The sequence below is a fragment of the Peromyscus leucopus genome, chromosome 14 (assembly GCF_004664715.2).
Source record: "Peromyscus leucopus breed LL Stock chromosome 14, UCI_PerLeu_2.1, whole genome shotgun sequence".
NCBI classification, from domain to species: Eukaryota; Metazoa; Chordata; class Mammalia; order Rodentia; family Cricetidae; genus Peromyscus; species Peromyscus leucopus.
In genome coordinates, this window is record NC_051075.1 from 65,049,068 (window position 1) to 65,193,246 (window position 144,179).

Genomic DNA, 144,179 nt, shown 5'->3' on the forward strand with positions numbered 1-144,179 from the left:
TAGACTTTCAGTTCCCTGAATGAAAATGCTGCTGAAGAGTGCTGCCTTCCCAGCCACTACAGAAGTCGTACCCTCACCTCTAATATTCTATCCCCTAAAATGAGACCCGAATGTCACTGATGAAGGGGTGATAAAAACGTCATCATATGATGACCACCACACAGGAAATCCAAGGTAAAGGAGCAGTCTGGATTATTTGCTCAGCTGAGAGGGGAGGGTAGTCGTGTTTGCGTGTTAAAGTCTTTAGCCTTCGATGTCTGTGTTTTGCCAGAAATTTATGGAGCTCAAAGAAGGGTCCCTGGCTTTTCCCAAACTCCCCACAACCTAGATAAGACTGGCTTCGACTCTCATTCTCTTTTATTCATTCATACACTGTCTGTGTCCACACCCTTCTACCACTGTGGATTTAGAACCCCGCTCCTGCTGAACTTGCTCTTTCTAGGTGACCCCAACACCCACTCTGTGTGCAATGCCACCGTCCCCCTAAGGAAGAACTTGGATTCTTCCTTCTACACAAGCTGTTCTGTCTGCTTTGGTCTTTGCCTCTCACTCTTTCTCTGTGTCTCTCTCTCTCTCACACACATACACAGATGCATACATAGTCACCATATAGGCATATCCTTATAATTATTCATATGGACAAACCCATGCATACACAGACCTTATAAATTGCTTTAAATATATATCTTGGGGGCTACAATAAATCTAGCCGAAGACTGGAACACTAAGAGAGTAACATCACTGAAGTACAGCCCCTTTATAAAGCAGTAGCTACCTTCTCTAAGCCCACCACTCCTTGGGCTTCCTTACCTCCAGCAGGGCACTTCAGTGGCCTCGGAATTTCATCCCAGCTTGTGTCTCTTTTTCTTATTCTCTAATATCAAGATCTCCTGCATACAGATTTCTAAATCCTTTCAGTTACCTAGACTCTTGCAAGCCCTCCACGTTCCCTGCTCCATCCACAAATGACTTGACAAGATACTTTCCTAAAATAGCTCCCTTCCCAGGAATAACTCTAGTAGCAGATCTAAAAAGAAATTAATCTACCATCCATACTTCTTTCTTTCCAATTGATTTTCCTATGACTTGATACCTGGTAGTCAGGACAATAAAGAAATGCTGTGCTCTAGATTTGGTAAATCCTGGCAACAAAAACCATCATTATAGCAATTTTAAGGCTATTTCATTTTTATGAGCATTTCACTACTATAAAGCACTCTGCTGGCTAGAATTGTGTTAACACATAGGGGTCCTGTATATTCCTTGGTCTAGAACTGAAACTACCAAGAGGCCCAGCTCCTTTCAAGGATAGCTGGACACCTACCAACAACAAAATGTGAAGCCTTGAAGACAGATGTTCAATAACAAAAGAGCACTGTTGGCGGGAGGCTCCAAGTATGATTCCATGTCAAAACAGAGGGCTGCTGAAGACTATATAGCAGTAACTAAAGAAAGTCTTGCCAAGCAGAAGGGATTTCAAAAATAATCAGTAGGAGTGGGCATAGAGGGGACCAGATGGGGTGTCACTTTCAAACCTCAGTTGAGCGTGCCAAAAACTGAAGCTGAACAGAGTAGGAAAAAAAATAGTACCAAGTTGTCGGCAGATGCAAGCTCAGAGCACCAGGTGTCATCTTCACATGGCCAAATGAGGGGAAAGAAAGAGAGGACCAGTGTCCTGAACCCAGGACCTGACACACTGGGCAGGTTCTGGGTCAATACACTGAAGATGATATACAGATAGCCTGCCTCCTCTGATGCCTGTTTGCCTGGGTCATCCTGTCTCTCCTCTGTCCACCTTCTGTTCACTCCACAATTGCTGTCAACACACCTACTCACTCGCTCACTCATTAACAAAAGACCAACCCTGCTCTTTCTGTGTTCACGAGAAAGCCAGCAAGCTTCTACACTGCTCAGGACAGCTGCCGAGCCGCTTCTACCCAGACAAGAAAACATACTGCTGCCTTACTGAGGGGATTTCAAGATTTCACTCATCTTGCCCCAGGGAACGAGACAAAAGGGTGGAGAACCGATGCGCAGGTGTATGGCGTGCTTTAGTTTGGTCAGACTTTCAAAATGATTCTAGAAATCATTCTCTTGCTCTGCTTTTTTTCCCCCTTCGACTACAAAGAGAACAGCTTAGCCAAGGGTTGTGAGCAATTTGGAAAGCACACGTTCTCTGTGACATTGCAAAGTCATGAAGGAAATACAGCTTGGCAAGTGAGAGAAGGATCTGGAAAGAATGATGGTGTAGGAGGATATATATCCAAATGAAGCAATAGCAGGCTGGAAATAAAGTCTCCTTCCTGAACGGAGGGCTAAGGGCTCTCCTGCAGAGCAGGACTCCCAGGGGTGCTGTGTGGGATGGAGATGCTCTCATCTCTCTTGCTGGTCACCCCACGGGCAGCACTGAGCAACCCATTCTCACCTTGCATGTTACACGCATTCTCTTTTGTTTGTTCTCCACCACCCTGGCTACCTCTCTGCTTCTTTGGCTAGTGCCTCCTCTCCCTCCTCTCCAAACTGGGGAGCACCCGGAGATCTCAGTCCTTTCAGCTTTCATCCTTTTATTTCCTAATCTCTACCTGATGTCACCCAGGGCTAAAGAATTATACATGCATCAGTTCTCAAGCTGTCTCTGGCAGGTAAATGCAGCTATCACCCCTCATCAAAGGAGCTTCCTTCACAGCCAGTGAAGATCACTACAGAAAACCACAACTGGACATAAGACAGAAATCAACAGATTGTGGGGAGGCTTGTTGGATACATCTGCAACATAATTCCTGTATCTAAGGCTCAGGGAACATCTTGGAATATTGTAAAAGCCAGAGGACTAGCAAGTCTGCTGTGTGGTCCTGTCTCCTAGAAATGACAGGGAAGCTATACCCATGATACCTCAACAATATGGCTACCTAATGAAGACCCAAACAAAGACAACACCAATAGACATGCTAACGTGGAGGACATCTCAAGAGGCCCCACCCCTGGACAAAGAACTACAGATAATGAATGACTGATGAGGAAGGGAGAGCTTGTCTTCCCTAGAGATGAGCCCCCTGACTAATTATACAATACCAAGTGATCATCCCTGACATCATGTACATACAAGCAGCATTAGACAAGCTCAGTGGGTTGTATCTATGTAGTTATTCACAAATATACATAATAATCATAGAAAAGGAGGCTATGGGCATGAGAAGAATTTGGGGGAGACATGGGTTAACTGGACAGGGAGGACATGGGATGGATTGGATAAAAGAAAAGGAAGGGAGAAATTGATGTATATTGTATTTTAACTATTTATTTAAAAGAAGAAAATAAGGAAATAAGAATTATGTACATGTCAATGACACTCAGACTTATAGCACCAGATTCCTCAATCACAGATCAGTTCACCCAATGGCCATTCATTATCTTTACTGGGTATCTGGTCTACAGCCTAATAAGTCACAAATATAAGCCTTGGTCTTCTACCCCCAACTCTGCTTTCCTCACCCTTGGTCATCTCAGGAGAAGAAAAAGCCATTCTTCCAGAGGTAGTGTCAACTCTTAAGGCCATCCTTGGACTTTGCTCTTTCTGATACACCTTAAATCTAGACCATCAGCAAAACTTATTTCATCTACCTTGTAGTTATATCAGAATCCAACTGCTTCTTACCAAAATAGTTGCTACTACCATGATGCTGGCCACCATTCACTGGTATCTGGGCCATTGAAGTAACTTCCTAACTAGTCTCCAAGTTTCCATGTCTCTGCAGCATGCTACTCCAGAAAGACACATCCCTTCCAGGCATCCAATCAGATCACTTCCCTGTTCAGAACTTCTGAAGATTTCCATCTTGCCCAGCATACATTCCTCCACTATCTGCCTCTTGATACTTGTTATTCCCTTTTAAATTCCAAGTGTTTAGACACATCTTCCATATGCCTTATGCCCATAGACCTGTAAACATATCTCAAGGTGCACTGTAGCTGCGTACCATCCTGGAGACCAGCCGCATGCTTCTTATGGAGTCCTATTGTAATACAGGCATAAACAAAGGTTCTTGGACTAAACTTCGGTCAGTACACTCAACTGTACCACCATCAATCTGCCACCAAGACTACTAAGCTCAAATGTGGCAAGACCTCCACCAAGTCAATTTAATAAGACTCCCCTCACCTTTGATGTCATTCAAATCTTCACCTAAATCTTTGGCATGATTTTCAAAATAACTCTATTGGTTGGTCTAATGAGAATCTCCTATCCTTGATATTCAGTTGCATTCCTCTTAGGAGTTTTCCATCCTCAAGATCTTGTTCTGCTGTGTTCCGGTCTAAGTAGTTCCATAGCAAAGTCTTTCCCCCTTCCTACAGTGACTTGAATAAATGCTTTGTGTCATTTTTAGCAAGTATCCAGTGCAGATTTTTTTCCTTACACCATTCATCTACAGATTGTCCATGGTGACTTATGACATGCTACAAGGCCAGAGTTGAGCAGTTAAAAGTGAATGCATAGTCTTCGAAACTTAAAATATTTACTCTCTAGCCACTTAAGCTTGCTGATCTTTGCTATTGATTGTGAACTCCACAAAAACAGAAAGTTTGTAGATGCTTGGTAAATATTGATTTAAAAAATTAAAAATTTAAAAAATTAAATTAAAAAAAATTTAAAAAATTAAAAAATTACAAAGTAGTAGCTGGGTTTCTAGCAAAGGGAACAGGTTGGGATAGCCAAGCAAATATGCCCTTACTGCCATGATTATAATAATAAAGTAGTAGGATACTTCTCTCCAAGTGTGAATTTAAAATCTTTGATGCTACAAATAGTATCTGCTTCTGAAGGAAGGAGATGTGAACTTATTTTCAAGATCATACTTTAATTTAGGAAAACTATCCCACTCATATATAAATAGTTTCCCATCTGGTATCATCAGGAACCATGACAGTGGAGCAAGCAAGTGCTTATGCCCTGGTGCTATTTCACTTAATATGGTGAAAAATAGGGGTGTGTTTCTGTAAAGTTACAGACCTTCATATTAAGGTGAAGCAAAACTCTCTCTCTCTCTCTCTCTCTCTCTCTCTCTCTCTCTCTCTCTCTCTCCCCTCTCTCTCCCTCTCTCTCTCTCTCTCTCTCTCCTCTTGATACTGAGGAAAGCTGAGGGAAGTATCATGGGCTCTGAGTAAGGGAGGACCCTGGGTTATCCCAGTGTTGGATAAGGAACTGCTTCTTGCTTCTGATGGCTGGCCAGGAGGCAGGGAGGAAAGCGGCCTTGTGGAGGCCAATATGGGAAAAGCCTAGGCATATAGTGACTAGTAGAAAATTTAAGCTATTCTCTGTGGTTTTCACATCCCTGAAATGCTTCTGGGAGCTACATGAAAAACATGGCCCAGGTGAGAGATGGAATGGCAAGAGTAGAGAGAAGCCCATCCTCCCCTGAAGTGTGGTTATTAGACAAGACCAACAAAATGATCATGATCCCAGAGGGACTGAGGGTGGCAAGGTCTGGATAGCATCAATATAGGCACATCATGTAGAGGCTGGAGAATGACAGAGAGAATTGGTCCCAAGTATAGTTGAGAGATAGTCCTTATAGAGCACCCAGAATTGTATTGGGGACAGGATTTCAGTGGGTAAAATGTTATAATGTGGATGCCTCAAAGAGAAATGTGATCTCACTTTAGACCATAACCCGCTGTCTTTTTCTTGCTTTCTAAGTTCATTAGGAAGAGGTTTCTGGGGGGGCTTCTCTCAGTAGGTAATTCTGTTCTAAGAAGACCTAAAAAACTGAATGCCACCCCTTCCTAAGCATCCACCAGAAGCACAGGAACTCAGATGTCCCTGCCACACTCATAATAAGAAAGCAGCCTCGCGGGGGGGCGCAGCCTATCAGCACCGGGGCAGAGCGGCGGATCTGTGAGTCGAGGCCTGACTACCAAGTGAGCAAAAACGCAAACACACAAAAACTGTCAAAAAAAAAAAAAAAAAAAAAAAAAAAAAAAAGAAAGCAGCCTCACAGGGCTTCCCTGAGCCTCCTACCTCTCCTCAGGACCTTGCCCCACACTTCAGCAGGGTCAGAGCATGGGTAGAGGAGATAACAGAGGACCACCAGTTTGTTCTCATGATAATGGAGATGAAAGTGGTTCGCGCATCTCTTATGGATCTTGGAGCAGTCCCTTCTGAGGGATGCTTCTCTCTGTCATTGAATATCAACCTCTTAAATCCATAGGAGAAATGATTCAACAGGGATGAGTCCAGCTTTAATTGGTGTCTCCTAAACATGGGAAGGTGGACAGACTGCAAATGTTACAAAAGAGTATTCACTACTTTGAGGTCTCAGTTGTGGGGCTTTACTGGGAATTCTAGAGCAGGTGACTCCACTCCCTACTTGTCTATCGGCCACACCTTTTCTTATTTTTTAATAGCTTAAGACCCAAAAGTTTGCATTTTCTGGCAAGATCCCAGAGAAAAAAAAAGATCAGTCTTTATCCTTGGCTAGAGTTCTAAAAGGTCTGTGACGTCACATTTGGTAAAAGACGACAACTTGGGTCTGTCATCCATCAGACCACACACTCACTGGTATGAACTAAATGCCCTTCATATTTCAATGTTGGGACACCCACAAATGTGATGGAATTCTGAGGTGCAGCCTTTGGGGGACAATGAGGGATAGATGAGGTCATGGATATGGGTGGTATTAGAGCTGTATAAGGAAAGACACTGGAGAGCTGGCTGTCCCTCCACCTTGTATGGGCACAGTAAAAAAGTGGCAGTGTACAAAAAAAGGAAGAGAACCCTCTGCACATACAGGAGCTGACAGAATCTTGGCCTTGGACTTCCAGTCTCCAGACCTATGAGTAATAAATGTTTAGTGCCCCATCTGTGGCAGTCTGTTACAGCAGCTCAATATAAGATACCAACAACTGACAGATTAAGAAAATTAAGGCATCTTAGTACACAAGGCTCTGGCCCCTCTGTTTCCTGGCCCAGCCACAGAATTATTCAACATTTTTTTCAAGTCCCAGTATATGACAGGCACTTAGGAATCCAGGATGCATGCAATCCCACCTCCCCCTGCCCAAGAGTGACCAATAGTTAAAGGAAGGAAACGGATCTGAAAATCAACCCTCGTACCATAAGGCCAAGAGCTGCAAAGGAACAACAATTCTTTGAGAGAATTGGGACATTCAGGTGGAAAACACGTGTCCTCAGTTGTGATGGACAGACTACATCAACAGGACACCATCAGGTCCAAGGAGACAGTTCAGTTGGTCTGTCCCCGTGTCAGAAGAAAAAGCCTGGTGTAGTAGCAGGTTTATAAAGCCAGCTCTGAGAAGGTAGAGCCAAGTGGATCCCTGGAGAACACAGGTAGCCAGTCTAGCCTATGTGGTGAGTCCCAGGCCAGTGAGAGACCCTGTCTCAATAAATCAGCAGGCAGACAGTGTCTGAGGACTTACATGAAGTTGTCTTCTGGGGCTTTCAAGCACACACACACACCATCCTATCTCCCCACACACACATGCACATCTACACACATGTAGCCACATACATGTTCACACACATTTTTGCATAAAAATAAATAAATCAAATCACAATACCAGGGGTTGACAAAGAGAGCCTACATTGGTCTTTCAAATAGCACTCAAAAAGCATGACAGGTATGATTTGTTCTCATGCCCCAAGTATCTCAGAATCCCCAAAATATCCATCAGAGGCAATAAATACCACTTCCAAAATCATCCAATGACAAGCTTCTAAACTATTGTAAAGCTTAGACGTAGAAAAGAAATCAGGCTTTCTTTGAGTTGATTCTGACCTAGAATTAGAATCAGTTGGTGGAAGTTCTACAAAGGCAGATCTGTGAGTTCAAAATAAATCATTTCTGATGACTATAACTCCTACAATGAAGACATCTCTATGGAGGAACAGAGGCACCTGCCACTGAAGAGGCAAGATAGGAATCATACCATCATAGCAAGAGCCACAGAAGTAGGAGTTCATCTAAGGTCCAATATGACCTCCAAATAACTCAAAAATTTATGAATTCTATTGTGAAGAGGAAGCCGCTCATCTGGACACCATGTTCTTATCATGCTTATTAAACCATGTCCAAGGGTTCACATCATTACAAAGGTAAACTTTGCCAACGAGGACCATTTAGGAAAACAGCCTTTGTGCCAAACCATCCATTTGCTGTTTGGTTCTATGGTCAAAGCTTGGGATTCTTGCTGTGGCATCCATGGAGGAAAGAGGATTGCTGTAAAAAAAAAAATATTTGGGGAGGGCAGTCTGAATGATAAAAAAAAAAAAAAAAACCTTCCTTCCTTCCAAATTCCATGGTTGACACTGGATTATGGTTGTCATGGTGACTGGAGCTGGTGCCTGCCTCCTGCTAGGACACCTCCCTACTCCCTGATGAGATACAGTGACTTTCCAAGCTTGGTAGATATGCAGCTTCCCTTCAGGGACCTCAGAGTCCTTCTGTCAGTAGTGAGTCACATTTTGCTTTAGTCAAAATGAATTTCAAAAAGGAGGGACTTCAAATCCTGGTCTTTTGTTCTTTAAATAAATTTTAATAACTTTATAAAATACTACACACACATTGTAAATAAACACATTTCTATGTACACAAACACTGCATAATACAAAGTAAATGCACCTGAAATTCTATTTGAGGCTCTCTGTATGTACCAAATGCTGGAAAATGTTATTTCCTTCATTCAAGTATACAGGAACTAAAAGGGACACATTGTGCTAAATTCCTCTAACTCTCATAAACTCCAACAAGTAAAGTGCCTGTTACTGTGACTATTTTACTGTTATCTTATTTCACAAACAGCAAAGGGATGGACTGAGTTCCAAGACCACAGAGCTAGGAAGTGGTCAGAATGAGATTCAGTTCTCCATTTCTGACCTGAAACCTGGTACACTTAATTGCCACATGTTGTTTTTGAGAAATGGTAATTTTTCAAAGGTAGTTTAGTACTGTGTGGCATAAATGTACCACTGTCTATCCTTCTGCCCCTCTGGATGGGCAGTTAGATGGTTTGCACCAATTCTTGGCAATGATGAGCAACACTAACAGACTTGCTTAGCTATAGCCCTTATAGCTCTTATGAGGTCATCTCCTTCTTCTGTAGACACTCCTGGCTGTAGGGTGGCAAGCAGGGGCCTCCCTCTGCCCTGACTTAAGAAAGCAAGGTGAATGGTGCCTAAGGTATGACCATCATGGTTGACTTCTGGTGCCCACATGTATGTATACCCATGCTATATACACACATGAACTGAATATACACATATGCACAAAGAAAGAAAACACACAAACTTAGAAGAAATGTATTCTTTACAAAGTTGTCTTCTAGTCTCTCTTCATTCAAGTCTCCTAGTATCATTAATTCTCTTTTCTAGGGTAGTCTACACAAAGACTTGCTTCTCAGTGTTGTCTCCTATGGGCAGTGAGACTCTAGGATTCTATCTTTCCTTGTTTGTATTGTCTTATTGGTAAAATGGGAACAATAGCATCTGTCTTGTATTAGATTATTTGCTTGGCACACAGAAAATACTGTTTTCCCAGTTCTCTCTACTCCTTGCTGTCTGGTAAGAAATGCCACATCCTTGGTCCTTGTGCTGGAACAGCATACTAAAAGCCTGACATGTTGTCAGCAGAACCTGTGCTGGAGGTACCCGAGAATGAGGACATCAATCCCTCCCGGCCTGCCCCCACCCCACCCCCGCTGGATAGTCTATTAAGTCTGCCTTCTGTGGACCAGGGAGAAAACAGTCCTGAGGGCAGACTTCATGGTGTATGCATGTCATGTTCTCACCCATCCAACTCTTACTTGTTCTTGTAATCCTCCCACTCTATTTGCTTTTTATGGTATTCTCTTTCTTCTCTCTCTCTCTCTCCACCCCCCCCCCCCCGTGGTGATTTCCATGAAATTAGAAATATATTGAGATTGTACAATCAGAAGTTAAAGCTGTTATGCAGGTCATAGGAAAAACCCAGAAGGCTGGTAGCAGAAAACTGTAGATGGATTGATACATAGATAGGATAAAAGACAAGAGTTGTCCAGAACTAGTTAGAAAACAACCTGACAAATTACAGAGAGATGAAGAAGGATTTAAGCTGAGAGGGAGCTTGCAGTCTGGTACCTTAAACCATTGCTTGTATTTCTGTGCTTTCTGAAAAATCGCAAATAGATGGCCTCTGGATTGATAACCTCAGATGTTCTGATAATTATTAACCTGTGAAAGAATAAGCTGGCATGCTTTGGCTTTCTTCTTGGGAACTTCTATGTGCAATCAAGGGGCATGGGGTACACTTTGCTGATTTCCAAAAAGAACTTTTTAAACTATTGTAAAAAAAACCCAATCACCTGTTGAATTTTCTCATCCCCTATTTCCTTATATTATTACAATAAAAGACTGGGGTTGAGTCAGATCAGGAGAAGGCAGAAAAGACGCACATCTCCAGATCTGACAAAACTTATCAGGTTGCACCAACTTGTGTGTCCGAGTCTTTTCTTGTGCCTGCCAGACATCCTTGCCCTTCAGGACCCTCGAAACTGCTGAGGCTGGTCCCTGGCATCCTTGCCTATTTCTAACTTCAAGAATGGTTCTCTCTTCTGCCTCTAGCCTTCCTTATGCTCTCTCTTCTATAACGCTGTCTAAGCCTTGGACAGGATGTATATGTCCTATCTGAGGTTCAGCTGTCATTTATACTCAGTCCTCTGAACAGCCATAAATCTCTGCATTCACCACTGTTCACTGTAAAGATCAGCATCTCTCCATAAGGATGAAGAGTAGCATCTATCTGCAGGTACAACCATAAACGTGGAGAAGACGGCATGGCACCAACAGAATGTCACAAAGCCAAACAAAAGGCATGTGTGGGACAGGGACCTGTAGAGAGAAGGACAAGGAACAAAGATGGAAGGAGGTAAGAGATGGATGGGGTTGAAAGCAAACAGGAGTACATACATAAAAATGTCAAAGAACAAATTCAGTCAATTAAAAAAAAAGTCATTCTGGGAAAAAAAAATGGTTCTACACTTCTACTACTTAGCATGCTGAAAATAACTTCCCAATATTATTATCTATCACCCTTACTGTTCATTCAGCACATGCATTGACTTTCACCAGCCACCTCTGCCACATCTTTTGAAATCCACACTTTGCCCATTACATTAATACAGAGAAGTACATTAGCAGATTTCCACTATTGATCGACCTTTGATTTGTAACACTGAACTTCACTTGGCCATGGTGCTATCATTTCATTCATTGCTAGATTGTATTCGTCGGCACTTTATTTGCAGTTTTTCATACTGATATTCTTAGCATGACTAACTGAAGCATTGTTCTCCCCCACCATGACCAGGGGCAAGCTTCCAGAGATGGTCATGAGGCGTCCCTTCTCCCTCACTCCATCCAACTGCCCAAGGACTAGCTGCTTCTTAGCAAAACTGTCCAACTGGAAACTATTTCTGCCTGATGTTTTACGGCAAATGACAAATGTTTTATTGTTCCATGATAATTGGTCATTTTCATTTGTTTCAGTTTCTTTTGAGTTAGTTCTAAGATCTTTTCACAGAAAAGTACTAATTAGGGCTCATTTTGCTGCTTGTTGGCAGGTTATCCATATCAGGGAATACCGGTTATAGAAAAATGACCAAACTTTCTAGCTCAGGTTTGTTTAGTATTTCCTTAATTAATTAACTTGTGATTTAAAAGAAAGCTCATTATTGAACATATCACAATCTGTGTTTCATAGCCTGCTTTCTTTATTGATTTTCTAAACTGATTAGGTCCAGTCTTTGAGGGTCATTAGAACACCTTCCAACAGAAGTGAGAGACCACAAAATGGGCTAGGTGAGGAAGGACACCAGAAAGGCAAAGGGCGAGAAATGTCTTCCAGAAGCACCTTCGTCTTCTACAAGAATGGCTCTCAGTCCTGACTGCACATCAGAATTACAGGCAGTGCTCATAAAATAAGAGCCAATTCTCAGATCCCTCCCCTAAACCAACCAACCAGATTCTCTGGGATCAGACCCAGGTATCCGGATTTCAAGTCTCCTCAGATGTGCTTAATGTGCATTACAGTTGATGGTGAGTCTAGAAAAATGGCAAGAGCAGAGACTGGGGTAGGGAGACCACAAAGCTCTTAGGAGAACACAGCACACGACCTCTGTTAGTGAGTCAGATATTAGCAGGATTAGAAGTTTGAGGGTGGACCCTTCCCTAAATTATAAAACTAGGAGCTCAAATTTTGATCACTGATCAAAAGAGTGAGATCTGAGTCATATTTCCAGTCCTGCGTGGAGATAGGAGATCCTCAAAGCTCACAAGATTACTACCAGAGACTCCCTGCTAAGCAACCAAGACATGCTATTTCCCCCTCTCTTAATCTAAACAGACCTATCAATCACCAAGACAGTTAAACACATCTGTTCCTGAGATTTCACAAAGTAGCACAAAATCAGCCTTAACAAGGATGGCCACAATGGCCACCCTCCACTGTCCACTCTCCCCTCTGAGAGTGACTCCTTCTGTTCTGTTAGATACTCTGCTTGTCTTCTGCTCTCTGGATATTGTTTGAATTAATTCAACAGAAATCACAAAGATCGGCATGCTGAGGAGATGCTAGAGCCAGATCCCAGTTACAAATTCCAGCCCACATCCAACATGAAAAGATTTATTTGATCCGTAGGCTGACTTACGGAGTCTACTCCAGACACAGAGTTAAATCAGTCTCAATACTTAACATGGCTTCTAGCATTAAAGGAGCTCAGGAAACAAGCCATGAGCAATCAAGCGCACAGCGGTGCCAAACGTCTCTCTCCTGATGGAGATGGCAAGGTAGTGCCAGGGACACAGAGAGTCAGTTCTGTTCTCCACCCCTGCAAAAACTCATGGGTTCTGTCAGAAACTTTAGAGCCATAGAAATCAATCCAATCCTGAAAGGATCAATGCCTCCTACTCAGGACCTATAATAACATGGTAAGGCAACAGTTTTAAGATGAATGACTGGCTCAGAAGAGCAACATCTGAAAAAAATATAAGATGGAAGCTTTTTTGATTAACTGTTGATCATTCAGAATCACCCCTCATTCAACCCCCAAATACCGCCCCCAAGTATCTCTAGCTAAATTAACATGTCAGCCTTTTGATTTTTGCTCTCATTGTTTATAAGATTAATTAATTTTTGTGCTTAATAACATGCTGACTAGTCAGACATACTTTCAAAACCACCTCTATTGGGGCTAGAGAATTCACTATCAGTAAAGTACTTGCCTGAATTTAGATTCCCAGTAGCAGGTAAAAATCCACATGCCGCAGTACATACCTGTAAACCCAGCACTGGGGTGGCCAAGACATGAAGATGATCCCTAGGGCTGCTGACAAGACAGCCCAGACAAATCAATGAGCTTCAGGTTCAGAGAGACCCTGTCTCTCAAAATAAGGTGAGGAGTGATGAAGACACCTGATACTGACTTGACTTCCATATGCACGTGTAAACACATACACATCACACACACACACACACACACACACACACACACACACACACACACACACACACATAAATTCTTCCTACTTAGAGGTTGTTTTATACATTTCATATGGTAATAAATGGCAATTCCCAGTTTCTCTGCAATCTAGGAAGGAGTCAGGCTGACTAATCCAGGTGTCAGTATTCTCTGACATGCTCTGAGTTTTAGTTGCAAACATTGCAAGTCTAAAATGATGTAACTCATGAGAGTCACTTAACACAAGATATCTGCTACCTCACAAATAACCTACTGTAGTGGTCTGAGAAAGGCCTCTAAAGGCTTATGTATTTGGATGCTTTATATATTTGAATGCTTGATCCCTTGGTCCCTAAATGGTGGCTTTGGGGGGGGGGTGGCCTTGTAGAAGAAAATTTGACTTTGTTGGACAAGGTGTCATTGGAGGTGGGCTTTGAGGTTTCAAAAGCCTACACCAGGCCTAGTCTCTCTCTCTCTCTCTCTCTCTCTCTCTCTCTCTCTCTCTGACTCTTGCCTGTGGATCAGACAGAAGTTCTCAGGTATTGCTCCGGCATCATGCCTGCCTTCCAGCTGTCATGCTGGACTTACCCTCTGAAACTGCTAAGTGAAGCCTCAGTTAAATGCTTTCCTTTATAAGTTGCCTAGTTCACGTTGTCTCTGCACAGCAGTAGAATAGCAGCTAAGATACCGACCAACAGCTACTTCTTTGCCACCTCTGCATTAATTATCAGCGGTTATGCTAGATACTACAGATATGGCTCTGCATGGAATCAAACCTAATCCCTGTTTCCACGGAGCTTACAGGCTAATTCTCAATAAATGCCTTCTGATATCATTCCAAGACACTAATAATGGGAACAATCCATTCACTGCTAAAAAGTAGTGTGAGTGGTACAGCAAGAATTACAATCTTTTACTTGAACATGCTGGTTCCCAAATGGCAGGCATTTGTACAGTTCCATGTAAAGAAATAATGCAGTCCCAAAGGGCTAGCCAACTTTCTGCCATTGATAAAACATGAAGCAATGGACTGTGGTTGAGTAGATACAAACAAAGAGACCATCTTCCCGCCCCAGAGGTCTTCTCAAAGTCCTGAGAGTCACTCACTTCACCTCTTCTGGGTCTGTGTGGGGGTACATGCACAGGAATTCAGGAGCCTGAAGAGGTCAGAGGTCTTGGGTCCCCTGGAACTGGAATTATAGGTGGTTGTAAGCCACCTGATGTGGGTACTGGAACCAGCTCAGGGCATGTGCAAGAGCAGTAAGCATTCTTAACCTCTGAGCCCTCTTTCCAGCTCCTATAATAGATTTTAAATGCTGCCATTTGGAAAGATTAGAGAGGATCTTGGGAAAATGATAGCACACACCCAAGAGTGGGCATGGACTTCCTGAGATTTTCTTGAGAAGTTGTCAGATTATTTATAAGATAGTAGAACTAAAGTTCCCATAATAATAGCATCTCTGTTAAAGATTCTCCAAGGCTGATTGGCTAACTAGAATTTCAGTAACTATGGAGAGCTGTAATGTTCATGTCTGGAACCCAATTATCCTGGGCTATCTTTACCCCTTAATGCCTCTTTTTTATTTTTATTTTTTTTACTTTTGATTCTTTGTGGATTTCACATCATGTATACCAATCCCACATATTTCCCTGTCCCCTCTCATCCACCCTCTGCCCTTGCCAATTCCCCCCTCAAAACAATCAAATTTAAAAGAAAAACTAAAAACAGATAAGAGAGAGAGAGGAGAGAGAGAGAGAGAGAGAGAGAGAGAGAGAGAGAGAGAGAGAGAGAGAAGAATCTTGTCATGAAAGCTCTAGTGTGGCCCGTTGAGTCACACAGTTTACCCTTAGTCCATTCATCTTCACTTGCAAGTGCTCATTGCCACGAGTCATTGGCCTGGCTCAAGGCCTCTGGCTTCTGCTACATCACTGATAATGGGCTCTCACTGGGGCTCCTCTTTGATGTCCTGTTGCTGTCCTAGGTGATGAAGGTCCTGCTGTTTTGGATCTGTAGGTTCACCCCCTTTACCTGTCCCAATAGTTCATAGATGAGGTGGATGTTGGAGTGGGGACCAACTCATAGCCCTGGTTCTGGGCCTGGGTGGTAGCTGGGTTGTTCAGCCTGCCAGTTTTCCCTCATCGTCACTACCTGGGTGAGCTCTCCAGCACTGTTTCCTTGGCTAGCTCACCCAATGCAGCAGGGCTGGTTCTCCTGCTCTCAGGTCCTCAGATCTAGATCACCAACACTCACAACAAAAGGGACAGCTGTCAGGACCGGCCAACCTGTCAAACAGCACCTGAATAGGGGAGTGAAGATTAAGAAAAAACAGAGATGGAAGATTGTAGCTAATGTTTTCCTGTGTCCCGGCCTGCCAGCAGTCAGAACAATTCTCTCCCATTAGCATCCCTCAAGTAAACACACAGAGGCTAATGGCTCAGGCTTCTTGCTAGCTAGATCCTACATCTTAAATTAACCCATTTCTATAAATCTATACCTTGCCACATGGCTCATGGCTTACTGGTATCTTGCATGTTGCTACTCATGGTGGCGGCTGGCAGCATCTCTCTGAGTCAGCCTTCCACTTCCCAGAATTCTCCTCTCTCCTTGTCCCGCCTAAACTTCCTGCCTGGCTACTGGCCAATCAGCACTTTATTTATCAATCAATCATCCACAGCAGAAGATAGAATCGGGAGGGCTCTCAGTGAATACTGCAGCAGCCCCAAATTTATTTCTCAAAGCCTTTTTATACCCCAAGCAAGGGGGCAAAAAGACTTCCTTACCATGGACCAAGGAACAGATAAGTATAAACACCTCCTGTTATTCAGCCTTGAGGAGCAAAGCATCTGGTAACCATGGCCTTTGGCAAAACATCGTGTTATTCAGCCTTGAGGAGCAAAAACAAGCTTGGGCTCTCTGGCCTTAAGACCGAATCAAGCCTCAAGATGGAACCACTGTGGGCCCCTACAGACAGCCCTATTGTTTCACCCAGGAGAGGTACAGGGACCTCTCTCCTGTTTGCTATAGGAACCATACGAAGTGGGAGGAAAGGGTGAGCTCTCCTGCTCTCATACCTCTTAATAGACATTCAATGCCAACTCTGTTTGACCTTAACGTCCTTGTGACCAACAAATTAAACCCTTTTAAGGTTGTACAAACAGACCCTGGATTCCACCAATCCAGACTAAAAATGTCATCAGATAGCATCTGGGGCCCCTATCTGAGAACTTTCCCACTTTGCTGTAATCCATCCACTGATGTTGCCACCAACTTATCTTTAAAAGTGCCTTGATTGATAACTTTCATTGCTCTGTTACTATAAGAAGTTAATGAAAATGCTACCCCACAGGAACATGGGATTTAGGTTAGGAACATGTTCCTGGGCTATAGTTATTCATATTTTGCTCAAAAATAAACTACTACTCCCTTTGAAATGAGCTCTGCACTTATGCATCAACAGCATTACAATGACCTAACACTTTGCAGAGATTTTTAAGTGTTTAGCATTTTGTCATTTTCTTGTGTCTACTCCAGAAAGCAGTTTTCCTACTTGCCAGCTCCAGCATTCATTTCAGTAAACTTCCAGACCTTCAGGGCTACAGTTAAACCATCTTCAGTGTGAGCCAAACATCAGTCTGTGGAAAAGACCTCTACCAAAACTGTTTTCCCTTTGTCCTTGGTAGGCCACTGCATCCAAGGAAGTAGCTGGTCTCTATCGATGCTTTTCTTGCCTTCTTTATTTTTTAACATAAGTGGGTGGAGATGAGGCACTGTTCTACTATACAGCACAGGCTGTCTTTTAAATCAAGCTCCTCCTACCTCAGTGTCCTGGGTTTTGGGATTGTAGGCATGGACTGTCAGGCCTGGCTGATTCTTGAAGTCCATCAGAGTTCTTTTATTTTTAGTAGTTTATTTCACATGGCTAGTTATCATCCTTTGTGTTAAGTGTTTTCTGGTGTGGTTTCTGTCTTCTGTCTTTTGACTGGAGCTTGACTGAGAGAATTTACAAATTCTCCAACTTAAGAATCTCACAAAGTGTTGGAGAAAATCAAGGAAGAGAGCTAATTTTAGAAGGGATCACTCTGGATCCCAAACTGGACAAAGATATAATAATGAAATAAAACTAGAGTAATATTGTACATGGGCATAGATGCAAACAACCTTACTCAATAAAAGAACTTCTGTACAGCAGAGCAATGGTAATAACAACTGCATGGTATTGGCATAAAAACAGACAGGTGGATCAGTGGAACCCAACTGAAGACCAGAACTTAATCCACACACCTATGGACACATGATTGTTGACAAAGAAGCCAAAATTACACAATGGAAAAAAGAAAGCATGTTCAACAAATGGTGCTAGTCTAATTGAATGTAGGCATGTAAAAGAATGCAAACAGATCCATACCTATCACCCTGCACGAAACTCAAGTCCAAGTGGATCAAAGACTTCAACATAAAACCAGATACACTGAACCTGATAGCAGAGAAAGTGGGGAATAGCCTGAAGGCGTTGGCAGAGGAGACAACTTCCTGAGCAGAACAACAATCGCACAGGCACTGAGTTTGACAATTAAACAATGGGACCTCATGAAACTGAGAAGCTTCCGTAAGGCAAAGGACACTGTCAACAGGACCAAACAACAGTCCACAGAATGGGAAAAGGTCTTTACCAACCCCATATCTGACATAGGGCTAATACCCAATATATATAAAGAACTAAAAAAACTAGACATCAACAAACCAAATAATCCAATTAAAAATGGGATACATATCTAAACAGAGAGTTCTCAACAGAGGAATCTCAAGTGGTCGAGAATCGCGTAAAGCAATGTTCAGCATCCTTAGCCATCAGGGAAATGCAAATCAAAACACTGAGATTCCATCTTACACCTGTCAGAATGGCTAACATCAAAAACACTGAAGACAGCTCATGCTGGAGAGACTATGGAGCAAAGGGAACACTCTTTCACAGCTGGTGGGAGTACAAATTTGTACAGCCATTTTGGAAATAAATATGTGGTTTCTCAGAAAAATTAGGAATCAATCTACCTCAAGACCCAGTCATACCACTCCTGGACATATACCCAAAGGATGCTCCACTATATCACATGGACATTTGCTCTGCTATGTTCATAGCAGCTTTATTTGTAATAGCCACAAACTGGGAACAATCTAGATGTTCTTCAACTGAAGAATGGACAAAGAAAATGTGGTTCATTTACACAATGGATTTATCACTCGGCTGTTAAAACAATGACATCAGGAAATTTGCTGGCAAATGGATGGAACTAGAAAAGATCATCCTGAATGAGGTAACTCAGCTCAAGAGGCAAATATGGTATGTGCTCACTCACAATAAGGAGAACCATGGTACAATCCACAGACCCAATGAAGCTAAGTAACAAGGAGGGCTTAAGTAGGGAGGGTGCATGAATCATACTGTGAAGGGAACAGAATGGACCTGGCCAGTAGACAGAGGGAGGAGACTGGTAGGAGGTATGGGGATGGAACAGGAGGGATCAGGCAGGGAGGGGAGGACGGAGGGAGACAGTACAGGGAGAGACAATTGGAATCTGGGGACATCTCTGGGACGAGCCAGAAACCTAGAGCAATGGAAACTCCCAGAATCTGTGAGAGTGAGCTTAGCTAAGACTCTAGCAAAGAGGATACGGAGCCTGAACCAGCCATCTCCTGTAACCAGGCAAGACTTCCAGTGGAGAGACTGGGACACAAACTCTTCAACCCACAATTTGTCCTGCCTACAGGATGTGCTGGGTTTAAAGGTGGTGCAGAAACTGTGGGAGTGACCAACTAATGACTGGCCCGGTTGGAGACCCATACCCACAGAGGGAACTTACCCCTGAGGGCCAGGACCCAGAGGTGGTATACCCCGGAGACCAGGATAGAACCAAACAGGACTTGGGGGGGAGGAGTCAATGGAATGATTCCTAGTGATATTCTGATACACTCATAGATTGGTGCCTAGCTCTACTGTCATCAGAGAAGCTTCACCTAGCAACTGATGGAAACAGAGACAGAGACCCACAGCCAAACATTAAGTGGAGCTTGAGGAATCCTGCAGAAGAGGGAGGAGGAGAATTGTGGGAACCAGAGGGGTCAAGGACACCATAAGAAAACCCACAGAACCAACTAACCTGGGCTCATAGGGACTCACAGAGATCAAAACCACAACCAGGGAGCCTGCATGGGACTGACATTGGCCCTCTGCACTTTGTTACAACTGTGTAACTTGATCTTGTTGTGAGACTCCTAACAGTGAGAGCAAGGGCTGTCTCTGACTGTTGCCTGCTTTGGGGGCCTGTTCCTCCTACCAGATTGCCTCATCCAGACTTAACAGAAGAGGAGGTGCCTCGCCTCACTGCAACTTGATATACCATGGCTGACTGATATTCATGAGGAACTACCCCCCCCACCTGAAGAGAAAAAACAGGGCGGGGGTAGATGTGGGGGAGAGGACATTGTGAGGAAGAAAGGTCAGAAAACAGAAGCAGAGGAAACTTTCCCTAGATAAAGGGATCTAAAAACAAAAGAAAAAAAAAGAAAAAGAAGAAGGGAGGAGGGGGAAAGAAACCACCTGAAATATCATGCTAATGGTGAACGCCATTCTTCCTAAGATTGGGAACAAGGTGAGGATGTTTGATCTTAACACTCCCATTGTTAAACCTGAAAGTCCCAGCCAGCACAAACAAGCATCTTCTGAAATAAAGCAGACCCACTGGGAAAGAAGCGACACCCCCTGCGGCCACAGACGACAGAATTGTACGTGCAGAAACCTTCATGTATCCAGACACAATACACAGCATGGGTATGGATGCTTTCATCGGGACTTTAGCACTGGGGAAGGGGATGTGACATCACAGGATCCTCTGGGGAACAGTTGGGGGTTTGTATAAAGTTAAACATAAGAGCTAGTAATCTTTCTCCCCACTCATCCAGAAGAAATAAATGCACAGTCTCAAAGATTGGTGCGTAAATGCTATCCTGAGTTTTATTTTTAATCTCACTAAAATAGGAGATGGAGAAACGAAACTGTGGTATAGTCGTCCAGTGGAGTTCTCTTGAGAAATACAAAGGAGCGCATCACTTCGGCAAGTGATAACCTGGACAAACCTCACAGCGTTCGGCCGATGGAAAAGCAACCATTCAGAAGAAATGAATAGCACATCATGTCACTTGCACCACGCTTTCAAAACAAATTTTTAGCAACAGAAATATCAATGGTTGCCTGAAACTATTCTCATAGCTAATTGTACAGGTGTAACAGGGAACCCCTGGAGTGATGGAAATAGTCAATAGCTTCATTGGCGTGCTAGTTACAAGGGAATCTTTACATTTATCAAAACACCAAACTACACTCTTAAAATGGGAACATTCTTTTATATATAAATTTCATGTTAGTTTTCAAAAATATTTAAAAATCTATACTATAAATCACTTAGGCTTGGTTTTAATATAATTTTTCTTTAATCTCATTTATACCAGTAATTAGATTCAAGTTTTCAAAAGCAATACAAAATCTCATTGTAGTTCTAACAGTGTTAAACTGCTACAAATTCCCATGTAGTAGAATTAATTCAGTCATTTTTCCTTATAAAGAATTCCAGAATTCACTTTACCCATATGAAAAACTGATTTGTTTCTAAAGAGTTACATTAATGTTTAATGTACTAATTAGAAACATGCTTACTGACATTTAAATATAAACACTGGGAATATAATAAGTGCATCTAGCCATAGAAACATTAGAAGGTGTCCCCTCCTGCCACATATATAGACGTGAAGACATTCATTTTCCAGAGCCAGCTGTGAGGACATACGGCAAAAGCCTAAGAAATGCACAGGAAAGCTGCTCCACCCACCTACAGCATTGGCTTATGTGGAGGAAATGTTCTCAAGATAGTTATAAGGGTGATAAGAGTTAAAAGTCAGAAGTAAGATAATTAAAGAATACAAACAACCCAAGTTAACCTGATTATTTTTAATACTGCAAAATAGCTTTAGAGTTAGTTTATTAATGAGGTATTTTTCAAAGCATCCCACCATCATTTCATATAATTCCAAAAGCATCATTACAGGGGGAGGGAGGCAGAGAGAGAAGGAGGGAGGGAGAGGGAGTGTGTGTGTGTGTGTGTGTGTGTGTGAGAGAGAGAGAGAGAGAGAGAGAGAGAGAGAGAGAGAGAGAGAGAGAGAGGGGAGACAGCCTGTTGGAGTATCTGTTGAAGTGTTCATCCGCTTCCTCTTAAGCATCAGCATCTTCTAAGGAAGCCTCAACTCACTTAGACACACGTCAGTGCTCACAAATGCACCTCTGTGGTTCTCAGGTCCCAGCCATCTGCATGATCATTTACAAACAATATGGAGAGAGCTACCTTGGCATCAGTGCCATGGCTGCAAGGCAGGAACCACCCAAACCACTCCTGAAGGATGGGACTAACAAACGATGGGTCTTAAGGGCTAGCACAGGCAATGCCAAAGACACCTGCATTCCTTCCGGAATTAGTTCTAATTCAATCTTTCACAGGATCTGGCAAAAATGTACTATTTTCCCTATCTACTCTTCATAATTGTTAGCCTCAAAGGCTCATATTATAGGTCCATCAAAACTGGCCCTGAGTCAAAGTCAAAAATAGAAAATCCAAATAGTGTCTTGATGTCCTGTGAGTGCTAGCGAGCCGCTTCCACGTGAAAGTTGTCGAACTGCGCAAACTCGAAGGTGTGCGTTCCTATCGCAGCCCAGCCATTCCTTGAGTATTTCACAGGAACATTTTCCCACAGGAGCTTGCCGTTCAACATGCCAGAGGCGAAATAATCCTGCAGGAGAGAGAAATGTGTCCCTTGAAAATGTGGAAACAATTCTCTGTGGTCTGTTTAAGAATGTAGTCAGCTACTTAACGGAGCACACATCTTTCACCCAAAACCTAGAACTGTAAAATACAGTTTCTCGCGTTTGAGCAAAAGTCTGAAATACATCAAAATTTTTCTGAAAGAATTAAGAAGTACCTGTTTAAACAGTTCCCAATATACGTTAAACCTCAATATTTCCTGATGTTTCACACCAAATCAAAACCAAAAAAATAAGCCCGTAATATTTTATAGCATTATTGTGAAGCTTCAGACAGAAGTCCATTAAACAATACAGTCATTGCACATACCATTCCTTTGGCTAAGTGAGAGATTCCTCCAGAGTCTGCTGGAGCCCAAATGCCTGCTTAAGGTCTCATTACTGTGTGCCCAGCCAGAGGAGGAATTAGCCTCCATCTTACTTTCTGTCCCCAGGTCACTATAAAGCCATATGGAATGACTACTCTTACATCGGAAGAGCAGCAGCCACAGGTTAAACAGAGCTGTGGGGTAAAGTGGAAGGTGGAGGGCGATGGTGCACATAAGGTGTGAGTTACTAGGAATGATGGGAAGAAATCAAGCATGTCTTTCTCGGAGAGTGGCCATTACATTTATTTCCCTTACACACGGTAAATTGTCAGTTTCAACTTTCATTACCACTATTGTAGTACACTATGAACACACACTCAAAAGCACACCAAGTATCAGCCAGCCATGTAAAACAGGCTACTTTCAAAATATAAAGAGTGGAGAGTTGGACCATTAGGCCCAAACCTTTCTGTCTCAAAATCTTTCTGTCTCAAATTATAATGCAATGCTCTTTAATTTTATGGGTGGGAGACACTGAGACTTGGGCTGACTAAAATTCTATGTAGAAGATTTTTCCAGAGGAGCCAGGAATTGAATCCAAGTCACCTAATGCCCAGTGTGATGCCGCATACCTCTGACCACACAACTGCACAATTGTCTTCATCTCCAGAGTACTTTCTGGACATCCCCTGCCACTTCTAGAGAAGTAACCATTAGCACTGTGCCCAGGGACACACATACACAAATCATATTAAACATACAACCTGTCCCAAGGGGCCACAGTGCCTCCTGGCCCCACTCCCCAGGCTCCAATCACCCTGGCTTCCCAGGTGCCTTCTGCACCGCTATGAGGACTACTCAGCTTGCTCTCTGTCTCGTTTACATGTAAACTCAAGCAACACCCACTTGGCACAGTCTTTCCTAATGTCCATGGTTGGGAAGTCAGAGCAAGAGGGTTATTTTATCACATTACCCCAAGTTTCTTCATAACTATGTGTGTGCTCACTTCCAAGTTACTGATTTAGAATGAAGTTCAGCAAACCATGACTGCAGGCCAGCCACCTATCTCCACAGTGAGCTTTCACTGGAATGCAGGCACACTGATCATTTACCTCTTGTCTGTCATGGCTTTCTGGTGACAACAGCCGAGTTAAATAAGTGCAACACAGAGCACATGGACCACATGCCCAACTGTCACCTGTCTGGCTCTTCAAGGAAACTGTTTGCCCAGCCCTGAGTATGAATTCCCTCATATAGCATGACTAGTCTAGAAGGCACCTGATTTCCAAATCAGGGAGTGGCACAAGTTAATTGATTTGCCCAAAGTCTCAAAAACCCTTTGATGGCAGAACTGAACATAGGAATAGACCTTATAGAGTTTCTTCTCTCTTACCTGCCTGACCATTTTCATGACCAAGAAATTTTAGCTAGACAAGTCATAGGATCCAGGAGAGATCCTAACAACTATTACTCTACTTAAGGAGCATAATATTAAGCCAACTCTTAATGACTTAAGCCTATACCTATGGATTAACACATCTTTCAACCCTCATCAGAGAAGCTTCTTTTTGCAGTAGATGGTGGTTAACACCTAGACCCACAACTGGTCTAGGTGCATAGAATGAGAGACTTGTAAATGTTCCACCCCAGATAGGACACCTATATCACACCCCATCCTCCCAAGACTTGGGGACCATGTGGAAGAGGAGGGAGAGGGATTATAAGAGCCAGAGACAATGGGTGACTCTAAGAAAAGCGGTTTTCTGGACACAGCAGGAAAGCTGTATTATGAAGTCACAGCAATTGTAACAGCATGCATGAGACCTGTGCAAGCTCAAGCCAGACAAGATCCCAACATGGAGAGAAGAGGTGGGTATGAATCCCACACCTCGCTGAGCAGCTATTGGCAACTGATAAATACAAAGACAGGAAAGTTAAGTTTGCTTAAAGCATGTGGTCCCTGGTAGATAGAACATGCTCGAATGGATAGTCACATACCCAAGAGGATATGGGCAATATAAATTGAACTTGATAGATTAAAAAAAAAAAAGAGGACACAAAGTTACATGGATAGGGAAGAGGGTAGATCTGGTAGGAGATTGAGGTGATTATATCAAAATACATTATATGAAATTCTCAAAAGATAATTAAGAAGAATTAAATGCAATTGAAAAGAAATAAATGCACTTCTTCTAAATACCCGTCTTTACCAATCATACCACATAAGCATTCAGGAACTATGTTTGGGGTCATTCTATCAAAGGACAGTTAGAACACATTATACCCATTAAGAATAGAATGATCAAATAAACTACACCACACCCCAACCAGATCCTTAACTCTATTAATAAACAGCTTAAAAATCAGAATTCTCATTTTCAGTGGTTGAATGGATACTGAGGGGAAAAAATTAAGTTCTTAGAGTCTCAGTTTTAATTTCTATTTACAACCTAAATACAAGTAGGTAAGAACTACTTGGGAAGCATCACATATTACAAGACACTTTCTCTACACAGCATCTTTTGGGAGCACTGTCAGTTAGTACCTCAGGTCAACCAAGAATGCTGATGATGATTTTTAGATTTCCTTTATCCTATATTCAGTATCATCTTGAATATAAACTACCAGAAATAAGCCTCTGTAACTTTGCATACTCCTGTTACTTCTACTTACACTTTTGCTTCAAAGAACACTGAGAACAGTTCAGTTGTTCACTTAACCAATTACTCCTCAATTTAAAAGACAAAAGCAAAGTTAAAAGAAAATAGTGGGCCGGGCGGTGGTGGCCCATACACTCAGGAGGCAGAGTCAATCGGATCTCTATGAGTTCGAGGCCAGCCTGGTCTATGGAGAGAGATCCAGGACAGGCACCAAAACTAAATAGAGAAACCCTGTCTTTAAAAAAAAAAAAAAGAAAAGAAAAGAAAATAGTGGTCTAAAAAGTCAACACCTGGTTCTCATGAGAGTAACTGACATCATCCTATGGATGGATGTTTTCATGATTCCAGAGCAGACTCCCCTCTTTTCATCATTTATATCCCTCCATTTGTTTTCTAACAGAAAATTCTAGAAAGTTACACAAACATTTTACCTCCATCCTTTCTCATCAGCAATACTCACCTTAATGCTTAAGGTGAGTGTGTACCATTTTTTTGCTGTAATGTCAGCATCTCCTGAAGCATATGTGATCCACCCACCTGTAACACAAAAAAGAATCTCTCAACTGGCCTACTTTTAAAACCTAAATCCCAGGATCATACAACTCAGGGAGGGAGGTTCATGTTCCTACATGCATCTACCTTAAGGAAGCATTGTCCCTTCATTTCCAGATCTGTAATTGATTTCAAAGGGGAATCCTCATTCAGCTGCACACTACACAAGCATGCATGTATTGAATTCTATTCTACAACCACAGAACATAAGTGCTCACACAGCAGAATGAATGAGAGACACTTAAAAACTAGCCATGGCTGATGTGTTAGCATGTAAACCCACGGATACACTTCTATCTGGTTGGAGCAGTCCAAGACTACAAAAGCCCGTCAGCTAGCAGATCTGCTTACATGACAACAGCATCGATTACAATAGCGAGAGATGAGAAAAGGCTACTTTTGCGCTGATGGCATTTGAATGTCGGGAAGAAACCTAGGATTGGACATCAAGTGATTGATGTCCCCACTACAAACTACAGCAGTGGAGACTGAAACGCAGACTGAAATTCCTGGCTCTGGCTCCACCACTAACTAGTTCTGGGGACTTTGGGAAAAGCAACCCATGTCTCTGGCTCTGCTTTGGACCAAAACATCCATGAGGTACCTCCTCACTATGACACTATGACAATATCCTTACCACCTGTTACCTCTCTATTATTTCATTTGCAGAGCTGGGACAAAGAGCAGAAAACTATAAAATTTTTAAAAAGTCACTAATGTGACAAGTCACGAATGTGACAAGTCACTAATGTGACAAGTCACGAATGTGACAAGTCACTAATGACAAGTCACGAATGTGACAAGTCACTAATGTGACAAGTCACGAATGTGACAAGTCACTAATGTGACAAGTCACGAATGTGACAAGTCACTAATGTGAAAAGTCACTAATGTGAAAAGTCACGAATGTGGAAAGTCACGAGACTGAGAATTAAGAAGTTACCCCACCAGCCCCCGCTGTCACCACAGCAGTGTGAGCTAAGTGCAATCCGATGATGTCAGCGTGCATCTAGGCCCCCGTTCTGCAGTAAGAGCTGTTCTGCAGAGGCCGGTGCTGCTGAGACAGAGGCCAGTGAGAAAAGGCAAACTGCTTCCAAGAAGTCCGTGTAGTGGGGACAGGAGTCTCCATTTTAAGAGGCTCAAGCGGTCCCTTGGTTTCTACAAGCACCAATACGGTTAGTCTGTCGAATGTCTCCTCGGTGTGTTCTTCCTCCCATCACTGCTTCACGCGGGGCTTCACAAACCTACCCTCACCCTCACGGCACGGCATTCCCCAAATGTCCTACCAGCCTTTCTGCTGTTACTTTCTCATTCCTGATCTGCCCTCCTCCAGAAAACACTAAACAGCTGTGATTCTGAATCGCGCGCGGTGCTTGCCGACACACATTGAAATTCTTCCCACTAGACACACAGGCTCAGAGGAAGTTCTGGCCCATTAAAACATGTCACTTACCCAGGTCAGCTGTAACTCTGTAAGATCCATTTGCGAAAACCCAGAAGAAAATCCCTGTGGCAGTTCTAATCAGAATGCCACCTTTAGTCACTCTTCCGGCAATGAAGACCCCTCCTCTCTCGGGGGTCTCTATGTAAACATCACACTGCACCGTCATGTTGGACCTGCAGAATCAGAGAGTCCATTACCCTCTTCAGTTACGGTCCTAACCTAGCACTAACACGCCCCTTAGCAAATGCCTCCTAGCTTCAGTTGAGAGAGTGACTGGCAGCTACGTCTGAGCTTGGACCGAGGATGGGCTTCAAGAATCTGATGGCTGTTTCAAGTTTCACATGGTTAAATTCATCAACTCTGTTGATTCTTTTAGCTCGTTAATGGACAGTACTTACTAATTTTAAGTACCATAACAGTATGTTTCTTGTCTTTCTATTCTAAAACAATTTGTCATCGTGTTAGTGTGTTACTAAATGAGACACTTTCACAGTGCATAAAGGCAAAGTTTCTGGTGACTCTAAACAGAAAGGTTTACTTACATTTCTATCACCAGGAACCCAGCACTCACACAGCAGCTCACAACTGTCTGCACCTCCAGTTTCAGGAGAGTGGATGCCTTCTAGACTTTGCCAGCAAAGCATATGTATGGCACACAGACATACATGCAGGCAAAACACCCATATACATAAAAACAAATCTCAAAAAAAATTGAAGATAATAGTGTATGCTGATTCCGCAGCAGGACCTGTGAAATATAACGAGGAACTTGCTAACTCAGCACAATGGTATCATCTCCACAGTGCCTAACTCAGTAAAAGTCTGCGATGGGCCCTTGAATGTCCTTGTCTCAACTTCCTGTGTAACGTGATGGTGTTGGTCCACAAATATCATTGTGAGAAGCATTTTACCCTACCCAGGATGTCTGCCTGACACCTATATGGACGCAGTAAAGCACTGGTTACAGGCTCACTGGTCCATGGGAGTGTATCAAGGGTAGGCAAAGATTCGGCCAATCGGGAACTATCAGAGCTTTTACAATAAGCTCTCCTCTGGGTTGGTTTCCTTTGAAACATGTCACCAGGTACAGCATTTTCCCTCTAAGACAATAGTACCTCTCTAAAACATCCTCCCTGAAAATAACCTCTTCATACTCAACACCTAACAGCAATCAGGAAGAAAAACGTGTGTATTGCCAAGTAATAAGTCATGCAATTTATCCAAGGTAAGCTAAGGATACAAGGATACCGGGACATCTGCTGTGGAAATGAAGTAGGGGGATACTGGATCTAGAACTATGTGTCCTTCACATTTCTCTAAGTTTCTTCTTAAGTGAATTGTGCACAGCTGAACTTTACCTCAAATAAGGGAGGAGGAAGGGGAGAGGAGAAAGGAGAGGAGAGAGAAAGAGACAGACAGACAGAGACAGAGACAGAGAGAGAATTTGTAGGTTTGTATGTCCAAGGTGTTAGCCATGAGAAAAATAGAAAATACTACCTAAAGCGGGCAGAACAGTAAGTCAGCACTCAAATTCCATAACTAAGTTAAAGGTTAAGGTAAAAGTTTTATTTTTCAATTGCATTTTAACTGGACAAAAAATATAACTTGTATGTTTATTATATATCTACAGAAAGGGTTGAATTGCTTAGCCTTAAAAATTAAAGCTGGTTTGCTTTTTAAGTAGCTTCCTACACCTAGCTATGGTGGTGTGATTCTACGTTTGTCCAGCAGGTGGCAACACCAGCTCAACAAATCAAGTCTGGTAAAACAAAGCATTCAAATTAAAAGGTGTGCAAATAAATATTAAACATATATTATATATTATATTATATCATATATCATATCATATTTATTATATTATATTGTAGGGTCCAAGTGTCCTCAACTCTTTCATTCAAGTTAAATTTCTCTCGCTAAAGTTATTATCAAACTGGAATAATCTGAAGGAAGGACATGGGAAAAACTCATTTGCTCATTTGAGTTTGCACAATTATGATCTGCCTATTCGGTTCTTAACACGAGAAGGACTACTGCAACCTCTTCACTCACAAAGTACCCAGATCACAAGGTTAGCCACTGAGGGCCGCTCTCCCACACACCAGTGGTAATCGCCTATAATGCTGATCGTGCTGGAAGCATCTGCAGCCCAGGTAATAGGTCGCTGATTGAGAACTTGGCGCAGTGTGTGGCGATGGGGTCCAGGGTCTTCGAGATTCGTGTAGTACTCAAATACTCCAGTCTGGTCAGCAAAATTTGGAGCTTCACTAAAAAATGGGTAATCTGTTCAGAACACAACAAATCCTCCGCTTAGTATCTCTGAGGCCAAGTGTCAACCCCTTCCCAGTCCTCTCCTTTCTGTATCTGTGATGCATTGGGAAACCTTTGAATAATTTTTAAAACATAAATAACACTTACGCCCAACCAAAGTTTAGATCAAAAGATGTGTGTGTGAGTGTGTGTGTGTGTGTGTGTGTGTGTGTGTGTGTGTGTCTGTGATATATTTGGAGACACAGATCTAAATAGTTGGCCAGATGCCAGTACCAGAACCCTGAGGCCTTTCTCTGTCAAGCACCTGAAAGTTCATGCCCTGCCATGGGAATGTGGGACCAGCAGTGAGTGGCAGAGGCAGGAGTCCCCATGTTGGAACAAGCAGTGCTGCCCCCTGCAGGAGGGTGAGGGTGCATCACTCTGGCGATGTTCATCTTTTCTACAGCTGTCAGTTTGGGAGGCACATTATAGAGCTACTTGACTCATCTTTGAAGCGTGCAGTCCTACCAAACACCTCTGCTTGGTAAGCAAATGTCGCTGCTTGCTGGGTCCTCTAGAGATGCAAGCACAGTGAGCATGCGTCTGTTTTCAAATGGTTTCCCCAACTGTCCATCCTCCAAGGCTTCTCTAATCACATTAGAACAGATCCTCTTGAGGACTGGGGGCTTTATTAAGTTTATTAAGGTACTCAATATTTTGAGGAACACAATACCACCACATTTCCTCTCTTTTTGTCTAAAATTAAAGAAAGCTTATAACTAATACAAGAAAAACTACCCAATAAGTATATATAATATATACAGCCAAAAATTACATTAATGATGTCTAGTCCATTAACATTTGACAGATTCAGATAAAAACTCCATTATATATACTAACTCCAGTGAACAATGAGTTGGCGCCCCTAACAATAGCACGACTGCCCTCGAGCACTCAATTGCCTGGCACCGAGATGGAGACGAAACATGCTTTAGGCAGTACATGAAAGACAAGGCTAGTGATGGCCGAGGAGGCGACACCCAGCTATCACCTTAAGTTCCACCCAAAACAACTTAGAGCGACAACTTTCATTCCCCTGATGACTTCTGCGTTTTGTTTTTTTCTGGAACTTTCAGATACAAATTCACCTCAAAGAACTGGAAACCTTAGCTATCTTTTAAGCAAATAAAACTCTAAGGGCCCAAAGGGCACTTTGGACGTCATGCTATCGTTCACACGGTCTGACAAGCACAAAGTGCTCTACTTCGACGGAAGATGGGTGACAGGTGATGCCTGGTTAGCACCTGCTTACCAACATTGAAATCATCCTTGTAGCTTCTCGGGAAGGGCTGGGACTTGGGAGGAGGAGGGTAGCTGCCTTTGTGACCTGTGGTCAGAGTGGTGAGTGTGATCAGCTCGTTCTCCTGCAGATCCATGGCAAAGCTGCCACTGCTGTCGAGGAGCTGGAAAAGAAGACAGCCACGTTCACGGCCAGATGCCAGGGACCTAATGGGAGGGGCAGCCTAAAAGAAATACGCTTAGACAGTCTCTCCGTTAGGGCTTCTTAAACACGCGGGAAGACACAGCAACACTGAGGCCCTTGACGCTTTGTAAGGGTGTTTTACAAGCGTGTATAAATGATAGTTTACAGAAGGAATTCCACCAAGTGGAGGGCAAAGACCAAAAGGACCAAAGTCTCCGCCAGTCTCCTCTTCCACTACACTCCAAGCTCTTGAAAGCTTGTTCAATTGGTGCAACTCAGAGGCCTGCTGTTTCTTCTAGAGCTTTCCTAATAGAAAAGACTGCACAAAACCTCACAGACAACTCAACTGTTAAGGCATAAGAAACCTTTCACAATTGAGAAATAAAAAATTAAAATCTGCTTACTACATGCTCGGTTTTAATTTCAATTAGTAGGTTAGGTTAATGTCACATTTATGATTCTAGCAACTCTGTCTTTCTAAGTGTTTTGTCTCATCCTCCAGGCTAAGAATACCTATCTCAGAGGGGTGTTGAGAGGATTAGACCAGATGTTTATGAAGGGCTTGCTTGGCTCACCTCAATGTGTGGCCAGGGGGAACACTCTCTAGAGCACAGTTCCTGTGATAAGCATAGCCCTCTGCAGACATTAGAATCCCGCATAACTAATGTGAGCACTGAGCTTGACCCCATCTTTGAAACTTTAATAAGTTTTCTCTACATTGAATTAAAGGGTTTAATATCATATCTTGGCTTCAAGGGTAAAGAGGTGCAGAACCGTGAACATCCAGTGCCATATTCTGGCTCAGGATTAACTCCAGATAATATTCCTATGGGGAAAACAATTTCATTATGCTATTTCCAGCAAATTATTACACAAGCAGAGAGTGTTCTAATGGGTATTTAATCATTGATCTTGCCTAGTTAATTGTCAGAACATTATTATTAATAAATGCAGCAGATTAAGTCAATTAGATGACATAATATGCTTGCTTGGGCCAGTTCTTTCTTTGAAACCTTCCCTGAGGAGTCACCAAGTACCAAGCTCCAAATGCCGCTGGACTAAAAGCAAAACAAGGCAGAGTCCAAGCTCAAGGTAGCCAAGGTGGTGGGGGAGCATTTACTGAGACCCACACATGGTCCTGCACTGAGCCAGGCGAGTCAGGCTTCAAAAAAACCGACATGAGCTGACCTATCTTCGCAGATATGAAGGAAGCCATTCTAGAATTTACTTGGTGAGCAAAGGCCAGCTCCTGAGATCTGTCTCTGGAAAGCTGGCTTCTACCGCCTGAGGACGGGGGTGGGGGGTGGGGGGGTGGTCATGTGATAGGACAGTGATGGTCATGTGGGGAATGTGAACTGATAGGAAACTGATCATACATAACAAACCACTTCAGGCACACCACTCTAGCGCACTGTGATGGCTGGCTGGCCCCAAGACTCAGAATGGAGTCCGTTGAAACCTTAGGCAGTTTCTGAATGATGAGTCACAATGAAGAACAGGAAGAAGCAGCAGGAAGAAGGAACAATAGTGAAGACGAGAAAGACGCCGAGGCCAGAACTGCCTACAGTCAACTGAAGGAGACACAGCCCGGGATGGAGTAGGACAATCTCAAATGGGATGAACATCTCTCCCCTGGGCGGCCAGACAATGGAGGCACATCCACAACACAAACATATGCTTAAGGACAGAACATGGCTAGGGATGCAGAAGCTTGTCACACCTTCATCGGGATTACTACTTAAGAAAAATACAGGGACATTTTTATCTCTACTGTCCTGCAGCCATAAAACCAACTTCATTTTAATTCATTAATCAAATGTGTTCCTTTTTCCTGTCGTGACGCCCCAAACATAGGGATCAATTTTAAGACTACCCATAGAGAATCCAGTTGTTTAAAGTGAATTCTGTCCGATGGTCCTCCAAGCTTGGTGTACCACACCTGGAGCTCTTGTATTTCTCTCTGGGGAGAAAACACAAGAAAGCATGCTTGAGAGAGTCTTCATATCCTGAAATGAATATCTCAAAAAGAGCAATGTTCACTATCTCAAGTTTCTGAAAGAGTCATCTCAATGTTGAAACAGTAACACTTTTGAAAACAGGAAGTCAAGCTCAAGCAAATCTTTCACTTCCTGTGAACACTAGGCACTAAGCAAAGCGGGCACCACCAGCAACTAACGCCAGCATGGAAGTCCCTCCACGTTGTCCTTCTCTGTTTTTGTTTCCATTAAGACACTTCAGAGAAACCTGAAGAAAATCTGCACAGCCCTAGAGACAGTGACTTGCATTGTTAGGGGATCGAATCAGCCAGGACCCTTATAATCCTGAATTGGGCATGCTCGAAGTAGTTCTGTCATCATCTCCTTTTGAATATGTGTTCTATGACCTTACTCAGGTAGGCAAGAATATGACTACTGTGTTTCCTTATTAAACTACTACCTTAAAGTGAGTATGCTTGGAAACATGCCTGTTTTTAATGTGTTTTCCTCTGTGACTATATCCAGGAGAAAACTGCCTGCTTCCTTTACAGGGGAGAACGCTGCAGACAATAAATCTCTCTACTCTTTTAACCCATTGCATTAACACCTGAGGACACTGGCAATGTCAAACACAGATCTTAGTGCTTGTACGAATCCCTGATAAACATTTAATTATTTTAAAATTCTTCACTTATTAGTACAGAATCTTAGCTTGCTTTCTTCTGCCTTCTTGTATGTTACTGTCATCCACACAAAATGAAACTTCTTCAAAGGTAATCATTACATTCTAATCATTTTTTCTTCAAAGAATATATTATGATAAGTGCAAAAATACTAAGTGAATATTGATTTGACATGTGGACAAAAAGTGATGATCCAGTATGGATATTTAATAATGCCCTAAAAATATCTTAAGTTATTTTTCATATTTTAATAATTATTATCATTGTCAATGTGGCACATATTTACTGACTTTAGTGACATTATTGTACTATATAATGATTATAATTATAATAATAATAATTTCACTAAAGTCAGTAAATATGTGCCACATTGACAATGATAATAATTATAGACATATAATTCAAAAGAATATGAAAGAAGATGTATCTCCATCTTCACAGTGAATCACATGAAAAGCAACAGATCCACATGATTTTTAACAACTTGGTTAACAGGTGGTATCTTAGGGCTTCTGAGTAATCATGGCCACAGGTAGTTGGGTGGTCTTAACATCTCAAGTGTCTCTGAATGTCTTTGTCACGTGTTTTAGATAAATGGACGACATGAGCTCGCACTATAAAAGGACATACAGCTTTTGGCTTGATTTCGGAGACAACTGTTCAATAGCAAAAAGCCTATGGCAGCACCTCTTTCTGAAGCCTTCCAGCTTCCTAGAGCCTGGTGTTTAATCAAATACAAATACAGCTATCCCACCCTGTGCTTTGTGAGCAAGCTCCCCTTTACTGGGTGTTACAGAAACTACACTGCTTTCTGATGGCAATTATTAGATGTTTTGTCTCACTCCTTCTTTTATTAATAAATTTTGTTCTCTTAATTTTATGCATGTACATAATGAATTCTTGGTGGTCTCTCCCTGAGCCTCTCTTATCCTTCCTCTTACCCCAGCCCTGCTAGCCACCTAATAATTCCATGAGATATCATAGGTGAGAAAGTACACTGGTTTAAAGAAATTGATGACTTTGGGGTATTTTTGTTTAATTGGGCTTTATTTTGTTTGTTTTTCAGTATAGCATACTCTATCTAAGCTTTAGTGCTTAAAAACCCATCGCCAGGGGGCGGTGGCACAAATCCCAGCACTCAGAAGGGAAAGGTGGGATGCTCAGGAGGTTGTGGTCATCCCCCACTGTGCAGTGAGGCCAGCCTGGACCATGTATTATATAAGACCATGTATTAAAAAAAAAAATGCAGGAGATATAAGGCACCAGGATAGGTTCTATTTATACACAGATTCTTAGTAATTCTATAATACATGATTTCACTTAAGAATCAATGGCCTGTAATAGAACACAAAATGTTCATAAATTTTTAAACATTTGTTTATCTGTTTCTGTATGCTCACATGTGTGACCTTTGGAGGCCAGAAGAGGGTGTCAGATCCTCTGTAGCTATACGTAGTCATGAGCTAATTGACAAGGATGCAGAAAACCCACCCCCAACCTTTAGGAAACGCAACAAGCACTCTCAACCACTGAGCCATCTGGTCAACCCTAACATCAGTTGTGAATCAAAATAAAAGTTAAACATAAGTACTTACCAAAGATCCCTTTAGAGTGAAGGTAGCCACCTGGTGTGAGACATTATAATACGGTAGATATGGCCGTATACACATAGAATGTTTATGACTCTGAGGGAAGAAAGTCATGTAAGTTATCCAAATAACATACAAGCTATTCTGTGGGGGAAACATTATATAATCAATGCCAGAAGAGTAGCAAGAAAAGGCAAACATTTGTAACAATATGAATCCATTTCAAATTATAAAAAATACATTATTAACATAACTTTAATAAGTGTATAGTGTGTGTGCCTGGCCAAAGTGTAGAATAAGGAAATGATCTTAATGGTTACTTAAATACATAGAAACAGGCGGCAAAGCACCACTGTGTTCCAGTGCGGGTTTTCAGCAGGGCCCACATGAGAGGCAATGGCTGCAAGTCCTCTCAAGAACACCAGGAAGTGTGCTCTCCAATCAGAAAGGCATGAAACGAAGCAAAAAACAATGAAAGCTGCAAAATCCACAGAAACACCAATATAAAAATATCTTGGTATGGAGCAATTAAGTCAAGGAAGAAATCACAACGAAATAAAAAAAAATACAGTCTGTGATCGAAAATGTTAAAACAAAACAAAATGGATAAACTAAAGTCCCATATACGAGGAAGTGAAGGCTGTCCACGCCTATATAGTTGTAGGTGTTCCTTCTACTTTAAGAAGCTAAACAGTTTTCAGAAGGGCAAACCAAATCCATAGGACAAAAAATGAAGAAAATAAATACTGTGTAAAATACTGAAATGCAGAAAACGAAGAAAAACAACATTATTCCCTTGGAAAGATAAATAAACCTTCAGAAGACTAATCAAGGAGAAAGAGACATGACTTAGGTAACTAAGGATGGGAATGAAAGCGGACCATTCCTACCAGCTTAGTACGACTGAAAAAGGAATTCAATGAGGGATTCTGTGCTCAACAACACAGATCAGAACGACAAAAATGATAGAAAAATAGAAAATTCCAAAGCTTCTGAAAAAATTATAACATCCAAAGGGACCTACAGTAAGTAAAAAGATCCTTAAACTAAAATTCCCATGAAGGAAAATCCTGGGGGCAAATGACATCATATATGAATTCTGTCAAACATCTGAAGAACACCAGAACTTCAGAAACATTCTCAAATCACTCCATGGGGTTAGTAGCTTCTCTCCTCCCAGAACCAACAGGACATCATGAGGAAAAGAAACTCTAAGGAATCTACCAAATCAAATCCAATATCAAATATGAAAGATCATGCATGGCATCAAAGGATGATTCATCACAGGAATGCATTGGGTGGTCCCACATCCAGAAGTCAGTCAGTATAAAGTAGCAGACTATTAGAGTGAATGATGGGCAAAAGCAGCATGATGGTGCATTCTGTGAAACCCAGAACTCTGGATAAAAGGATTCAGCATGCTCCATACAAAAGGCAAGCTCCTCAACCTGAAGTTGTACACACTGGCAAAACCCCAGCAGCTAACAGCGCACTCTACAGTGGCTTTTCTAGATGGGCAGCAGGACAGGACAGCTAGGCAAACAAAGAACACACAAGGCTTCTAGGCCAATGAAGGGAGGTCTAGAGGGAGGACTGAAAGGATCTTACTTACTCGGTGTGCTCATTTAAACAAAATCCTCCAGTAATCCACAGAAAGAACCGATTGTGAGGACAAGATCAATACATAAAAATCAATTGCATTTCTACACATGAGAAATGAAAATGAAGTTGAGACAAGCCATTTACAGTGGCATCTAAAAGAATAAAATACTCAGCAATATTAATAAATAAGTAAAATCTAATGATAATTTAATGAATAAATTTATTAAATAAGCAAAAGGAAATATGGCTTCCACAACGAAAAAGACAGTGTATCATAGAGAAATTAAGTAAGACATGACACACAGAAAGACAGCCCACATTTGTTGACTCAGGGTAGAATGGCATTGCTTCCCCCCATTCCTATACAGAGTAAAGAAAATATCAAACTTAGGTTGTAAGCTTGAAATAATTAGTTAGCTAGTCCTAAAACTCGTGTTGAAATCCAAAGTACCCGAAATAGCCAATCTTGAAAATGGTCAAGCTAGAAAACTCTCCCACCAAACCCTTACTCAGAAGTACAGTAATTAAGATGCAGTGGTAACTGCTAAGGCACAATCATTACAGATTGCTTTTCAGCATGTATGTGAAGATAATCCAAGTGGAAAAACTGACTTTTCAAGACATGGTGAAAGGCAAGCTAGACGCGCGCGCGCGCGCACACACACACACACACACACACACACACACACACATGAGGAGGAGGCTGAACAAATGCTAAGCATCTCAGAAATAACAGGATCAGAAACCTAAATGTAAGACTTAAAACAATGGCAGTCTTGAAAAAAAAAAATGTAAACTTCAAATCCTCATGACCTTGGCTTAGTCAATCATTTCCTATGTATGATACTATAAATGTACACAAAGCAAAAGGAAAAAAAAACTGAACTTCACACAAATTTGAACTTTTTTACTTCAAAGAATTCCACTAGAAAGAGACAAGTTGGGCATAGTGAATCCAGCATTTGTGATGTTGACACAGCAGGATAATGACTCTGAGATCAGCCTGGCCTACCCTGCATATGCTGTAAGGATGGGAGCAAATACATGAATGTCACATGTGTCTTCTGAGAGGTTTTAGATAGATTATATATGAAGAACTCTTACAATTCAAGAAGAAAAATGAAAATACGCATAACTTAAATGGACAGTGTAGCTCTAAATAGACATTTCTCCAGTAAGAACATACAGATAGCCAAAAGGTATATGAAAATACAGTCAGCATCATTCGTCACTAGGAAAAGGAAAATCAAACTACAATAACACCTCCTCACACCCTTGAGAATGGCTGTAAGCAAAGAGACGGACAATAATTGCTGGAGAGGACATGGTGGTACTGGAAGCCTTATGAACTGCTGGTAGCAAAGAGAAATGGTACAGGGAACTGGCAACTCTTCACCCTGTTAAAGTTACTGTTTAACCTGGCAGCCCGCTCCTAGCCACACACCCAAAGGAACAGACACATTCGTTCCCAGGAAACCCTCCATAGGAGAGTTAACTGCAGCATTCATAAAGAGCCATGATGAGGTTCAAGGCCAGCTATCCCAATAGATCTCTAAGGATAAAGAAGGCTTAGAAACAATGGAATGAACAAGGTCACCATCAGACCCTGTCTCCCACGGTTCTCCCAGGGAGCCAGTCACAAGACTCTTAGAGAAGCACCCTCCTATGCCCAGGAGAACACGATGCCCTTCTTTTCTCTGAACACAAAGTTTCTGGTGAAGTACAAGATGCACACTAGTTTAATATCAACAACAAAAAATTACCATGGTTTCAACGATGATGGTGAGGTTCCCTAAGCCATCAGTCAGAGCTACATAGCTTCCTCCTTTCTCTAGATGGCCAACTGTCTTCAGGTAATACCAACCTGGTTGAGTAAACTGAGTTGTATGAGCTACAGAAAAAGGAGAAGAAAAAGTAAAGGAGACAACTTTACAAGAAAACAGTCTACCGATTTGAATCTGAATAATTCTAAGCAGCTACATTCTATTTTAAGAAAGTATCTCCCAACTTTATGCTTCCACTTTTAAATACTTCAGCTGAAAGGTGTAACAGCAGGAAGGCTTTCTGAACAACCGATAAAATTAAATGACCTGAAAACTCAAGCGTATTGATTGTGCATTCCTTTTACCAATGTGCAAAATGAAGTTACTCTTGCCCAGGCTTGCTCATCACTACTCATCCTATCCTAACAGAACATGGAAGACTTAAAAGATTTAAAGAAAAAAAGGAAAGTTTTAAAAGTTAGCAAATGTGTCTCAGGACCATTTTGTGGTCTCAAACAAATATATATATATATCACCGCCTCTGAATCTGGTCCTGAAAATACATTAGGCAATATTCTGTGTTCTTGACAATTCCCCAAAGTTCACAAAGTAAGTGTAACAATGCCAGCAACTGAGAAGTCATCTAACCAGCACACAGAAGTCTTGCTTAATTTTTCCACCATTTTGAGGAGCTACTTAAGGAACTTAGAATGTCATGATTACAATCTGAGACTAACACAAAAAAGAAAATTATCAAAATACGGGTTTAAAATTAAAGCAAGCTGACTTAGAATTACCTTGCTTTGGAAAAAATTGTTTTTTTTAAAAAAACCTATGGTATAATTCTGAAGCAAAGTAATTATAAATGTTAACTATCTTACTAAAATATTAAAGAAAAATTTTACTATTGTTATTTATTTGAAAGGTTATTAGCTATTAACATGGTTATACTCTTTTGGATGCCATTCATTATCTGCATAATCAACTTCTATTGTGACTGATACTACTGAAAAAGATCTGGGTTTCATTGAAAGTATATGGATTCGACGACCCTGTCTTCAAGCCATGTAAATTATGTCATGTCTAGTGGACATTTTAACTGATTTCCTCCCAGCTGTGAGAAACTCAACTCCATTTATAATTAATCTCAAATTGCTTTTTACTATTTACTTTTACTCTAAGATGGTTCTAGCATCTACCTAGTTTCTTCATTTCATATGAGAAACACAAAATCTTCAGTACATGACCATTTTTTAATCTATATGAGAGTCACAATTTTATCTTTTTCTAAAATTCATATCTTCACTTAGTAGATGCAAGGACCAATATAAAGCCTTCCTATTTCACCTAACATGTATATTTATTTTGATTAATTTAATGATTATAATTTCTATTAGTCATCTAATATTATTCACTTACTTTAGTGCAATCAATGAAGTGAAATTGATATAAAAGAATAATCCCACTGGGTGGTGGTGGTGCACGCATTTAATTCCAGCATTCAGGAGGCAGAGGCAGGCGGATCTCTGTGAGTTCGAGGCCACCCTGGTCTACAAAGCGAGATCCAGGAAAGGCACCAAAACTACACAGAGAAACCCTCTCTTGGGGAGAAAAAAATCCCAAAACTCCTAGACATGCTGAGCTTAGTTGAACATTTCTAAGTATATTCATTCCGTCAGCTATGACCATGATTAGGAATCATATACTTACACAATTACGTCCGTCTCCATCACTGGACATCCCTTTACCCTATGCTGCTCTCTGTTCCCTCTTTCTTCCCACTTTTTAAAGGCCTGGTCTCAAAATATCAAGTATGAAATTCAGAAAGCAGTCAGGTTATCCAAAATAATGTTATAATGGCACATCTCCCTTAACATAGTCACACACTTAAAGCTTTCTGGTTTGTCTCTTTTGGGGAGAAAGAGATAGAATCTAGACATCCATACCTGATATCCAGATAGGAGAGTCTACTACATAATGCCCACTCCATGGCTCCTGGGCTGTCATCAGTCCACTTCGCCCATAAGGCAATTCTTGATAGTAACTAGCCACCAAATTCCAAGCAATTGTGCTAAAACATTAGGGTGAAAAAAAGAAACACCAAAATACTATGTAATAAAAACATAAATATCTAAAAGACTGGAATAAAAACTTCTTTCATAATTATATGTAAATGAACATAAACATATGCTGCCTCAGTTCACTATCATCTTTAAAAATCCAGTTCACTGTTCTTCTAAGCATTTTAGTGGTGAATCAGAGAATTAAAAGTAACACACACATACACATACACAAACACAAACACACACATGCACACACACATATATTCTTGTACAATACACATACATATATATTCTTGTACAATGCACACACACATACACACACGCACACACACACACACACACACACACACACACACACACACACGCGCAAGAATTCTGCTTAACAGTAGTCAAGCCAAAAGATGAATCATGTCATGTCAAAAGATGAATCTTGACATGTTGAAAATTTGAAACAAGTACAAGTAAAAGCTTGTCTATAACTGTTCTCCCATTGACAGCCTTTCAAATACCCCAATTTCACAATATAATTTCCTGGAACTTGACTTGGAACTGCTGCAGTTTTAGAGCAAGAACTCTTAGTCAGATTAGCTGGGTACAGATCAGGACTCCACAACCTAACCTCTGTTGACCCTGTCCTCTCCTGTGAACTGAGGGTGATGATTACACCTGGATCACCAGGGAGCAGGCAGGAATAGCTGTATTGACCAACTCTAGCCTCTATTATTCCTGCTTCCGCTGAAGCACTAACTCAAACAGCTTGCTGGTCTGTTTGCGCTCCTTTCTTTCAGATGACAGACAGTAATAATTTACAGCACATACTGAGCTGCAGCAGCAGAGCTGTGACCCTACAGCTCTCTGAAAATTCAAGCACAAAACCTACGTTTTTATACCTGACTGGGTTCCTTACAGCTGAAAAACAAACACCACCCACCCCAAGGCTTTCATTTCCCTGACCAAGTGTTCTCCCAAGACACAAAGGTACTCTGGCACTCTTAGAAAATCTAAGCCTTCTCATTACCTCAATATAAAGTAAAAATAATAATGCTGATTAAATATACACACACTATCAATGGACATCGTAAGAGTTCCCATGATCTGGGTCACACATGGCTGGCACCCTCTATTTGTACACTAGTGTTTCCCAAACGTGGGCATCATCAGAATTGCCCTGAGTACTGACCAGATATACAAGTTCCAGGATCCTGGAAGTCTGAGCAGCTGTCTAGAAACCAGTTTAACAAGCATTGCAGGATGAGTTAAGACAGAGCATAGGTAGGAAATATTTCTTTATGTAACAGAATATATGGAAGTAATGATAAGTATCTGGATATGGTGATGTATGCCTGTAATGTCAGCACTCAGGAGGTTGAGTGAGAATATAGAGAATTCAAGGCCAGCCTGAGCAACATAGGAAGACTGTGTCTCAAAAACAAAACAAATAAAAAAAACATGGGGAGAAAAGAGATGAAATAAAAATATACTCAACATGCAGAAAAAGTCATAATGCCCTTTTAAGTGAGAAGCAGCTTACTCAACAGACCATATACCAAGGTGTCAATTTATTATTTAAATGTATATAAAAATAGGAGACCATTTTAAGGACCATTGTTTCAAGATGGCAACATTATAGGCAGCCTTTGTCTCACTTGATACTCATCTTCATTTTCTCAATTGTCTGCAATGAATATGCATTATCCTAATACCAAGCAAGCCACCACTAAAGTATGTATATTGGCTGGCTTTTATTAGGCTTCTAATTATTTTATAAGGCTAATTTGTATCTAATTACTCCTAAGCTATCATCAAATCATTTAGGAAGTGTCCCCTTTAAGAATAAAAGGGATTGTGTTGTTCTTTACAAACTTGGTTTTGTGAAGAGTTAGATAAAGTTAAGAGATCCCATAAGGAGTCGGCCACTCAGGGTAGAAGTGAGTACAACTAAAGGCTACTGCCCTGTTTTTTTTTAAAGGTAGATATGAAAAGAAGGTGTGGGGGTGGGTGGGAGGGCTGGTAATAAATCTACATTAAAAGAGACAGGGTCCAAAACTGCTAAATGGAATGCACGGACCTGTGCTCTATCTTTCTTTAAAATAAATAAATAAAAGTTACAAATGATACTTTAAAAATATGAATAAAGACTACAAATTAGAAATATTTTTATATGCTCATAATTATGAAAATGATATAATCATGTGATAAAATATCCTTATGTTTTGGAGATACAGACTGTAATTTAAAATACATGTAAATTATCAAAAATCATCACACTGCCTGAGTAAACTGTTCCCCAAGAAACCCAACTTACTTTATACAGACTCTTCCCAAATATAGAAAAGGAGATATAGATTAGACAAATATTAGGCATATGTAGATTAAGTCAATAAAGTATATGCTTACAACCATTGAATCTAGGATATAAAATTACAGGGGTCCATTATATTTTCCTACTTATTGCATTTTCTAAAATTCATTATTATTATAAATAATAATATAATAAATAATAAAATAATAAAAATAATAAAAGTCCCCCCAGGAGGGGCTTGGACCTGCCTCCACTAAATGTACCAGGCTCTGCTGACTCCCTATGGGAGGCCTTACCTTCCTGTAGGAGGGAACGGGGTGGGGAGGAGGCTGGAGGGACAGGAGGAGGGAAGAGAGGAATCTGTGATTGGTATGTAAAAAGAATAAAGAAATTTTAATAAAATAAAAGCCCCCCCAAAAAAAGATTGTAAGTAACTTACGAGGTCATATTGCCATTGACATAATTCTGATTCAATATGCGGCCCCAGCAGCCTGCACCATCATCATCGTTGACGGTGCTAAAATCTTCAGACGACCAAAGCTTCTTCCCTGTCATCTTTGCATTCCACACTGTATGCGTTCCAGGATAATGTGCTCTAGGAAGAGAAGGGTGCCAGTGAGGAGCAGTCAGAAGGTTCCACTTCTATACATGAGATGAGTGAATTGAAACACAGCTCTTGGCCAAGGTTTGCTATTTTAAAACGGTCAAGCAGTTTCCAGAAGACAGACGAAAGATGGGAAGGAGACATCCGCTTCCCACTCTTCCATTGCAGGCATTCTACAAACGGCAAGTAAACGGAAAGGCAGAAACCTTCATCCACACACAGAATAAAGTGACAATATTCTGGAAACCGTAAGTGGATAGAAGTTGATGAGGCCACTACCTGGCCCACTGCAAGTGGAGAACAAGGTACAGAAAGACTCAGCCTTCCCAGGGCGAGCTGGGGAGCTCTGGACAGGAGGAAAATAGTCAGGAGGAGGCCAAGCAAGGTGAGTCTATTCTGTCTATTAAGAAGCAATAGATTCTCCCTCTCCCTTTGGAGACAAATCTTGACATTTACTCCAAGTCAAAACACTAAAACAAATCCACAAAAGCCCCATGGCTAATAGTGTACCAGTAATTCTTGTGTGAAAAGGATGAAGTACACTGAGAAAATTAAGTTACTGTCTCAGAGCAGAAATTATCCTCAGCCATGGGGATTTTAGCCCTGAAGGGGCTAGACAGCCATATCTGGACACTTTGTCAACTGTCCCTGCTGAAGCAGGAGAGGTTTATCAGCTGAACCTAGTAAGCAGAATCCAAGAATGCTGCTACATGTCCTGCAAGACAGTGGACAGACTCCAATGACAAAGAAATACTAGGAAGGACATCAAAAGTGCAGCAACTGAGCCTCTGTCCCAGTACGCCAAGCCCTTGCATTCCAGCATATGAACAGACTCAATCTGGTAATGTATAAATATATACTGATTGTTGCAAGAATAAAATACTGCTCTAATGACAACTGGAGACACTACTGATGAAATGAATCAACACGACTAAAATATTAAATGTAAATTAAAAACTAGGTAATAATAAGTAATACCATAATAAGAGTACATTCACTAACTTCAAGAATAAGATTATAAACTTTCCAGGTTAATTATTCACACAGTTTTAGCAATACAAGCAGAATAATGAGGTTTATTATATCACAATTCTAATCTTTGTACTTTCTTGGAGTACTATAACACCAAAAGATGACTGTAAAGACCTTTTAATCATTCGAGGCCAGGCCATGGTAGCAGCAAGCCCTGTTTGGGAATTGCTTGTATCAGTAAAGGCGGGTTGAGAAATCACATGAATGCGGGAAGAACTGAATCACGTGTCGCACATAACAGCGCTACAGAATCTCTGTACTGGAGAAAAATGAGGCTCCAGCAGGACCATGTCGAGTGGCTCAACACAGCTGAGCCAGGCTGGAGGCCACATTGCAGGCACCCAGGAGCCTCTCGGCTCCTTCTAGGTCTAAAAACTTCATGTACTTACCTTATTACGCCAAACTTGAAAAACCAAACTGCTGATCTTCAAACTACTGATGACTGCAAGCCTCTAATCCCAACACTCTCACATTTTATCTTTAGACCCTTACCTCTACACTCTGATCATGGTGGCACTTCAGTCAGACACTAATTGTCAAGATATTAAAAGCTGGGGTGCTCCTAGTTGGCATTCAGGAAAATGTATGTCTGATATACCTGTTGTTGTTGTTGTTTTCTGTGACCAGGTCTCATTCTGTTCCCCAAGTTAGCCTAGAACTTACTCTGTAACCCCAGGCTGCCCTCACACTCAGGGACCCTCTCGCCTCCGCCTTAGTATGCTGGCATGAACCACCATACCTGGCTTGTCTGATGTAGCCAGTGAAAATATACTCATATCTATATTTTTAAAGAATGAAAATCCTAAAAAAAAAAATTCTATGCTATCATTGATCTTTAGAAGGTCATAAAAGAAGTAAAATTTAACTCTGTCTTTATAAGGGTCCACATCTTCCAAACTATTTCTACATTTTACAGTTTTATAATCTGAACTATATTTCTCTTATCTTAAATATATCTCATGTATTTCTCTGGGCTTTGTTTATATTTTGGGTTTATTTAATTTAATCTAGCATATCAAATTTTTGAAAATTAAGTTTCAAAACCCAGTCTGTCTCCCACTTCTGACACACCTAAGTTAGACTAGCCACATTTCCAGGGATCCATAGACACGTGACTGAAGGCTACTGTATCAGACAATGCAGACCCGAGGCCTTAACAAGGTCAGCCATAGGCAACAAACAAGCCCTTCAGGAACGGCAGAGGCTCGTTATGAGCTGAGATGCCAGAGCAGAAGCCAACTAAGTCAGGCAATGGTGTTGACCGTGAGGGAAAGTGTACAAGGCATTGGGGAGAGGGGGGCCCAGCAGAAACATCCCAGGAGGCACAGTGACTCCAAAAGTAAAATCTGCTCATACAGCACAAGTCACATGCAACATGAACGGTGCCAGGAGGAGCCAAGGAACAAACATCTCATAAGACCGAAACCCAGAAACAATACAAATAACCACTGAGGAAGGATTTCAAAGGTCACACATACAAAACTGAAACAGTCACAAAATTGCTCAGCCGGGTAAGCATTCTAGGTCATTCTGACCGAGGGAGGGCTTTCTGTAGTAGAGATTGCCATCATGAAGATGATAAGCAGGTAGGTGTAGTGACTCAAACCTGCAATCACATCTCCTAGGCAGAAGTCATTAAGGACTGTTTGAGATCAGCCTGGGCCAGAGAAAACAACCAAAAAGAAAACCCCCACTAAAGGTCTTTCCTACTTCTCTGGAATTTGTAAGGAACAACCAATGAGCGTCCTACATGGTCAACAAGGCAGTTATCCAAGTAGCTTGTTGAAATCTTGAGGTCCCCCTGCTTCTGTCCTCTGAACAATGGGATTAAAGATATGCATCATTTCATAAGTTATAACAAATAAAAGTATAGAAGTGATCCAAAATGTTAGCAGTTCAAAGTTCATACAAAGTTCTGAGAAGACATTCAAGAGAAATGTTTCCTTTGTTTACTGATGGCATGCATGTCTGACTGACTTGCAAACATTAAAGACAGAACATCCTTTCCCATAATTTTTTGTTGTTGTTGTTGGTAAAGTTTCTATGTTAAAAAGATGAGAACTGCTGTATTGATTTCCCTTCTTCATAAATTTCTAATTCAGTACAGGGGAATGCTACTCTCTTCTATGAAATGCCATCTTAATGAAACTTTAAACAGGCAAAATTATTCCTTGGTATTAAAGGTCAGGTTAGTAGCTACAATTTGAGGTAAATACATAGAAAGGTTTCCAACCGGTCTGGGTACTTTACAATTTTCTAGGTGATAGGTCCATATGTATGTTTATTCTGTGGTAATTTGTTAGCTCACCTGGCATGACAAATACCAATCATAGATGTAGTTAGATCCTCATCACCACTGTTTAAAACAAACAACAACAACAAAACCAAGAAAAAAAAATAGGGCACAGCATAGGAGCATAGAGCAGTTCTCAATTTCAGCACAACCAAAATTGTTGGCTGGTTAATTTTAGACGTGGGAGAGGTGATCTGGGTACCAGGAATTGCAAACACTTCTGGCATCCACCCACAAGATGCTAACGACAGGCCTTTATCTAACTAAGATAGTTACAAATAGTCCCAGAAATTGCCCAATGTTTCCTATGAGACAAAATTGTCCCCAGCTGGAACAAGTGATGTCTAGCTCTGAATCAGAATGACCGTGACCTGCAGACACAGACACAAGTCTGCCAAGTAAGAAGATACCTCCTTCATCAAGAACCAAGAGGCTGAACCCACAGCAGCAGATTCTGCATTACCAGAATCATGGTATAGATCATTTAATAACAGAAAACATATATAACAAGGAAAACCCAAATATCAGTTACATCAAAAATTATAAATGTGGGCTGGAGAGATGGTTGAGTGGTTAATAAAGCTTGCTGTTCTCTTCAGGAAGCTGCAAATTCAGTTCCCAAACACCCATGTCAGACAACTCAAAAAACTCATTATCTCTGCTCCAGAGCATTCGAGACCTTCTTCTGGCCTCCAAGAGCACCTGCTTACGTGTGGCCTATAAATGCACGCGCACGCGTGTGCACACACACACACATTTAAAAAGAAAAGAAATATGATTTTTTCAGAGCAGTATTAGAAAGCAAAATTTAATTAAATGCAAGAGATGTATCTAAAATAAAATGACCTTGAAAGTAAAAAAATTAAAGGTAATGAAAACTGAAATCAGGGTTCCTCTTAATTTCAAACAAGGAAGAATTCAGTTCAAGAAATACTGAATGAGTCACAGAATGACATTTCTTTTGATAACAGTTATAAAGTACAAAGATAAAACATTAATTATCTGTATGCCAAGGAACACGGCACCAACTCTCCTGCAAACAAAACTGTAAGACTGAAAGAGTCAGTACTGTACCATAAGAGGAATGTGCAAGGCAGCTCCACACAGACCATGTGGACAGTGTAATTAGTATACAGAGCATTTGAACTATGTCAGTGAATTTATATACTGAACCCAATCTGTATCCTATTAGAAAAATATCCTAAGTCAGAAAGTAATTCTTGAGAAAAAGAATTTTAAATAACACATTTACCATTATATGACCACAATCAAAAAAACATTGATTAATGAGAACAAAAGAAATAAAGCTATGGCTCAGAAGAAAAGTGATTTCACTAAAATACCCATATGAGTAATGAGTAACGAAACACCAGACTTCTTCATGAAGTACAATAGAAACTACCCTTCCATTCTAACAGCCTTCCTAGCCAAACACATTCAAGAAGAACACAGTCTTGCTTCCCTCAGATCTGAGCTTTTCATGTAAGTTCTAATGCAAAATCTGCCATTGTTACTGTGTAAAATGTTTAAATATAAATGTACACTCTCTTGGGGAAAAAAAAAGCCCAAATGTAATTTACCCTCATCAATTTCCCAGAACAGGCTAGACGTGTGCTAAAGCACAAGGTTGAGCTGCTGAGATCTAGACGAAGAGAACTTCACAGAACAAGCTACCCAGTCACTTCCATGAGTTACAAGGAGAAAACAGGCAAGGAGTTAGAGGGGCTGAGTTACAAATCAATCGGAAGAGACGTCATTACCAACCAAAAGATGACTCAAATGGATCCAGAGCCAATCAACTACAACTAGAAAATCAGAGTAATATATAGTTGATAATATCAAGAAACAATTACCTGCTTAGGTATAATAACGGTATTATTTATGGCAAAGGGGAAAGAATCTGCCACTTTATATAGACATGATGAAATCTGTAGGGAAGAAATGCAACACAATGTCTGAAGTTATTTTTTCCCAAACACGGAGAAGATGGGAAAAGAAATGGATAGACGCAGGAATGACAAATGGCCATGGGTTCTTACTTTCTGAGGCTGAGTGATCAGAACATACATTTTTATATTTCTGCTTACTTTGGTTAACATTGAAAACTCTTTCATGGGGGCATAGCTCAATGGTAGAGCACTTGCCTTAACATGCATGAGGCCCTGGGTTTGGTCCCCAGCACTGAAGATGAAAAATAAAAATAAAACACTAAGGGCTGGAGAGATGGCTCAGCCGTTAAAGGCTAGGCTCACAACCAAAAATATAAGAGTTCGGTTCCCAGCACCCACGGCTGTCTCTCCAGCCACCTAAAAAATAAAAATAAAAAAATAAAAAAAAAAAACACTAAGAAACAATAAAATCCAAAAATTTTCCCTTAGAAACAAAGTATATGCAGAGATTAAGCTATGTCAAAACAGATGAAAAGTAAAGTTTCACACATATGCAGATTCTATTTTTAAATGCTTATACCATCATGACACATGGAACATACGTTTACTTTTAAAAATCAAACTGCTGAGCCCAATTCAGTTAGGCTCCAGAGAGCTGTAAGGCAGAAATGGACTAATAAATAGAGTCAAATGTCTAAGAGTCAAAATACTAAGGATACAAGAACAAAGATAGTCAGTGTGCATATCAAACCACTTACAAAACTGTTCATGCATGAACACTGAGTCCCAGGAAACCCAAGCTAGAAATGAAGTTCACAACATCACCTTGGTAACTTCTAAATACCTGCTGCCTCTTACCCAAATAAAGCCCCGTTTTATTAATCTAAACATTAACTCATTTATTTACAAAGTCACCAGTACATTTAATTGTCATAGAAGGAACCCCAAATAAACATCTCAAAGAGAAAGGAATGAACTGTGAGTGAGCAACATCGTAGTGAGTAAATACTACTATAAAATGTAATCACAGGAGCAGAGAAGGTGAGAAGAAAGGCAGAGTCAACACCCAATAAAGAAACAACACACTGCTGGTTTTCGAGGTAAACTGCACCTTACCCTATGACATCAACCGCCTTCCAGAGGTCATGGTCCAGCAGCATGGAAGAAGAAATCGGCTCCCAGAGATTATCACTTGCTATGATTTTCACTTGCTGGAGACCTTGATAATCCAGCATTTTTCTTAATTCCTTTGGATACATAAACAGAACACAGCTTTTAGTTGCTGGAATGTGACCAAAATAGCCAGAGTATCTTTCAAAAATCCTGCCTTCTGATGACAGTTTCAGTACTGCTTCTCAACAGGAGTGAGTTTCTGTGATAATACTGTGGAGGCATTTGCCTCCTGAGTTTAAAATCCAGTTAGACAATGGGAATTAGGAAGACGGAGGAGACAGGTGTCCATAAAACTCATTAAACAGTATTACACAGAAATAATGCTATTCTTTTCCTTTTTATATGTGTTCTTTCTCAAATTTTCTATGTAGACACAATGAAAAAATTGAGATATTATCTGTACTACATGGTAAAAAACACCAACATCTTATTTTAAGTATTCCTCATTATCTTTAAAATTCTATAACTATTGAAAAGTATCACAGTTCTAAATTTTTATATACCATATTTACTATAAATAGAACTGTCCCATTTTGCTTTCCTGTCTCTCATGCTTATAAACAGGGTAGGAAATAAGATCTGCTTGCAGGACCATTTGCCTACAAACTCCTAAGGAAGTCACAACACTCTATCAGGAAAACCAACACTCGGAACACCAAAATTAATAGATTGTCTATGTGGAAAACATGGGCAGAGAAAAGGACACCAATTTATCCAGGATTGGAAGGAACCAATTCTATACCAAAGGACTTTCTTGGTTAACTGATACAATCAGCCCAGCTGTAAATCCTCCCAATCCTGGATAGTCTCTGACATAAGCAGCAGGTATTCAATGACAGCTACCAATTAACATAAGGAAAAATGAAGGTTTTCCACCAGCTCTGATTTTTGATGTTACGATGCTGTGGATATAGCTCTGTATAAATAAAATGCTGATTGGCCAGTAGCCAGGCAGGAAGTATAGGTGGGACAAGCAGAGAAGAGAGTTCTGGGAACAGGAAGATTGAGTCAGGAGACACTGCCAGCTGCCGCCATGAGTACCAACATGTAAGATACTGGTAAGCCATGAGCCATGTGGCAAGGTATAGATTTATAGAAATGGGTTAGTTTAAGATAGAAGAACTAGATAACAACAAGCCTGCCACAGCCATACAGTTTGTAAACAATATAAGTCTCTGTGTGTTTACTCGGTTGGGTCTGAGCTACTACGGGACTGGTGGGTGAGAGAGATTTGTCCTGACCATGGGCCAGGCAGGACTGGAGAAAACTCCAGCTACATTACAATTTATGAAATTTCCAATGAATGTACTCTTTTAAAGAAGCAAATAATAAATTTTCTAATTAAATCCATGCTGCACTTTACAACAGTTGGTGTTTTAAAATTTATGTTCTTATATATTTATTGTCCTAGGTGCTGCAAGTGACAGGAATATGTAATATGAATTCAGCTGAATATGATAAAGCTATACCTGGAAAAACAAGGCATTCTTCCAGAGGAACCCAAATCTCAAGGTGTGTTATTTGGCTTTAATACATCAACTGTTTCCTGCTATGAATTTCTTGTGTGCTCTCATACCTTCCCCAAGAACTTCTAATAGTGCATTTTATCTGATATACTTCTCTAGCATTCAAAGCCTAAAGGCAGACAGGACAAAGCATTTCAGACCAACCACTGAGTCTCCTGAATACAGGTAAACACCCTCATGGAGACACAGCCTGTCTCCTAAGCGTAGGAGACAGGTGAACTTAGGTGCATAGCTTTGTTTCTTGTGCAGATGAAATTCAGATACTCCTTTCTCTTACAGCCCAAGTGGCATTCCAGAGCAACTGACTCAGAACAAAAGGGCTTTTTTTGGATATCTGGTGCAGTGAAGCCATGTTTCATAGCTCCAAGCAGAGTTACCCTGCCCTGACAGTATACAGTGACATAGAAATAGAGAGGCAGTTACATTTTAGTGAGTTATAGACTCTCTAACCTAACCACCTGTAAGAGTGTAGTTGGAGCACATTTATGATAAACTCGTAACATTTCACCTAACAACTTATAAGAATATATTTTAGCACATAAATTCCCTTTCTTACTTATTCCAGGCCTTATTTTGACCCCACCTCCTTTATTCACCCCTTTTGAGTTGCAAATGAAGCTGACTCACTGCTTTTGTGGGGACCTTGGGAGCCTTGCATTGTATTGTGAGAGTTACTGCTTGCAAGGTGGTAGACCCGTTCCAGGAGAGGAAGGGGAAGGAACCAAGATGGAGAGAATGAAGATGAAGATGAGGATGAGGCAAAAAGAGCTTAGTTAGAACTAGGATAGGACAAGAGGAAAAGGGACAGAGAGGAGCTAAGTATGAGTACAGAACTGAAGCTGTGTAGAGAGAATTTAATCTCAGAGGAATGAAGTGGATGGATGAATAGAATTTAATCTCAGAGGAATAAAGTGGATGGATGAAAGAGCTCAGTGTACTTAGATTCATTCTCTCAGATTACACCTGCCTTAGCATCTTCCCCAGGACTCTGGGAGAAATTTCCTCGGGGATGGCCCCTGAGGAAATGTCAATACCTAGGTTAGAAAATGTAATGGAAGTTAGAGTGGCAAGTTGAATCCATCTTTCAAGGACTCTCACTTAAGCCCAAAAGGTCAGTAGGATGGAGAATCCCTTAACTTACTTTAGGAAATCAATTTTGTGTTTCATTACTCAAGTTTTTTTCTTATTCTTACAGAAAGGAAAAAAAAAAACACAAGTCAATTATGCATTTATTTATCACTGTCAAAACCTAGTCTAGTCTTTATGGACTTACTCCTAAACAATCATCAGGAATTTTGTGTATTTTTTATATGCAATATAATTGAAAACATTGTTAAATGCACATAATCTGTAAGCTGTGACTTATAAATCAGTTTCTGTCTTATAATCAGTATGATTACAGCACTCTGGAGTTTTATCATATTTCAAGTGTTGTCTTTATTGGGCAGTCCTTCCCTTCCAAAAACTACAACTATTTATCTATTTACAAGTAAAGAAGGAAAGATGGTCTGGAAGGCCCAGAGACTTCACATCCACATCTCTCTAGCACTCTCAGAAACTAGAGAGTTCATATCCACATCTGTCTAGCACTCAGATACTAGAGACTTCACATCCACATCTGTCTAGCACTCTCAGATACTAGAAGGTGCTTTTCAGACATCATGATCCCAAACTAGCCAAAGTCAATCATAAATATAACTGCACAGCAAAAATAATCTTAAAATAAAGTGATACACTTTGCAGAGTACATAAATAACTATATATATATATTTTACTCTTAAAATCAAATCCCCCTTCTCTCCAAAAGCCATCTCACCACACAATAAGGACCGTGTATTCCTTAAGGTCATATAAACTAAGCACCTCCCTATATTCATTTGTCATGATTTAACTCTACAACAGGAATTTCAACAGATCAAAGAATCTAATAAATCCTCCTGCTATAAAAATAGAACGTATAAATTAAATGTGTCTACATCCCAAGACATTTAGTGTAGGAAAACCTAAGGTCAGAAGAAAAATAAAGTCTGACTTCAAAACACTAATAGTGAATCTAGGTGCAATAATTAAATTACTAACTTAAAAGGAAGTGGAAACCAAATGTTAATAACTATAATGTTCCTAAAAATGAAATAAACACTGCCATTGCTATGCTAGGCACTCACTAACTTCAGCATCCATTCTTGCCTCTTTCTGACTCATAAAGCTCATGACCTTCCACTAACAATCATATACTCCAGTTTTCTAATAAACTCACTGTGCTGACTTCCATACACAACCCACTCCAGCATCCCTATGAACAAGATCTCCTAGAAAGAGCAATAGATTGACCAGAACCTCAGTAATGGGGAGGGCTTGAAATATGCCAGGTCCAGAGCCTAGTTATAAATTCATGGGTTGTCTTTAGCCCCCTAAATCACTATTCCTTGTCAACCTCTGTGTTGGACCTAACATCCCATGACATAGAGCATTTGGGGGTGTATTACTTAACAGAACCCTAGTTTCTACCAGCCAAGGGGCCTAAGTATCATCAGACCACATCTGAGGCCTACAACTGATCATTCTGCTTTTCAGTAATGACCTATTTAATGTGTCCACCAATGCATATGACAAGTGTCTTGTTTGTGATTTTCTTTGTTCTGTTACTATAAGATTTCATAAAATTGCTTCCACATTGGAACATAAAATTGGGAGTAACCTAAATCCTAGACCATGGTCACTTGTATTTGTCTCCAGAATAAATGACCTCTTAGCCTTGGTGGCTGCATTGACACCACCTTTTACCACCCTACTTCATTCAGGCTTGCAGCCTGGCACTGACAGTCACCTCACTGGGGTGGCAATGGATCGTCTCCAAACAATACCCTACCTCCTTGCTAACTACAAATCTGTGAAGATGTGCCATCCCCCCAGTGACCACAGGAGCCTGCGGTCTGGGCTCAGTGCCACTCTTGCTCCTCTCTTGCCTGACCCATCTTTTTACGCCTTTCACCTCTGCCTTCATAACCGGGGAGTGCCTGCCCACATACTCTCGAGTTCCTGCCACAATTATACAGAATCTCTTTCACCAGACTTCCCCAACCAAGCTAGGGAGAAGGTTCATGTCTTCTAAGTTTTTTCTGAAAAGCCAGTATTTTCATCATTCTTTTAGAAAAAGTCTGACTAATATTTTCTATCTATCCCATTGCCAAAACTTCTTTTGAGCATGAACAGTATTCCACATCATTGCATTCCAAACATAACAACAATGACTGACATAGAATTATTGAACAAATATCACTGATTTGTTGACTAAACAAGCAAAAGCAATGCATTAGAAAGTATCTGCTTAGAAGCATATACACTTGATTTAAAGAAAAGCAGAAAAAATTTAAATGAAATGTAGTTACAAAATATGTCTTGGAGAAAAGTGACATAAGACGAGACAAACTGAGATGAAAAGGAAATAGTGAACAGCTAAATCTGAGAAGGGAAACTGCTGGGTTTTCCCAATGACAGGAATCACTACTTTCAGTTTTCTGCTTCCTGAAAAGTGCGATAATAACTACCTCACGGGAGAGACTTGAAGGTATTAAAGTGATCCAAGAAAAGTGGTGAAGGAAAGTTTAGAAATACTGAGTACTACCTCTCCAATGCTGGCAAACAGAACTGTGTTATATAACGTTCTCTGTCCTAGTTAGCTTAACTGTCTACTTGAAGAGTCTCATTTGAGGGACTGCCCAGATCAGATTGGCCTATGGTCATGTCCATGGGGGTTGCCTTGACTGTTAACTAATATGGGAAGGTCTGATCCACAAAGGGCAGCACAATCCCTAGACAGGTGGCCTGGGCTAGCTAAGCATGAACCTGAGAGTGGGCCAGCAACAGTATTCCTCCATGGTTTCTGCTCCAAGCTCCTTAAGCTTATGCCCTGATTTGGCTCAGTAATGGACTGACTTGGAAATGTAAGCTAAGTAAGTCCTTTCCTCCCCAAAGCTGCCTTTGGTCAGAGGATCTTATCACAGCCAGAACTGTAACTAGAGCACACAAGAACAATACCATGGGTATTTCAAAGAAATTCAAAAATATGATAAAGAAAAGTGCTAAATTTATTGTGTCTTTAAAATCTAAAATAATAATAATTGTTTTTATAACATTTATCAGAATTCAGAATTCTAAACCTAATATATATATACACATACATATATATAATGTATATATTATATATGCACACATATTTATATATGTACATATTTTCCTTGTTTGTTGAGATATATAATCCTGACTGTCCTGAAACTCACTATTTAGACCAGAGTGGCCTCAAAACCACAGACCTGTCTTTGCCTCCCAAGTACTAGGATTAAAGGTGTGCACCACTACACCTAGCTAACGTTTTGTTTCATTTTTATCTAGTTTTTTTTCGGTGCTAAAGGGCTTCAAATAAGCATGAAGTCCACTGTAAGCCACAACCCTACCCCATAAAAGAACATTCAACATAACTCTTCAGACGGAAGTCATTCAGGGCCTATGGAGATCTGCATACATATTCTTCAGTATCAGGAGTACAGACATTAAGAATTTCATTTTATGTACATCTAGCAAATTAATTATGCTGTCAAAAAATAATGTTTGCAATCCAACTGTCCTCTAATTTTCTGCATATAAAAGATAAGAAGAGATTAAAGTTTTACAGACCTTTATATAGCTGGCATCAAATGGTCTTTCATTCCAAATCTGCAAGGCAAAAATCCAAAATATCTGAGCTGAAAGTTTTTAAATGTCCAAAAATGAACATTACCATTAAAGCGCCACTTCTCATATCATCTTTCATTCTGATAAGCTATTTTCCTAGCTTCTGAAAATGGCTGTCACAGAATTTGTAAATAAGTTTATAAAGCAACATACCTTTTAAAAAATAAAAGTTTTTTTTAAAAAAAACATTTTTTAAAAAAATACTTAGAGAATATTTTCAAAGTAATTTATGGGGCTGGAGGGGTAGTGCAATGTTAAAGAGCATTTGGTACTCTCTCAGAGGACCAGAGTCATTTCCAGCCCCTGTGGTGGCTCAAAACAGTTTCTAATCACAGTTCCTGGAGGTCCAGTACCCTCTTCTGGCTTACATGGACAGCAGGCATACATGGGGTGCACATACACACATACAGGTAAACACTCATATACATAAAATCATTTTTTCAAAGTAAGTAATTTATTCTAGAAATTCCAACAACAGAATATGCATTCATGCAAAAAAATATTATAACTGTAATGTGTACAAAGACTACATTGGGCATTGGAGAACTAACAGGCATGAGAATCACTGAAATAATTCTGTTATATAAACATAGTAAAAAAGTAAATTATTCACCAGGGCACTGTATAGAAGGAATTTGTTTACACAGAGAAATGTAATGATCATTAAGAACACAGAGCAGGCTCTTAATCAGGAAGGGGAAAGGAAACACACTCCACTCTCAAGTTCAGCATCATGAGGGTGCAGTTTCAGTATCGAGAGGGAACAGTTTCAGTATTGAGAGGGAACTTCTGAGACTTTAGTCTTGTAGTCAAGAAAACCCTTATAGAGGTGAGCCTAGAGTCTAGGTGTGACAGAGAACTTATTAAAGAAGTGCCTCACACGAGAAAGAGGAGGGTTTATATGAGCAAGAATTGTTGAGACCAAAGTTGGATAAAGCACAGGGACAAATAGCCAAACGAATGGAGACACATGAACTATGAACCAGTGGCTGAGGAGCCCCCAACTGGATCAGGCCCTCTGAATAGGTGAGACAGTTGATTGGCTTGATCTGTTTGGGAGGCATCCAGGCAGTGGGACAGGTCCTGTGCTCATTGCATGAGTTAGCTGTTTGATACCTGGGGCTTATGCAGGGACGCTTGGCTCAGCCTGGGAGGAGGGGACAGGACCTGCCTGGACTGAGTCTACCAGGTTGATCTCAATCCTCGGGGGAGTCTTTGCCCTGGAGGAGATGGGAACGGGAGGGGGGGGAGTGGGTGACAGGGGAGGGGGCAGAAGGGGGGAAGAACAAGGGAATCCATGGCTGATGTGCAGAATTAAATTATATTGTAAAATTAAATTAAATTAAATTAAAAAAAAAAAAAAAACAAGTGCCTCACAGCATGTGATTATTAGAGGCTAAAAGAGATCCGTCTGTATCTGATCACACTAATGGGTTAAATATACCAACACTAAAATAAATATATAATAAATAAAAATCCCAGATACAAACTGTCAGTTATAATTTGGAAAAGTAGAGTAAAAGCAAGTATACGCTTGACTCCCCCTTCCTATGGCCGTGGTTCCTCATGCCTAAATCATCCTACAGGAGGACTGCGGATCAGCAGCAGCGTCTGTCTCTCACTGACAAGAGATCCTTAATCTTGATGCTGCTGGACCATGACAGCCACAGTTCTGCCACACAGTAGGCACTCGGGAAGCGCTGGCTAATCATTTAACTTGTGAGTGCATGAGAACTTCATATATATTCTAGACAGTGCTGTATTAAGATGCAAATGCTTACTGAGACCCAATATGGCCATGTGAGGTGTTGTGGGGAAACAGTTTTAGGAATGTGGCCAGCCTCCAACACACAAACTCAGTATGTTTTATACTTTTTAACACATTAAAAGATGTTAAAAACAGTTTTGGACAAAAGGAAGCAGATTTCCTTCAGCCTGCAAACTCTTGCCCATCACCTATATTTTCAAGGTCTGAGAGAGAAAAACAGTTTTCAGTTTAAAATGGTTATACTGTAAATGGTTATGTGTCTTAATATTGCCTATGACCTACTAATGCCAACTTAATATTTATGCACTAGCTATTTATTAAAACATTCAGGTAATCCTTGGGGCACACTAACCAGAATGAGAATAACTTTTAAAGCATAAAGGAACCATATTATTGTTTAAGAACTAGATAAAAGCTTTGAAGGAGAATTTGAATTGGACTAGCACAAAAAACTTACTAACGATAGCTAATCAAAATTCAGAGTTGTGGAGTCCAGCCCCTACGGATAGATTTACAAAACACTCCCACACCCACCTAAGGCTCAGAAAGCATTCCAGTAGAGGGGGCAGTAAGTTTGTTAGAACCAGAGATCAGGGAGTTTGCTGTGAGGTTGTGCCTCCTAGTAATTCATGTCAGAAACAACTCCCATAAAGTCTCACCAACACGACTGCTCCAATGTGAGCTGAATAAGGACAATACCAAGAGATACAGGAAAGTGTATGGGAAAAGCCTATGGGGCCTCAACACCACACAAAGAATTACAGGCTGGAAGGGTTAAGTTCCCCAGAGGAAATGCACACCAGTTGGTTGTCCAATGCCAAATGGTCAGCCCTGAAGAGATACATATGAGTAACATTTTGTGGTCTGAACAGGTTATATTTAGGAATATATATATGTATGTATACACATATATGTATGCAATAACAATTAGAGAAAAAAAAGAGGCCATGGATTTGAAGGAGAGTGGGGAGGGATATGTGGGAGGAAAGGAAACAGAGAAATGTAATAATACTATAATCTCAAAAATAAAATTAAAAAAACTTTCCAATTAAAAAGTTTTACTGTGAAAAAAAGAGGAAAATATTCAGTACTGTTCAAAGGCAAGAATAATTTGGATTGGCAAAGAGTAATAATAAGGGGTCACCTGCGGGTCTCTTGCAGTGCTATTAGACACCAAAAGAAAAAGTCAGTCTCATGACTCAAAGGGGTTAATCAACAAAGCACAACAGAATCAAGTATGAGAAAAGAAAAAACAAAGCACAACAGAATCAAGTATGTGAGGAGGAAAGACCGAGTGCAGGCAAAAGGCCACATTAGTACGGACTAGGAGACAGAGACAAAGCCAAGTTTTGTTGTTTTGTTTTGTTTTAGTTTCAACTCCAACATAGTTTTGTTTGGTTTGATTTTCTTATGGTGGTTATGTGAGTTCAACTTTCTGTTTATTGGAATAACAAGAACCATTTATACATTCCCTAAAAAAAAAAATCCAACATTTTTGAGGCACCAATATAAAAATCGGGTTTCCTTTGAACCCCACTGACTAGAAATTAAACAAAACTAGTCCCTGACACATTAATCGCATTATCCCATTGATCCATTTAGGAAAAGTTTTTTTTTATGTGTTCTGAGTTTTGTAACCTGAAATATTTCCCTTTTTTCTTCTTAAAATTATATCAAGGGGCTAGAGAGATGGTTCAATAGTTAAGAGCACTGGCTGCTCTTCCAGAGGACCTTGGTTCAATTCCCAGCAACCACAACAAGGCTCACAACCACCTGTAATTCCCAATTTAGGGGACCTGATGTCCTCTTCTGGCCTATGAGGACACTGCACGTACATGGTACACAGACATGGTACACAGACATACATGCAAGCAAAACACCCATGTACATAAACAATAATTAAAAACTAAAAATTATATATCAAAGCATAGTGCAATGCAATATGTAAACTGTATTTCTATACATAAAGTATGGTTGTACATCTTTTTAATGGGACAAAATATGAATCAAATTACTTTCTAAAATTTCTAAAATACATATCCAAAAAACAAGTCATATTTCCAATGTGTTACTAACCCCAATATAATCAATGTCCAGGTCATGATAACGCTTGGCACCCAAAATCCATCTTACAATATAGTAGGCAGTCAGTTGAAGATTTACGTAAGGCCAACTGAAACCTTTGCCCAGCCATCCGGGGAACGACCACGGCAACCCTGCAGGGAGGAGGCAAAAGGGGAATACGTGAGACAGTGCCGGCACTACTGAGAACAAGTGAGAAATCCGGTGCACTGGGCAGAGGTCGGCGTGCAGCCGGCTGAGAGAGAGAGATTCTGCCACATATGAATGTACACCGTCTTTCTACTCGATAAAAACTAAGATTTCTTGCCGGGCGGTGGTGGCGCACGCCTTTAATCCCAGCACTCGGAGCAGAGCAGGGATCTCTGTGAGTTCGAGCCAGCCTGGCTACCAAGTGAGTTCAGAAAGCAAAGCTATACAAGAAACCCTGTCTCGAAAAAAAAAAAAAAAAAAAAAAAAAAAAAAAAAAAAACTAAGATTTCTTACTGATCCCTACGGCCACGTCCTATACTTCCAAATGTCCTTTCAAGTAAATGAAATAAAACCAAATACCTCTCACAGCATTTTCTAACAGAAAGAAACGCACAACATTTTAACATCTCTACTCCCTGTGGGTATGATCAATATTACATTCCTGTTCTCTGAGGTCAGACTGAAAAGTCCTGAAAGGCTTATTCCAAACTACCGTAAGTGCAATGTAAAGTTCTCACTCACAAGGACATCTTCTTAATAATTAGGGTTAAATCATCAACAGGTGAGACAATCGAGATGAGCAAACCTAAATTGGCCATTAAATAAAGATGGAAATGTCAGTGAAGGACTCAAGGGGTAACGGCTGCTGTGTGAGGGGAACGTCACTGGGTGGGTGGAGACTCTTCCAGTAACTTGGACTGTGAAGTTAGAAAGAGAACAGAAAGGCACTACCTCTAACCCCTACTTCAACTACAGTACTTTCAAATAAACTCAGTAGCTCATTTCCAATTCAATATATTGCCAATCTCGTTCACTGCTAAAAAAGGAAATCAGAATCCACACGATACAATTTTTTTCTAAGCTAATTTCACTACATAAAAAGTACAACATTGAAACAATAGAACATTTAAAAACACAAAATCCAAACTACAGTGAAGGTCCCCCATGTGAGTCTTCGCTGGGATGTCTATACCTAAATGAGGGGTGACCTTAAAAACAGAACAGCAGGGAGCATGTACTCAATTCAAAGACGGTTCTACTGTTCCAAACAGTTCTGGAATCGATCATAAAAGCCCATTTGGAAGAACACACTCTTCATTTGGTTCTTTTAATTTAGAAAATAACATTCTTTCCTTTAATGATCAAGGAAACTAATCTTTAGTAAATTGAAGTAAGGTATTTAAAATAGGTCACGATTCTATTTAACTCAGTCTGAATGTAAGTCTGCTTCAAAACAGCAAATTCATTTCAAATGATAAAAAAAGCCCTAGTCCCCGGCTGTTTAAAGTAGCTCATGCTGCTATAAAACTATGAAATGAATGTAGTCCATCCTGAGCAACTATCCAGTCCACTAACACTTAAGCTCAATATGGGCATTTTCTTCATTACTGATTGATGGGGGAGGGCCCAGCCTATTGTGGGTGGGGCCATCCCTGGGCTGGTGGTCCTGGATTCTAGATGAAATCAGGCTGAGCAAGCCCTGTTGAGCAAGCCAGTAAGCAGCACCCCTCTATGGCTCTTTCCACGCATGGCCTCTGTGTCAGCTCCTTCCTCCAGTTCCTGCCCTGTTTGAGTTCCTGTCCTGACTTCCTTAGATGATAAACAGTGATTTGGAAGTGTAAGCCAAAAAAAAAATTTTTCTTCCCCAACTTGCTTTTACGTCATGGGGCTTCATGATAGCAATAGATGAAACCCTAAGTAAAACACCAAGATTTAAAAATATCAAGCCAGGCATAATAAAGGTAGCCTGTAATCCTAACACTTCAGAGAGAATGAGCTAGAGGCCAGTTTGGGCTACATAGCAAATTCCTAGGTCACAAAGTGAGACTGTCTCAAAAAATCAATCAATCAAATATATACATAAAAAAGAATAAAATTATAAATTATCAAGCATAAAGATACAACATAATAAACAGTGCAATGAAGATCAATCCTGGTATATGCTTCGTAGCTGGTAGTACAGAGGGCGATACCAAAACATGAGCATTTCCAGATTTAAAAGAGACTTCACAAGCATGATTTCAAATGTAAAAGTTAAAGAAAAAGAGACCCCTAAGCACTGCGACTTTACCCATGAGTATAATGTTCGGGTTCCTCTTCTTGGCTTCCTTCATTAACCACCACTCATAGCCTCGGAAATAATTCTCATCTAGTTCATAGTGCATGTGGGAAGGTTCGGTGCCATCTGAATAGGGAGAGAGCCACAGGAAATGACTGTGAGTGGTGCTTCCAGAGCCATTTAAGTTCGTTCTCTCTCTCTCTCTCTCTCTCTCTCTCTCTCTCTCTCTCTCTCTCTCTCTCTCTCTCTCTCTCTCTCTCATGCACACACTCATACAGTCTCACACACTCACACACACACTCATAGTTTCACACACTCATACACGAAACACATACTCTATATCATCTCACACACTCACTCACACATACTCAAATTCACACTCATATACACAACACACACACAATTTTTAAAGTGGTACTATTCTATTCTAGTTCTGATTCAAAAGCTGTGCAGATAAGAATTACTTAAGAAGGTGGCTCTGCAAAGTATATCACTTCCTATTTTTCATTATCTTAAACACTTAAGGTTCTTAATAAACTCACAATGTTAAGTGAAAAACAGTACTGAGAAAAATGCTATCAGGTTTTATTACTAATAATTCCCAGGACTAAGTTCTGCTGAACTTTGATCTCTCTGAGGTTTTCAAGCTCCCATGTCCAACCTTAAGTCCACATTATCTCAACTTTGCGTATGAATCCCTGTACTCCTGAGCCCCAATTCTTATATTCCACCATGTACTATGTCATGATACCTTAAGCTTAGGAAAAGTGAATATACATGCATACCACAGCAATATCAAAGTCCTATGCTACCACTCATAGTCAGCAGGGGAAACATCCAGGCCAGAGGTAAGTCTCTGACATCCAACTCCTCACATGCTCGCATGTATCACAAACACCAGTCATTGCTAAATGGAGTCATATAAGAATGACGCTTTTGGCCATTTCTTCTTGCATATCAACTTGAGAATGCACATATGTGTCCTTATCTCTAATTTAGCTTCAGCAAATGCACCAGATCAGTACCAGCACCCTGTCTTCTAAGAAAGGCTTTTCTTCCAGAGCGTCACTCCAGCTCTGGTTTTCACCCTTTTATCTTTGCACATGAATTCCACACAGACACTGAAGGAGGGCCCAGCAACTGACCTACCTCACACTCACTTTCTCCCTCCCTGACGTCATCTTACCTCATTCACTTTTCCCTTCTGAGTTCTCCTAAGTCACGCTGTCTTGCAGTTATCTTGGATTCTAAGAACAGCAGTTCTGATTCACCAACATCTTCATCACAACAGACTAAAACTACCTCCCCAAACAACAGTGAGCCTCCCACAGCGGGTGAGAAAGGAAATCAAGCTGCCCTCCCAAGGGAGGGTGACTTCACAGTACCTCTGCAGAACCAGCCTTCAGATAATGAACCATCAGACCACAGGCTGCCAAAGGTCAGATGCCCCACCAACCATGCAAAACTCTAGCTAGCCAAACCACAGACTTAAGCCTTCGTTCCCCTTTTCAAAAAGGCCTCAAAGTCCTTATCAGCCCCTCAAAAAGGAGCCGCCGTGGGTCACTAGACAGTTTTCTGATCATGTGGCCTGGATGGTGAGAGTGCTCTTCCTGTCCGTCACCACTGCCCTGTCCCTGATAAGTGGTCAAACTTAGTTTGTCACACCAGAAGCCAATGCTTTTGTCCTAAAACTCCACTAAGAGTACCTATTCAAGCATGCCTGTTAAAAAATTACTTCCAGCGAGCTAGAGAGATGCCTCAGCAGTAAAGGCTGCTCTCCCACCAGAGAACGTGGGTTTGGCTTCCAGCACCCATATGAAGGCTTACAACCATCTGAAACTCCAGTCTCAGAGAATCCAACACCCTCTTCTGGCCTCTGCAGGCACCGGGCATGCACATGGCTATACATATATCCATACAGACAAAACACTCATACACATAAAATTAAAATACATCTTTTTTATTTTGAAATCGCTAGCAAGAAGACAAATATACAGAAGATACCCTCAAGTTAATATTAATGGGCCTGGCCTATAATTATTAAGTTAAATATTGAACAGAAGTACTTTAAAATTTGACTATGATGGCTAAACATTTAATTACTTAATGTATATTTGTTTAAAAAAAAGAAAGAAAGCTATGTGTTTCTAAAACACAGGTTGTATTTTACAATACATTTTAAAAGTTAGTAACATCTTAATATTCTATACATAATTAAATTTTTCTTACAACTTTTCCATAAAATTCCAAATGCGCATGATTTTTAGAAAACTAGGTTTGTTTCTCTAATAATCTTCAACTAAATGAGCAATTTAGAGTCGCAATGCTATTTTGAAATTTTTACATTTGACATTAATTTTTAAAAATAAAAATAAGCAAAGCCAGATCAGGAAGATGGCTCAGCAGGTAAAGGTGCATGTCACCCAGCCTGATGACCTGAGTTAGACTCCCAGGCCCCCATGGTGGGAGGAAAGAACTGACTCCCTCAAGGCAACCTCTAGCCTCCACATGCTCACAACCATGAACATACATCGACACACACACACACAGGCAAACATGTGCACACACACGCACACGCACACGCACACACACCAGATAATGTAAAAGGGAAAAGTAAAGCACAGTCTGCTGAAGATCAATCAGCCTCAAGTGGGTTGACCCTCCTTACGTCCCTATGTTTACATACAGGTTAAAATGTTGGGGGAATCCATTTCCCAAATCCTCCTACCTGTTGTTTGCCCATCACCACCTATTTCCACTTTTAAACTATGCAAAGAGGCACCAAAGTTTGGCTGTGGAAAAAAACAACAGTATTATCACTGTGCTCCAGCACGTAAAACCTCAAAACAGTCACCCATAGAGGCCCTTTGGCTATATAGGTGAGAAGAACAAAGCCTCAAAAAGCAGTTTATTCCAAACATGATCTGCCACTGTTTACAAAAGCTAGCAGAGAGCTGATAAATTCTATGGTCGAAATTCACCACGTACTTTCAAAACATCACAGGCCCAGTAGATAATTATTTTTCCTTACCTTAAAGAGATAATCCAGTATTTCGGAACGAAAGGGCTCTGGGTAATTTACTAGAAGCCGAGAGGTTGCCTGAGTAAAAAAAAAAAAGTTTTCAAAAAATATGAATAAAACAAATATAATCATCAATACTTGTCTATAGTGTTTGTGAGGGCGCACAGAGGTTCCATAGTGAAGCCTTATTCCATCTTGACTCAAGATCAGAGAGTCCGAGCTTGTTGCCCTCCCCACTCCCCAAGGCTGCATAATAGGATATTTTGTCCAAAGGCATGGTTACCAGGTGTCTTGAGTACTAAAGAAGGTGTTTATACTTATCTGTACTTTGCACCTTGAACCATGTTCCTGAAAGGGGGAGGTCTTTTTGCTTTGGTTATAAAAAGGTGGGTAATAAAATTAAGGCGTCTGTGGTATTGACCCAGAGCCCTCCTGAAGCTATCCTGTGTCCTTTCTCTGGGCTGTTTCATCTGTGCCCAGTCACTGGTACACAAACCTATTGTTCTTCTATGAGCTAACAGGTTTTCTTATGCTGGTATAAGAGCTGACTGATTCTTCCAGTAACTGATAGAAGCAGATGCAGAGATCCACAGCCAAGTACCAGGCAAAGCTCCAGAAGTCCAGTTAAAGAGAGGGAAGAGGAATTTTACCAGCAAGGGGCATCGAGATCATGATGGATCATGGGGAAACCTACAGAGACAACCAAACCAAACTAGTGGGAACTCATAAAATTTAGACCAACACCTGTGGAGCCTCCATGGCACTGGACTAGGAGCTCTGCATAAGCTAGACAGTTGTGTAGCCTGGTCTGCTTAAGGGTCCCCTGGCAGTAGGATCAGGATCTATCCCTGGTGCATGAGCTGGCTTTTTGGTGCCCATTACCTATGGTGAGACACCTTGCACAGCCTTGATGCAGGGGGAGGGGCTTGGACCTGCCTCTACTGAACGTACCAGGTTTTGCTGACTCCCCATGGGAGGCCTTACCTTTTTGGAGGAGGGAATGGGGAGTGGGTTGTGGGGGAAGCAGAAGGAGGGAAGAGAGGGGGATCTGTGGTTGGGATGTAAAATGAATAAAAAAATTTCTTAATAAAGAAAAAAAGTTAGCTGAGAAATAAGTTTATAAAGGTTACTAAAACATTGTGATAGCTAACACTGTCAACTTGACAGGATCCAGAACCACCAACTTCTGGGCATGTCTGTGAGGGAGTTTCTAGACGGAGTTCACTGAGGTGGGAAGACCCACCCTCAAGTGAGTAGAACCATCTCAGGGTCTGGGGCCTCAAACTGTCCAAAGAGAAGCAAGCTAGCTGAGCACGGCTATCATCTCTCGCTGTCCAGCTGCAGATGCAATGTGAGCTACCTCATCCTCCTTCCTGACCATGATGGACCAAACCCTCAAACTGGGAAACAAAATAAATCCTTGCTCCCTTGAATTCATTTGGGTTATTTTGTCATAGCAACAAGAAAAATAGCTAATATAAACATGATTTCAAATTTATTTCTATCTTAAATCACTTATCAACATCTGGGGGTTAGGGCTCTGGGGACCCTATTCCTCACACTGGATTGCCCTGTCCAGCCTTAACACGAGGTGAAGTGCTCTACTGCAATTTGATATGCCATGTTTTGTTGAAATCCACAGGAGGCCTGAGCTTTACTGAACAGAAATGGAGGACTGGATGGGGGCAGGGCAGAGGGGAGGTAGAGGGAGGAGAAACTGCTGTTGAGATGTAAAATAAATAAAAATATCTGGAGGCAAGGATTAATGAGACGAATCTCAGACAATCTTACCCATTAATATCTTAGTAATGCTGAGAAGAAACAGTACTCCCCTCATCTTTATAAATTCCATCCACTACCATTACCACTGACTACACAACAGTCCCCAAGGAAAGGAAGACCATGTGAACAAAAGTGCGTACAAGATTGGTACAGAAAGATTGGAAAAGCATATGTAGAAAGTAGAGGTACTAACTAAATTTAGTCATACCTAGACCCTGACAGATGACAGTCTGAAAAAAAGAAAACCAATAATGAACCAAAAACCTGTACTTTGGGAGGTCATATCAATGAGTAGGCAAGGCGTTAGTTATGAGGGAACCAGGGAAAACTTGAGCTGTGTCTTCATGGCTGTGTCTCCATTTAGGCAGCAATAAAGACATGATAGAAGCAAGGACCTGAAGCCTGTGTCTTGGTAACTGCGTCTCCTGATGGTCAAAATGCTCCCTTTGTGATTACAAGCATCGGTGAAGTTGAAGTTAGAGTCTTTCTATCTTATTAAAAACTAGGGTACCAGCCAGGCAGTGGTGGCGCATGCCTTTAATCCCAGCACTCAGGAGACAGAGGCAGGTGCATTTGTGAGTTTGAGGCCAGTCTTGTCTAGAGTGAGTTCTAGGACAGGTTTCTCCGAGAGAGAGAGAGAGAGAGAGGAGAGAGAGGAGAGAGAGAGAGAGAGGAGAGAGAGAGAGAGAGAGAGAGAACAAGAACAAAACAAACCAAGAAAACTAGGGGACCAGGACACTTTCCCAACTGCCTGCCACATGCACACACTAATGAAAGAGTTGCATCTCCAAAAGACCGTGACTTCTTTTTAGCATTTTCATTATGGTTTTGACTCCTCCTCATTCCTACACACACACACACACACACACACACACACACACACACACACACACACACATACACACAAATATTTTTCATGATGATTATAGGACTATCTAGTCCTCCACAGTTTAGGAAAGGAAAATGGACCTTATCTATGAATATAGCATCAATCTCATAGTCATAAAAAAACTCGTTAAAATCCTAACAAAACCCACTGGACTGCCTGCCCCTTGCCTTTGGGACAATCTACCGCAGCATCTCCTTGTAGTGTTTGCTTTGCTTTGCTGAATAATCTTTTGCTTAAATTGTTTGTCTGCTCAGATTTCTCTCCTTCAAGAATACAAGAACTAAGGAAAGGCCTTTGCCTGGTGATATAAGCAAAGGAAACTGGGGTAGTTTTTTCAGCATAAAACTGGGACTCAACTGCCAATTTGCCAAGAATATGACAAGGGTGAGATACTTGGGCTTTTACAGGGCTCAACCCACCCTAAGTGCTCTCATATATGACATCCTGGTCAGTCAACTTACTCAGAGTCTTCCTACCCTGTCCCTCTGAGCCACAAACCATGTCATGGAGCACAACAGAACCAAACCAAACAGCACTCTTACCAACTCTGTTCCTTCTACATTCTCTACCTTCCTAAAGAGCAACATCTGTCTAAGCCATAAGCCTGAGGTCACCCTTTCAACAAACGCATCCTCAGTCACCAAGAGGTCCTCAGGGCTCTCAAATCCATCACCTACTTCAACCCCACTGGCTTAACCTAGCCCTCCTACTCGAGTAAGGAAAACGGCTTAGGGGCTCACCACTCCCCTCCCTGTGTTCTACTCTCCACACTACTGACCAGTTCAATGTTCTCCCAACAAGTGTAATCCTGTCATTAGTCTGCTAAAGTTTCCGGTTCTCTACTAGCTTTCAAAGTAAAATTCCAATTGCTTAGCTTTACACTAAAATCCTTTAATAACTTGGATCCAGTTCTGCCAGTTTGCCTATCACTCTCACATTTTTAATCCAGACACATCAAACTGTCTTTCGTTTCCTGTCTGCCTGGACTGGATACCACATCTTCATTTTCTAATCAACTCCAATTCAGTATTTAGCCATCATCTCAAAGCCCACTTCTTCAGGGAAAGCTGCCTTCGGCCACTCCCCATTGATCCAAATGCTTCTGTGGGCAACACTGGTACCAGATCCATGTCTCTATTATAACGCTTGTAATCCTACATCCCAATCACTGATACTGTTCTCGCCTCTAAGTTCCCTGATAAGCTGTCTTCCTCAAGTTCTTGTCCTTATTCCTTGTTATTCAAAAGGCAGTTATTTAGTATCTTCTATGGTTTTGTTGCACAGGTACAAGGAACATACGTAGGAGGCTCAGAACTAAGCGCAGCATGCGTCCTGATTTTCTCACAAGTCATGAGACCATGAGCAAGTACTAAAGTAGGGTACTCATTAGAGTGTCGTAACATGAAGATGCCCATTAAAAGCACAGCAAGAGCCCAAGTATACAGTGAGCCCCAGACAAATGACAGGCCACACACACACACACTTTAAAAAAAAAAATACATTGTTCTAAAAAAATCCTTACAGCCTAGCAGAGGCTCATATGTCAAAAAACACATTCATTAAATGAACAGTCTGCATGACAACATAGACTGTCATTACACATGACTGTCAGAAGTAATTCTTCCTATTTTGCATTATACAATTAGAAACGCACAGTTTGTTGCCTGGGGGCCCTTTTGCGCCTATGCACATCCCCTCAACGCAGAAAGGACCGGGTTTAGAAAAACAATGCTACACTCACACTCAGTGTAAGTATTAGGCAAAGGCAACAGCCCTAAGTGTTGAAACACATCATTAAACGGTGAATTTTCAAATTACTGACCAACGTGCCTAAACCAGGTGTGAAGCTATCTGTAATACCAGGAAGTAGCCTCGGGTACACCTGCTCATCACAAGACCTTAAAACAACTCCCTCCTCCCTAATCCCTAAACTACTACAAAAATCCCAATTGGCTAATCACACTTGTCCTCACAATGCTACTGCCAGGCAGTTATCTTTGTTCCCTCAGAAAAGAAACTGAAGCAAAGGTAAATGAAATAACCACGAGGTGAGCGTCCATTCCAGCATGACGCCAACAACCTGTCAAGCCCACATTTCCACTACTGCACCAAAATGCTTTCCCTAAAAATGTGAGGGTGAAATGAGAGCAAGCTAAATGCTCCTACAAACTGTGCTAGGTAGCAAGAGTTGTACACACACACACACACACACACACACACACACACACACACACACAACCAGTTTCCAGTTTAAACTAGTATGCAAATAAAATGTTCAACCATCTTCATTCATTACTGATTGGTCTCCTAATTGAGTAACACAGTATAAAGACATTAATAATTGAATATTCTATAGATAAGAATTACCTGCTCTGGGGGCTGGAGAGATAGCAACTCACAGTGACCTACTACTTCTGGCCTCTATAGGCCCCTGCATTCACATGCTCTCACGAGACATACACACACACAATTGAAATAAATTTTTAAAAATGAATTTCCTGTTCTAGGTTATTAAGTGATTGTGTAAGGACAGAGTTTTCATTATGTAGCACTTGGCTGCCTGGGAACTGGCTAAGTACACCAGTTTGGCCTCAAACTCACAGAGATCCCTCTGCCTCTGCCTCCTGAGTGCTGGCATCAAAGGCTTACTCCATCACACCAGGTTATGAAATCCTTAGTTTTAAATTGAGCTAAATAAGTAAAACTAGAGATTTTGATTTTTTTCCTAAAGCCTGTGCAATTATATCTAGTATCACAAAGATATCAAAGGGAGAGACTGGAGCTTTATATGAAATATTTGCTATTTTACATTTAAATAAAAAAACAAGAACAAAAAGAAACAGTACTGAGAATAAAGAGCTCGGTCCATTAGTGTACACAGACACACACGTGCGCGCGCGCGCGCGCGCGCGCACACACACACACACACACACACACACACAATGTTGGGATATATAGATTATACTGTATTCGTAACTCTTCTGTAGATCTAAAGTTACTCTAAAGTTTCAGTTTTAAAACAAAACCACTTCCCACTCCCGAGATCTTGGAATCAAAAAGAAATCTTGCTCAAGACCTCTTCTTTTGAGAAATAACTGGTGTTTATTACAAAGTCAGACTGGGAGCGGAAGGCAGAACCTAAGTTCTAACCAGCACACCTGATGATTCTTAGGCATGCGTCCCACAGAGCCAGCGTTCCCCATCCCTGCACACACTGCACAGCCTCTGGGCAGTTTCTGCGAGTTTCTTTAAAAAACAATATCCCAGACAGCGTCAGACCTTACACCACCCTAAAGAGCCCAGGAAGCAGCAGTCACAGGGGGAGTCGCTGCTCCAGAAGGATTCCCATGCGCTGCGGCCCCCACTAACTACCGCCTCGGGAAGGAAGAGAACCCCCCAGAGCATCCCGCCTGAGGCTTCGCGTTCCCTCTCTGGCTTTTTCGGAGGCGACCCTGGTCGAGCGCGGGCGATGCAGGGCGAGCCCCTGGCCCCTTCTCCGCAGACCCCTAACCGCTTCCCCGGCTTCCTCTCCAAGGGGCGTGGAGGAAGCGGCGTCCGTTCGCTAGGCAACGGCGCGGGGGCTTGTGGGAAGGGGCGCCCCTCTCCCCCTCCCTCCTCCCCCTCCCACCCCGGCATCCCCCCGCCCCCCCCCCGCGCGCGCGCCCGCGCTCCCGAGCATCTTTGCCTCCCCGGCGGCCCGCGCTCACCCCGCCGCCGCTGACTGCGCCGATGCCGTCGAACTCCCGGCCCAGCCCGTCGGAGTCGTCGAGCACGTAGGCGCCGCTGGGCGCTAGCAGGGCGCACAACAGCAAGGGCACGGCGACACGGCCGGCCGAGCCCGCGGCGGCGGCGGCGGTCATGACTTTAGCCTGGCGTTGCCGGGAAGCCTTAAGTGACCTGTCAGCCATTGTGCGGGCCACGTGACTGCGGCGCCCCGGGAGGCGGGCCCGAGGGCCTCCATGATGAAGAACACGGGGTGGCTGAGGCGGCTTTGGCCATCTTAAGTAAGGGCGGCAGGCTGCCCGCGCAGCCGCAGTCGTGTGGAGCGAGGGGTGGGAGGGTGAAGAGGTTGAGCGAGCTTTGCCTGGTCACTCCTGTGTCAATGAGGTGGTGCCGGGTCTGTGCGTGTAATGACTTAGTGACCACCCTTTCTACCTCACCTGATGGATCATGGTAGTGAGTGGGAAGAGGGCTGTGAGTGGCCCAATCTCAGCAGCAAACAGCAAAGAAGAGGACCTGGCTTGAAGCCCCAACCAAACTCAGCCCCCCAGTTACGCAGTCATCTTGGTTTAGTTGCTTGGCTTTCGGACCCTGAAACTTTTCAAAACCAATACGAACGGCAAAAGTCAGGGGACTCGGTATTACATGAGATAAAAGTAAAATAATAGGAACTCAGGAATACTTAGCAAATGCTAGCTGACAATGTTTTCCGTTCAACGAAGCACTCTCTGCTATATCCAGGGCTTTTAGCCTTAAAAAGAGTTTAGAATATGATTACTCCCCCCAAAAAACGTTGCTATAACATACTGACTATTTTGAATTAAAAGACCTAAAAAAATACAATAGGTCCGGGGTACTCTGACCTTGATTCTGTTTCTTAAAGGAATATGAAAGCCACTTATGAAAGATGCCCTGACTAAAATATCAGGAAGTAGCACTGTTTGCCAACTCTTGTTCCAGTAACCCTTACCTTCCTACTCAGCTCTCCAGCCAGCTAAATACCCTACCAGGTACATCCCAACCTGTGCCTGCAGACCACATGGAGCAGATGTTAGCCATGAAAGCAGCCCGCCACAAAATTATGCATAAACTTAAAACATGATGAGACTTCTTATGATTTAAAAATTGTGCAGGTATCAAGTGTGAAGTCTGTAGATGACAACATAGTGTCACAATATGAAAAGGGTGGACATGACTGCTGACCCCTCTGCATTACCACATGTTATAACTTAACTGCTTTTTTGGTCTGATTCAGTATATAAGTCATGAACCTGTTTATGGGGGAGGGAGGTCTTCACCTTCCTAGGGTATGCCCCTGTGGCCTGTAACTTGAACTTGTATACTTCTGTCCACCGGGTCCTTCACATCAGTTTAATGCTTAGATCCAAGCAGGACCCAAAGCTGGCAGAGGTACATTTATGCTTCCTTGAGCCTATGATAGGCTATCTTTCACTGTCAGGAAACTGATTCCGGGCAGATAACCCCAGATAATTCTTAGGAAAGTTGTGAACCGTCCTGGGAATCCTGATTCTCCTGATATTGTAGAAAATTAGAGTGTGAAAAGCTAAAGAGAAAAATTCCCTTTAGTGGGAAGCATAGGATCATTTGAGTTCCCATCTCAGCCCCTCCTCCCCCCCCCCCCCACACCAGAATGGCAAGGAGAAGACGGGAACATGAGCCTCGGCACGGTTATCTTTGTCATAAGTTCTGTTGTCCCTTAACCACATGCCTGAAGCTTGTGTTTCGGGACTGCTCTCTTGGGTATTTTTCTCGTTGCTGTAACAAAATACCTGGTAGGAGACGTGAGGAAGGCTTTGTCTCGGCAGGGAAGTCACACCAGCAGGACCTGGTGTCACCTGGTCATGTTGCATTTGCAGTCAGGAAGCTGAGAGAGGCGAATGCTGGCACTTTGCTTGCTTCCTTGTTCTGTCCGGGACCCACTGCCCTCTGTAGTGCCAAGCCACATTCAGGATGAGTCTTCCCCCTTTCTGGAAACATCTCCATAGACACACCCAGAGGTGGGCTTTGTGGTGGGTCTAGATTCAGTCCAGTTGATAATGAAGTTTAGCCACCACACAACACAATTATGGAAAATTATAGGAAGGGGTAAAATCAAATCACTTGAAAATCCCATCACCAGCCTTATGAGCTCCTGTGATATCTCTAGGTTCTTCCTGGACAATAGCTTTGTTCATTCTTCCTCTTAGGTGTATATATGTGTGCATATGCATGTTTGTGCAGGTGTGTGTGTGTGTGTGTGTGTGTGTGTGTGTGTGTTATGTAAACATATTTGAGGCTATGCACCTGTGTCCTCAAAGAGGTCAGAGTAGGTCTTCGGGTGTCTTGCTCAATGACTTTCCACCTTATTCCCTTGAGGTAGGACTCTGTACTGAATCAGCAAGCCCCAGTGATCCACCTGACTCCCTCACCCTTCACAGCACTGGGATTACAGGTGCCTGTTGCCATGCTCAGCTTTTTGTGTGGGTGCTGAGGTATGAACTGAGGTCCTCGTGCTCATGCGGTAAGTGCTCTTACCTACCGAGTCGTATCCCCAACTCTTCCACCTTATTTTTTTTGAGGCAGGGTCTCTCACTGAACCTGGAACTCACATCACAAACATGAAAACAGGAAGTTAGGGCCAGCATCCAACATATGCCATCCTGAAGCATACTCCATTCCAACTCTTGCTTGGAAGACAGGCCACAGATTGTGTGAACTATGCAGAATAGGAAACAGAAACCATTAACAGAAAAGGGAGCCTCCCCTAGCCCCCGCTCCTCCCCATCCGGAAAGCACCACAGTTCATACATCAAAGAAAACAGCTGCTGTTTCAGATCTCTAATCTATACTCAGGAAACCAACAAGAAAGCATTCTATTAAAAAAAAAAGGCATGTATACAAACTGGAAAAGAAAATCCACTATTATGTGAGATAAAGAGAAATCAAAGTTATCGCAATCATGGTCTTAGTTTCTATTGCATGTATCAATTCAGGATCAATGAGGTAAGACTAGGAGATGAAAGCCAAAGGCCACACATGTCAAAAACACATGTTAAACTGTTTTAAATTAGAAGTATTTTTGTGTATACTGTTGATGTCCCTGTAACCCTCTCCATTTTATATGTTAAAATAAGAGAAAAAAATCATAATCTTCTGAGAAAGATGAGCAATCTTGTCTCTTAAGGAAAATGTGCTGGTTTAGTTTTATAACAGTCTATTGTATCTGTTCTATCACAGTACACACACACACACACACACACACACACACACACACACTTTCTAAGCAATGTCCAACACATATACATATTCAGTATATATTTCTTGACTTGAAATTTTTTAAAAGTTACTAGTCCCATGAGGAGATAAGATGAGTTATTCACTAAAGGAGTTGGAAACATTCCTTAGAGGTATCCCCAGTGTATGAAAGGATTTGAAGACCTGTCTCTTCACAGACATCTTGGAATATCTGCTTGTAGGTCTGATCTTTCAACTCTGAATATAGCTGCTTGATTGCAACTCTGACAGCAGCTTACAAATGAACTTCTCTCAAAAAATTGCATGATTGTGGGCTTGTGAGATGGCTCAGGGCTAAGAGCACTACATACAGAGCCAGAAGGACTAGACTTTGGATTCTAGTACTTTACAAGTCTGGAATCTGCAGACACCTGTAACTCCTGTGCCTAGTCCTCCAACACCCTTGTCTGTCTGCTCTCTCTACCAACATGCAGACTCACACACATGTGTGTGCTTGCACTCATTTAAAGAGTCTTTTTCTGTCCCGCCAGCCAGCTCCCATATAATGACACAGAGACTTATTATTAATTATGAAAACTTGGCCTTAGCTTAGGCTTGTCCCACTAGCTCTTATAACTTAAATTAACCCATTTATTTTAATCTATATTCTCCCAAGTGGCTTATTACCTCCTCTCTCCATACTGCTCATGCTGCTTCCTCTGCATCTGGCTGGCGACACACCCCCTTTCTTCTTTCCAGAGTTCTCTCTCTGCCCTGAAGTCCTACCTATACCTCCTGCTTAGCTATTGGCCATTCAGCTTTTTATTACACCAATCACAGCAATAGATTTTCACACAGTGTACAAATGCTGCCACAACACACTCACACAGACTAATTCATCACATTACATAAATATATATAATACATGATATATATATGACATGCATGTGTGTACATGCACCCACACAGACACATGAATACACATAAATTTTATGCATATATGACACACATAATGGGAACCAGAGAGATGGCTCAGGATTAAGAGCATTGGCTACTCTCCCAGAGGACCCAGTTTCAATTCCCAGTACCTATGTGGTGGATCACAAGCATCTGTAACTCCAGTCCCAAAGTATTTGACAACCTCTTCTGGCCTCTGTGGGCACTGGGCTTGCAAGTGGTGCATAGACATACATGCAGGCAAAACATGCATACACATATTTTTTAATACATGATGGAGTTCTATTAACCCAGAGCATTAGATAAAAATGAAAATGTTTCGGAGGAAAGAATCCACCATGTGGAATACATTGTCTGTTGCTTACTGGGCATTTTCTTAAGGATACATGCATATAAAACATAACTAAGTGGGGTAGCAATATTGGCCCTTAATCTCCAGACAGCTTGGCCTCAAGTCTCTCTCCTCTCACACACTAGGTAGACATGATGGATAAGGCACTTAACCTCTTTGGACTTCAATTTCCCCCTCTCTAAGATAATGATGAGAGTATAGCGATAGGAAATTCAGTCAAGTTAATACTCATGCAGCACTTAGACTAGTGATCAGCACATGGCACACGAGATGCTACAGAGATGATGTACAAAGTCAACAACAGTGCAACTTTTGAGTGTTCCTCCTTTCTCGCATTTCAGCAAATCCAGGGAAAATAGATTTCTGTTATTGCATTGGTCTGGATTTATTACAGAATGGGAACTGAACGCTACTCTTTTCTCTCTACTTCTTTTATTAGATGTTTATTTATTTGTGGGGTTGACCACCCATGACCCTGTGCACACGTGGTTCTCTCTGACCACATGGGTCCCAGGGATTGAACTCAGTTCATCCAGGGTGGTGGTGGGTGCCTTTTACCCACTGAGGCATTCCATCAACGCTTATTTTTGCTCTGAGTTTTGGTTCTCTAATCATCCAGACCTATACTGAATCCCCATAGTAGGAGTGTTGGGAGGCAGAATTATGCCTCCTTCAAGAATGAAGAAACCATAGTCTCCATCTTCCTGCTTCCAGCACAGTCACCAGATTCCTTCTGTCAGTTCCTTCCAACTGTCCTTTGACCTTGGAGAGATGACCAGACAGGTGCAGAGAGGAGAAATCACACGGAACCCCAAGAGCCCAGAGGAGTTAGTGCCACAGAGATTCGAGCTAAGGGGGCCTCAAAGGCCCAGTGCAATGGGGTCAACAGTATCATCCTAACCTGAAAGCCCAGGTCGGGTGACAGAGTTCTCTGCTCTTTGTCTCTAATCAATTTCCTAAGCCTCATCCTCAGGGCTCTGCACCATTCATGGACCATATCCTGGACTGCTTTCCAGGTCACTTTTTTGTGCCCCGTGACCACAGTTTCTGTTGTTTGCAGCAAAGAATCCTGGCTGAATATAACGCTTGGCTAATGTGCTCCTTAAGACAAACTTTCCTACTTTGCAAATTGCCTCCTCTCCCTGTAGTTCATTTGTCGGTGGTGTTTACCGCATGCATGTGTCTGCTCAAGTGATGGGAGGCCAGGAAGTTTCACGCCCAGGCTGTGTCTGTGGTATGTTTAGTCTCTTTTCAATTGTCAATATCTATTTTTCCCAGGAGAGGAATTAAAGAATCCGCCTAGCTCCTAGACGTGAATAAAATGACAGTTTATATGCTTCTGACCTCTTTTAATTATTTATTTTTCTGTCGCTGTCAAGAAGCAACTTGAGGAGGAAGGGTTTGTTTGTCCTGGAGTTTAAGAGGATATAATTCATCCTAATAGGGACAATATGGCATCAGGGTGTGATGTGGGTGACTAGTCGCATTGTGTCCACAACCAGGGAACAGACAGAGGACAGAAAGTGGGGCCAGGCTATACAAATTCAAGACCCATTTCACTGGGCTCACTTCCTCCAGCAAGGCTCCACCTTTTAGGGGTTCCACAACCTTCCCACAAACAGCACCCCCAGGAGGAACAAGCATATATAAGGCTCTGCAAAGCATTTCATGTTCAAGACACAATGCAGTTCAAGAGGGAGATTATTTCAACATCCAGCACGGTGCTGCCCAACAGAGAGAGAACACCAAACACAGACATCATTTAAACTTTTCTATTAGCCATGTTAATGTTAAAACGGAACATTAACCTCAATGGTGCATTTTATTTAACCCTTGATATCCAGAATATTACCATCACAGTATGTAATTAATATAGACATTTAACCTATATTCTTTTCTTCATACTTAATTTTCTAAGAGCCTATACTTTATGCCTATGTCACATCTGAATTTGGTTAAAACTTCACTGTTTCTCAACAGGCTTCTCCCCGCCCCCAAGCAACCCAGAACCCCATTCTTTTCTTCAGCTGCCTCTTGAAACTCAATCCATAGCCTTCCTCCCATTACTTTCTGCCGAGAATCCTTTCTCTTTAGGCAACCAACACAAAATGACTAATTGTGTAAAAAGAAATCAAAATGAGAATACAGAGTGGGATGTCAGAACTTGATCCTGCTTACTTACTTGCTGCTTGTAATCTCAGACACTGTAGCAGACAAGGGATGCAGCTTCAAACCAACAAAAAGAGCCTTCATCAGCAGAATCATCACCCACACTGTCTGGCCCATGGAGAAGCTGTCACCCAGCAGGTCCACATATTTTTTGCCTCGTTTGCTATTTTAAGCCCGAGTGCGCTGCCTCTGGCCAATGTTGGGTGCCCACGTTGTGATCTCAGGAGACAAGAAAACTGATTGGCCAAGAACTCTGACTCCATAAATCCAGTGTTCTGAATAACTGTTCATTGATTTGGCCTTTATATTGTTAAAATGCCTCGGTGTCTCAGGGCTCTGAAGTTTCTAACTATTCACGAAGTATCCCTATAGTTAAAATATATTTTTAGCTAAACAAGATGCAGAAACCATGAAAGTTGGTGAATGTCTTCTTGTGTGAAGTAAGCAGGGTTTTGACATAGTCCACTGACATTTTTTTCTTATTTAAGCAGAAGTGAAAGTTGTATTTCTCGTGTTCTCTAACTACATCCTCTTTTTTTAAAAAGAGTAAAGTACATAGGTTTGACATGGATGTGAAAATACTCTTTCTCTAAAAACAGAAGTGTGGTCTATCTAGGTAAAATTAGATATTGTGTGAATCATGAAATAGAAAACAATAGTTAAGCAAATGTCCAAAACCAAGCAGAAAAAGAAATTTAGGGATTGCAGTCATGAGCAAACAGAAATCATTATTTTCAGTCTGGTTAAATTTTAATATTTTTCTGTATGTCTGCATATGTGCTCATATGTGTGCAGATTCATATGTATGTACACGTGTGCACACGCATGTGTCAGCCTGAGGGTTACCCCAGGAATTGCTTCTCAGGCACCATCAACCTTTTCTTTTTTCTTCTTTTTTAAAATTTTAAAATTTCAGGCAGTCTTTTCCTAACCTGGAACTGCCTGTCTCTGCTTTCCCCATACTGAGATTATAATCAGGCACCACCACACTTGGCTTTTTTGACTTTGGTTCTGAGGATCCAACTCAGATCACCACGGATGCAAGGGGAGCATCACATCAAGTGAGCACTACCACCCCTGGCCCAGAAGACTTTGCTCATTCATCTTTTTATATTTCCCTAAATTTTTCATCATCTCAATGACAATATATCCTGAAGTATTCGTGTTATTTACAAATTCTTGAGTACTTTACAAATGAATTGTTTTAATGGTTTGTTTGTTTGGTTGGTTGTTGAGACAGGGTTTCTCTATGCATCCCTGGAGGTCCTGGAATTTGCTCTGTAGATAAGGCTGGCCTCAAACTCAGAGATCTGCCTACCTCTAACTCCTGAGTGCTGGGATTAAAGGAGTATGCCACTAAAGCCAGACATATTTTTATGATTCTTAAAGACATATGAAGAAACTTTCAAAAGCCTTCACATTCCTGATATACCCTAGGTAACTCGAGATGAAAATTCTCAGGTGTATCACAAGATCACATTTTTCCATCTACCAACACAGACTTGGCATATCCTGACAAGAGCCTAAAAATAAGTTAGAATTTTCCATTCTAAATTAATTTCATACTTAAAAAATAGTATTCTTGCCATCGTTTCTAATCAAAGTTTATTGGGATACAGCTTAACAATTATGTCTAACTTTTCTTTTCTCCAATGTAGGATGTTCTAGAAACTAATTTCATTTCCTGTTAAACCACTTACAGATTCACCTTGTTAAAGTACTGCATTAGCCTTTAAAAAAAATAATCATCTATATCACTCACAAACAAATTTTCAAATTTCATGAGTATCTATTTGCCTGGCCAATCACATCAGTTGCTTTTAGCAATCACTGTTTTCTATTCTCAGAGGGCTGCTAGAAGAGAAAATGTTTCCATAATCAAATACCACACATCTAACCCTATTTGTCCCCTGGAAGGAAGAGGATTTCACAAAGGTAGCTATCTTGACCTACTCATATCCCCACCCATTTTTGCCATTAAGCCACAGTATTCACCACAACCACTCTATTACCTCTGGGTTTTTTTTTTTTCCCATGAACCAAATCACCCCAAATTGGTCCACAGTATCCTCTCCATTCTCACATATCCAAATGACTCACACTACCTTATGCAAGCCTATCTAGAAGTGCTTATCTATGCTTCTGTTGCATCCATGTTGTAATGTGTGGTCCTCTCTTTCATGGCAGGATGCTCCTTTCTAGGTGATAGTCAGGGCCTGTGTAGATGCCCCCACAGTCACTGTACAGTAGGAATATAATGGATAGATGTGTTGGCAGGACAAATAAATGAATGGACTAAATAGTTGTCACCTATCATACTGAGTACAGCGTAACTATCAGAGTCTGTAAAGATGAATCGGTAGGTGAGAGTGCTTGCTGCACAGCATGAGGACCTGAGTTGGGATCTCAGTGCTGTGTCGAATAGCTATGTGCATGCCTGTAATACCAACAGAGTGGGGCGAGCTGAGGCAGGAGGATTGCTGGAGCTTGCTAGCCACTGATCTACTTCCAGGGTCAGCAAGAGACCCTGTCTCAAAGGAACAGGGAAGAGAGAAAAACAAAGCAGGACACTTGACACCCATCTCTGGCTTCCAAAAGTATGGACACAGGTGACACACCTGCACTGCGCACACGTGTGCGCACACCACTCACACACACGCACATATACAGGAAAAGAAAAAGGCACACATGTAACTATACATGTATAATTAAGGTACAAAGAAAAAATGAGTTAAGAAAATTACACCACAATAAATGATCCAAACATCATTTAGAGTACTGAAGGGATCCTTTTGTTTGGACTCAGATAATGTAAGCCTTCTCATTAAGCAGCTGCTTCCTCATTGGTTTATGACAAAATACAAGGGCAATTTCCTGTCCCCGCAACACTACTGGTTTCTCTTCTTGATACAAGCAGATTTGCCAGCCTCCTCCGTCGAGGGCAGCATCACTCCCGAAATGGGTGAGTATGAGAGTCAAGATCAGAACAAGAGTTCAAAGTAGAGAGAGGACTTTGGCATAATGATCAGCAGTGTTTGTAACATTTCATCTGGTTTGGGTTTTGTGAGTGTAAGACCAGGTTTTGTAAGCAAGGTGGAAATGAGGAAGACACACGGTTTCCTCTACTTTGAGTGGTGGTAAGAGGATATCAGAACTCAAACTTAGAACTAGTCAGGTGAAGAGATGGGTATAGCAAAGGAGAGTGTGTGTGCTCAGCTTTCTCTTCGGGACACAGCGTATTGCGAAACTGATGGTTTAGGAAGAGTCTCTGCCAGCCTGGATGGTATCGCTGCCTGCTACTAGTTCCTCACCAGTACAATGCTCCAGGAATCGCTTTAGATTCATCAGAAATCATGTGAGGTTAGAAATTTATTGTTTCCAGTGTCAATAAACGTCAGTGGTAACTAGTTGTTAATTATGTCTCATAGTGCCAGAGACGTGTGGAGACCCATTAGTAGCAAGCCCGCTTACAGGCGAAAGCAAGTGTCTCTGTAGTGTGATATGAGAACAGTTTGCTTTTAGCTATTGTCATAGGTTACTTATATTACTTTTAGAGCTGTGCTGTAGATTGCCTTGCGGACACTTCACAAAGTTTAAAATTAGATCACCCATCTTTTCAGTGAGGGTGGCAAAAAATGATTTCCTCAAAATTTCATTAAAGCAGCCTAAATAATATTTGGAAAGATAGAGAAAGAATGTGTTTTGTTTACCCCATTGATTTGTAGACGCATTTCCATTGAATGAGCAAGGGCTGTCTTCAATGCTTGGCATGGTTCGCACCAGGTCCCTAGGCTACCCGGTGATGTTCTTGCAGCAGGAGGGAGAGCAGTTCATTGCTGACATTAACAGATGGTGAAAGCTTTCTATGTGCTAGGTTCTTGGCCTCACAGGCAACCCAACGGCATGAGCACTAACTTATGTGGGAGGAAACCAACTTGGAAGACCCACAGTTCTTTGAGCTTTCAGAACCTTTAAAAAGGCAACCACAAGCTTCTGCTGCCTCTGTTATTCAACAGACAAGATACTATCTGCTTCATCAAGCCATCCCGGCTAGTGGTTGCTCCCAGCAAGGCAGGAAGTACTTTTATAGCTAAAGAAATTCATTCTGTTGAGAACTCTAAAACCTCCCTAAAATAATTTTCTTATGCTTTTGTAGAGAAAAACATATATTTAGTAACACAAAAAAGAGCGCCCCCCCCCCACCTTCTATCCTTGGTTGTGGTCTCAAGAGAGGAGACTTTTATAGTTTAGGTGTTTTCCCTCAGATGTGTAAGCCTACCCAAGGGTGTGATGCTGACATTCATGAGAGCCCATCCTTAGCAAGCTATGCGGTCCTTCATGTGGTTCAAATCATAGAGCACCATTTTCTGTCTTCACCAAGAGCTTTTCAAGAGTTCTTCAAGAAGTGAGGAGTAAATTTTCCAAGCGGTAGTTACCCGCAAATGTCTAGGTTTTGCTCCAGCTCTTGCAATTTAATTCATTGGGAATATAATTATAGGATGGCATCCATTTTCTTGGAATATAGAAACATGGATATTTCATCTGGTTTCAGGGATTGCTGCTGATAAGTCATCTGTCAGTCTGAAAGGTAACCTTTGTACATAAGCCATCTCCCTTCTCTGGCTCTTTTCTCCCCCTCAGACTTGGTCTCTTCAGTTTGATCACAGTGTGTCTAAGTATCGATGTTCCACTTTGTTCCATCTAACACTTCTTACTAAGCTTCACAGGTCAGGGAAATTCGTACCCGTCGTTAATTCTAGAAATCAATCAGCGGTTATATTTGTGAACATTGCTTTTCACTGATCTCCCTTTTCTTCCTTTCTGGATCTCGAGTTACATATGTACTGATCTTTTCAGTTTACTCTCCGTGGATCTTTGCTCTTTTCCAGTTTCTTTTACACTGATAATTTTTGTCTGATTTCTTTAGTTTTATGTACTATTGTTCTCTTCTAAGTAATTTCCACTGTTACATTTTTATTTCAATAAAATCTATTCTAATTTTAAAAGAAAATCTGGCTATTTGATTTTTAACATTCTCTCTCTCCTCCATTCTTCTTTCTTCCTTTTTTGAGTCAGAGTTTCATTCTATAACTCAAGCTGCTTGTAAATTCACAATCATCACCCAAGTCACAGCTTCCCAAACACTGAAATTATGGAGTGAGCTATCATCCTCAGTTGCTATTTTTCTTTCTTTTCATTCATCATGTGTTCCGATTCCATCTTTTGTTTCTTTAAACTGATTAAAAACATATTTTGTGTTACATGTGTATTTGTTAATTTCTTCTAGGCATCTAGAACTTACTTTTTGTTTAGTAAACCCTTACCTTCTGTGAATCTTTCCATGACTGTTTAAATTATTTTTTTATTGATTTTTATCAATTTTCATGTAAGAAAAAAGAAGTCAATTGATTTCTCAGGAAGGCTTATATGGATCATTTCCATGTGAAAAACGTTGTAAAGATGCTTTTTATCCCCAATCGCCACAGCAGTTTGATTCCACTGTTACACCTTTTATTGAGAATATTATATTCGTACAGACAGATGCATATATCCTAAGCATACAGCTCAATCAATTTTTACAAACCGAACATCTTCAAATCAAGTGTACAGCTTGACAATTTTACTAACTAGTAATGCTCAGTCAACCAGTACACATATCAAGAAACAGAATACTATCAAATTCTCAGAAGTCTCTTCCCATCCTCTTTCAGCTTTACCTGACCCTGCCACAGGCAACCACTGTCCTGACTCTTACCAGCATAGGTTAACTTCGGCTGGCTTTTTAATTTTTTTTTTTTGTTTTGTTTTTGCTTTTTTGTTTTGTTTTGTTTTGTTTTTCGAGACAGGGTTTCTCTGTGTAGCTTTGTGCCTTTCCTGGAACTCACTTTGTAGACCAGGCTGGCCTCGAACTCACAGAGATCCACCTGCCTCTGCCTCCCGAGTGCTGGGATTAAAGGCGTGCGCCACCACCGCCCGGCCTTCGGCTGGCTTTTATCAGATAATCAGACATGTCCTCCATTGTGTTGTTCTTGTCCACCAGCATCATGTTATTAAGCCTCACCTTATTATTTCATGTAGGACAAAATGGAAACATCATTAATGTATAGATGTTGTTGTTGATGATGATGATGATGATATATTACTTGCGGTATCTAGTCTACTGCTAATGGGTATTCTAGTTAGTGTATATTGCAAACAGTGCTCCTGCAAACATTATGATCTTAGTGCTTGCTGCTTAGCGAAGGTGTGTGTATTCATTTAGCAACAACATTGCCAACTCATGTTACATATTAAAGTTTTCCAGCCTAGGGGATGTATGAACTCAGGTACTCTACATCACCACTGGCACTTGGTATTTTCTGCCTTGCATGTTATTCTGGTGAAGTGTGTTAGTGGTGTCTCACTGAGTGGTGTCTCATGTCAACCCGTATTTCCCTAGTGGCTAATGAAATTGAGCCATGTAAGTAGGTCACATGAACTAAGCTAACGGTGCAGACTCAGATCCTTTCCAAGTGAGGATCTGCTATATACTATGAACACCCAGAAGAAGATTGTTTTCTTTAGCTCCTCACATAAACCAAACCAGAGGAAGGAAACTGCCAGCTTTTCTCTGTTGTCTGCAAATGTCTCTGGGACCTGTTAGTCTCTTTTCTTTTCTGGTTTGTCCTCTCCCAGTAGCCAGAGCCTCTTAGGTCTCAGTGTGTGTGATGGCAATGGAGCCCTTTCTGCCTTCATGGTATGAATTTTTGCCTCCTTTCTCTGATCCAGGGGCTCCAGTTGCCTCTTCCACCCACATCCACCTCCAGCATAGCAACAGTTTCTTGTTCACCCTCTTCCCCTCAGCTCTGCTTTCGGTTTTCCATCACAAATATTTTGCTATTGCTTTAACAGGCTGCTCTGCATGTTTTATTCATATCTTTAGGTGTGATAAAAACCAGAAGGTCTTGGGAGTTTTACTTTTCCCATTTAAGAGTGAGACACATCCTGGATGTGCTTTATTTCTGTACCAGAATCGTGCCTTGTGGTAGCAGATCCTTTTGTGCCTAGAACTCATCTATACTTGGCAAGAGAATGGCACTGGTGGCTGGAATATTCTTACTGCAAACCGTCATGTAAACCATCCAATATACCAAGTGCTCCCACCAGCAAAGGAACTGGGAGCACTTCTCTACGACATCATCACTATACAAAGGAACAAATCTCACAGCTGGATAGCTCTGAGGGTAGAAGTTGATAATCACAATGTTTTCCCAGAATGGAGGTGGTTCTGTCTCCTCAGTTATGGAATATAAGTGAGACACAGTGAGCTACATCCCATGAAAAACAAAAAACAAACTAGAGGGAGGGAAGGCTGTCTAACTGTATATTAAAGTTCAATAAGCTATATTTTAAATTCCACTTTATCATTTGTTATGGAAATATTGTCTTAATAATGTGATTTTGAAGTGCCTTATACTGATATTGTATATTAAGTTGAAACTTACAAATCACGTGACCATGTAGTTTACGTACACTTCAAAGCAATACAATAAAGTAGCACATTTCTTATCACAATCAAATAGCTGACTTTTCAATTTTTAGCCACCAAATGGCTTTAATGGTTTAACAAACTTTGGTTATGGTTGTTAGGCATTATCTTGTGAGAAATATAGTTCTCTATAAGCTAGCATCCTTTGAGCAATTCTTATTTCAAATAGGCAATATGTCTCAGTTTGATTTTATTTACTAAAGTTCATTGTTTTATTAAATACTATTTTTGTCATTTAAAATATTTGATATCTTCAATAAATGAAAGATGGCTGCTTCAAAATCATGTTAGTGATGATGTTATATATCTTATAAACATCTAACCTATTTTAGTTCATCTTTCATTACAGAAACAGGACACTTTTAAGAGGATGCCAAAGTATATGAAAATAAAACCTGTGTACTCGTATTTGCACCAATCTCCAATCTCCTGTGAGATTCAAAAGGACAAACTGAGAGGCTTTGACCTTTCAAGAAAACTAAACAGCCCATGATATTGAGCACGAAGACTCCTGATGGTTAAATTCAGTTCAATGCTTTCAGTCACCTCCAGGAGCCTGGATTCTGACTTCTAGTGGTGAGAGTCCATGTAAAAACTTCATCTATAACTGCTCTCTAAATGCATTAATGAGTTGATTAGAACTTCAAAAACCAAGGACAATCTAAAAGAAACAAAAAACAACAACAACAACAAACTCCTAGCCAAATAAATAAATAAATAAATAAAAGACTTTAACATTGAAAACTTAAACAAGGCAAGGCTTCTTTTCATGTTTACAGCCCAAGAAGTAATGTAATTACCACTATAAAAAAATGACAATGAACAGCACGTGTGTTGAAGAACAGCATGATCTAGATCACTACTTGTTCCCAGTGGTCTACATATTTGTATTTATAGTCAGCGTCCCCGCCAATGTTGGGTCGTTATGTGTATCCTTTCTGCAAGCAAAGAAAGAAAACGAGCTAGGAATTTACCTCTTCAGTTTGTCACTGTCAGATCTGCTGTATGCACTGACTCTGCCCCTGTGGATCAATTACACTTGGAATAAAGACAACTGGACCTTCTCTCCCGCCTTGTGCAAAGGCAGCGTTTTCTTCACGTACATGAACTTTTACAGCAGCACGGCATTCCTCACCTGCATTGCCCTGGACCGCTATTTAGCCGTCGTCTACCCGTTGAAGTTTTCTTTTCTAAGGACGAGAAGATTTGCGTTCATGACCAGCCTGTCTATCTGGATACTAGAGTCCTTCTTTAACTCTATGCTTCTCTGGGAAGATGAAACAAGTGTTGAATACTGTGATTCGGAGAAGTCTAACTTCACTCTGTGTTATGACAAATACCCTCTGGAGAACTGGCAGATCAACCTCAACCTGTTTCGGACGTGCCTGGGCTACGCAGTGCCTTTGATCACCATCATGATCTGCAACCATAAAGTATACCAAGCTGTGCGGCACAACCAAGCCACAGAAAACAGCGAGAAGAGAAGGATCATAAAGTTGCTGGCTAGCATCACGTTGACTTTCGTCCTATGCTTTACCCCCTTCCACGTGATGGTGCTCATCCGCTGCATCTTGGAGCGCAATATGAACTTCAATGACAAGTCTGGAAAGCAGACTTTTACGGTGTACAGAATCACAGTGGCACTGACGAGTCTAAACTGTGTCGCTGATCCAATTCTGTACTGTTTTGTGACTGAGACAGGGAGAGCTGATATGTGGAACATATTAAAATTGTGTACTAGGAAACACAATAGATCACAAGGACAAAAAAGGAACATACTTTCTGTGTCCACAAGAGATACCATAGAATTACAGATTATAGAGTAGAAGATAGAGGCAGGTTAAATTACATGGTATTATATAATAAAAATTATATTTTCAAAGGAAATCTGGCATAGGAGGGCCAAGCATTCTGAGTGAATACTTTATCCTACCCCAGTGGATATATTTTAAAGGTACATTGTACAACTACCTACATTGATTTTCATAAAATAAGGTATGAAGATGTATTATTTTATAATGACTTGGGGTCATCCTTGTTGGTAGAAATTCTTTGTCTATAACCCCTAAGAGGCATGTAGGAGTGTTAGTCTTTAAATCAGTGGCCATTATGTCTGATGGTCATGGTTTGGTTGTTGTCTTTGGATTTTCAGACCGTCGACCACCAGTTCTCTCATCGCTATAAACTTGTCTCTAACAAATGCAGCTACTAAATACTATTTCTAATCCATTCATTAACAATATTGAAGCCATTCCATGTACTGGGATTTCCCCCTAAGTACTGGGGTTGTGAAAGAAATGTTCTCATGAAACTTCATGAAGTTTACATCGATTGGGGAACCTAGTCACCAAGTTAAATGAAGTAAAAGAAAATGGACTTTGTATTTTGGTCTTGGTGTCTTTACATTTATAACTGAATACATGATAGTTAGAACTGATGTAAGTTTCCATCCAGACAGATATTTATAGGTAATCTTTCACCCACCCATAGGCTTTCCTTTTGACTTAGAATATGTAAAGAATCTTGATATGGTATATCCTTTCAAATCGTCATTGTGGAATTTACCCTGCCTAGTGTTAGCTGGGCACTAATATTGGGCATTTGTTTTAACCAAAGAATTTTTGAAGGTTTTTTTTTCTACCCTACTTTTCCCTTTGCTCTTCTCTTTCCTATATATTCTTCCTCCTCATGCAGAAATGATCAGTTAGAAAGTGTCCTGACACCACTTTGGAGCTATGCATCATGAAACAAAAGCTTGATCATCACGAGAACCACTGTGCTCACAGCAGGATGTGAGCATATATGGCAGTAGTTTCCCACTGATCTCCCATGATGATGTGTGCGCACAGTAGAAAGCTACATTGCCTTTGTGCCATATACCCAGGCACTGTTCATTGCATTTTTCTGCTCAAAATGCTTTCATAGAGTTAATACATTCTGTCTGCACTCCAAGACACATATATGCTTAAAGACTAAAGATACAGTATTCAAAAGAAGAGTAGCTAAAATCATTTGAGCTGCTTGGTTAATTCTCGGTAAGTTATTGGTGGCCTGTAAAAAAATGCATTTAAAGGTAAAAAGTCCAGATGTAACATTTTGGCCACATATGAAAACTCATATGTAGATTGGGTGATTTCAAGATCACGAAGATCCAGACCTTGAACCCGGAATCCTGACTTGATTTCCAGACTTGACTTGGCCCTTTATGATATTTTAAAAATACTTTTAAAAAATGATTTCTTTCTTTATGCGTGAAAAATTAATAGAGTTGTTGAGGTTAGGTCAAAGGGGGGAATGAGAGGTTTATCACTAATTTATACCTCTGGAAGTATAATTCTGATAGTAATTATACTGATCAGTTTTAGATGTGTGTTTGTGTGTGTGTGTGTGTGTGTGTGTGTGTGTGTGTGTGTATACTTGCTTGGGATTTTTCTTTAGTCAGTTATTGGAAGAGACACAACAAATACAAACTTACACAACCACTGTCAAGAACATAAGATAATTAACACTAAAATGTTGATTTATCAGGTTGTAGAGTTAATTTACCTAAAGTCAGGCTGTCGAAACCTGCTAGCAACCTGTGAGCAGGGGCGGTGAAGTCAGGAGGTTTCTCATATGATTTAGAACAGACAGCACTCTAGACATGACTGAAGGCAATCAGCATCGGAAAGTTAACCCTCGGATCTTTAAAAAGACTTCCAGAGTTCCTCATTAAGATTTCCCCCATTAATCTGAAAGTCTTTCTGGGAGGGCAAAGAACTTCTAGCTGTAGTGACCTGGTACTTTTTGATAAAGCACCTAGGTTGGAAAGCCAATTCTTCCACTGACCAGTTGTTGGAAAATTTGCATGATTTCCCCAAAGCTTGTTTTCTACAAAATGCAGAAACAGCAGCTCCTGCTCTTAAGGCTTCTTTATTTTAATCTTAGGTGTGTGGGTGTTTTGCCAGCAGGTATGTCTGTATTCCATGATGGCATCTGTTTTCACCAGGCAGGCAGGAGAAAGGGGTACTGCTGTGAGCTGGTAGTTAAACCTGTTCTCTCAGAACTGTGGACAGCTACCTAAGAAGTAGAAGTGTCTTCATAGAACCCTAGGAGTAGATTATAGCCATGAGAACCAGTTAGAGCTGGCTCAGGACATAGCTATTATACTCTCCAGATGGTCAAACACTGGCATTCAGGCAATTCAAGGTCCTTCATGTTTTCTGGTTCTTTGGAAAATTCTCAATAGTGCCAGTTCCTGGGCATTCCCCACACCGAGGAGACATACAGAAGGTGTACACATAGGTAGATATCCATTTTAATTTATTTGCATATGCGACTTTTGTTTTGTTTTCTTATTCAAAATGAGATTTTTTTTAAAACAAAATGTACGTTTTTTAGAAAACCAGAGAACAGACTACCTGCAGGTGGGTTTCTTTGTTTTGTTTTGTTTGGGGTTTTTATTGTTATTGTTGGTTTGTTTTTTAACCACACTTTCCCTGTCTTATTTGGGAAATCTTTATGGAAGAAAGGAATTGTAAAATACATAGCAATTAACTCCTTGTTTTGTACAAGTTATAAACGTTATCTCCCTGAGAACATCTGTAGCATTTTTTTTTTTAAGTCCAAAGTGATGCATTTGTATTCCTTTTCTCTCTGGATAAGTTAACAAAAGTCTTCCAAGGACGTTGGGTGTCCATCCTTTAGAGTAATGATAAGTAAAGTCACTACTCTCCAGTTACCTCTGTTGACTTCGTTAAGCTGATTTATTTATTTTTCAGTTAGGTGAGTTTGATTTCAAAATACAACCTGTGATACAGAGCACATGGGCACCTTTTTATCTTTCTCTATCATCTCTCTCATTCTGGGTGCTTCTTTTCAACCAATCCCACACTCATCATTCTTTTAACCATGCTCAGGGCCCTGTTCTCTCCTACCTCAACCCATCCCGGTTGCTGTGGTAACAGTTGCTACTGTAGCACTGCTGACCCAAGAAAGCTTTGTGATAGGAGACTGTAGACTTGTCTCTGTCTTGTGGAACCCGTTAGGAAATCAAAAGAATCCCTGAAACATAGACAGGAAGACAAACGCACAGACATAACCAACAAGCTTGGTCCATCTCATGAAAACAGACAGAAAAAAAAAATCCCTGTAAGCCTTTTAGCATGAGCTTATGTGTTTTTGTATAATGTCTAATACCAACTAACATAACACATGTTATTTTTTTAACATCTAAAGTAATATGCCATTTGAATTCATTTGATTTTCTTGTTTAGCAATCAGCAGGTGAGGGAAACATTTGTAATGTTCTCCTTCCCTCTTACTTCTTTATTTTTTCCTCACTGAAATTGTCTGTCAGGGATTTTTTGTTTGTTGGTTTCTCCCCATACTTTATTTTCTATGCAACACATTAAACAAAATTAAAATATGCAATGTATACATTAGGATGTTTTTAGCCATAGAGGTTTTTTTCCCCTCAAGACACAAGATTTTATTTTGTAACATGTCCATTTACCACATTCTCTTTTTATTTATTCTTCTCAAATACAATACACCCTGACCACCCCTCCCCTCCCTCCACTTCCCCCAGCTCTCCCCACCTCCACTTTCCCCTAGATGAGGGGATTATTTAAAAAAATTTTCATCTGTATATTTCCTGGAAAATTTAGTCCTATGTAAATTGTTTATTTACACCTCCTAGGTAGACACCTCGGGAAGGAAGCATCAGTGTTTTATGCATAGGAAAGCCAGCTGTATTTTCAAAGTATTCTTTCTTCCTAGAATAAAACCCAATTCATTTTAAGTTTTAAAAAAATGACATTTAAGCACTGTAATCTCATTGTTTTGGGTACTCTTTTTAAATTAAAGATGGAGCACATATATATGCTCTGTAGTATTAATTACATTAGATGATTGCACCATATCTTAAGAAATACCTAGAAATCAAAAAAGCAGGTCAGATATTGGGTGAGGTAGATACGATATGGCCGTTAAGGTTTTTCTTCTCTCTGAAAAGTCTGATTCTTAGTACATTTGTTGATGAGTGGTGGTAATCCTGTTGGTGACCACTAGGGGTCAATCATGTACTACCACGGAATTCTGCAGGTCGGTGTTCTCTATCACTCACAAACAAGCCTGACCTATGATGTATTTTCTTATCCAAGAAAACAGCAAACATCTTCTGTGACCAGAAAATAAAAGGCAGGACACGCCCATATTCCTTCCTTTGCTTTCTAAGAAGCTGGGTTATGAATTGTGGGTACTTTGACTTGCTTTACACTACAAATGTCATTTCAGAAGTGTTTTTACTGAGCTGGTTAAAACGAATGAGTTCTACATGTAAAGAACATAGTCAGAATTGTTTTATCTCTCTAAGATTGTAGGTATAGGACCTGGAGGGCTAGCTTAATGGTTAAGAGTACTTGTTACTCTTGAGAAGGACCTGGGTTCTGTTCCTAGATACCTACAAAGTAGCTCATAGCTATCTGTACTCAAGTTCCAGAGTATCCTATGCTCACATATGACCTCCAAGGGCACGAGGCACACATGTGGTACATATGCATACATGCAGAAAAAATACCACTCATACAAATAAAGTAAATAAATTTAAGATCTAGAAACAGATACGGCCCCCCACTCTGGTGTGTGTGTGTGTGTGTGTGTGTGTGTGTGTGTGTGTGTGTGACTTCAACTGTAGGCAGTTTGCATGTGAACCTGTTATTACGAAATTACGGTGTAGAACTCAAAACTCAATTCCATGTATGTGCAGTTTTTAATTTTTAACTCATTATTGTTAGATCACAGCACACACAAATTGACATCTGTTATTTTTGAATTGTTTAAATCCATTCTCCCCCTCAAAGAACAGTAGTAATGTCATCATGTTCTAATTTAACAGCATTTGCATATCATTAAACATATAATAGCCTGTAATCTGTTTTTCTTCTGCTTATAATTTCCTGATGCCTTCCATAAAGCACCAATGGATATTTACATGCTCGGAATAGGTTACAGCTCTTCAAATGATATTGCAATTAGGTGTTCAATGAGCAAACCAGAGGCTGGAGAGATGGCTCAGAGATGAACAGCCTTTGATGTACAACCCTGATGACCTGAGTTGGCACCCCAGCTCCCGTGCAACAAGCTAGGTATGGTCTCACATGTGCCTGGAACCCCAGTGCTGCAGGCAGTGTGGAAACAAGAGGGCCACTGGGGCTTGTGGAAAGCCAGTCTAGCTGATACACACAAGCTCCAGATTTAGGGAGACCATGCCTTAAAGGAATAAAGCAGAAAGTGATAGAAGAGGACCCCTCCCCAAATGTCTTCTGGTTTCTATGCACACATGCACAGACACACACACTTATATACACCACACAGGTATCTTTTTCACACATACACACAAGCAAAACATATATACACTACAAGTAAATAAATAAACTAGAGCCTCTGGATTGTTCAGTTTCATCTTTCAAATAAAAATATCCACTTTAATCAAAGACCTGAACATAAATCCAGTTACACTAAACTTAATAGAAAAGAAAGTAGGAAGCACTCTTGAACGCATTGGCACCGGAGACCATTTCCTAAATAAAACACCAACAGCACAGACCCTGAGCACAACAATTAATAAATGGAACCTCTCGAAACTGAGAAGCTTTTGCAGGGCGAAAGACACGGTCAATAAGACAAAAAGACAGCCTACAGAATGGGAAAAGATCTTCATCAACCCCACATCTGAGAGAGGATTGATCTCCACAGTATATAAAGAACTCAAGAAACTAGACATCAAAATACTGAACAGTCCAATTAAAAAATGGGCTAAAGAGCTAAACAGAGAATTCACAAACAAGAACTACAAATGGCTGAAAGACATTTAAAGAAATGTTCAACATCCTTAATCATCAGAGAAATGCAAATCAAAATGACTCTGAGATACCACCTTACACCTATCAGAATGGCTACAATCAAAAACACCAATGACAGTCAATGTTGGAGAGGATGTGGAGCAAAGGGAACAATCCTCCACTGTTGGTGGGAATGTAAACTTGTACAACCACTGTGGAAATCAGTATGGCGGTTTCTCAGAAAATTAGGAATCAAACTACCTCAAGACCCAGCCATCCCACTCTTGGGCATATACCCAAGGAATGCTGATTCATATCATAAAGATACATGCTCAGCTATGTTCATAGCAACACTATTTGTAATAGCCAGAACCTGGAAACAACCTAGATGCCCGTCAACGGAAGAATGGATGAAAAAAATGTGGTACATGTACACAATGGAGTACTACTCAGCAGAGAAAAACAATGAAAGCATGAAATTTGCAGGCAAATGGATGAAACTAGAAAAAAATCATCATGAGTGAGGTAACCCAAACCCAGAAAGACAGTCATGGTATGTACTCACTCATAAGTGGATTCTAGATATAAAATAAAGAACAATCAGACCACAACACATAGAATCTTTGAAGGCTATATATATAGCATGGAGGTCCCTAGGACGACTGTGGCTTATAATAAATTTCGGTTTTACTCAATTATTGAAAAAAAAATAGCCAAATGAATGGAAACACATGAACTATGAACCAAAGGCTGAGGGGTCCCCAGCTGGATCAGGCCCTCTGAATAGGTGAGACAGGTGATTTGCTTGATCAGTTTGGGAGGCAACTAGGCAGTGGGACCAAGTCCTGTGCTCATTGCATGAGTTGGCTGTTTGAAACCTGGAGCTTATGCAGGGACGCTTGACTCAGTCTGGGAGGAAGGGACTGGACCTGCCTGGACTGAGTCTACCAGGTTGATCGCAGTCCTCGGGGGAGGATTTGCCCTGGAGGAGGTAGGAATGGGGGGTGGTCTGGGGGTAAGGGGAGGGTGTGGGAGGGGGGAGAATAAGGGAACCCATGACTGATATGTAGAACTGAATGGTATTGTAAAATAAAATAAATAAAATAAAAAAAATATATCCACTTTATTAATTAGGAAATGTGCACTATTTCAAACTCAACATAACCAAGAAAATTTTCTAACTTTCTTGTGTCATGAAAAAATATTTCCATATCTCAATATTTTAAAGTTCTTGGATGTTTGGCTGAACTTGGAAATATCCTTCGAAGAGAATTCATTTCAGAATTATCCTAAAATTTCTGGTCCTGTCTCCAAGACTTGTTGACACTAAGAAATGATGCAACTGGAAGCCATTGGAAATTTAGGACTAGCTCCTAACTTCACCCTGGAAAGGAATGTGCGTCAGGGCACTCTCCTGAGTGATTACAATTCTTTTTGAGTGAGTATGTTAATTGATGGGACAGAGAAAGGATGATACAATTCAACAGCTGTGGGAGTTGATTCCAGAAACCACTGCAGATATTTGTGTCTGAGCTGGAATTTTTTTTTAAGATCGTAAGGATAATAAGCTTTAAATGATTTTCCCTTTAGAAGAGACCCTCTCTTAGAAGACTTGCTGTACGCTGAAGTAGAACAGTAGGAACACAACGTCAATGATGATTCACTTATCTTACATTGATAGTAGTGGGTGTGCTGAGGATTTCCAGCCATAGCTAATGCTTACTCATGAAAGCTATTTTCAGTGTGGTTCCCTCAACAAGTCAAATTTTTAAAAGTTATTTTTTCTTATATAGGGGGGTGTTTTGCCTGCATGCATGTCTGTGCTCTACATGTGGGCCTGGTGCCTGAGTAAAGTCAAATCTCCTGGAATTAGAATTACAGATAGGTTGTGAGCCATTATGTTGGTGCTGACAATTGAACCCAGGTCCTATGGAAGAGTAGTCAGTGCTCTTAACCTCTGAGCCATTTCTCCAGACCCCTCCCAATTTTTAATAATTCACACATCCACCAAATGCATTGTAATCTACATGGTGGCTTCAATCTCTTTTGATGGCATCACAAAAAAATACTATTGCATTTTCTCTGTCAACTGCAGCTTGCAGACCACATGCTGGGCTATGGGAAATTCCACCTCAGTCATTACTGAAAGGTCCTTCCTCTTTGAGGTTTACACCAGAGAAGAGAGATTTATAAGTTGCTAAGAAATGAAGAAGCGGGCCTTTGATTTGTATCTTCCTATATTTATCACCATGACAGTGAATTTTAGTTTTCAGTGATCCTGTCAATATCACTGGTTACTTCCCACCTCCCTGAAAATCTCGGCATGGGGCTCATTGGCAAAACTGGGAAGGATCCAGGGTGCAGACACTTTCCCGTGAATCATATATTTCCAAATAAGATGTGTCTCTTTGGGGGGTGAGCAATTGCCACAGGCATGTGGTTTTCAGCTTGAGGGATGAAGCATGTAGTTAGTAGCTAAATTAGTCAGCTGAGGCTCGTGGCCACAATGAGTGATTCAGTGGTAGGTATGTGACTCGAGTTGCTTACATGCTCGAAAGGTTCTCTCTTTAGTTCCCCGTGATGCAATATGCCACTAAGATGCCTGAAATATTTCTGGTCATTTTGTTATCACGAAATAACAACATGTGGGGGAAAAGAAAACTCAAAGAACCCAAAGGCTGAAGCTGAATCCTAATGATGTGGTGAGTCTGTGCATACGACAGTGACATGAACCAAGTAGAATTTGTCATTTAATCCAATCTGAGTCAGATTTTTTTTATTGTATCCCCAAAGTCCCTAGTGGAATTTGGAACATGGAAGTGAGGGTGATGTTGTAGCCTCTCATTGTTGAATAAGCAGGGCAAGAATGGTCCAAGCGGAAACAAGGACATGTCCAGCCCATAGAGTTAGCAGCCCTCATTAAGCTATAGCAAGAGCCGTTGTAAACCATTGCCTCTGATATCCTGGGTATTAGGGTTTGAATGTGAAACATCTCCCACAGGTTCATGTGTTTGAGCATGGTGGTGGTGTTACTTTGGTAGTTTCTGGAATTATTTGGATAGAAAATCCCCAGTCGGTGGTACTATTTTGGTTGTTTGTGGGACCTTTGAAATATATAAGGCCTACCTGTTGAAGTATATCCCTAGGGTAAATCCTTGAAGGTTGTATCGGCCCTAGGTTTAGACATTAATGCTCTCTCAATCTGACCCATCACAATGAAGGAATGTCCAACATGCACCCCCACTTCCATGAAATCTGCCATGCCCTCATCATTCATAGTAGATTTCCCTGAAAGGTAAGCCAGAACAAACCACTCCCTCCCTGTCACTTACATCAGGCATTTTTAGCAAAGCAACGATGAAAGCAACAACGCATCTGGCATAAGACAATGTCTTTCAAGACTTTTCTGTTATGGAATTGTTAGGTTAAAAACATCAAAAAGAGAGAACCTCTCAACTTTCCTCATCGCTGTGAGCAAATTCCTATGAAGGAAGGCATTAAAGGAAAAGAGGCTTCTTCTGACTTACATTTTGAAAGGAGGATACAGTCTTTCATGGCAGGAAAGTGTGGTTGCAGAAGTCTGAGGCAGCTTATCCCATTATGTCTGCAGTCAGGAAGCAGAGAAAGGACCAGGCACTGGCTTGCTCTCGGTGAATCACTTCTTCCAGGAAGGCTACACCTTCTAATGATTCTATAGCCCTCTGAAACAATGCTACTAGCTAAGGGCCAAGTGTTCAAGTGCAGACACCTTTGAGGGATATTTCACATTCAGACTCCATTTTGCTCCTGGCCCCTTATAGGATCATGGCTATACCATAATGTAAACTGCATTCATCCATCTTTAAAAGTCACCATAGACTTTTAATAGTCACACCACCACTCAAAAGGCCAATGTCCAAAACAGCAACCTCTTAACATGAGCCTCTGTAAAATCAAAACACCAGTTACATACTTCCAAGAAGGTAACTAGGATTAGACTGGCTTCTGTTGGGCAGGGCAGGAATCCAAACCTCCGTAGCTGCTCCCAGAGGTTGATGGGAAAGGGAGAGAAATGAGGGCAAATGGGCCATCACAGACCATGGTGGGAGGGAAACCATGGTGTGACATAGGCCCAGGGCCAGGAGGAAAAGGCAGCAGAACTGAGAAAATGTGTTGTTCTAGTGCGGACAAAGATTAGGAGGCATAACAAAAGGAGGACACGAGTCATCCGGGACACTAGACCACAACTACACAGACTGTGGGCGTCAACAGCCAGTGACTATGTAAAGAATGCTTAATGGATAGATAGGGTGCCTTCTGAAAGCACAGTAGCAGAATCAGCAAGTAAACCTCAGCCCTTTCCTACTGCGCAAAGAAGGCAAGCTTTCTAGTTCACCTAAGAACCATTGTATCAAGACTTCCCCTAGAAAGGCTCCACGGAGCCATAGTCATCTGAGATGAGAAATAGTACCAAGAAAGTATTGTGATGGTTAACATCATCAACTTGACAAGACCCAGGATCAGTGGGGGCACCTGTGAGGGGTTATCTAGTTTGTATTAACCACAGGGCCTGTCTATGGGAGATTTTCTTGACTACATTCATTGAGGTGTGAAGACTTACCCTGAATGTGAATGGCATTTTCTTTTGATGTCCAAGATATAAGGGGGTCTGAGGGAAAGTCATTTTGCTTTTTGCATGCTTACCTCTGTGGCTTGGGCAGGAAGGAGTTCATCTGCCCTGTTGCTACCACTGTCCATAGTCACTGCTGCTGTGGGCACTTTCCCCAGATATCAGACCCAGCTTCTATGGCCTCCCAAGACTGAAGACCTGGGACTTTCCAAGAAGTCTGGAGGCCTTTAGTGCCCAATTGGGACTGCTGAGACATTCAGCCTCATGGACTGAGCAGGTCTTGAGTTCACAGCCTCTCAAGGGTGAAGACAGACATTGTTAGACTACCCCAGCTCACATGTAGGCTAATTCAACACAGTCGCTCTTTGTATGTGTTCATTCTATCGGTATGTTCCTCTAGAGAACCCTGACTGATACTGACATGAACTTTCAACCAGACTCACTATTTATCCAAAAGATACTAAGCCAAGCCTTTAAGAGACTGTTTTATCTGACAGAGAATAAAATACCTTCTATGAAAAAGTTTAGTTTGTTTTTTTTTTTTCTACATCATCGGTAGAGATGGTTTCAGGAATGGTGGCAGCAGCATTTTTCTCCCATCTGAATGTGGAATGTGTAAATATGTGACCTCAATTCAACCCATCTTCAGCCAATTATTCAAGGCTATCCCACTATGTTTAGTTTACATAAGCCTAGTTTATTTAATCTAAAATTTCATCTCCTAGAAAACAATAGCAAACATTAAGACTACTATGAGTAGCCCAGAAACAATGCCCTGGCCAGTGGGTGGTAGGGAGATGAACCTATGAATAATAAGGAGCATTAACCACGCTTCAAAATGTACCTCCATCTTTATTTCTAAACTCTTTTGCTTCTCTGGCATCCATGTGATGAAAATGAATGCAGTTTCCTCCAAAGAGGAGACAATAAAGAGCAATGGTGAGAATAACAGTGCTAAGCATCTGGTTTCTGATAGCCACGGAATATTTATTTATTCATTTGAAGTGCTGGTTAGAGTCTAAGGGAGACACTGTGGAGTTGCATAGTATACCCAGTTGAATGAACTGGAGGGAGAAGATGAGGTTGGATCTTTCAGGCACCTCAACGGGGCTAACAAGGGCTGGTTTTGGTCAGCGTTTGCAGTGGCCTTCGTTATGTGGATAGCAGTGGCTGCCTCTCTGCTGGAGTGGATGTACTGGGAATGGAGGACAAGCTCACTTTGAGGCTAAGCTTTCCTTAGTTCCAATGGGGGTGGGAGATTGTACATTGTCCTTTTCATGTGATCAGCTCTAGAAAAGCTTTTGAAGAACATCTGGGGGCTAGTTAGGTGGCTCAGTGGGTAAAGCACTTGATGAGCAAACATGAGGCCCTGAGTTCTGATCCCTAGTAGCCCCCTAAAAATCCAGGAATGACAGCACATGCCTGTCACCTTAGTCTTCGAGAAGCAGAGTCAGGAGGATCGCAGGGACTCATTTACTAGCCAGACTAGCCAACTGGTGATGGAGAAGACTAAGATGGAGAAGAGAGGAACTGAAGAAGTGATTTCAATATCTACAAGCACACTGACACACCTATACACACACACACACACACACACACACCCACACACACACACACACACACACAAATAGATTAAAATATATCAAGTCCCTCCAACTAGGAGGGAGAGCTTTTGTTCCTACTGGACACTCTTCTGAATGAAGGTGAAATATCATATTATCTATAAAAAATACAACCAATCTGGGAAGATAGCTCCGGGGCACTTGCTACTTAAGTATGAGGACTAGAGTTCAGGTCCCCAGAAACCACAGAGAAGCCAGGCATGCATAGTGGCCTCCTGAAATCCCACCTAAGACAGGGGGTTCCCCAGGATAAGCTAGTTAACTACACTAGCTATAGGTTCAGGAAGAGAGCCTGCTCTAAAAAAAATAAATAAATAAAGGGGAGAATGATTGAGGAAAACATCTGACGTCAGTTTCAGGCCTCTACACATGTGGAAACAAACAAGCACATGGATGTGAACCCATATGCAGGTGCGCGCGCGCGCGCACACACACACACACACACACACACACACACACACCACACACACACGCGTGCATCACATTATGGTGAAAACATAGGCACTGGCTTGCAAACAGTTGACCACATCATTCACGTGGTGCATGGGGCTTCTTTGTGATCTGAGAGGGTGGGACCCACTGTTCGTTCACTTACAAATGATCTGACCATTCCCGAGGTCTATATGAGTTTAAAAAAAAAGAGTGACATGAGCTCAAGCATGAAATACTGATTGCTCTCTTGTCCTGACTGAAGACATAAGATAACCAGCTACTTCACGATAGCATTGTACCAATGGGGGTATCTTGCCAGGCCAGTCATTATTGTAGCCCTTAGGGATAACTGCTGGGTAAGATTTATTCTTTTCCAGTGGCATTCTGGAAGCTAGCCAATAGGAATGAAGCTTCCAGGTTGGTACCTTGATTTCTTGATTTCTCTATGTTCCATGATTAAGAATATTGCATCTTCGGCTGTCCTGGAAGGCAGCAATGGCCTGTAATGTTTTATGGTCTATGGGACCACACTGGCACTGGCCATTTAAAAAACATTTACTGGCCATTTGTATTTCTTCTTTTGAGAACTCTCTGGTTAGTTCCATGCCCCAATTTTAAGTTATTTGCTTTCTTGATGGTAAGTGGCTTTTTTTTTTTGTCTTGCTTTAGTTTTTGTATATTCTGGACACCAATACTCTGTCAGATGTGTATCTAGTGAAGATCTTTTCCTATTCTGTAGGCTATCTCTCCACTTAAGCAGTGGTATTTGGTGGTAAAAAAGAAAGCTTTTTAGTTTCATGAGGTTTCAACAAACATCCTTCTCTGGATTTTTGGTTTGTTTTTGTTTTAAATTTTCATACCAGGAAAAAATCTACAGACTGCTTGACTCATTCTGCACAAGCCAGTACTTTTCAATATGTGACATTAACTTCAAATTAACCTCCAGTTTATTCCAGTATTGCATTAAGGAAATGATTTACTATCATTCCGCTTAGTGTTAGAAGAAAACTAAAGCAATCAAGTTTTCTGCCTGAAGAGGCGAGAGCACTGAGCATCCCCGTGCATCCAGTGAATTATGAAAGTCTTGCGAGAGCAGGCCATCAGCCGTGGATCTTCCTGCTGTCTCACCCCTGCAGTTTACTGAGAAGGGTTTTTCGTGATAGAACTGGGTCTATCACAATTTATTTCTGCTTTGCTGGCTCCTAGCCTAGAGTTCTGAACCCCAGTTCAGAGGCAGGAGCTTAATAAAAATGACACTGAGAAATGGCCACACCTATCCACTCCCTTCTCACCTTGCACTGGTTCCTTGATCCCCACTATTCCCTGAATATTCAGCCTCCTAAGGTCCTTTTCATCAGATGTCCTTGTCCAAGGCTTTTAGGAATCACACAAGGAGATGTGCCAAACCCAGAACTCCACATCTTACACTGCAGTTCATTGCTCCATCAGCCTTAGGAAGCTGATGGTGTTTCTCCTCCATTGTATGTGAAGAATCTGGAGCTTAGGGGCATTTAAAACAGGATGAGTATTAGAGCCTACATTTCTGAGTTGAAAGGCTGGGGTTCTAACCAGGTACTGTATACCCATCTGTTGCCACTTGGTTTCGACAGGATTTCTCTTTCTTTACAGAAAGTTGACTGTTAAAAAAAACAATAGATTGAAATGAAGGTGCAGAGGTTTTGTCCCTGTAAGTCAAAGAGGTCCCATGTGCACACATACTACTGCAAATAAATGGTGACTTATTGGAATGGGGGCTGCAAATATCCCAGGAATGCTCCATTTTAACATCCAAGTTGTTAAACACTATTGACTGTTTATCTGCCATTATGAAGTCTAAATTATTATGTCACATAGCAGTCAGGGCCATAAGTGATGAGGAGAAAGCATGTTTTTCCTTGTGATATGTCACATGAAGACAACACGAGATGTTCAAAATATAAAAATGTAGAAAGATAAAGAATGATTATGAATCTATATGTAGAACTCAGCTTATTTTTACGAAGTTTTTGACTGCCAAGGTTTGGAAAAGATCTGTTTCTCCAAAGGTTTAAATGAGTTGAAGATTTTTGTCTTCGATTCAAAACCATGAAGTTATATACTATTTAAGAAGTGAGACTCCATAGAAGATAATTAGATCATTGGGGCTCCAGCCTTTGGAATGAATTAATGTCGTCCCTTCAGAGTGGTTCAGATCTCAAAAGAAATTCATTTGTAACTCCACAGGAATGGGTTATTATAAAAAGAATGAACATAACCTTCCAGTTCCCTTGTTTCATTGGCCCAAGTATCTGTCCCTTTTGCATGAGGCTGGTTCCTTTCTCAAGCTACCAGAATCCCGAAGCACTGTATCAATTACCCAGACTCCGAGTATTTTGTTATAGCAACACAAAACTGTCTAAAACCCTGCTTGTTGGAAGTTAAACTCTCCTTGGTAAAGTTCCCAATCAATTCCATGCTGTTTACATGCCATTTCATCTTACTTAAGTACATTGGAGAAATATGGGCTAAAAATATGATATCTCTTGAATGATATTATAAAATACATCACTAGAAAGTAGAGAAAAACGTAATCCATTCATTCTGTCAACAAATGTTTTTGTCAAGTGCTTGATTTTTCCTGGCTACCAGGAGGACTGGGGAGAACAGAGTCCAATGTGGGGATAAGCAATGCAGCACAGGGTGGGCACAGTAGGAGTTAAATGAGAAGGGGAGAAAAGGATGACCAATCCTAGCTTGCTCTTCAGGGGTCCAGGAAGATGTTCCACGAAACTTGCTGCTGCTTCTGAAGTCTCAAGGCTGAGTGGGATTTAATAAACTGGGGGAGAGTGCTTGGACAGAGGCAGGTCACACAAAAGCCTGGCTCCATTCTAAGGAAATGAAAGTAGTTCACAGTTATTGGAACTTACCGTTAGAGAGGAAATAGAAACTCATTAAAAGCTGGGTCAAAGTAGAAGCTACGTGTTAGAGACTCTCATAGCTAAGATTCATAATTCGGACTTTTCTATTAAGGTCAATACATACATATGGAAACGTTTTCGGCAGTGAATGACATAATTAAATTTGTCCTTGACTGAGATAACTCTTGGCGAGGTGTCTCAGATAGATGGAGGAGAGCAGTCTAAAGGCAGCATTAGCCGATATTGAGAAGAGAGACTTGATGAAATGACCAGGAGAAATTTCATGCGGGTCAGGTCTAAGCAAGGTGGCATCTGGGCGGCAAGAAGCAGACAGATACAAAGGGTATTTAGGACAGTAGACCTTTTAGCTGGATAGCATACATTTAGAGGAAGCAGGAAACCACCCTGAAACCAACAGATTGATTTCTGCAAGTTCTGATGCTGGTGAGTTGGGCATTCAAAACTGGCATTAACGGGATCAGAGGAGCTTGTGTAAGTCTCTGCCCCTTTGCTCTTGTCACCTCGCTCCTTTACTCTTTGTCCAATAAAAGGTAACAATAAGAGAGACTAGCTGACACACGTGATCAGGGAGCCTTTCCCTCTCTTGAGAGACCCTTCAACCTTGTATATTCCCTCATAGGAGTAATTTGGCTCATGAGCTATAAGTTTAACTTGCCCTAACCTACGAGAATGTGTTCCCCAAATTAATAACTGCATTCAAAGGGCAGAAAGTGTGTCAGTCTGTTCCATTAAAGGTACCATATTTTGCATGCAAGTCTCAATGGCAACTTTCACCACTCACATTTATAGTAGTTTATTCATTATTTCTGATGATCCAGCTGCTTTTATCCAGACCCACACACAGGTCAACTCAATGGGTATGAAGGGAGACCACCACCTCTGCATACCCTAAATCGCTGATGGTAGTAGAACTCTCTGCAGTTCCTCCTGGGATGCAGGTTGCTTTTCATTTATCGTATTTGACAGGAATGTAGATGTGGGTATATATGTGTACATCAATAGGAGGAATTGTAGAAATTTCAGGGTGTGTCCATTCTCAATACACTAGGGCAACCATTGTGAAGACTTTGTCAGCTGCCCCAGATAACTGTATATATGGAGACTAGGGAAGTGGATAAACTAAAATTCAGTGTATCACCTAGCCTTCATTTATCATATATCCAACTACTGCTCTACCTGGAGTTCCTGATGAAGTTCTGAGCACACCAGCAACAGAAGGGTCAGATACCAGTTTTAACAGTGCTCACAAACTCTTTGAATTTCCCCTTCCTCCTTATTCTGTGCAATCAGATTCCCATGGAGAAGGATTGGTAGATTTATGTACCCATTTTAGGTATTATTATAAGGTTATTTTCCAATGGCCCTTAGCTTCTCTTTTGATAGGCTTTAATATAAAAACCGAAACTGGAGGGAAGACTACAAATTTCCAATGTGGTAACTGATACCACACTTCTACTCACTTCTGTATATGCAGAAATAGAATAGTACAAATAATCAACCCGAGTCAGCAGTCTAGCTGTCTCATGTCTAGAAACACAGTGGCCTCTTAGATGATAGAATAGATCCCTGTTAAGACATTTAGAGTGACACTTGGACCTGGTCATGATAGACTTTATGTCAACAACAGCTGTGATTGTTAAACTACTAGAGTCCCATGTTCTGAGACTCTGGAATCCTGTTACTAGAATCTCAATAACAATGTAGTGTCTGGTTTTATGGCTGTCCTTGTCACAAAGACAGCTGCTTCCATCAAACTAAACAACTGTCAATTCCTCTTTGACCATCATACACCTTACCGCCCTGATTAAGGAAGTGTCCTCTGAGTTCTTTCAGTGAATCAAACCTAACCTCTATCTCCTTTAACCTCACCTTCATCAATGATATACCAAGACAACCCTAGCATCTCTACCTCATTTACCGAAAAGCCATCATTCTCTTGAGTCTTTTAAGGACACGTCCCAGATTCTTATGCTGGCATTAGACTCACCCCAAGAGTCTTAAGATAATCTTGAGATGTTTTCTGACATTGAAACCCAAGTTAAAAATGAATTCTTCTTGTCTGTAAATAGTCCCAATCTAACCACCTATCTGCCTTCCCCCTTCCAGGCCAACATGCTTCAGATCTACTCTTCAGAGTCCTGCAAATCTATTAAGTATAAGTTTATCTTTCCTGGAACAGAGGTTGTAATTCTTCCCTGACTGTGTGCTGAAATCTGGGGAAGGCTTGAAGGTAGAGAAGAGTAGATCTTAATAGGAAGCAGTACTGTGGTGAGTGAATAGAACCTTAGCTGATGGCATTGAACTATCTCTGGGAAAGGAGAGACTGCTCCCAGAGGGGAAGGGTTCCTCTGGCCACCCTGGAACATTCAGAGGACTTCAAGGTTTCCAATTCCCTGGATAAACTCCTCAACTACTTCCAACGTAAGTCACAGGATCCCACTATCGTCTCATCATGGCAGTAACGATGGCTGAAGATTCCTCCTAAAGCTGTAGAGATCTGCTATATCTCAAGCTATATCCTGGACTTAATTTTCAGTACATCTTGCAGCAAATGAGTCTCTTTTCAAGTACTACAGCATAAACCAGATTTTCACTTAGCATTTGGATATCACAGGCTTCTAATTTTTTATGCTGCCTTTCAATGCAGTTAAGAGAGACGTTGTAGTCAAAATTTCTTGCAGTTAACATGGCTCTCAAAATGATCAAGTACAGGTCAAAATACCCCACCTTCTCCTTGAGCCTCACTTCAATTAATCTCAAGTGGAGATGTTGGTAATATTATGCCAATATAGGTTATTGCAGGCCGAGGCTGACCACCATTCCACCTGCCATCAGAAACGGGATGCTGAGGTACTGCCATTATATTACTAAATAAAGCAGCTTGAAAGTCTCATCCAGGTGGTTTGATTCATAGAGCCTCTCCTGATACCAATTGTGTTCAGCCTGGACCCCTAAGGAAGCACATCTCAAAACAAGGGAATTGAGTATCATCCCTGAGATCAGGAACAAATGACAAGGGGGAAGAAGAGATAGAAAAAAAATGTGAGGACTTTTTTTCACAACAGGGTACTTCAAGGTACGACTGATTGCTCAAGTCTATGCACACAATCAAAAGAAAAACACCTTGCATCTCGGCATCATCCATTGGTCAAGAAATGGAAGCAGACCTTAGCTATATGCTTTGACAGAACATCTGAGGGAGGGCAGATGGAGGTTTGAGTTGGAAAGGCTACGAAAGCCAAATGGGTAGGCATACAGTGGTGCTCAATCCTTTAGAATACATTAGCCCCTAGATATGTTTGTTTGGCAGGGACTAAATTTAAATATATGTATGCAGAAGATAAATTTTTTCACTTGTAACTGTCTCTGCTAACCACCAGTATATTACACCCGACATACTCCACATTTTCCTTTTCTTTCTTACTCCTAAATGCATTTTGGCTTAGAACCTCTGAATCTTGGACTACGTTCTGGTAACAAGGCAGGGTGCTGTCAGCAACTGCCAGCTTTCCAGCTGACTGGTTCTCAGAAGTGAACAGATGAGAGTGACTCATGTCTCCTGGAAAAAGTGGGCAGAGGCCTGATTCCCTGCATTCCTGTGAGTCTTCCAGCATAGGGGAGCAGAGAAGCAATGGGATTCATGGATTCACAGAACACTGGGCACATGGTGGAAAGAGAGGCACTCTCTTTCAAGGAACTCCTTACTGCTTTTAGAAGATTGAGAGAATGCATTAGATATGTTTAAGCAGCCTATTTAGTAAAGATGTTTCACCATTGATCCTATTAAATGTAATGATGTTGTGCCTGGCTCTATTCCCTACCACTTCTCTTGCTCCATAGTGGTTTCCAACACAGCAATCATTTTCCCTCTATTATGTTCCAAAGACAACATAAGAACTACAGCTACTGTATCATCTAAGCTGAGCTTTGAGGTTATTATCTGCATACTGACAATAACTTCATGCTGTTAAGCAAACTGTCTGTATTTGTAAAAGATATTGAATTTCTTAAGCTCATTCCAAGGCAGACAATAGATACATTAGTAGGAGTTTATTATGAAGTTTATATCATAGACGTATCTGAAACTCACTCTATGTCAAGGCATTGCATCAAGCTCTTGACGAAAAGAGCTAAGATATGAGGACTGGCATGGGGAGCTGGGGCTCTAGTAAGAAGGCACTTGATAGCCCAGCAAGTTTCGGCAAGAGCATCATGGAGGAAAGACAGGCTTCAGTGAAGAAATAGCATTTCTTCTGAATCCTGACAATAACGTGTTCCTGATGCTGAGGTGATGAGATGAGACTGCAATCTAGAGCAGGAAGTCAAGGACAAGATGTGGCGGTGTCTCCCCGTGTCTGACTTGTCTGCTTTCGTGGCACTTGTTCACCACCTCTCTCAGGATGCTACTGCAGCCACCTTCATGAACAGCTCACAAACTCTGCCTTTCCTCACGTCAGAGACAAGCACATTGTACTCCATTCCTGCAGGAAGCAAGCTTGATAGGACCCTGTACTAGGTGCATGGGAATTGGTCGAATATTGTCTCAGTTAGGGTTCTTACTACTACAATGAAACACCATGACCAAAAGCAAGTTGGAGAGGAAAGAGTTTATTTGACTTACACTTCCACATTGTAGTTCATTACTGATGGAGTCAGGAGAAGAACTCAAGCAGGGCAGGAACCTGGAGGCAGTAACCGATGTAGAAGCCATGGAGGGGTGCTGCTTACTGGTTTGCTCACCATGGCACCATCCACAATGGGCTGGACCCTCCCCACCAGTCACTAATTAAGAAGTGTCCTACAGTCAGATCTTATGGAGGCATATCTTTCAATGGAGTTCCCTCCTTTCAGATAACTGTACCTTGTGTCAAGCTAACATAAAACTAGCCAGCACAAATATCTATCTCTGGATATAAATTCCTAAGCCTGGCATCCTACTGATGATGTCTATCAGCAAAGTGACTGCATTCCTAGATCTATTTTCACATTTACTTAGGTGAGGATTTCAATGGGCAGGAGCAAAACTTACTAAGTTGTCACATTTCTCTGAATGTGTGGAAGGAAAGTTTATTTTAGGAGCAGTAGGTGACCAGACGAACAGGTGCTGCGGGTGACAAGGTGTAATCATCCCTGGTGGAGTATTTAAATGTTCAGGCTTGGTGGTGATTTCATAACTGATGACATTTTCCACTTTCCTTCACTCTGTGTTTTCAATAAGTGATTCTGTAGTCTGATGTGCATAATTGAATTAACTAGATACTTAGAAATTGATGCTTGGATTCTGCAACTTAAACCAGACTTTCTAAAGTGGTTCTATGTTTCAATGAGCTCCTCACAAGGTTATAAGGTGCAGCCAGAGCTGATGCACACTTCCAAACAACAGAGAAAGTGGAAAGAGAACTTATATTCAAGTGTCTTGTGGGCATCTTCCACAGTGTGTGTGTGTGTATGTGTGTGTGTGTGTGTGTGTGTGTGTGTGTGTCTGTCTGTCTGTCTGTCTGTCTCTGTGTGTGTGTGTCTGTCTCTCTGTCTCTCTGTCTCTCTGTCTCTTTCTCTCTGTCTCTCTCTCTCTCTCTCTCTCTCTCTGTGTGTGTGTGTGTGTGTGTGTGTGTGTGTGTGTGTTTAATAACAATAATATGGGAACTTGCAGTGGAAATTTTCTTAGAGTTACATTTAACTAACTTGTATGAAACACTTCAATAGGCTGCTTAAGGTAAGAGGTGGGTCCTCCGGAGAGCATGCATAAGAAACAAAGCAGTATTATAAGCATAAGATATGAAAGGAAACAGCTTTGAATGAGTGGGGAAATGCAAAGATAATATGAAATACAGAGCAAAGCAACTTTGCTGCAAACCTCCTAACCCCTTAAGACTTTAGTTCCTAGAGCTTGAGGAGTGCATTCCTGTTTCTCGGAATTTTAGAGGAGATTTCTCCCGGGTGATGTGGGGAGCTCTGGAATCAGGGCTGGGAACAACAGGAATGCCTGTGTGGATGTCTGATCCATCCACGGCACCAGCTAACATGCATGGAGAGAACGTGAGACACTTTGAAGGGAGAAGTGTGGAAAACACTGTCGCATGGTGACAGAATTTGTGGATGCCAAGAGCGGTCGATTTAGTCACAGACCCACAGGATGACCCACATTTTTGAGGTTCCACAGATAGCCATGGTGACCAAAAATGTCCCTCCAAGTACTGAGCTCCTGGAGAGTGATTAAAAAGTAGGACTCCCACAGGATGCTCTGTTGAATGTGAGTCCTAACAGATGTTAAGTGGAAACTATTAACACAGGTCTCATGGGCAGAGAAGCTTGGGAAGTGTCATAAACAATAGCACTTCTAGAGCATTTAACACATGTAGTGAAATCTTCTGCATGGCCACCCCAAATATACCAAAGAATCAGAACTCCTGAGACTCACTTTGGGAGACATTGCTTCAGATCTATGTATAGCAAAGAGACAACACTTGGAATTTTTGCAAGAAATGACCAAAAGACTTAAATATATATGAACCTTTTAATTTTGTCCATTTAAAAAAAAAACCAAAGTGAATTTTCATTTTGAATATTCTTTCCTAGAAAGAACTCTTTTGAAAAATAAATGTGAGGCTGTGGTGATGACTCAGTGGTTAACATGTGCCGGGCATTTATGAGGAACAAAGTTCAAATCCCCAGAATCCACATAAATATTAATTAGGTGGACAGTGTGGCTCACCTGTAATTTCAGCCTCAGAAGGTAGAGACAGAGAATTCCTCAGAGTGACCTGGCTAGTGAAACCAGTTGAACCAATGACCTGTAGATGTGATTGCTTCATTGAATTAGGTTCTCAGAAAATGAATGGGGATAATTACTGACCTCAGTCTCTGGTGTACACACACACACACACACACACACACACACACACACACACACACACACACACTCAACATGGAAAAGGGTTAAAAAAAATTAAAAAATAAAGCAAGTTTTTATGGCCGCCCAGAGGCATCATACCATCTGTGGGTATTTTTTTCAAGATCATTGTTAACAAGATGCAATCCCTCTTCCGGAGTGTACTTCATCTCTGGAGACTGATGTCCCTGTGGAAAGTTGGGATGATATTCATGAGAGCAGTAGGGAGCCTGGAGGTTAAGTAGTCACCTGCTACACCTCTATGGTACAATCATGACGTGATGTGACTCTGTAGACGGGAGGCAAACTGGGACGCATTTGTTCACAGCAGGAAGTCAGAAGCAAGTGTGACTGTAGTTAAACTTTGAGATTTCCTTATTGAAATGGAAGTGTGTGGTGGGTATAGTCATAGAGTAGAAGTCGGGGACATGAATTCCAATCCTTAAAAAAAAAATTCTTAAAGAACTCAGAACATGCAAACCTTCTTAAAACTTCAGGGTTTCTATTGCTACAATTCTCAGTGAGCTAGTTGTAAGAAAAGTATACAGTTTCTTAAAGAAAGTTTTCCCATGGTGGGAAAATCTACAGAGAAAACTGAACCAAGCCACTCACTAACTTTAGACCAACAACTATGGAGCCTCCATGGGACTGGACTAGGCCTTCTGCATAAGTGAGACAGTTGTTTAGCTTGATCTGTTTAAGGGGAATCGTGGTGGTGGGATCAGGATCCATTCCTGGTGCATGAGCTGACTTTACTTTTTGGAGCTCATTGCCTATGGTGGTGGGACACCTTACACAGTTTTCATGCAGGCAGGAGGAGCTTGGACCTGCCTCAACTGAATGTGCCAGGCTTTGCTGACTCACCGTGGGAGGCCTTACCTTTTCAGAGGAGGGGATGGGTGGGTTGGGAGGCCGCTGGGGTTGGGGGACAGGGAGGAGGGATGAGAGGGGGATCTGTGATTGGTATATAAAATAAATAAAACATTTCTTAATAAAAAAAATGAAAGTTTTCCCATCCGTTAATCTTTAATGCACCTTCCCTTTCTCCAGTGATCACACAAAACCCTGCATCCGTAGACTGCTGGGAAAGAGTGAAGATCCAGGATCTGAGGATTTTGCGGAGCTTGAGTCTTTGATTTCAGTGCCCGGTTCTGACACCCATGCACTCAGCTATGGTGACCCAGGTCTGCTCAGTTTCCCTAGCACCCTGTCAGATGCCCCTGACTAAATGTTTTACCGGCGGCTTTCTCTCTGCCATCTCCATCTTGGATGCTATGGATCACTGAAAAGTGCACAATAAGGAAAACATTTTTTTTTCCTGGAGTTTCTGAAGAGTTCACTTTTTACAAATGTCACATTTTCCCTCACAACCCCCAGTAATGATCAGCACAGACTTTCTCAAAAACAGGAAGCCAAGAGCCAGGAGACTTGGTCCATGCCTTTAATTCCAACACTCGGGAAGCAGAGACAGGCAGAGATCTCTTTGAGTTTTGAGGCCAGCCTGGTCTACAAAATGAGTTCCAGGACAACTAGGGTTACACAGAGAAACTTTGCCTTAGAAAAAATAATAATCCATTGGATGGTTGTATTATCAAGAGTTCACCATTTTGTTCAATATCTGAATTAGTTAGGTAGCAGGTCCCAAGTGTATATAATTTGAACAAAGCTCTCCTAAATATTCTGGTATTTTCTCCACTCTCTCCAACCCAGTACAGGGCCTGTTTTTCCTTTATTCCACGCCTTACTTTTCCTTTCTACATGAAGGAAAATGCTTGTTCTTCAGCCTGGAACCCTCTTTCTCCTATTTTGTTTTTTCTCAGTTATAAGTCATCATGCAGATGATTAACCTTGCCACCTCATTTAGATGGGGATAACTGCCCAGGGCTCAATCTAAGATTTATTTTGATGAGTAATGTAATAATCAAATTTCTGTTTTTATATTTTTTTTTCTTGTGGAAAGAAAATTTGGGATACTATTCATCTAACAGCTATTGTCTTTTTTCTGTGAAGCAATATTATTTCCACATTTCTCAGTTCTTCCCTCCAGGACCTTGAATATTCCAGGAGAGGGCTTTCCCACTGAGTCACACCTCAGCTAGTGTTTACTCTTGTACCATTAACACGCTGTGTTTATTACTAGACCACATTATGGTAAGTCCATGTGGTAGAAGGAAGGATCCCCCCTGGGTCTTAATAGTTTTCATTCATGAAATTTGCTGTTATTCTTGGCTCTCTGCACTCATTAGAATTTTAGTATCAATATAAAACAAAAAATTACAATGTGTAATTATGTGCTCTATTAATGTAATTATGACTAAAGATGGTATATTAGTTGCTTTCCTGCAACTGAAAGTTTTTTCTATGACCCACCCAGTCCACAGCTGCTCTTCCCAGAATTCTCTTCTCTGCTTGTCCTGCCTATACTTCCTGCCTGGCTACTGGCCAATTAGCATTTTATTTATTAACCAATCAGAGCAATACATTCACAGCATACAGAGTGGTATTCACAGCACTTTCCTATTGTAGTTATAGAAGACTATGGCCAGGGCAATGTATGGAAGAAAGACTTTATGTGGGTTTATGGTCCTAGATTAGTTAGAGTCACCGATGGTAGAGCAGAGACAGGCAGCAGGTGTCAGACATGGGTTCTGGAGCAGGAGCTGGGGGTTCACATCTTGAAACACAAGTACAAAGCAGAGAGAGTGAACTAGGAGTGGTGGAGTCTTTAAACTCTCAAGCCTGCCCTGCCCCCCAGTGACATACTTCTACCAGCAAGGCCATGCTTTCTAAACCCATGCAAACAGCATCACCAACTGGGGACCAAATATCCAAACATCTGGGACATTGAGAGAAATTCCTATCCAAACCACCAAAGATGGGATGAAAGCAAGTGGGGTATATACAAAGAACTGAACACTATTCTCAGCAGTCCAATAGGGGCAATCAATATTGGTAGCAGTATTATGAGGCAACCACTATTGCAGAGGATATTGCAGTAAGTAGCCATGACTTATTCTATGATCTGCCACCATCTTGAGAACCATAATCATTAATATGGAAGAAGAAGAAAGAAGCATTTAAGCTGGAGAAGGTTTAAGTGAAACAACTGCCTTAAAGTTAAAATCAATGTGTTTAATTTTATATCGATGTATGAGTGTGCATGTGTTTGTGGGTATTCAAGTAGCCCTCAATTCAAGATCACATTCTACATAGTAGAGACATCTCTAGGCTGGTTCCCCATATGTTCATTGCAAGTTTTGGAGCCACAAACATAAAACCGATGACAAACATCACCAGCACCCAGGGTATCATGTGAAATGAAGGCTTCTCAGAGATATAACTGATTTTTGTACAAGGACAAGAAACACATGAGATAATTCCAGGATGTTCTTGTCGTAACTAAAATGTCATGCCAAAATGAATCAATCTGAGGATGCTTCCTATGGCCAAAATGAGGCAATTAAATATATTTGTATCTGTGAATCTGTAATAATTCTAGCTGTTCATGTGTCATAGTTAGATTCTGCTGTCAACAGGACGAAAACCTAGAGTCACCTGGAAAGAAGGAATCTCAACTGAGAAGTTATCACCATTTGATTGGCCTGTTTGGCATGTATGTGGGGCCTTTTCTTGATTTTTTTTAATTGATGTAGGATGTCCAGCCCATTGTGGGTAGCACAACCACAGGCAGATAGGTCTGGGTTATATAAGAAACCTGGCTAAGCACAAGCCACAGAGAGTAAGCAGCGTTCCTTCATGGTCTCTGCTCCAGTTCCTGCTTGCTTTGAGATGTGTGATCTCTCAGCCTCCTGCTTTAGCTGCCATATGCCACTTGCTGCTGTGCTCAGATGATGGACTCTATTCCTCTGGAGCTATGAACCAAAATAAACTCTTCTGTAAGTTGCTTTGGTCCTGGTGTATTGTGTGATATTTTGTTTGTGTTCTGACAAATACAGCTTGCCTGGAGATCAAAGGATGGAGCTAGCCACTAGTTAACCATAGAGGCCAGTCAGTAGTGACACACACCTTTAATTCCAGTACTTGGGAGTAGGAAGCAGGAAGATCAGGAATTCAAGGTCACCCTGGGTTCCCTAGATTGATCCAGTCTAAAAGAGAAACAGTCAGGCAGTGGTGGTGTATGCCTTTGTTCCTAGCACATGGGAGTCTCATGCCTTTAATCCCAGCACTAGGGAGATGGAGACAGGAATATAAGGCAGGTGGAGACTGGATCTTGCCTCATTCAGTTGGAGGATTTGTAGAGGTCAGAACTCTCTAATGGCTGGCTGCTCTGCTTCTCTGATCTTTCAGCTTTCACCCTCAATATCTGACTCCAGGTTTTTCATTGTTAATACTAATTAGGATAGCAATTCAATGGTGCTCTATCACAGCAACAGGAAAGTAACAAAGTTCCCACTGCACTTTAGGAGGAAAAAAACTAGCTCATATCATACACAGCCAAATAATCCTTCTTAATATTGCATCTCCCCATCTTTTTATATCTAAGAGGAAATGATTTGACCCTTCCCTGGAATTGAAGACTATTATTTGTTCTTGTCCTGGAATGATTAACATCAGGACTATCCATTCCCTGCACTGAAAATTCGCACTTCCTTTTAAAAGGCATAATCTAGCCTCAAGGCCCCAGAAAAAAAAGTCATGACAGCTCTTCTCTTCCTTCCTCTAATCTTACTCTTTCTCAAGTCCACCCTGATAGGGTTTTCTTCTCGAGGGTTCTCTGAAACAGCTTGTGTCCAAGATCTCCAATGATCTTCATGGCACCAAATCTAGATGGTTGATGATTTATCCCAAGTTTGACTTATTACTTGTGGACAGTAGCATGTGGGAGATACCATCATTTGAGCCCAATAATGTATTTATTAAAATCACTTACTTGTTTGAATGAATATTCAGGTTAAAAACTCCAATAACCCTCAAAAGATGGTACTTCCCATCAACTCTCACTATGACAAATCACATCAAATCCTAAAGTTCTCTATTTATGACATACTTGTTATAACCAACACATCACCGATCTTTAAAAAATCCTTCTTTAGCCCTTATCTCGAACCATTAATCTTATAATCCCATCTAGTTTTTCTAATATATCACTGACACTTCAGAGATGATTTCAATACCAATGTCCTTTGTTTGCCGTTATTCTTTGTTGTTGTTGTTGTTGTTCTTGTCTGATAGAAACCACACAAGCTGGCCCAAACCAGTCTTTTCTCACCCTGGACCTGTTGGGAGTGCATTTCCCTGCTGCCCCTTGCAGGTGATAAAGTTCCCTCCAAGGAACATGAACAGAAACATTACAATTCACTTTCAGGACTTTTCACTCAGCCTCCTCCAGTGTCTTCCTCTTTGGGGCTGACTTGGACAATGACCCTGTGGAAACAAATGCCAACTCGCCATCAGACCTGAATTTGTGAAAAACTGTGATGCTATAGCAATAACCTGGAAACAGTCTTTGCCAGAAGAATGTATTTTTATCTAAGTCACTGATTTTTGGAGTCTCTTTGATTAGCATTGTCCCTAATCAACATAGGGATGGGCACATAAAAGTGAACGCCATAACAAACACCTGAATATATGGTATTAGCTTAATGCTAACACTGAAGTGGGGAGGAACTGAACATCAAAAACTAGAAAACTAGAGTCCCTGTGTTAACCATAAAGGAAACACACACACACACACACACACACACACACACACACACACACACACACACCTCTTCTATGCTAACTTGGAAAACATACCAAGAACTCCCGGATTCCATAGCTCTAGGGTAATCAGCTACACACAATGAACATGTTAAAGTATGTTGGCTCCTATTTGTTGCTTGTAGATAAATATTACAAGAAAGGTGGACTCTGTTAGGAACTGGCTAGATTTTCATTTGAATTGGAAAAAAAATCACAAGATGGAAAATAAAACACAAATAAATAGAAAATTTCAAGGCTTCTCAGGGCTGGAGAAATTAATAATTTCCGTACATCAAATAACTGAAGAGATTTAGGCCAAAAATAAAAGGAAATCCAGCCCCATGATACAGATAACATCAAGGGCAATGCTTTTGTCAAAGTCTGTCTGAGCACTTCGGTGGGGAGTCTATGATGGTGATCCGGATGAAGAAGGCGCTGCCCACAAAAGGTCTAGAACATAATCTGTGGTCAATTTAGCAGTGTGTGAAATTGGGAAGAAGTAGGTCAGAAGCTGATGAAGTTTTTGAGAAAACTAGAATGTCTAAGAAACCACAAGATTGACTCTGTAAAATTGCCCTCATACAACAGAAAGCAGGTACTGAAAAATGCCAATTCCTTATAACATACTCCCTTATAACCATCTCACATGGCCACCGAGCAGTGGTTCTCAACCTGTGGGTCATAAAAAACTCCTTTTTAGGGGATGGAACAGCCTTTTCAGAGGGATTGCCTGAGACCATTGGAAAGCACAGATATTTACACTATAATTCATAGCTGCAGTGGAATTACATTTTAAAGTAGCAACAAAAATAATTTTATGGTTGGGGTTACCACAAAATGAAGAACTGTGTTAAAGGGTCACAGCATTAAGAAGGTTGGGAACCACTGTTCTAGGACTTGGCATTCTTCACCATAACCCCTGTTCTGTTTTACTTCTGTTGTTGTTGGACTAAAACTCTGACCAAAAACAACTTGGAGGAGGAAATGATTTATTTGGCTTACACCTTACAATCATCATCAAGGAAAACCAAAGCAGGAAGAACTCAAGACAGAACCTGGAGCAGAGACCATGGAGGAATGCTGCTATTGGCTTGCTCCCCCGGGATTTACTCAACTCTTTCTTATCCTGGCCACTCCCACCACCTAGGAATGTCACCACCCACAGTGGGCTAGGACCTCCTGTACCAATTAGTAATTAAGAAAATGCCTCAGAGTTGTTGCCACAGACCAGTCTGATGGAAGCAATTTTTCAGTTGAGATTCTCTTTCCCAGATATTTCTAGTCTGTGTCAAGTTCATAAAAATTAACCAGCACAATTAACTCACCAACAGAATTCCACCATGGCTGTGGACTAGGGACTGTTTTCAGAGTCTGTTGTGGTATCTTGTCCATTTCTTTATTGGGTAGAACCTGATAACTCATTCTTAGTCAAATGATGTTAGACCTTTTAGAATAATATTGAGTATCTTAGGGTTTCCATTTATGTGAAAAGACACCGTGACCACAGCCACTCTTATAAATGTAAACACTTATTCGGGGCTGCTCACAGTTAAAAGGTCTAGTCCATTATCGTCACGGCAGGTTAGCGTGGCAGCATGCAGCCAGACATGATGCTGAAGAGATAGCTGACAGTTCTACATGCAGATCCACAGCAGGAAGAGAGAGCGACACTGGACCTGACTTGGGCTTTTGAAACCCCAAAGCCCACCCTCAGTGACACACTCCCTCCAACAAGGCTATACCTACTCCAACAAGGTCCTACCTCCCAATAGTGCCACTCCCTGTGAGTATATGGGGGCCATTTTCATTCAAACTAACACATTCCATTCCCTATTCCCCATAGGCGTGTAGCCATTCATAATGCAAAAAGCACTCAGTCTCACTTCAGAAGTTCCTATAGTTTTCAGTCTCAACCCTGTTTGAAAGTTGAGAGAACATCTAACTACCATATAAACACCCAATATTTTGAGATCAATGCAATAATGAAGAAGGAGGAACAGATTTTTTTCTTCCTCCTTTGAGTTCATTTGAGTTTGTTTGAGGTAGGGAATGGTGGTCATAGGAACCGTCTGTGAAATGCTAGCTTTCAACCAAAAATCTGTTCTCTTTTCCTTCAGAGATACAGACTTTATTTCTTAGCTTCCCATGTAGGGAAATGACTAAGTTTTCTTTAATGGGATATGACCACATGCCATTTTACCCTTGGCCCATGAAAGCCTCTCACACTTGGCCCAGTATGTCTTTAAGCTTTGAGTCCTCTAGACACCAGACGTTGGTGATAGCATCATTACTTGACCCTTAAATGACCAATGGAGGAGAGAAGAAGAATTTGCATCAGTCCTGATCTTCTCATAATGACTTCTCAGAAATTTGGTTTTTTTTTTTTTTTTTTTTTTTGGTTTTTTGAGACAGGGTTTCTCTGCGTAGCTTTGCACCTTTCCTGGAGCTCACTTGGCAGCCCAGGCTAGCCTCGAACTCATAGAGATCCGCCTGGCTCTGCCTCCCGAGTGCTGGGATTAAAGGCGTGAGCCACCACCACCCGGCTAGAAATTTGGTATTTTTAATTCCAGTTTTGCATATTCTAATATATTATATTAAAAAGCAGCAAAGTTTGTTTTTTTTGTAGAAGTTGCTAACCTTTTCAATAAAGATCAGAGTTGATGCACAGAATCCAAGATCTCTACAGTGTCTTTGATAGCGTACCTGTTAGCCAGCTTAGATTGCACAGTCCCTTCTACTGATTATCTTTAATAAACACAACCTTAGTCTTTCTTCTCCCCCTCCTTCCTCCTTTCTTCCCCTCTTCTCCTGTGCCCTCTGTTGTACTCCCCTGTCAAAACTCCAGCTCTGGTTTCATCCCATTCTGCTTCCTCCCACACTTGCAGACTCCTGTGGCTAGCTTCCACTTTCCATTCGAGACTGCCAGTATAAAATAAGATCATAGTACAACCCCAGCAACAGCACTGCAGTTTCATAGTGCCTCCATTCATCTCATCTCTCGCACAGCTATTTCAACCTTTCTCTTCTCTCCAGGCACCTCCAGCTCCCTCCTCCTCCACCTCCTCGCTCGCTGCTGATGAGTTTCAATTCCACTTCAATAAGAAAATAGACACACTCAGGGAGAATTTCCATTAGCTTTCTCTACCTCCTGTACTGCCCACCTGCACCTGTTCCTGTGCAATTTGCCTTCCCTCCTGGGTGAGTTGTCTGTGCATCTTTCTAAAGCCAAAACCTCCATATGTGCACTGGGCACCATTTCCTTGCATCTAATTAAGGCTCATACTCCAATTGCTCTGCCCTCTCTCAACTACATCATCACAATTTCTCTCTGTGCTCGAGCTTTCTCATCATTGCACAAACACCTTGCAATATGTCCTGGTTAAAAACTAAGGACTATAACATCTTCAATGATAGTATGTTTCAGATCCCCATCATTTATTATTTTTTTAAACTTTGAAAATAATAAATCATCTTAGAGACTATTCTAAACTAAAGGAGTCATATACTGCTTATATATCTATAACTGCATTTACCTGTTTCCTGATTATAGAGCATCGGTTATTTTTCTTTTAATGTTTGATTCTGTATTCTTTGATTAAATTATTCAATAAATGTTTAATAATTACCCCCCCCCAAAAAAAAACTAAGGAGTAAAAAAAAATTTGAGTACACATTAGCCTCCAACTTCCATCCTATATGCTAGATTTTTAAGGTATATACCGGTAACTGTTTAAATTCTTCTCTCTTCCTTCCTATAACCTTATTCTTTCTTGAGTCCAACCCAGGCAGGCTTTCCTCCTCCAGATTTCTCTGAAGCAGCTTGTATCAAGATCACCAATGATTTTCACATTATCGATTCCAGATGGCCAATTATTTATTTCCTTCTCATTCATCACATCAGCATCATTTGATAAAGCCTACCATTCATTTTTATCCTGTGATATTTTATTCTCTGGTCTTCCACAAATCCCTATTTCTTGGTTTTGTGCCCTTTTTTACTAATCATTCCTTTTTATTGCAACGTGACCTTTAAAATGTTGGAGTGCTCCAGCCCTTGTCCTTTGTATTTGTACTTTGCAAACGAAATTCATTCTCTAGATTTTGTCAAAGTTCATAGCTTTTTACAAATGTCTGTACAGATGGACCCAAATTTCTACTTCTAAGCCAGACATCTCTGTTAACTTCAGGCTTGCCTTGCCAACTACCTTCTTGACATCCCCACTTAGATGTCTACTAGTTATTTCAAAATTGGCATTCTAAAATATCAAACCACTGATTATCTTTTCCTTCAAGGCAGCTCAATACCAGTGGCTCATCATAATCACTTAAGCACCAAGTGATTATAAGCACTTAATCCACTGGACTTCACTGTCCCTGTTTTCTAAAGCCTTACACCCAGTGCATCAGAACATTCTGGGTCAATTGTCTCATGCCATGTCCAGACTCTGATTACCTCTCACCACCTCCACCATCATTGTGGTCTCTCACCACAATTATCACAGTACTATCCTGTGGCCCAGACTACTCATCCCTATCAATCTCCTAATTTCTTTCTTTCACATGAGAGTAAGCTTTCTTTGGAATATCACCTCCAAGATGTAGATGATGCTTCCTCACATTTCTTGTGACTCAGCATAGTGACTTGGGATTTCTAGGGCCTTCCTTAAATGATAGAGCAGAGGGGTCTTTTGTTGCTGTTCAACTATCTTTCCCCGGATCCTACTCTCTAACACCAAGGCAACTTCTTAGGCCATGGGGACACTCTTGTGTCAACTCTTCTCTGTCTGCATTTCTGTGACCATTGAGTTGGGAAGATTTTGAGTTCCCAGAGTCCTCAGTAAAGCACAGCTTCCATCCATCTCTGGTCTACAGACACTGTCAGCTGGACTGTACTTCCACTGCTGAACTTTGTCAAAGCCGAAAGGCTTTCTAACCTGTCTTCTTACTTTCACTTTTGCTCCTCGTATCCCCAGAGCATCAGCCAGACGAGTCCCTTGATTATTTTATTTATAAACTAGAGCAATTTGTATTCATAAATTGAATTTTATATGTAAATGTTTAATTTACATTAATAAGTCTTTGATGTACAATTTTTAATCGGAGCACTTAAATCCCTGGGTCATTGTCCTCAGAGGCCTCCTTTGCTCTTCTTGATGTTCCTATTGTGTTCTTATCCAAACCTTCTAGATGTTTCCATCTGTCCATTCTCTGTCTTTTTCTTCTTCCTTGATTCTCATCTCTGTCCAGTCTTCATCACATTCTTTCCATTCTGGATGGCATGACCCATGCCTCATTCAGTCAAACTCTACTTGCCTAAAAGACTCTTAGCCTTGTTGCCCTATAACTCATTCTCTCACTTATTTAAGATGGTACCCAGATGTCACCTTATCAACCAGGCCCTTTCTGACTACTTTGTCCACATCATTATTGCCACCACAAGAACAAGCCTCATAGAAACTGGGATCGTCGCTTTCCTTTTGAGAAAGCAATTTCTTGAATTATATGGGTGCCCACATTATCACTAAGCCATGGTAAATTTAAGTCAGAGATTTAAGAACCAAGATATGGGTTGGGGTGGGTGCTTTAGTTATTCTTTCTTTAAGATTTCCACCAAGACTCTGACCCAGTTTCCAGACATCCACAGTGGATGTTATATTTGGTTGATATAGAATTAGTTTCAAATACCACCACTCTCACCCCATCCTCCCAATTCTTTTCCCCTTCCCACTTCCACCCACCGTCCAGCTGGATGGTCATCTTTCTAAACAAAATCATAAAGCTTCTATGAGCAAGAAATCAGATAGCACAGGTCACAGACCCCCCCCCCAACTCTGTCATCACATACTCTCTGGCTTTACTAATTAATAACATTGACTCAATTCTGAAAGATATGATAGGTAGGTGGCTTAGAGCATTTTGGTCCTCCCAGATTTACAAAGAAATACTCAAAAGAGGAAGGGGGCATTTTTAGGCCCAAAGAAATGAGTTTTCAATGTGGCATCATAGGCATCAAGCAGCATTCACATAGTAACTTTCCATATCTACTGTTCTGAAGGCTGATCATCTCTACTAGATGACTTTGCAAAGCCATATGACTCATTCCAGGAGAGTTGTTTGCTTTGGATCAGAATCCAAGTCTATTTTCTTTTGAAATGTCAATACAGAACAACCAGGCCTGGAAGATATGCAGAGATAGCTATGAACAAATTAATCTTCCCAAGGAAAGAATCTAGCCTGCTACCAAGGAACTATTCAATATAACAGGAAGGTTAATTGTATTATTTCGTTGGGAAATGCATTATTTGCAAGTCACTAATGGCATCAATCCGAACCATTATCAGTTCACGTTAAGTTCATATTCTTCAATATGAACAGTTCATAAAATATTTATGTGGAGCCTAGTAGTGTCTATTGCATATTTATGTTCAGTCTTTATTTAAAGAAAAAGTACTGCTGTTTCCATTTTGACTTTATGCTATTTTATAATTGCATTCAAAACCAAGTTTTTTGGGAAAGACACTTTGCATGGAACTCCAGGACCTTCTGTCTATCAGTTTGTCTGAGATTAACAATTATTGTGAAATTGTTCCATTTATTTGTTTGTTTATACTGTGTGTACATGCTCATGTGCGTGTGCGCATGCTGGTGTGGGTTGTATGTGCAGGTGTGTATGCACACATGTAGAGGCCAGCTATTCACACAGAGTGCCTCTTCCTCACTAATTCACTACATTTTAAAAACAGTGTCTCTTACTGAACCTGGAGCTTGCCTATTTGGCTAGTTTGGGTGGACGGTGAGCTGCAGGTATCTGGCTATCTCTGCCTCCCCAGCCATGGGAATATAAGCACATCCTACCATGTCTGGATTTTCACATGAGTGCTGGGAGTTCAGGGCCCATATTCTTAGATGGCAATCTCTTTACCAATGGAGTACTCTCACCAGCCCTCATTTTGTTTTTCATTCAACAATATCATGAAACACATATTTACCTAGCAATAATAGTCATTTTACTAGGCGCTAAATTTATAACAGTAAAAAAAGAGGGACACAGGCTTCCTTTTTTGTAGTGATTATGGTCTGTTTCAGGGAGGGAGAGAATGAATACAGTGTGAAAAAAAGTGGAGGTGGGGAAGGTGTTCCAGTCACGTCTGTATCAGCAGCATGTGGAGCTTGATAAGATGAAGGGTTGATGGATATGGAAACCCATAGATTAATCAGAAGAAACACTTGCTCTGTAGCTGTAGGATGAGGTGGTGTGTGGGCATGTATATATTAGTTCAATATCCCACAATGGTTGCTTTACACTGTGGGTGATTAAAGACAGTTGAACAAGGGAAATGTTTTGAGACACAAGTCCTTGCTTTGATTTCTGCTCTCTAAAATGTTAGAACTGTTGTAAAGCTATGTGCACACACACACACACACACACTGCAGAATGTTATAGTTTCCATTATCTAAAGCAAATCAGACATCTATGCAGAGCAAGATGGTCTTGTTGGGAAATGAGTCTGCAAGATAAAATGTTTTCTGAAAGGTTTTTGACAGGATATGGGCTCCTCTCTGTGTCTTTAGAAAACCAATGACCCAAGTCCCCTTGTATTTTCCCAGGGTTAGTTGTCCATTTAGTCATTTAGGATAGTATTTGTAATCTGTTCCACCCTGGCAGGTCTTCTCTGTCTTTACTCATGGAGCTTGGTTACACTGAGCAAAGGCAGAAATAAACACACTCAAAGACTGTCCCTACTATCTTTGTGATAATCATGAAACAGCACATCATTAGCTTTGTCTGGAGACTCTGACAAGAACTCTCCAGACCATAGTCTCCTCCTTCATCATTGGAGGACATGGTTACCACCTAGGTCAACACAGCATGGAAGAAACTGAGAAAAGAACCAGAGTGACCTAGTTCATGATAAAGGACTCTCATAGGCAGAGACAAAGTTGTAACATGAGCAAAGCTGCTCATAGATGTGTGACACCGACCTGCCATGTGTGCACTTCTGTATTTATCTATATTTATCCTTTCCTCCTTAATTTAAGGCCCTGTTTTTTTTTCATTTCACCCTTAAGATCACCTGTACTCCATTATTCCTCTCTCTATTGATCTGTCCTTCCATCCACAATGAACATGTGATACTTGTCTTTCTGAGCCTGGGTTACCTCACTCAACATGATCTTTTCTAGTTCCACCCATTCACCTACAAATTTCAAGATTTCATTTTTTTTTTATAACTGAACAGTATTCCACTGTCTATATGTACCACCTTTTCATTATCCATTCGCCAGTTTGAAGGACATTTAGTTTGTTTCCATTTTTAGCTATTGCAAAAAGAGCAGCAATGGACACAGCTGAGCAAGGCTTGGTAGAGTAGGATGAAAAGAGTAATGTATTTTGGTCACATAGTAGATTCATTTTTAGCATTTTGAGGATTCTCCACACTTATTTCCAGAATGACTGGACCAGTTGGCAATCTCTCCAACAGTGAATGAAAGTTCTCTTTTCTTCACATGCTTTCCAGCATTTATTGGATCATGAACTAGGTCACCCTAAAAGCTGCCTACATGATGACTAACTTTCATGGTACCAGAAGATGCCATGCTAGCTTCCAAGGAGAGAAGCAGCCAACAGTCCTACATATCTATGACACCTATGAACCACATTAATAACCAGCAATGCAATACAGCCTTAAGGGAGTCTAAGGGTGTAGTAGTGGCACACACACTTTGACAGTAACTGATAGCTTTTCAATGGAACTTAAGGTCCACTCAACAAGAGGAACATTGTGCCTGGTACTAGAACCGAATCAGCCACCAGGGACTAGTGAAGTCATGGATCTTGGAGGAGAACCCACAACCAACACTTTACTAAATCAGCACAATCCCTAACTAAACTCTAAGCATTTATACTTCTACCTAGAGATAGGTGTAGTTCTAACCCCTTATGAAGGAAACTTCTCTGTGCAATAGGATGAGATCATCACAAAAAAACCACAACCAATCAAAACGCAAAGGTGTAGAGCCCAGTCTTAACTGATACATCTACAACACAACTGCATACCAGCAGCTCAGAGATCATTGAGGAAGAGGGGTCAGAAAGACTGTAAAAGCCAGATACTACATCTCCTAGACATGTCAGAGAAGCTAACCCATGAGGTCTAACCAACATGACTGCCTAAACATAACCTGAACAAGGAAGACACCAATAGACATGCTAATGCAGAAGTGGGGAAGCTCGTGAGTCCTCAGCCCTAGACAGAGAACTACAGGTAACTAAGTAATGCTGCTGAGAGCAGGAGAAATAGTCTTACCCAAGGAAGAGCACACCAACTGGTCAATCCTGAAAACATATACCTACAAGTAACATTGTATGGACTGAGCCAGTCGTAGTTATATGTTTAGGAATATATGAGGCCATGAATTTGAAAGAAAGCAGAGCAGTGTAAGTGGCAGAGGTTGGAGGGAGGGAAGGAAGGAAATGATGTAATATATTATAGTCTCAAAAATACAGTTAAAATAAAACTATATTCTATGGGTACTTGCTATAAAAATAATCCTGATTGGATTCATTATAATAGATTCCTTATGCTTACAGTCATTTTTTAATCTTTTAAAAAGTTCATTCATTATTTCACATTTTCATATATATGATGTATTTTATCTTGTTTCCTCACCTACTCTGATTATTATCTCTTATCTTCTTATTCTTTTTTTATAAAGTTAAAACATATGTGTAGGGGCACACAAGAGGTACACCCTTGTGCCCAAAGGAAAAGGTTTCCCTAAAATGCATGCCTTCGAACATGTGCCCCTTTGGGGACCTCATTCTTTACACACAAATGTCTTACTTTCTTTGTCTGTTCTGCCCTCTGACCTGATAAAACATCTGGCTAGCAACAACTAGTAAGGGTGTGACTAGCCATTTGACTTCCCATCTCTTCTTCATCATTACCGGCTTCTGTTTCTGGTTCACTGAAACTGTCCCCATGAGGTGGCCGATGACCTCCAAAACTCATGGTCAATGGCCAAGCCTTTAGATATCGCTGTCACCATTCTTCACTTGGCTAGGATTTACCAAGAGCCCATGGTGTTTCAGACTATGTGCCAGACTTCAGAGTTATAATTTCCAAGTAGACAGACAGATGCACTTCCAGTCCTCCTAAGGCTTTTGCCTAGTAGGAGAGACAGATAAGTAGCAGATATGGCACGTTTGAGGATATTTTAGGAGCACACAGATCCCTTGTTTGAACTTGAGAAGTCAAGAAATACTTCCTGAAGCAGGCAGCATTTAACCTAAAGCTCAATAGAAGTTAGCTTGGTGAGGGAAGAATGTTCCAGAACAAAGTTATTAGATTGTAAGAGTAAAACCTTCATGAGTGGGATTAGTGCCTTTACTAAGAACTGAGGGCACGAAATGGAAGGTATCACTGTCAAAGCAGAAAATGAGGCATCATCAAGCATAAAATGTCCTGACATACTAACCTTGGACTTCCCAACCTCCAGTACTGTGAGCAGCAAATTCCTATTGTGTATAAATAACTTTCAGTCTATGGTGAAAACAACACAAGTGGACTAAGACAGTGGGGGAGATATTTGAAGCTGGGTTTTGTTGACTCCATAGTTGAGCTCTTTCCTATGCTGATCATGCATATTCACCTCTGTCCTGGTCTCCCTGGGAAAGGCCACCCGCTTTCCCAGATTGCAGACTAAGAGGGATGTCCTATGAATGAGTTTCTCCAGCACCTGGAGAACTTTGTGCTGGCCTCGCCTTGCCTATACTTTATTCTTTTATTTAATTGGATGTGTGTTTCTCCTACTTGTCCATGACACCTTTGAACTGTTTCATATATATTTATTCTCAAACCATTAATAGTTAAATGAGCATGCAAAGCTCTTTTAGTGCAGTGCCCACCACACAGGAAACATTATTGTTGGTGGGGTTTTTTGTGTTCCATTTATCATGTAGCATTTAGTACATGGTCATTCTTTAATAACTATTGAATGAATGAATGAGTCAAAAGGGACACTAATTCATGACATTAAAAAAAACTTCACTCTTACAGACTTTGTGACCTTTTCAAATGAGAGATCTAGTCTTCACCAAAAGACTACAGTTACAATGGTATAAAGTTAAGCTCTCAGACAAGATCTCTATTTTCTGAAGCTCTTCCCTGTTTTTTTTTTTTCAGTCACATGCTTTCAGAGCCATATAAACACCAAAGTCCCTCTACTTCCAGTCCTCTGCTAATTTTAGAATTGTCCTGTTCTGAGGAAAGCCAGTTAACCACACGGGGCTTTTCAACACACGCTTGAGATTTTTTACACTCACTGAGCAGTCCCGATCTACAACACTCACCTTCATCAATACATGGACATTCCACAGCTGAGGTCAACCTCACTCACCAAGCCTGAATTGCACACCTTTTAAACTATCAGGTTTTCACATATGCATAAAGCAAAGGGACTCACATGAGGCATCTGTGCACAGCACCCAGCTTCCACAGGGTCTGCATTTTACCACGTTTGTTATTTCAGCATTCTTTATTATTCATTGGCCTAGACTCCTGGCCTAGACTTTCTTTAATCTCTGCTCCAGGTTCTCTCAAGCTCACTGTTTGGCTCATCAAATCTCTCAAGATAATGATTCCATGCCCTCACAAACTCTTCCCGCCCACCTCACTTCCAATCACATGGAGTAGTCTCAGTAACACACAGGTAGTAGACTAGAACACACAGGTTTATGCATTGCAGGGGTGGACTTGTTTACCATACACTGATTCTTTAACATTCAGTGGTTGATATCTGCTGGGAAATGTGTGCTGCTCAGTCTCAGTTCTCAGACGAGTGCTTACTCCTCACACTTCCTGTCTCCCTTCCCCTGGGTTGTCTCCTAGTCTCCTACTTATCATAAACTCCCTCAACCTGATCTTTTGTCTTGAGGTATTTGGGGAAAACCTACACAAACTAAACATGGGTAGTTCTAGCACACATCGCACGAGACTGCTAGGATACAGGGGTAAGATAATTGACCAGGTTCACTTCTAACTTAGACTAAACATCCAGTAAATGTCAGCTGTCAACTTTGTCATCAGCACAATCATCATTGTTGAGACAGGGCTGGTTCAAAGTCCTAAGAGAGGCACTATTAACACACTCCCTCGCCCCTTCTATTGCTTCCCTCTACAAAGCGAATTTTTTCAATATTAGCATCCATAACTTTCTGCTGGCTTTGCAGCTGAGTGCTGGGATACTCTGTGTGTGTGTGTGTGCATTATTTTAGTGCCATGCAGTCTCTCTGACCTTGACAAATTACAATAATTAGAAACATAATTATAATCCTAATAATTATAGACACCATATGTTTGTAGGGAACAGAGGGATAAACAGATCAATTTGTATTTAGACAAGGCAGTGCTGATACAGAGATGCAGCATGGGCCAGGATGGCTGACGCTGGACATCAATCAAAGGGCTAGGAGTCAGCACAAAATGACTGACACTCGATGTCCCCAGAATCCAAAAGCGTTGATGTAATCGTTACCTATTTATTTCTGGTAGAATGCCACTTTTATATGGGTTTTGTATAAACATGGCCTTGAGGTCAGAGACCTTAGCCTAAGTATTGGTCAGTCTCCATCTGTGTACTTATCTGTAGGCCTGTGTGCCAATGTTTATGTGGTCTATGTGCAGATCTACATGTATGCCTATGTCTACCTGTGTACAACTTGTATGTGGCTGGATACTTGCCAGCATTAGCCTGCCTCATGGCCTTCACTCGGAGGGACTAAAGTGTGTCTTATTTGCCAGTGGCTCCTTGTAGCCTCATCAGCCTCCCAACCTGTGACTCCCGCTCCACCTTTCCCAGCATCAGAGCTTGACCCTCACAATGCTGAGAATTTCCTATAGACTAGGAGCATCTATCAACTATTTTACATGTGTGTAGTAATGAAGGCTGTTTTCATCTTATGGCTGAGCAAGTGGGCTTCAGGGATAGTGACTTGCCCTTGGCTACCCAGAGAACTTCATCATCCCAACAGACCAGTTTTCTTACTATAGCTTTTATTACTCTAGATGGAACCATGATTTTAATTCTTCAGGATGATAAAACACTGCCCTTCATGAGAGCAGAAAGCTACCATCCGTTCAGATAAACTAAGTTCGCAGGAAATCTAACCCCGAGACAATAATTTTAAGGAACAAGCAGACATGAGTCATGATCTAAAATAGAAGTAGTAAAACATTGAATTCTGCTTATGCCAAAACATTCTGTGTGATTTACACAGAGCAGGGACTTGGTTTCAACCAGAGTGGTTATTGGGAAGGGAAGTTCTGGTAAGAGCTGGGCTGTGTACAGAAAAAAAAAAAAAAAGACAACCCAAATAGTTCAAAGTGAATGTGTTGAATAAGCTTCTGAAACACAAACGTGTCTGTTCAAAAAAATTGCAGAGATCCACACCCAAACACCAGGCTAAGCTCCAGGAGTCCAGTCGAAGAGAGAGAAGAGGGATTCTATGAGCAAGAAAGAGGCATAGAGATCATGATGGGGAAACCTGCAGAGACAACCAAACCAAACTAGTGGGAACTCATGAAATTTAGACTAAGACCTGTGGAGCCTCCATGGGACTGGACTAGGCCCTCTGCATAAGCTAGACAGTTGTGTAGCTTGATCTGCTTAAGGGTCCCCTGGCAGTAGGATCAGAAACCATCCTTGGTCCATGAGCTGCCTTTTTGGAGCCCACTACCCAAGGTGGGACACCTTGCACAGCCTTGATGCAGGTGGAGGAGCTTGGACCTGCCTCTATTGAATGTACCAGGCTCTGCTGACTCTCCATGGGAAGCCCTACCTTCTTGTAGGAGGGAATGAAGGGTTAAGCAGGACAGTCTGGAGGGATGGGAAGAGGAGTATCTGTGAATGGTATGTAAAATGAATGGACCAGGCCCTCTGGATAAGTGAGACAGTTGATTAGCTTGAACTGTTTGGGAGGCACCCAGGCAGTGGGACAGGGACCTGTCCTTAGTACATGAGCTGGCTGTTTGGAACCTGGGGCCTGTGCACAGGCACTTTGCTCAGCCTGGGAGGAGGGGACTGGACCTGCCTGGACTGAATCTACCAGGTTGAGCTGAATCCCCAGGGGAGTCCTTGCCCTGGAGGAGATGGGAATAGGGGGTGGGCTGGGAGGAAGTGGGGGGGCAGGAGGAGGGAGGACAGGGGAATCTGTGGCTGATATGTAAAATTAAATTAAATTATAAACTAAATAAATGAATAATAAATTATCTTCATAATAATACTTAGATATTTTATATGTAATAATTTATAAACAATGTGGAATAACTCAGAAAATTAACTTTTGATCTTGTAAAACAATCCACTGATGTGTCAAAGTTGACATTACACACCAATCTAAACCATTCTTACTGTCTTCAATTACAGTAAGAAAACGGAGTCATTTTGTTAACTGCATAAGCTCTAGGAAACCTAATTTGACAGATTTTATGTTCCTATGTACTATTTGTAGTCATCACAATAACTGACTTTTTATACAACTTGTTTTTTTTTTCCCTGAACTGAGCCAATGAATTTTCCCATATTAACCCTAAGAGGAAAGTACTATCATTAGCCTCTTTGTATGGAAGGGAACTACGCACAAAAGAGGTCGAAATCTTGCGCAGTATCACTTAACTACCAATGTGGAGAATCAGTACACACAACATGAACAAGGTCATAGAGGCAAAGTGTAAGGTTCCAGGTAAGAGGTTCAAGGGGACACTGTCTTTTAGGTAAGAGATTTATCTTATATGCTTTTATGAGTTATATTATTAACACCTAAGATGGACAGAAAGATGATACTGTAGAGGGGCTTTGAGGAGTGAGCAGGGCCTCATGGCAGAGTGGGAGGTCCTTTCTTACAGGCTTCAGAGGAAGAGGCGAGGGGAGAAATTGAAAATTTTCATTTTAAGAAGTCTGTAGTTACTGGGCTCTTGCAAGGGATATCCAGTGAGTATTCCATCAAATGATGCCAAGTGATTAATAAGCTTCTTTCCTGATGATCCTTGCTATGAGCTCCAAGGGCAGAGAAGAAGCTAGAGAAATAAGTTTCTTTGCTTCCAGGAACCAAATTACTATGGATTCTGATCAAATTTACTGTTCAACCAAAAGGGAGGAGCTTCACAAGATGGCTTAGACATGACTACGCCTCCTGACTTGTGTTTGTATTAGATAGGAGAAAGGGAGACAGAGTTGTCTTCATGGTTCTTTCCTGCTGGACAGGGGCAGGGTGGATGAGAAGGGTCTTGGCAAAGTCTCTGGTATCAGAAATTTGGAGAAAGACGTTCTCAGTGTGTCTTCAGGGGAGCATTCTAGATAAAAGAGCTCTCTGTGATACAAACTGGTTAAGCAGCTGAGAGGATAAGATGTAAAACTCAAGAGGAGGAAGAGGGTGAAAAGGTCTCAGGAAAGGAGATAGTCAGGCCAGTGTCCCCAAGAGGCAGAATATCAGCAGAGTTTACATGCTGGGTCCCTGAGTTTCATTGTTGCCTCTTGGACTCAACCAGACTGGCTTACAGAGCAGCAGCCCTCTTCCTAGAGGTGAGGACGGGCACCTCTTCTCAGCAGTAATGCAGTCCAGAACTCACCTGCAAGCAAGTCTATTTGGGTTTAGAAGGTTGTGACTGAGGTGGCTATTTCAACTACAGCATCTGAAACAGCCTGAGAAAGCTATGGGAAGTAGAGAATTGAGAAAGTGATGCCAGCTTCGCTTATGCCAAGGGTGGAAGAGATAGATACTCAGGCCCACAAGGAAGGGGAGTAGGTGGGGGAAAGGTGAGACTGAGGAAAGGAATAAACCAAAACGGGGGAATGACTGCTGTTTGGTTATTTGGAAGGAGTTCAGTATCGGTATTGAAAGACAAGGGTACAGGCATCAGAACACAGGACCAATAGGCCACAAGATGGATGTAAGCGGAAGTTTCAGAGAGGAAGAAAACCGAGGAGTTGAGACCAAAGGAATGCAGGAGGTTGGGAAGCTGTGAGAAAATGTTTGGGGTGACACCCTGCAACAACACCCCCGTTTTCATGTTAGCTAAAGGAAAGGTAGACAAGGAAAGGAGCAACTTCAACAACAGAACAGGTTCAATCCAAGAAAAAAAAATGTAGAAGGGAAATCTCTAGATCAAGAGACCAGAGAGCTCACTGTCCTTGTGCAAACCAGAGACAGGTATAGAAGGGCAGAGGTTTGGAGAGGAGCAAGGTACCAAAGATCTGTTTTTGTGGCCAGCCATTACCAGAGGTCAGTGGGGTGGGTGTGGCAGGAATCTAGGAAAATAATGAACTTTAGTAATGGCAATGCCAATTTTTGTGGTCTCAGGACATTGTCACCATTTGACCAAAATGGAGGTGACTTCAGTGGCATAACCACATCTAACAGAATTATTCAATTGTTACTTTTTTTCTATGTAGACCAAACTACTAAGTTCCAAAGTGGCTGAAATCAGGGTAGACAAATTGACCCAAAGTCTTCCTGACTTCTGAACATGAAGATTAAATATCTTCCTGCAAGTGACCTCTGAACAAGTGACTGCTCTGAAAATGGGCTTTCCCAAAGGGCTTCATTCATCGGTCTTTGACAGTTACCTCCTACCCGAATGTGAAAACAGGCTCAAACATCAGGCTTCACTCTCAGTCATGAAGTTACCAATATCCTGTGCTATCCAGCAATTGTGAGCCACTGTAGTGATCAAAGGCAACTCTCGATGGACAGGAAGTCAGACAGTACCAACGAGTACACCATCCTTGGTCCACTTGAGATCTGTAGAGACTAATAATGGCTATTTTCTAGTCAACTGTGAAAACTTTGAAGTAATGGTACAGGCTATATAGCAGATAAATGCTGATAATAAAGATATTCAGCCCAGCTTGTTCTCAAGACCTCGACTGCGTTCCTTACCTAACAAATTTGCCTTTGCTAGAAATCTCTCATCTGTAGTCACTGTATGACTGATTCTGGAACCTTCCACTAGAGGGCTTCTACTTACATGTTTTGGAGTCCCCAAGTAGACATGCCCCATAGCTACCAGGAGTCTTATGCTTTCTAAAGTGGTCAAATCCCATTAAAAAAAAAAAAAAAAAAAAATCAGGGGTTGGGGATTTAGCTCAGTGGTAGAGCGCTTGCCTAGCAAGCGCAAGGCTCTGGGTTCAGTTCTCAGCTCCATAAAATAAAATAAAAATAAATAAATAAATAAAAATAAATCACCAATCCTTTTAAAACAGTAACAAAATCTATCACAATATTTCCATAGGATTTGAAGGTAGTTTGCTAGGAAGGCTACAGACTGTTGCCTACAGCAAGTGTAAGATGGGTTAGTTGCCCACTTGAGAAGCAAATTTATCTGCCTCTTGAGGTCCTGTTAACTATCACATGATATAGTTTTGATATAACTGCTGTCTACAGAGTCAAGCATTGAACACTTGGGCCCCAGTTGGTGGCACTATTTTAGGAAGTGGTGGAAACTTTAGGATGTGATGTCTAGCTGGAGGAAGTAGGTCAATGGAAGAAAAGATGCTTTTGAAGATTGTATCTGGCTGTGCTTCCCTTTTTCTCTTTATCTGAGTCCTGTCTGCCATTGGATTCTCAATACACTCCTGTAACTACAATGTTCTGCCAAAGTTCATGGAGCCAAAATAGCTCTTTCCTCCTTTACATCGTTTTCTCGAGTACTTTTGGTGACAACTATGCAAAAGTAACTAATAAATCACAATATATATGTGGCAGTGATTCCAGATCTAGCCAGCACTTGAACTCTGGTAGTTTTTCATCCCAAATAATCACTATAATATACCAATGGAGTAATCAAACTTGTCTCTCATTCATCAACAAGAGAAAATAAGAAACACACACATTCCTCACCAGAGGTCATTTTATAATTATATATATATCCATAAGTGGGAATTCAGCAAAGGATATCTAATGTTAAATCCATTTGGTCTGTGCCAGATCCAATGTGAGTACCCTAAGTTATTTATGATTCAGGCATGACCCAAAAGAAATCCCCTTAGGTTCTCTTCCTGGCTTGTTCTTGCCAGGACTGCCTGATGGTCACAGATCTTATGTAGTTATGATTTTGTGGTCAAAATGAATTTCCAGTTTCTCTTCTAATGATAAACCAGAATGAATCCATTACACAGTCCTGCTTAAGCCACCATGGTCCTACAATCAAGAAAAAATCATTCAAGGGACATCCTAATTACCATGTTCTTTCTCTATACCAAGAATATTTATCAGTCCCTCCTACAAAACTCTAAATTTTAAAAAAATGTGTAGCCCAGGCTGGCCTCAAACTAGTGATCCTCCTGCCTCTGCCTCCTTCAGAAAATCCTATGGACTTGTGCTATAAGGACACCACAAGAACACAGGCCACAGAATCAGCTAAGCAGGACTCATAGGGGCTCACAGAAACTGATGCAGAAAAACATGGACCCTGTATGGGTCTGTGCTAGGTGCTCTGCATATACCTTATGGTTGTGTAGCTTGGTGTTCTTGTGGGATTCCCAACAATGGGAGTGGGGAGTGTCTGACACTTTTGCCTACACTTGGGACCCCTTTCTTCCTACTGGATTGCTACATCCAGCTGTGATATGAGGGTTTGTGCCCAGTCTAATTGCATCTTGTTAGGCCATGTTTGGTGGCTATTCCTGGGAAACCTGCTCTTTTGTTGGTGTTGTTTGTTTGTTTTGAAGGGAAACAAAGGAGGAGAGGAGAGGGGGTTGGAGGAGGGACTAGGATGAATGGAGGGAGGGGAAACAGTGGTCCGGATGTAACATGTGAGAGAAGGATAGAAGTTAAACATAATCTAGGTTTATGGTACTTACATTCAAGATAAAGCAGCATCAACACTACAAGATTTTTAGTGTCTTTAGATATTCAATAAAGATCCTGTACCATAATCCCAGTTTTGAAAGTCAAAAGACTGTTTTTTACATTTTTTTATTTGAAACTGGAAAATATTTTCTCTGTGGAAAATAGTAAAAATGATAACATTTCCCAATAAGCCCTTTTAAGCAAAATAATAGCTGAATTATACATATAAATATTGATTAGATTCTGGGATACAGAAGAAACCTATCTTTATCTGTTCAGAGAGCTATGTTTTACTTAAGTTGTGTTAGTGAGATTCCTAGATGCAACCTCAAACATATAAGAATGTATTATGATAAACACATAGAGAAGACTAAAACTAGGTCCCTATCTCTCACCTTGCACAAAAATCAAATCAAAACAGATCAAAGATACAGTCTTAACCCAAAACTGTAAAACTACTGGAGAAAAACAAGGAAAGTACTCTATGGTATAGGCAAAGGCTAGGACTTACTGAATATGACTCCAATAATTCAAGAAATAACCGTGAGTATGGACAAATGGGATTGCATCAAATTAAAAAGTTTCTGCACATCAAAGGAAACAATTTTAACAGAATGAAGAGGCAGTCTACAGAATCAGGAGAAATTTTTTGTCATCTTATCTGGCAGATTAATATCCAATTACATGAGGAATTTAAAAAAACACTAAAGAATACAATCGATTAATGGGCAAATGAACTTGAAAGAGAGTTCTCAAAGGAAGAAGTATAAATGACTAATAAATAGGTGAAAAAGTCATCAACACCTTCAGCCATCTGGAAAAATGTGAATCAATTGTTGTTCCACATCACCCCAGTCAGAATGGCTATCATCAAAAAAACAAACAAACAAACAAACAAACAAATGTTAGTAAGGATGTACATGTTGGGGTATGCTCAATTCACAATATGTAGCAATTGGAATCAGCAATTGGAATCAGCCTAGATGACCATCAACCAATGAATACATAATGAAAGTGTGGTACAAATATACACAATGGAATTTTATTCAGCTGTAAGGATATATAAAATTCTTAAGCAATGAGATATAACTGGAAAAAATATACTGAATAACCTAGGTCCAAAAAGACAAACACTGTATGTTTTCTTTCATGTGTGGATCCAAACTTTAGTCTTTAAATTTTTGGGTTTAACTTGGAATATCTGAAAAGTCAGGAAACTACAAGAGTCACAAAGTAGTGTATTTATTGGAGGAGGGGTAAATATACATGGGTATTATGGAATTAGGAGAGAGAAAAATGGAGTTTGAGAGGCTTAAGCAAGTGCATAGAGGACTAGGTAGTTGAAGGGGCAGAAAAGAGGGTTAGCCAAAATGAACAATGTATGAAAAAGTCATATGGAAGCCTAATACTTTGTAAGCCAATTAAATATAAGTTTTTAAACAAGGACATAGAAGGGAGATACATGTCATGGCTCCTAGAAGCTGAAGCTATTGGATTTTGTTTGTGTTGTTCTGGTTTTGGTTTTTAGAGATAGGATTTCACTGTATAACAGCCTTGGCTGTCCTGAAACTAGCTCTATAGACCAGGCTGGCCTTGAGCCCACAGAGATCTTCCCACATTTGCCTCCCAAGTGCTGGGATTAAAGGCACGTGCCACCATCATCTAGAAGCTATGCTTTATTAAACAAAATCCTAGTGTTGGATGTGGGGTACTACCTTATGAGTTATTGGTCAGAGAGGCCCAGAGGTCCCCAAAACAATACAATCTCATGCCATGTATATTGGTTGCCCAGCATAAATAGATAATAAGATCTATTGCTGAAATACCACACACCTTGATTACAAGATAAAGAGAAGAGAAATAAGGTAGAACTAAGACAGGAGCCTCCTCATTGCTGGCTGGTTTTTATAGGGCTCAAAGGTACTATGTAGGCTGCTGGGAGAGAAGGGCACAAATGGCCCTACCCAGTTGTGAACCCTACAAACTACCATGCCAACCTGCCAGGCAAGATGTGTGCACTGGTGCAATAGTGGCATGGCTGTTATTGGAGCTAACCAACCACTTTCAGATTGGATTTGAGGCCTGCTTCACAAAAGAGAACACACGTCTGATTCTGTGAATCTAGTAAACAAACAAACACAAGACATGGCCAGGAAGGTCATAGGCCCTAAGGAAGAAATTATTATAGTTATTTCACAAACAGACATGGCACCAGACTTCTTTCTAAACATTGACTTTTATACCCATAGACAAATGCTGCTGTCAGTCTTCATTAGAGGAGTCTCCCCTTGCAATGGATAGTGGTGAATGCAATCTCCTGGCTGCTCAAGGTGCTGTGAATTAGTGATGGTTGAATTTTCAGCAATTGTTGTGGAAGAGGGGGCAAAAGAAATATAAGAACTGGACGATAGGAAGAAGAGATAGGAATGTTATCTTCAGAGCACAACACAGCCATTGCAAACAGCAGCTGTAGTTGCCTGCGCTGGGATTGTACAAGACTGGGCTTGTCAAGACCCAGTCATAGATCAGAGGAGTGCACCAGGATGCATTCATTGTCTTCTGTTGTGTAGCTACCTAATGGCAAGGCCACCAGACTCCCATGGACAGTTCCAAATCCATGGTCCCACACATGGCCCTGGTTAAAATCAGCAGGTCACAAAATAAAACACAAAGACAGGAACGTGGAATGGGAGAGGACACTTGCAAAGAAAGAGGTAAGTAAATAAGAGAGCATACAAGGAGAGAGTAATAAGAATTCATTCTATACAAGTATGAAATCATTCAAGAACAAATTTAATCAATAAAAAGGGGATTATTCAAAATGACAAAGGAGGGGGAAGGTCAGGAGAAAATCGGAGGAGGCATGAGAAAGTAATATTTAATGATTATGATCAAAGTATGTTACATTCGCATAGGGGAGGACCACAATGAAATTCACTGTTGTGCATAATTAAAACACAGGACTTTAAAGAAAAGGTAGGTATTGAAATCCAGAATGTTCTGCTCCTGTTCCCCTTTACCTTTTTAAGTTGTTGACTAATAACTTAATCTCATTCCCAAATTTCTTATATTCCTCACAAAATTTACAAGGTCCAATGAGGTAGGACTTAAACTAACAGATAAGCTAAGTATGGGGATCATCTGGTTTCTCCATGAGCTCATTCCTTGTTCCAGTGCTTCCTATAACTGTAGATATGCTGAGTCATCAAAACATCTGGCTGCATCAGCTTCTCCCTCCTTTAAGCCTTGATTCATTATCCTTGGCATTGGAAGAATTCTGACATAACTTCTTGTAAGAGTTAAAGCATGGATATTTTCAGTGTCCTTCATTGAAGAATTCATTATTAATTCTTCTCAGGGTTTAGAGATTAGGAAATGTTTAACACTCACAAATAGATTTATAACAAAATCAAAGTATTTCTTTTAGTCTTTTTTTCCCTGTGTGGTGCAAGGGGTTAAATTTAGGGTTTTGGTACATGCTAAACAGTCTACCTTTCACCTACGAACTTGTCTGACTGATAGAAGGTCTACCTGTATGTATCTCATGCTGATCTCAAATTTGCAGTCAGCCTGCCTCTGCTGCCAGAGAGTCAGAATTATAGGTTGCACCACCACACCAGGCTCTGTTTTATGGTTTTAGAAAAATGAGAAACAAAAATGGTGAGCATTTTCTAACATAAAACAAATATCTGCCCTCTCCTGAGTGATCTAATTTTTTTTAGCAGAAAATTTAATTGAAAATACCATTTTGGCATGGAAAATGATTTATCTTTTTAAAAAATTGTATTAGTTATTCAAACAATGTGTTTTGATCATACTTAATGCCCTCCCCAACTCGTCTTGGATCCACTCCCATTCCCTAGCTACCCAACTTGGTGTCCTTTTTTTTTATTATATCCATTAAATCTATTTTATATCACTCATCTGTTCCTGAATGTAGCCACTGGAGCATGGCCTTCTTACCAGGGGCCACATTTGTAAAGAAAATTGACACTCCATCTACCGGAAAGACAAATATGTATAAAAGACACGAAAGTAGAAATGAACTGATTTAGGAAATGAAGGGGAATAATAGGAGGAGGGATAGGAAAGGGGGTGTGGAGTGTGGGGAAGGATAAGCTCAGCATGCTATACACTGAAAACAACCTTAAGACAACACACTACCATATACCATGTACAATGATATACACAATGAAAAAATAGTAATTTTTGCAATGAAGATTCCAGGCTGAGGCTCCAGCTTAGTTTGTAGAGTACACAAAACTCTAGTTTGATCCTCAGCACATTTAGCACTGTGGTGTCATAATTCCAGCCCTTGGGAGGTAGAGGCAGGAGGATTTGAAGTTCAAGTTCTTCATCTTCAGCTACATAGGAAGTTGGAGACCAGTCTATGATTCAAAAGACCCTTAAGATCAAAATGAATACATAAGATTTACATATACCAAAAATGTCAAGGTTTTAATTGAAAATTACTTATACCAATAACTAGGACGTTATCAATTTCTCATGCCACAAGTGTTAGAATAACCTGAAAAAGATTATAATTCAGCCATCACAAAAACTGTTCAGGTAATTATGAAAATGCTTATAATGAAAGAATGTCTCAGTAAAATCCAAAAATGATAAGGGGAGAAATTGGAGATTTTGAAACAAAAAAAAAATTAGAAAATATAAGAAACTCAATATATGGTTTAAAATAATGGACATTGGGGGGATAAATGGACTTCAAGAATTAGAGAGAAAATAAATTAAAGAAAACTAAAGAGAGCCTCAAAGGTATGAGAGTTTATATTAAACCTCAAAAACGAGAAAAAATGAGGTCTAAAAAATATTCAAAGAATGACAGTTGAAATTTTTCTAAAATGTGGCTAACTAGATTTAAAACTGCAGGAGTCACATGAATCCCAAACAGCATAAGCCTAGAGAGAGCCATGCAGAGACACACTGTAGTCCAATTTTTGAAAGCTAAATACAAAGCCACAGAGAAAAACAATGCATCATCAACGATGGAGAAGGCAATCAGACCGACAGCTGATGCCTCATGGGAACACAGACAGTAAGAAAGGGGCAAGTCTTCAGTTGCAGAAAGTATTGCCAACCCAGAATCCTACAGCTAGTAAAATATTATTCAAGAATAAAGGAGAAATCAAGATAATCTCAATGAGAGGAAATTACGAGAGCTTGTCCCCAGGAGATCTGCCCCAAAAGAATGGCTGGAGGAAGTTCTCGAAACAGAAAGCAAATTACAAGGAGGAAGAATAAAACCTCAGGAAGAACGGACACAATAGGCTGGATACAAAACAATGCCCTTCTCTTCTGGAGTTTACCAAAATGTGTTCAATGGTTGAGCGAAACCTTTTAACACTATCTGACATGTTTCTGGGTGTAGGCAGAAAATACTTACGCTACTGGAAGAGGGCAAAGGGAATATAATGGGAGGCAATGTTTCTGCCTTTTGCTGATTAAATGTCAGCACCAGTAGACTTCAATAAGTTGGGAATGCAATGCCTAGAGCAGAACTGGAACTGTAATACAATGACATACATTCGAAAACACTACAAAGAAAGGGGAAATAATAAAAATGGTCATGGGACACATATGAAGCCAGAAAAATCCTGAATTCATTGCTCACCACAATAGTAGAATTAAGTGGCTAAACATAGTCTCTGTAGAGCAGAACACTGATGTTTTATTTGTGAGGTAACAACATGGAATTCTGGGTTGGGCGTAAGAGGTTTGTGTCATTTGCAGAAGCATATTTAACTCAGGTGAGACTCTTGTTGATTGGTTTATGGTCTCTGTGTTTTTACTGGAGTAAATCCACTGTTAACTGAATGACTTTTAGAAGTAGAAAGGAACTGACACTGATTGGCTGGAAGGTGAATATGCATTTCCTAGAGTGAGCTGCTTTGATCTATGAGCAGGTTTTAAACTGGATGGTTGTTTTTATAGTGGCTATTGAAAAATGTGTTATTTCCTAAGTTTGCAACTGCAATTTTATCCTCACTGCCTTTTCCGTTGGAAAAATGCATATTTTAAGATTTAATGGACACAACCAATAAACCACAGCCATCTCTTTGTATCAATACCCTCAACATAATATCATATGCAAATTCATCTGCCATGTAAAGTAGCAAGGTCAAAGATTCTGGACGTTAGAAAAAACATGTGCATGTTTGGCATCTGCCATACTCGGTAAAAACAGTAAATAGCCCACATACCTATCTGAGGTCCAAATGTGGTCTCTCAGATTCCCTACCAAGTTACCAAAACCAGATTCTTCATCTTGGTAGTTGACTTGTTTCCTCCTTTATGGAGTACACATAAACATACTCTATACATACATATGTATACATACCAAACATACACATATATACATACATATATTTACATACATACACGGGTTTGCCTAGATCAAAGTAACAATTCTAATTCTAATTATTATCTAAGCATTAGGAGATGCATCATTAAGATGAAATACCACAGGTACTAGAGAAGAGACATTCTAACTGTGGTGGACTAGAGATCAGTGTGCTAAGGCCATCAGCGTCTTCCCAGACCTCAAACAGTTCGGTTCTGCCATAGTTACAGGATGGTGAAGCCAGTGCAAGAAAGGGAGTCTGGCTGTTGAGCTGTTTTCTGAGACACCTCTGTACTCTCTGCAGATGTTAAGACCACTTCTTAGACTGGACTCATATTCATGTTTGTTGGACATTTTGAGGACTGGGTTCATTTGTTCCCCTAGGCACTCTCAGCCAAAGAAAGGGATAGGAACACCAGTGACCAACTGGGTAGACCTCAAAAAATCAGTCAGTGTCTGGGACCAGCTGTTGGCTGCATCACAGTGGTATCTGAGGCAGGCTGAGAGACAACGGGTATAGCTGAAATTAGATGTATTTTCTCAAGACATTATTTCTGCTCAAAACTCAAAGTCCTAAAAAGCTTTAGGTCAGGGTTATCAAGTAACGGGCCCTAATCGCCTTGAGCACTTAATCCCTGGTCTAGTGTCCTCATCTAGGAAACAAGACAACCCTTTTTATAGCTCTAAATATCAGGTTGGAGAAGCATGGATTGTGGGAAAGACTAGCAACAACACAGAGTCTGAGCATGATACAGTTTCCTTCTGCTTCCATTTGCGTCCCTCCCTACAGCCTGTTTGGGAGAATGTCAGGGGTTGTGGGGTGAATTGGGTGAAAGTCTTCAATAATTCAAGGCCTGTCAACTTCGGAAAACATCACCTCCTGCAATCAACCATTGGTGAGAAATGTTATTTTAGGATTAGCTGGGTACATCAGTGACCTTCTGGCTTCAACAGAGAATGGTTCTGGTTTAAATTCTTTCTCTTGAATTTGTCTGTGAGTGTTCTTGACAGTTATTCACAAGGCAGTGCAATTACAGATGATTGGACAGTCTTTGATGATGGATTTCAATGACTAGTGATAACAGATAGTGGCGTTCATGTTTTATGATGTTGGCTGTAGAAGTAATTATGATGAGAAATTAATGATGCTTATAAAATGTATTTCAAAGCCAGTGAAGAAAAATGAAGTTCATGGATGGCAGCTTATTATATTGTAGAAGTGTTTTTTTTAATGTTTTTCACACCAAAATGCGCCATTTAAAGTCTTTTTGCATTCACTTCTTTCAGATACGTATTAACCGAACTCCAAACTTGGTTTTCTCATTCTTGAATAAGAGACAGTATTTTTTAAAGAGACGTAATGTCACAATTGCTCAGAGGAAAAAGAACAAATGACAGGATTAGAAAGGACGCAGAACAATGGCAGTATCAGGAAGAAGAAAGAAAGGCATAAAGGAAATGTTTAAAGCAGTGATGACTGAGGAGCTCCCAACCTAATATCAGATACCAAAACAGATAAACAGTCAGAGAAAACCAATAAAGATAAATGCAAAACAAAACAAAGTCCACATAGAAACCACTCAACACCCCCCCCCAATTAAACCAAAACAAATTAACACTGAAGCATTGTAACATCGTCACAACAGATAAAAACAAGGGTCAAGAAAATACCTTGAAAATTTTCAGGAGAAAATCATCTCCCCTCTGAAGGGGTGGAAACACTGATTATATCTAACTACTCCTAAGAAGCCATGTCAGCAAGAGTGGTAGACTGAAATATTTTAAATGTCGAGAGGAAATCTTAGGTTAATAAAAGCACCAATTTAGAATGCTGTACCTTGTTACGTTATCCCTTAGAAATAAAAGATTAATACAGACTTCCTCAAATGAAAGCTTAGGAAAGTTGTCCCCTGTAGAACTGCTTGTCATGACATTGGGTACTTGAGAGAGAGAAAATTTACATATGTCAAAAATCTCAGATCTGCACTAAGAAGAAGAGCACCACAGAAGGAGTAAGTTAAATTAAAATGAACACTTTCCTGCTTCTTATTCTTATTGGATACAACAGATAACAATTTGTTTAAAATAAAATAGTAATATTATTTGACTATATATAACTGTATATGTATGTATATAAATTAGTGTGTGTGTGTGTGTGTGTGTGCATGTGTATGTGTGTATAAGTGAAATTAGTGATAGCAATGATACAATGGACATGAGAAAGGAATGTACAATGTTTTATTGCTATTATAAACCATTGTATTATCTATAAAAAGGTATAGCATTATTTGAAGAAATGCTCTGTCTAGATTGGAGTATATCTATCAAAGAAATGCAATTAATAATTCATCTACACAACCAGAAGGCACAAGAGATAGAGTTCACCAACATATATTTCACATATTTAAGGAAGAAGTTACACTGATTCTTTATAATCCCTTCCAAAATATGGAATAGAAAGATCTCATCCAATGGAGTCAATGTTAACCTAATACCAAAACCAAAAATATTACAAGGAACAAACAGAGTTATTTCTCTTATAAACAGAGATATAAAATCTTAACTGCACTTTTAAAATCTGATTGAAAAGAACTGCACACAACTACCAAATAGAACTTATCCCAAGACTACCAGACAGGTTCAACCTTTGAAAATAAGATAATACTACCAATCACACTAGATGGCTACAGAAGAAAGAAAAAAAAAAGAAGATATCGATAGATACAGAAAAATCACTTGAGAAAACCTGCCTCAACTGAATGTACCAGACTTTGCTGACTCCCCATGGGAGGCCTTACCTTTTTGGAGGAGGGAATGGGGGGTGGCTTGGAGAGAAGTGGGAGGAGGGATGAAAGAGGAATTTGTGGTTGGTATGTAAAATGAATAAAAATATTCTTAATAAAGAACAAAAGAGGAAAAAAGAAAAAAAAC

General features: G+C 40.9%; 2 protein-coding genes across 5 annotated transcripts; one reads left to right on the plus strand and one right to left on the minus strand.

Annotated features, from left to right (window-relative positions):
- Window positions 1–20,490: 20,490 nt before the first annotated feature.
- Window positions 20,491–78,640, minus strand: Galc (galactosylceramidase). 3 transcript variants are annotated; one of them, XM_028875836.2, is made up of 17 exons: window positions 71,789–72,113; window positions 65,420–65,488; window positions 65,117–65,180; window positions 62,401–62,514; window positions 60,135–60,274; window positions 56,234–56,272; window positions 49,977–50,107; window positions 43,482–43,637; window positions 40,624–40,748; window positions 38,678–38,805; window positions 35,319–35,408; window positions 32,938–33,024; window positions 30,894–31,044; window positions 29,434–29,614; window positions 27,344–27,507; window positions 25,799–25,875; window positions 20,491–22,339 (listed from the first exon to the last, which is right to left on the minus strand). In XM_028875836.2, exons 1-17 carry the CDS (start codon window positions 71,987–71,989, stop codon window positions 22,193–22,195), a joined length of 2,064 nt encoding a protein of 687 aa, XP_028731669.1. In that variant the 5' UTR covers window positions 71,990–72,113; the 3' UTR covers window positions 20,491–22,192. The 3 variants fall into 3 exon arrangements, with proteins under 3 accessions (XP_028731669.1, XP_037066658.1, XP_028731677.1); XM_037210763.1 differs by lacking the exons at window positions 65,117–65,180; window positions 71,789–72,113 and adding an exon at window positions 78,527–78,640; XM_028875844.2 differs by lacking the exons at window positions 65,117–65,180; window positions 65,420–65,488; window positions 71,789–72,113 and adding an exon at window positions 63,575–64,218.
- Window positions 78,641–81,386: 2,746 nt separating this feature from the next.
- Gpr65 (G protein-coupled receptor 65) lies at window positions 81,387–88,417 on the plus strand. 2 transcript variants are annotated; one of them, XM_037210764.1, is made up of 3 exons: window positions 81,405–81,475; window positions 83,066–83,101; window positions 86,391–88,417. In XM_037210764.1, the coding sequence occupies exon 3, from the start codon at window positions 86,854–86,856 to the stop codon at window positions 87,865–87,867; it is 1,014 nt and encodes a 337-aa protein (XP_037066659.1). In that variant the 5' UTR covers window positions 81,405–81,475; window positions 83,066–83,101; window positions 86,391–86,853; the 3' UTR covers window positions 87,868–88,417. The 2 variants fall into 2 exon arrangements, with proteins under 2 accessions (XP_028733584.1, XP_037066659.1); XM_028877751.2 differs by lacking the exon at window positions 83,066–83,101 and having other exon boundaries at window positions 81,387–81,475.
- Window positions 88,418–144,179: the final 55,762 nt, after the last annotated feature.

Excerpts from the sequence above, each read along its gene's own strand:
- Galc (XM_028875836.2), bottom strand. The coding sequence starts at position 71,989 with ATGGCTGACAGGTCACTTAAGGCTTCCCGGCAACGCCAGGCTAAAGTC. Across the intron at positions 62,515-65,116 it reads TGGTGATGGGCAAACAACAG|ATGGCACCGAACCTTCCCAC; the intron begins GTAGGAGGATTT and ends CTCCCTATTCAG. Across the intron at positions 43,638-49,976 it reads AAGGCGGTTGATGTCATAGG|AGCACATTATCCTGGAACGC; the intron begins GTAAGGTGCAGT and ends TTCTCTTCCTAG.
- Gpr65 (XM_028877751.2), top strand. The coding sequence starts at position 86,854 with ATGACAATGAACAGCACGTGTGTTGAAGAACAGCATGATCTAGATCAC.